The sequence below is a fragment of the Arvicanthis niloticus genome, chromosome 2 (genome assembly GCF_011762505.2).
Source record: "Arvicanthis niloticus isolate mArvNil1 chromosome 2, mArvNil1.pat.X, whole genome shotgun sequence".
Lineage (NCBI taxonomy): Eukaryota > Metazoa > Chordata > Mammalia > Rodentia > Muridae > Arvicanthis > Arvicanthis niloticus.
The window spans coordinates 88,523,794-88,667,972 of NC_047659.1; the positions used below are offsets into that span (position 1 = coordinate 88,523,794).

General features: G+C 42.4%; 2 protein-coding genes across 3 annotated transcripts; one reads left to right on the top strand and one right to left on the bottom strand.

Moving 5' to 3' along the window:
• The first annotated feature begins 17,156 nt into the window (after nt 1–17,156).
• Nucleotides 17,157–39,871, top strand: Fam98b (family with sequence similarity 98 member B). The gene is made up of 8 exons (XM_034494931.2): nt 17,157–17,286; nt 24,657–24,802; nt 25,923–26,057; nt 26,898–27,076; nt 29,363–29,443; nt 30,216–30,332; nt 35,863–36,030; nt 38,944–39,871. The coding sequence occupies exons 1-8, from the start codon at nt 17,216–17,218 to the stop codon at nt 39,337–39,339; spliced, it is 1,293 nt and encodes a 430-aa protein (XP_034350822.1). The 5' UTR covers nt 17,157–17,215; the 3' UTR covers nt 39,340–39,871.
• Nucleotides 39,872–44,409: 4,538 nt separating this feature from the next.
• Rasgrp1 (RAS guanyl releasing protein 1) lies at nt 44,410–104,670 on the bottom strand. Of its 2 annotated transcripts, none has more exons than XM_034494929.2 (17): nt 104,439–104,670; nt 100,125–100,309; nt 69,755–69,860; nt 66,163–66,225; nt 64,807–64,938; nt 62,763–62,916; nt 59,527–59,700; nt 58,592–58,708; nt 56,551–56,826; nt 55,008–55,088; nt 54,027–54,131; nt 53,243–53,352; nt 52,503–52,647; nt 51,530–51,566; nt 50,751–50,903; nt 49,478–49,857; nt 44,410–47,055 (listed from the first exon to the last, which is right to left on the bottom strand). In XM_034494929.2, the coding sequence occupies exons 1-17, from the start codon at nt 104,471–104,473 to the stop codon at nt 46,921–46,923; spliced, it is 2,388 nt and encodes a 795-aa protein (XP_034350820.2). In that variant the 5' UTR covers nt 104,474–104,670; the 3' UTR covers nt 44,410–46,920. The 2 variants fall into 2 exon arrangements, with proteins under 2 accessions (XP_034350820.2, XP_076785586.1); XM_076929471.1 differs by having other exon boundaries at nt 66,163–66,221; nt 69,751–69,860; nt 104,439–104,644.
• Between the last annotated feature and the right edge of the window lie 39,509 nt (nt 104,671–144,179).

A 144,179-nucleotide genomic window follows, 5' to 3' on the forward strand; every position in this document is an offset into this window, starting at 1 on the left:
ATTATAGATGATATGTGTGTATATGTAGCTAAACTGAGATATATGTATAAAATAAAGAAGCTTTACAAGTTACTTCCTATCTTTGCAGGTGCCTGTGTGCCTATGTATATATGTCTCTGTGTTCATGTGTGTGTATCTGTGAGCGCATATGTCTCTGTGTAGATTCATGCATATGGGTAGTCAGAGCTGGGGTAGGAACTGCAGAATTGTTGCTTCAAACGTGAAGCACTGGGATTGCCTCTGTCAGGGAGTAACAGGGACAGTAACTGTGGAATGAAGCCAAGCAAACCATTCCCCATCACTGGCAAGCCTCGGAATCCATTCAGCTACTTACTTGATACTAACAGGGCCATTAGGAGAATCAAGTGTATAATGCATAGCCCAGTCCAATGCATACTCATAGTAAATTGACAGTCATATGTAGCGGGATATTTTCCCCACAACATTTACAATAAACTCAGTAATTTGGGAGGAGCTAATGTGGGAGGAGTAAGGAGAGGAAGAGGAGAAGGAAGAGGAAGAGCAAAGAAAGCATAAGAGAGACAGGATGTAGGAGCCATGGAGAACCATGGGTCTAGGACCATCCTAGGTAACAACTTATATCTAGGTTAGTTAATTGGGTAACACCTTTAATTGTGTGGGCATCTTGTTATTGAGCATTACCAAACATATAAAGCCTTTAGATAATCTTTAAGCATTAGAGTCTCATTTCTACCAGGTACTGTGTGGTTGGTGGGATGGTCTGAGCTCAGCTCAACCTTGTGGAGACAGCGTGGTAGATTGGCAGAGCCATGTCTCATGCTGGCATCTCATGGGTGCCAGGGCTGGTGTTTCTGGCTGGCTGTTTCTAGCTGTGGCACATGGCCTCTGGCCAGGGAACATGGCGGCAGAGCTAAGCAGAGCCACTGCAGCTTAGAGAGTTGGCCCAAGAAATAGCCATTTTAAATATTACCCGTAATAGTCATATGCATGGTTGCAATAATTAACGTGCTTTATACACACAGGTGTGGTGCCTGCTTATAATTCCATCTCTTAGAAGACTGAAGAAGAGAGATCACCACAAGTTCACAGCCAACCTATACCACATAGTGACACCTTGTCTCACAAATCCCAAAACAATAAAAAAAAAAAAAATCAAGCCTGAACAAACATTCATAGTAAGACTTGGAAACTCTACTGCAACCCACAGTATCTTTTTGGTGCTTCTCTGTGCTATTTCTAAATTCAGGTTTGCTGCAAATGACATCATATGACCTAAAAACTCCAAGCATTAGTGCCAACCTCTACCTCAGCTTTTCAAGAAGACAGAATCACCAAGCATTCACTCAGAGGATTAGTCCATTATCATCATGGTGGGGAGCATGGCAGCACACAGGCAAGGAATGGAGCAATAGGAACCACAGAAGCATCACAGTTAGCTGGGCATGGTGGTCCATGTCTACAATCTCATCCATTAGGAGGCAGGGGCAGGGTGGTGGCTGTGAGTGCCAGGACAATCAGAGCCTCTCTACACAGACAATCTCTACACAGCAAGACCCTACCTCACCAGAAAGACAGACAGACAAACCAAAGAGCTACAGCATGCATGTACTTTAGCTGGCTTCAGTTATAAATATTCTCCCTTTGAAGAGATTACTTTCTGACAGTGTGAAATCAACTCCGAGCTCATATATTTTCTTAACTGTTACTTTAAAATGGCACAAAAATTACCTGATTCTTTTTCTTTAAATGGCCTTAAGTAATGTTTTGTTGGTAGTGTTTTGTTTTGTTTTGTTTTACACTAGGACTTACTATTTTCTTTAAGGAAGAAAGAAGTCTATTTTTAAAGATACCATATTCTGGGTACAATCAGCTTACTTTTTGCGACCTTACTTATGGCCCCTTCTCAGTAATTGATAATCATTAGCTTCATCTTGAAACAGATTTAAAATAAACTATGGAACAAAAATGAGAAGTGGACCACCTTGGCATGATGGGGTAATAACGAAAGGGTTTGTGTGATGAGATGGAAATGGAGTCTTGGGGTTCCTGGGTCTTATAGGACTTGGACTTGGGTGTGATGTGACTATAGGCCACAACCTGACAACTCACAGAGCCTCATGTTGCGATCCCCAACCACAAAATTATTTTGTTGTTACATCATAACTGCAATCTTGCTACTGTTAAAAATCATGATATAAATATCTGATATGCAGGATATCTGATATGTGACCCCCAAGGGGGTCGCGACCCACAGGTTGAGAACTACGGATGCAAGTGCCTAACTGTCGACCATGCTCCTAGACTGAATGTAGTGTAAACGTGGTTTCTCTTTATATTTATAGAGCCCCATCTTTGTTTCGGTAGTTATAAGCATCCAGAGCTAACTTAAGTGACAAGCAGGTCTCCACACTTCCTCATTGAGTCATGAGCAGCTACACCTTAGTTTTACAAATATTTGTTTTTAACTGTTTGAGGGCTGGTCTGTAGTATCCTTTTCTTTTCCTTCAGAACTTGGGTGTGGGTAAGAAGTATGTATGGATTTTTAATCAAAGTGGAGATTAAAAACTCACCTTTGTTCCCCATGAAGGTGGTTGGAGGGTACACTCTTGACACTGTGGCCAAGTGCACATCACCTATAAGCTAGACCCACAGTGTAGGCACTGTAGCTGGTCTAGTCCATGCCCCTGTCACAAAGTCAGGCTTGCTATACCCTGGCAAAGAACAAACATGGTACCTCCCTTCCCACGTCTAAGAAAGAGCTGGAAAGAAAACAGAATAGTTGCCTGGAGCACGAGTGAGTAAGGAGGAGCATAGAATCAGCTTAGAAACAAGCAGAAGGTCTGCAGGGGCCAGAGACTCACAGCCCTGCCTGCTGTACTGTGTGGTATGCTCTGTGCCGTCCATGGTCTAGGCAGCTGTAAGACAGGGTTTCACTAGCCAGAGCTAACACGTATCTTTGTCCTTTAGAGCCTTTCTAAAGCTCCACCTTTTCAAGAGGATATTAGCCTTGAATACTTGTTTCCCTCCTAGCCCATGTCTTTGACAAATGTTCTTGTCTCCTCAGATGGCTTCTTACTTATTTGGTTTTAGAGTGACAGTTTATATTTGGTGTTCCTATGTCATATGGTGATGCATGTGTGCATTGTGGAAAGGTTAAGTAGAGCCAATAGTCAAAGTTTTCTAAGTATTTAAAGTGCAGACTTAAAGAGGGAACACAGTGACACCAAGCCACAGAGTACAAATGGAAGTTTTGTAGGTGTGTGGGGAAAGTGGACGCTGGAGAAACTGAGACATGAGGATGGAACAGGCAGAAGGAGAGAAGATTCTAGAATGTTACTGACAGCTATTCATCCCACTACACACGCTTTTGAGTATCCGAAAAGAATTTCTGCTACTTTTGAAATTGTGTTCTGGGCCCTGCGGTGTGTTTGTTTGGTCCTAAGACACCGCAAACTGCATTGCACTGGAGTGGATGTGAAGAATGAGCTCAGGGCATGGGGTAGGGTTTGCAACACTGGAAGAACTGGGAACTCTTTCATGTAAAACCAGAAGGGGCACTTATGGAATAGAAGATTTGGTTATCTGTTGCGGGTAATATTTAATAAACGGCGCCCAGTCCGGCTTGATCTCAGGTAGCCGTCATTTTTCCGCAGCTCTGGCTAGCTAGAAACAATGGCCCTGGGACCCACGAAACACCAGTGTAGGGGATGGCTCTTCCAATCTTCCACTCTGTCTCCACAAAGCTTGGCCGAACCCCAGACAATACCCGCCATGCTCAAGGTTCCTGGTAGAACGAAAGCTCTTAAAGCTTAAAGGTATCCAAAGGATTATATATTTAGAAATGTTCAATAAACAAGATGCCCACATAATTAGAATTGTAAACTCAATTACCTAACCTTGATATTAATAACTACCTTAGACTGCTAGAGACACTCGGACATCCACTGCCATCTCCTCTCCTCCTCCTATCTCCTCTCGGTCCTCTCCTCTCGGTCCTCTCCCCTTCCTCTCCTTCTCTCCTCCGGACTCCTCACTCTGCCTACCTCTCATACAGCCCAATCGCCAAGCTTTATTACAAATGTAGTGGGAAAGTATCCCGCTACAGTTATCAGCTCCGGCTTTCTTTGAATGACTCAGACTTAACACACCTTATTGTGTCTGGGGAGGGGCAGCTAACAGCTTCCATACACCGCATCCATCCAAGCAGTTACCAAGTCATCTGAAGTTCACTCCAGTCAACAGCTCCTCGCTGGAGAAGCCCTGCACGCTTCTATTTTCTTACACCCCTAGTTTCAAGCAATCTCTGATCTACTTTCTGTCTTTATTGATTGCAGTGGTTTGAATGAGAAATGTCCCCACAGTCTTGGGTGTTTAAACGATTGATCCCCAGTTGATGGCCCTGTTTGGGGAGGATTAGGAAGTGCAGCTTTGCTGGAGGAATTATGTCACCTTGGAGGGTGGCCTTTGGGGGTATATAGCATTGCTTCATTTCCAGTTGCCCTCTCCGCTTCCTGCTTAGGCTAAAATGTAAGCGCTCAGCTCCTGCTCCTGCCACTGTGGCGCTGTTGGGTCTCCTCACCTTGATGGTCTCACCACAATTATTCCTCTGGAACTGAAGTCCAAATGGCCCTCCTTCTTGGATAAAATACCTTGGTCATGGTATTTTCTCACAACAACAGAAAAGTAACGAAGGCATTGACTTCTCTGCTTTGGACACTTTACACACCAGATAACATAGGACTGTCATGACTTTCACGTAGAGTAACGTTTCCAGGTTTGTGAACGGCACAGCAGATGTGTAAATTCTAGATACTGAAAAAGAAATATTTTAGATATGTCAAGGCTTCAAGGACAGGAAGAGCACTTCACTGATTCTTTTTCAACCTCAAGTTTCAATTTGCTCTAAAAAATGTGAAATATTCCTTTGTCTGAAAAATGTTCTCAGAAGTTCCTGTTAGTGATGTAGAATTTAAGTCAGTATGTGGTGGCATTAATTTATTATGTCTTAAAGCAGCACTTAGAACTCAGAAACTGATGTATTTATAGAATTTTAATTTACAAATCCAATCAGATGAGGACTAACAAATGAAATTAAAAATATTTTAATCAACTTAAATACATATTATTCATAAGTTGGCATAGGAAGCTTCATAACTGAACCCTTCTTTTAATTTCAAGTCCACCATTTTACACTGGTTTTATGTATGATGAAGTAAATTCAAATGATGTAGTTATTATTGGCTCAGGTGTTTTCCAGATCTGTTGACATCTCTGGGAAAACCATGTTTCCATTGTGCTGCTCACATTTTCTTGGTTGGTGAACTTGTTACTTTTCTGTTGCTGTGATAAAACATCACAGATTCATAGAAGACGGCGACTTATAGAAGAAAGACTTTACTGGGGCTTATGGTTCTGAAGGGTTAGAATTCATGGTAGTGGGTTGGAGGCATGATAGCAGGAGTATTTGTCAAAGGTAAAAGGTCACATCTTGAGTCACGAGCATGAAGCTGAAGTGGAAACTTAAGGGTTCTTTGGAAAGTCAGCTGTGTCGAATGGTGTTTTGCTGGGGCAAACTTGTGAAGGAACATTTTGATGAAGCAGACACAGGTGAAAGGTTGTTCTGCTGAAGCAAGCACATGAAAGGACTCATAATAAAGGATTCTTCATGAATGACATGTATGTATTGATTCACCTTACATTGTGTAGTTGAACTCCTTTTGTCAGGACTCCACAGAGAGAAACACACTAAAAAACTTCTGGTGGTGTGCTGATGGCTTCTTGCTGCTTCCATGGACTTGAGCTGATTGGCAGAGTGATGTCAGCTGATACAGACATGGAGTTTTGCGGCTAAGACAGACTCACGACCTGAGGCAAGACACATGGTGAGGCAAGACCTGTGGAGGACACGTGATATTTGGAGAGAGTATAAATAGAGATAGTGACGGAGGCTTGGCTGGGCTTGCCTGTAGAGCTAGCTGTGTAATGATTGTTAGTCTCAAGTCTTCACTGATCTTCGCTTTGATGAGAGAAGCACAGCCAAGAACTTTTCCTGGTGTTCCTGTTGGCCTTTCCTGCTGACTTGTGCAGATTTGGCTGAGGCCTGGCTGTTCCTGCTAGATTGTGCCACTGCTGCTATCCCAACACTACTGAACTAGACTACTGATGGCTGTGAAGTGCGTGTGAGTAGATCGAACTGCTGCTGCTGACCTGTGAAATGAACTGCTGATTTCCTGACAATGCATATGGGATTTATCGAAAGAACCATTTCTAAACAGGCCCACTTCCCTCTTATGCTCTCTTCTCCACTACCTCTGGTGGGTGGTGGGCTACAGGGAGGTTAAAGCATTTAAGAGCTATCACTCAAAATAGGTTTACTCTACAAAGAGTAAACTGGGAATGGCACAAGACTTTTGAAACATCAAAGCCTGCCTCCACTGTTATGCCGGCTTCAATGAGGCCATACCTCCTTAACCTGGACATCAAGTCACAGCATTGGTCACAACCATCTAACTCCAGTTTTGGGGATCCAGTGCCCTCTTCTGGCCTCTTTGGACACTGCACACACATGATATACATACATAAATGCAAGCAGCTTATTCCTATACCAGTAACTTCATGTGATTTGCACTACTCGACATAACAGCTAAGGCTGGCTATACTGTACTCAGGCATTTTCTCCTAAAAAGTGAGTTCAGTTCATGTCCCCTTTAACTGACGATTGAAAAGTAGACTGGAGTTTCCTGGGGGGGGGGGGGGCGCTCATAAGAGCTCATTGGCGCCAAGAGGTATCCATGAGAATAACTAGTTTTATCTCGGGAAAACTGTACTGGTCTTCATCCAAAACACTTGAAAGCAGGCAGGGCTTTTGAATTGTAAGCATACAGCCAATCATATCACTTTAGTGGAGGATAAAAAAATGACATATTTTTGTTTTTACAAAAATAACTAAGTCACTTACTTCATGGCTTGCAAAGAAATACAAGAAAAATGCCATTAGAGTTTAGCTAGTTGGTACCTACTTGTATAACGGTCACCTTCCATGTATTCTGTATTTGCACTAATGGGGAAGAGTAAATATGACAGTCTTCAGGAGGATTTGTAGCTTGGGCTGCCCAGCATCTCCCCTCCCCCTTCCAGCTGCCACTTCTTACCTCTGTTTACTCCATGTACTCAGAGGGTGCTAACCTTACTTTTAGATTCAGGGATGAGGCCTGATAGGTTTAAACCAGCTAGCATAATATCTTCTTCCCCCATCCCTAAATTAGTATAAGAGTAAACACAGCACCCTTTGAACACATAAGAATCAAGAGGTGTGTCTGCAATTCCTTTCCTGCCACTTCCCTTCTCCTCCAAATGTAATTGGAATAAACCCTCTTTTGTGAAGAAGGCTATCATCGTTGGAAGAGTCTTAGGGAGGAGAGAGCTGAGAGGATTGTAGAATGGAGATCCATGGCCTTGGTGTGAAAGGTCTGGGGACCAAAGCATCCCTCAGACCAGGCACATTCTTGGGTTGTGAATTGGTTTAAACAATTCACATCCGTGTTTCCGCTTCAGCCATCAGCCTTTTCAGAATGAGCCTCGTGCTGCCTGTAGCCCAAAGCGCTTAATGTATGTTACAAGCTCAGAAAAGGAACCAGCTTAAGACAAATATACAGAGGTCCAGCCTAGGCTTAGCAAAGGCACGTGAGGGCATAGCTTCCCAAAGCTGGAGAGATGGCTCAGCAGTTAAGAGCATATAGTGCTCTTTCTTTAAGAGCTTGGTCCTAGTACCTACACAGGACCACTCTGGACTGTCTAAAACTCCAGCGCTAGGGGATTCATTGCCTCTTGCCTCCATGGCACTGTGTGTACACATGCCCATTCTCCCATAATTTAAAATAATAAAAGTAAATCTTAAGACATAGCTTCTACCCCTTTTGTCTAAGATTAAGTGCAGAGGGCATTCAGATGTTACTATGGAAGCCTATTGGTGCACTTGGGTATTAAACAGCCCAAATTTCTTTGTCTTTGTTATTAACTCTTAGTTATCATGCAAAGGAATGGGTTTTACTAGTCCACTCTCATGCCTATGTCTCATGTCTTTATGCTTTGTTCTCATGTGTACCTGCCCACTCCCTGCTCCTCCATGCTTCCTGGACCCTTCCTTTTTCCAAATAGTCCCTCTTCTGACTACATGTCACACACATTCCATCACCTTCTTTCCTCCTACCTTAAGATGTCTTCCTTTCCTCTTATGATCAACTTTCTGGTTTCATCTTCTCCACCCCACCCTTCACATATAATTTTAAACTAGGTCCTGTATATGGGGAAAAAAACCCATAGTGTTTGCATTCTGAATCCGGCTTATTTCACTCAGCACAATGATTTCCAGATGCATTCATCTCCTGCAGCCCAACCCTGAAAGAGCCCAAAAGCCTTAGCTGAGAGAGCCCAGTGATGGTGGAGGCATCTCTTAGGAGGCTCCCACATTGCCTCTTCCTGTGGCCTTGCCTGTGGCAGCTTATGGACAGAGCTAGCTGCTGCTCTGTGTTGGCAGGGTGTATCTCTTCATCATAGACGAATCTTGACAAAGCAGCTTGAAATATTTTCAGCAACGCATTTGGCTTTGGGGAAGCAGGATGTATAAAGCCACGCAGTGGTGTGCAATTATCTACATCTGGTTCATTTAAAATGAAAGCTGCAGTGGTTACTGGGACACTGGAGATGAAATCCAAATGGAGGGAACTGAACTGCAGTTGACGACCAGGTTTGCTAAGATCTGAAAATGCCATCTGACATTCTCTTCACCAAACAGGGATGAAAAGTGCCAAAACCAAGTCCCATCAGAGGAGGGGATAGTTAGATGTTGGTTGTGCTAACAATGCATAGGTCAAAGGTCTGATTTTGAAGGCTGGCTTGGTAGATACCACACAACTGTGACAGCGACTGTTCAAAGATGACAAGGAATGCGTTTTCAGTATGCTATCGGACTGGAGACTTCCAGCTATACACTAAGGTCATAGTGAAATATTATTTGGAGGATCCGTTGATAAGAAATCACCTGGACATCTTGGCACTTCATTAAGCCTTGTGTTAATGCATTAGATGCCACCTGCATTCTTTGTGACATCACAGCTAAGTACCATTTGGATCTCAGTACTCCCAATTCTGCAAAATCTAATAATGCTACCTTCATTGAGAAGTCCAAACTTAGACTCTGAACCTTTGTGTGAGGCTTACAATACTCTTACACTGGAAGACTGTCAGAGTTGGAAGTCACAAACTTGGGCTTGCCTGGGATTGGAGGTATAATCCAGCTGAAAGACTTATGGGAATGGGTAGCATAAGTCTTAGCCTTATCCGAAAGGATAGCTACACAAGAGCTGTATTGCAATTTTTTGGACCGTTGTTGTGGTCAACAATGCATTGTTTAAATGTATTCACTGTTAAATATGCTACCCAATAAAATGAAAGAGACCTCTTTAAAAATTGCAAATGTGTACATGTTTGGTTTTATTTTTCCTTTAACATTGATGATTGCTGTTGAACGAGCAGTTTAGTGGCTGTTTTAGGATGAGCTTAAAGGCTTTTCTGATATGTAAACATCAGTAGTGTTTCTTCTACACTCCCCAAATTGCAAATCATGAATTAAAACATGTACATTAAGAAACTAAGTTGCTCTTCTTCTCTTTCTCTTTTCTCTCTGCCCTTTTCTGTCCTTTTCTTCCCCTTACCCTACTTCCAATGGCCATTTCCCTGGCATCAACATTGGGGCTAGTGAACTCGCCGAAGAGCAGTATATATATATATATGAAAAGAATTTATATATATAAAAGAAAAGTATATATATATATATATATATATATATATGAACCCTGGTTGTTCTTTCAGAGGTCTTGAGTTCAATTCCCAGCAACCACATGATGGCTCACAACTATCTGTAATGGCTTAGATCTATATTGAGAAAAATGCTCTCTTCTGTCATGTCATACAGGAAGATAGAACACTCATATACATAAACATATAATCTTTAAAAAACCTAAATTGCTTTCAAAACTGTTTTGAACTTCATTGACACACAATAAATGAAACACATATCAAACATGCAACTTCCTACATTTTGACATAGTTACACATGCCTTCAAATGTCGATCATCTTCAAATGCTTCCTGGGACAGCTCTGATTCTCAGTCTCCAGGCAACTGCTGATCCCTTTCTGTCACTATGAGTTACTGTGTATTCTTTCAAGCTCTATGTAAATGAATATCTATGATGCACTCTTTTTTTTCTTTCTATTCCTTTTAATCTTTTTTTCATATTTTTTATTGGATGTTATGTTTACATTTCAGATTTTATCCCCTTACCCCATTCCCCCCACCACCCAGGAACCCCCTATTCCATCCCCCCTCCTGCCTCCACAAGGGTGTGCTCCCACCTACCCCCACTTCTCCCTCCCCACCCTCTAATTCCTCCCCACTCGGTGTTCAGCCTTATGATGCACTCTTTTAAAAGCCAACTCCTTTCACTTTTGATTAGTTTGAAATGCATTCATATTAATTTAGGCATCATTTGATTTCTTAAATCAGTAAGTTGTATTCTACCATTTGTTTGTTCATTCCATTTACATCAATGGACATTACTGTTATGAAGTCATGTCCAGTGGAGGAATCACAATGCTATGAACATTAGCACACAAGTCTTTGGACGTAGGCTCGCTGGTCTTCTATGTCAATGTTTAGCTGTAAAGTGGTGGCTCACATGGCAGATGAATTTTCGGTATTCCAGGAAGCCATGAGCAATTTTCTGAAGAGGTTGCAATTCACTGGCTCACATCTCTCCTGGTGGTGTGCTCCATTTTTGGTTTAAATTTCATATGGCCAACCTTTAAAAAAAAATCTTAGCAATCCTAAAGGTACATAACAGTCTTTCATGATTTTAATTTACATTTCTAAAAATAATTGAATATACTTTTGTGTGATCTGTTGTCTGCATATCTTCTTTAGTAAGACATAGTTATTCAAATCCTTTGCTGTTTTGGAGATTGGGTGCTTTTTAAAAAAATATTTGTGACTTAATAGTTCTTTATATATTCTAGATATAGGCCTTTTTTTCCCCTCACATATGAGTTGCAAATATTTTTTCCAAGTCTGTGGCTTGATTTTAATATTCTAAAAAAATTTTAAAAAGAAAAAAAAAAAAAAAAAAAGATAAGGCACAGTTTATCCATGTTTGCTTTCCTGAGCTGTGCCTTTAGTGATGCATCTCCGAAATCTCTGCCTAATTTAAGATCTCTAAGACTCTCCTCTACATATTCTCTTACAAGGTTTTCATTTTTGGTTATATTTAGGTCTCTGAGTCATTTTAAGTTCAGATTTGACAGGTGATCAAATTATAGATATCTGGATAGTTTAACTAGAGAGATAAATTTTAAGAGAATATTGTGGCAGAGAAAGTTCAGTGGTGTCTCCAGTCACTTTCTGTTCTTCCTCAGCACATGGGAAGAGTGCATTGCCCACTTTCCTTACTATGCCGGGAATCAAGCCAGTAAGCAGCACCCCTGCCTCCATGGTCTCTGCATCAGCTCCTGCCTGGAGTTAAACTTTTAAAAACGTGTGTGACTCTTGTGTGAATCCCCATCTAGTTGTGAATGAATGAGACTCAGACTATGGTTATTTTATTTGGCTTTGACAATTTCTGGGAGGTAACCCCTAATATACTTTTCTAACTACTGGCCTGGCTACTTCCCCAGGGGTGTACCCTAAATATTTTATTTCTCCTGACCAATGTGTTCGTGGTCCACAACCTCTTATGGTGGCTTCCTCCTCCTCTCCCTCTCTTGCCTTCCTTTCTCTCTCTCCTCCTCTGCAATCTCCAATCAGGAAATTCAAAACCCGCCTACCTTTAATCCCTCCAGTGATTGAAAACAGCCATTTTTATTTAACTAATAGTTTTAAATTAAGGGGTAAGGTTTGCACAACAAAAACTGGTAATCATGAGAATTCACTCATAGGTAACTAGGCACAGAATTTAGCATTACAATATATAGCAACAGACTAAACCTCAACACCTGCCTCCAGGTTCCTTCCCTGTGTGAGTTCCTGTCCTGACTTCCTTTAATGATGAACAACAACATGGAAGTGTAAGCCAAATAAATCCTTTCCTCCCCAACTTGTTTTTTGGCCCTGGTGTTTCATCCTAACTAAGACAAGTTGGTACCAGGAGTGTGATATTGCAGTGACAGCCATGACCATATTTTGGGGAGGATTGCTCAAGGACTTTGGGACTTTAGGTTAGAAAAGACATTAAATTCAGAGAGCTCAGTGAGATGTTCTGTGGGAGCTTGGAAGACAAGAATATTGAAAGCAGGGAAGACCATAGGAGTCTGGTTTGTAAAACTTTAGAGGGAAGTTTAAAGACTCTATCAGGGCCGTTTGCTGTTTTGAATTGAGATTTTGTCCTTCTGGTCAGCTGGGGCTGAAAAGCCAGCTGTAATTAACAAGAGACAAGCACACAATGTTGATGTGAAACGTTTGCCTGACTGAGACAACTGATGCTGGTTAACTGGAGGTGAGAAATTAGTGGTGATTGAGAAGAGACCAGCATCACTGGAGTGAAAGCTTCTAGGAAGTGTTTCCTCGGGGTCAGCTCACACAGATTGTGTACCAGAAGCAACAGAGGTTGTAGCTCGAGCTGGCAGCTGAACTTGGGAGTGTTTAAGAGTCATCCAGGGAGTATTGGTTTTAAAGGCATTCAGGGGTCATGGAAAAAAGCTGAGGCTTGGCACTGTGAGCTGCGTGGAGAGGCCATTGGTAAATGAAGGTGCAGCCTCAGTGACAGCTGAAGGTCCAGAACTGAAGGGGTCATGCAGAGACATTGAAGCTTGGCACCATGAAGAGAGCCTATGAGAGGATGTCAATGAAAGAGCAGTCTGGTTGCAGCAGAAGACCCTAGTACCATGGGATGACCACCAGGAACAAGAAGAGTGGAGCCATCGGAGCCTAGAAGACAAGCTGTGTGTGCTGCAGAGGGCAGAGCTGAAGGAGTAATTCAAGCTTCCTGACGGAGCCCAGAAGATGAAGAGTGAATCTCAGGTAATTGGACATCTAGTTAGTTATGTCATTAGAATTTGGTTTTGCTTGGTTCAGATTCTGACAGGGCCCTGGTTTTTAATCTTTTGAAGAAGGTATTTAATTTTGATTTTTACAAGAACCCACAGCTGAAAGACTTTGGGCTTTTAAAAGAGATTTTTTGAGAGATTGGTTATTTTAAAGAGACTGGAATTTCAATGTGTTTGAATTTGTAAAGACTGTGGGACTTTTAAAATCGTTTATCTTTGTAATGTGAGATCTTGGGAATAAAATAAGAAAAGAAAGGTATGGATTAATAGTAATGTGTTTGTTTGTCAAGTTGACAAGGGGTCAGTTGGGCTGGCTCATTGTATGTTAACTTGATACACAAAACTAGAGTTATCTGAACGGAGGTAACCTCAATGGAAATTCGGCCTTCCTAAGAACCAGCTCTGAGGCATTTTCTTAATTAGTGATTGATGGGGGAGGGCCAGCCCACTGTGGATAATTCCATCCCTGGGCTGTGGTTCAGTATCATCCTGAGTGAAATAACTCAGTCACATAAGAACACACATGGTATGCACTCACTGATAAGTGGATATTAGCCCAAAAGTTCAGAATACCCAAGATTCAATTCACAGACCGTATGAAGCCCTAGAAGAAGGAAGACCAAAGTGTGGTCAGTGCTTCTTAGAAGGGGGAACAAAATACCCACAGGAGGAAATATGGAGACAAAATGTGGAGCAGAGACTGAAGGAAATGCCAGACAGAGACTGCTCCACCTGGGGATCCATCCCATATACAGTCACCAAAGGGACACTATTGTGGATGCTGGGAAGTACTTGCTGAAGGGAGCCTGATATGGCTGTCTCCTTAGAGGCTCTGCCAGAGTCTGATAAATTACGAGGCAGATGCTCACAGCCATCCATTGGCCTGATCATAGGGTCTTTGATGGAGGAGTTGGAAAAGAGACTGAAAGAGCTGAGAGGGTTTTCTGCCCTCCGGGGGGGAGCAAAGTGTCAAATGGCCACAACTCCAGAGCTCCTGGGTACTGGACCACCAACCAAAGAGTACACATAGAGGGACCCATGGCTCTGGCCGCATATGTAGCAGAGAATGGCCTTGGTGGACGTCAGTGAGAAGAGTGGCCTTGGGCCTAAGGGTGTTTGATGTTCCTGTGTAGGAAAATGCCAGGGCAGGAAGATGAGGTGGGTGGGGGAGCACCCTCATAGAGGCAGGGAGAGAGGGGATGGGATAAGGGTTTTCAAAGGGGAGACCTGGAAAGGGGAAAACATTTGACATGTAAATTTAGAAATCCAATAAAAAAGAAGAGAGAGAGAGAGAGAGAGAGAGAGAGAGAGAGACACGACTGAACAAACCATGGGAATGAAGCCAGTAAGCAGCACTCATCCATGGTCTCTGCATCAGATGCTGCCTCCAGGTTCCTGCCCTGTTTGAGTTCCTGTCCTGACTTCCTTCAATGATGAACAGCAATATGGAAGTGTGAGCCAAATAACCCCTTTCCTCCCTAACTTCTTTTTTGGCCCTGGTGTTTCATCACAGCAATAGCAACCCTGACTAAGACACTTACACATAGGTGAATATAATTGAGTTTTAATCTATACAATATTGACAGGATAATGTACTATCTTCTAAATTTCACTATGCAACTATCTGGATAATCACACATACTTTCTGTATCTTTTTAGAAGGAACTCGGTTGCCAGGTGTCCAAAATAGCAAAGCCACCAAAGGATTTCATATCCTTAATCATCACATAGAAGCCATTATTTTAGTAATAAACGTGTATTAGTCAGGGTTCTTTAGAGTCACAGAACTTATGGAATGTCTTTCTATATTGAGGGAATTTATTGTGATGACTTACAGTCTGTAGTCTAACTCCCCAACAATGGTCAGCTGTGAATGGGAAGTCCAAGAATCTAGTAGTTGCTCAGTCCCACAAGGCTAGTTGTTTCAGCTCATCTTCTGAAGTAGATTCTAACAGATGTGCTGGCAAGTAAATGCAAGCAAGTGAAGAAGAATCTTCCTTCTTCCAATGTCCTTATGCAGGTCTCCAGCAGAAGGTGTGGCCCAGATTAAAGGTGTGTACCGCCATGCCTGGATCTGGGATTTGTTTTGTTCCTGGCTAACCTTGAACTCAGAGATCTCTTTGCCTCAGTCTCCTGAGATTAAAGGCCTGTACTACCTTGTCTGGGCCTAAACTTTTCATAGTCACTTTGCCTCAAGATCTCCATGCCAAGATCCAGGTCAGAAACTTGTGTCTTCCATCCTCAAGATCTGGATTACAGGTGAACCCTCTAATTCTGGATTGTAGTTCATTCCATATATAGTCAAGTTGACAATTAGGAATAGCCACTATAATACTGCTGCAAAATAAACAACCCCAAATCTGAGTGGCTCAAATCACGGTGTTTCATTATCTCTCTGATTATGAGCTGACTGTGCTCAGCTGAAGGTTTTTGCTTAAGATTTGCTTACACAAATACTGGAATTTCTTGCCTGGGACTATAGCTGATCATCTGATGCCTCTGCTGGAAATGACCAAGAAGATGGCTATGTCCTGGGATCTTATCTCGATTCACCAAATAATATATTGACACATGGTCTCTACATGTGTCCCCAAAATCTCAGTCTGGTGATTGGGTTTCTAAAGGAGGCATCCCCTTCATGCATACACACACATACACATAGGAAACCGACCTATGTAAAGACTATACCTGATCAGTTCAACATCATTTCTACTATATTCTATTAATCAAAATGGTCACAGGACTTTTAAAAAACTATATACATTAATAATGATAGTGTGTAATCTTGATTTACTACCACAAATTATTTTCTCACTTCTTGGAAATGGGTAAATTCTGTAATTCATTAATTTTATTTGCTTACCCTTCATTCCAACACTATATTTCAAATTTTACAAGACATTACACTTGCTGTTTTGAACAGCCAATATTTACCTCACTTTGCTCTTTCTAGGAGTACTTTTCAGCACTTTTTACACTCTTGTGTTCTCATCTGTCAGTATTTTCTTTTCATCCAAACAACCCTGAGGTTTCTTTTGACACGAATCTGCTGGAAATAATTTATGCTACTCAGAAGATGTCTTTATTTTGTTTTTATTTCTCTCTCTTTTTTCTTACCTTCCTTTCCCTCTCTCCTTTCTTTCTTCTTTCTTTCTGTCTGTCTTTCTTTCTTTCTTTCTTTCTTTCTTTCTTTCTTTCTTTCTTTCTTTCTTTCTTTCTTTCTTTCTTTCTTTCTTTCTTTCAGTTTTGCTGTTTGTTTTGTGAGACGGTGTCTCACTTTGTAGCTCTGGCTGCCCTGGAGCTCACTATATAGACTAACCTGACCTTGAACTCAGGAGACACACCTGCCTCCTGGGTGCTGGGATTAAAGGCATGTGGTGGCCTTGCTTTTATTCCTTACTGATGTTTCTACTGGATCTGTACCTTTTGTTGCTAATACATTCATGTATGACCAGCAACACAACACAAAATCTTGAGTATGTATCTGAGGTGCTTCTGCAGATAGATGAACACAATAACTCACTTATTTGGTTCTATATTCATAATGAAATGATCCCCTAGATCTCTTCTTATTAGAGCACTTGTGCATGTATTGGTTCAATGGGCTTATGTACATAGACTTCCTGTTACTTTCTAGCTGGAGATAATTATAGTTTCCTTTTGGAATTTTTGTTATAAAAAGTGAGGTGTATGTGTGTGTTTGTGGGAGGGGGGAGCAACTGGAAAGCTGGCTTATTGGTTAAGAATGTGGCTGCTCTTCCAGAGGACTTGATCTGTTGCCCTCTGCTGGCTTCCAGAACACACATACCTGACACACATACACCATAAACAAAAATTAAAAATCTAAGGTGGGGTAGTATTCAACACCTAGAGTAGAATCATGATATTAAAAGATAGTGACTTCAACAGGTGGAAAAGACCTAACACAAAGATGCTTATTTTTCATTATTTTAAAAAAAAAAAAATCTATTGTTGCAAACAATGCTTTTATGTTGCACCAAGCAGGGATTGTTTCCAGGCCTGGGTCTCATGGGCTCCTCCACGGTCGCCACGGCTACGAGTTCCGGAACTTCGGCGTGATGACGCTGGTTTCCGGCGGGATTTTTAGAGTGACGAACAGCTTTGGGCCAAGCGACCATGAGAGGGCCAGAGCTTGGGCCCGAAACTGGCATGGAGGGGGACGTTCTGGACACCCTGGAGGCGCTGGGGTGAGTGTTCCCGTGGGCCACTTCTCAGGGGAGCGGACGCCAGCCCTGCGCGTGGCTGCTGCGGCACGGGCGTGCGCTTTTCCCCGGCACAGGCCGTGTGTACCTGGCGGTGCGCAGGCCTCTGCGCTCCGGGCAGCTGGGACTATGGGAGCCGGCGGGAACGAGAGGTTGCAGAGAGCGGCCAGGCTTAGCCGGCCTTGATCCCTGTCATTCCTGTCATTACATTCAGCCTGCAGCCGGCTCTTCCCGCCGCGCCCGCCGCAAGTGCACCGCAGTCGTCTCTGGACAGTTGTGTCGCACGCTGAGTAATCCGTGGCTTACTCAGGGCTCAGGAGGACTCGGTACCGCTTCTTAGACTGCAGACTCTTCGTTGAGCCCCTGCATTTAACCTTCTCCATTTTTTTTAAAGCACGTTTGTGTGGTAGGCAGGGAGAAATGACAGTTTTCAGAATGATACCAGCACTTCAGTGTTACGAGGAACCTCAGGGTTGGCGGTGATGAGGCGGTCTGGACACTCAAGTGTTACTCCTTTCCATTCCTGGTTTTCTTTACAGCACTTGTTTTTTTTTCACTTGTTTCATGAACTTCACACAACTCTCAGGAAACGGGTGCCTTGTCAGCTTTCTTCACTGATGGATCCCTGGCAACATACTAGAGTGGGGTCTGTCACAGCAAACTGCCTGATTGAAGAAAAAGTTCAAAGGAGGATGCGTACTTGTGAGCAAAGGGCCAAACGGTTGAGAGTTAATAAACAAATCTCTTCCCTAACGTTGGCGCCATCTGCACACTTGTTTGCCTCCTTATAGGCTGTTTTCTTTTTGGAGTATTGCTCCTAAAGACTCGGGAAACCACCATGCCCGGCCCCCTTGTTTTTGTTCTCTTAAATTATATTGTTCTTATAGCGAGTGTAACTTTTGTTGCACCCTGATAATGCATACTTTGCTGTTACCCTGCATAACAGAATCTTGTATTTACTTGATCTTGAATAAAATTTTTGTTAAATGAAAGAACAGAACTGTTGCACACTTTAGAATCAGTGTTTCCTGAATGGCCAAGGACAAGATTTTGAAGTTTGAAAACCTCTTCTATGATAACGAAATGTGGGAAATGTTACTGATTATGTATGTTGTAATTGATCACTGCCTTTTCAAATCTTCTTGTAGATTGTAAATAATGTATTTTTTATTGTGATTAAACCACGAAGTTGATCAGTGAAAGTGCTTTAGATTGTCATGTAAAGTAAGAAATTAATGCAATGACTTAGAAAGGAAAACTGTGAAAGACCAATGTAGAGATGTCGTGTGTTGCAGCAACAGCGAAAACATCGATTAGGTATCAGTTTTCTCTTCTCCGAAATGAGTATCCTAAATCTGATGATTTCATGCTTCTTGGTTATAGTAATCTATGATTTTGTGAACAGTCCATCTCAGGTAGTTGGTGTGGCTGGGCATTGCAGCCATGCAGATAACTGATAAAAAAAAAATTAGGGTCTGGTATATACTACTGACTCACTGAGTCAATCTTCAGAGGTATATTATAGTGTTGCAGATGTTACAAAGCTTCACAGCCTAGGTTGAAAATCACTGTTCATTTCAAACATTTATGGTGTATGGCTGTGTTTTGGATGCTGTTCTGAGGAGTCCAGTGGTGAGCAAAACAGACTTGGTTCCTGGCTTTACAGAGATCACAGTTAAGAGTAAAAACAGATGTGGTTGTCCATTGTACACTGTAATAAGTGCTTCAAAGGAAAAATCAGGGTGATGAAACAAAAGGCTTATGGGTTATCGATGGATTCCTGAAGAAGTGATAGCTGAGTTGAAGTAGGAAGGATGAGTAGAAATCAACTAAGTGAGATTAGATGGGAAAGGAGGATGGCGTGTTCTGAATGGTAGTAGATAAAAGCCCTGGAATCCTGCAGTGTGCTGTGTTAGAACAAGAGGATGCAGTGTGGCTAGAAGACAGGGTGCAGAGGCCAGGCTTGGCAGAGGCTGGACTGCAGAGTTTGATGAGGACCAGAGCATGCAGTACCTTTACAGCTATGTTGTTCTTTTTTTTTTTTATCTACTAATAGGACCTGGCAGTAACTTGAAAGTTACTTTGCCAGCACACTGATTGGGGAATTTTATTTAATAGTTTGGGAAAAACATGATGGCTGCTTAGTGGTAGTGGGTGTATCATGGTGTAGAGGAAAGAAGTGCATTATGGGACTTAGTGAGGGTCCTTAATAATGAGTCCCTAGTACTCAAGGATTCATTTCCTCAGCCAGTATCTATTAAGCAACCAAGAGAAATGATACACCATGGAATCAAAATTGGGTAGGGAAGACAGTGAAGACAGGAGGGAGCCAGAAAATATGAAGAATGCAGAGGAGCCAGCGGTGTGGAGAAAGTGTGTTTGCTGGTGAACAGTGAGAAAGAAACTGGAGAGATAGGAGGTGTGGTTAAGGACGGCTGTGCTTGAATTCACAATTTGGGAAGTTTAATGGTTTTAGTTGTGACAACCTCCAGGGAGAAAGTGACCAATAGGAAGTGGAGAAGGTTGTTGAAAAGGAGGGGAGGGGGCTGAAGGCGTGGGGTGTTAGGTCTTGCTTGTGGACTTTGGAGAGATGAAAGATAGTAAGAATGGGAGAAGAAGAAAATTGACCAAAACAATGTTAGATGCACAGGAGGCTCCCAGCCAGAAACCCTAGGAGAACTGTCCAGTGGTTTAGACAGCAGGCGTAGCTGTGAGAGCAAACACTGAGGAATTGGATGGCATGAATCGCTTCGGGTAGGAATACCATGAGACGAGATGGAGACCGAAGGAGAGATGTTTACAGCTTGAACAGTGTGCCTGAGTATGGAAAGCAGAGAGGTGTACAACTAAGTTGGCAGCAGGACCAGTGGGATGGGTAAATGGTAGAAAAAGAAAGGGCCCATATTGTTTATGTTGGCTGATATTAAAAAAATAAATTAGGGGCTGGAGAGACAGCTCAGTGGTTAAGAGCACTTTTCCAGAAGATCCAAGTGTAATTCTTAGCACCCACATGGGAGATCACAACTATTTGTAACTCCAGTTCCAGGAGATCCTGTGCCCTCTTCTGGCCCCAGGCACTGGGTATTTACCTAATGCACAGACAATCATGCAGGCAGAACATCCATAACATAAAATACTAAAGAAAAAAAAAGGAGGCCCTGGGTGCTGTCTGTTTGAGGAAGATCCACAACACTTTAGTGAACTAAAACCATGGTTTATTCATCTAGCTTGAAGCAATGTCAAACTAGCAATTATAGTTCAAGTAAGAGGTGGTGGGTTCCCTAGGTATTTACGGTAAGAATAGCACTTCCCCAGTTAAATAAGAATGTTGGACTGCTAGCCTCAGTTCAGGGGGTGTGAAGAACACGGGCAATAGAGGATTGTACAGCTCAGCTTAGTCAGTTGCTGTGACTGTGGCAATCCTAGTTGAGTTACTTGTCTGTTTCCACTTCGCTCATCTGTGAAATGAGCCTAACCGCAGTCCTCCCCGTGTGGGGGATGATGGCCATTAAATGAGGTAGTGTGCATACGCACTGGCCTAGCATGCACTGAACAGTTTCATTTGTTGGTCACTGTTGCAGTGCATTCGAAATGCACATTCAAGTGTGTTAGCTGCATCTTTGTCTCTGTTTTTCACCTTACTTGATGAGCTGAGACATTGACAATTATGTTTTTTCCTTTTCCCTAAAGTCAGGATTTTTGGTGATTTGATCAGTTTTTGTTGAACCTTATAATTGCTTTCTTGTAGAAATGGGCACAAGTGGGGAAATGAAGGTTTACTCTTAAGTTTCAGTGATAGGCTCTGTAAGGCCAGGGGTGGGGGTGACATGCAGGGGAGGGAGTGTCTTCAGCTGGAGCAGACAGCGTCCACCTGCAGCTCTGCCTTGTTCTGGCTGCATCATCTGACTTAGGCTGTTTGTTTCATTTAATAACAGGTGTTAACAGAGGTTTAAGAGCTGTGTAGACTGTTTGGGGTCATATCTGGCCATAATTCTTAAGGCTATATATAACTTACTTATCTGTTGGGGTTACAGAATTAGAATTAATACCTACTTCAGCGCATTGCTACAAAGATGAAATGATTTATAAATATGCATGTTTAGCCCCATTGCAGACTTGCTATTTAAATCTCATTAAGCAGACCAGACTGGCCTCAGACATACCGAGATTTCCTGCCTGCACGTGCCTCCCAAGTGCTGGGACAAAAGGTATGGATCACCACACCCAGTGTGGCTTAATTTCTTTATCTGCAAAATGTAGGTTTGAAAATATTCACAGCTAGGTGGTGGTGCATGGCACACCTTTAGTCCTAGCACCTGAGGCAGAGGCAGGTGGATCTCTGAGTTTGAGGCTAGCCTGGTCTACAGAGTTCCAGAAAATTTTCTTCATGAAATACAACTCATTTTTGACTCAGTAGGTAGTGAAAAAATAAAGGTTTGTCAATTTTGGTGAGCTATGAGGAATGGGTACTATTGATAACTGGATGGTAAAACTAGGGAAAATTTATGATTTATTATCAGTAGATGTTGGATTTTTACTTTACATACCTATCTACTCAAGGATGCATAACAAACTCTGGAGAAAGGGGTCACAAGTCGAAAAGAAGCCCTGCTCTGATTCCTGCAAATGTGTCTGAAGTAGGCCTGTGTGTGTTTAAGCAAGGTACCAAACAGTGTGTAACAGCTATCTTTTATCTCAAAGGAAAAAAAGGTATGCTTATATTTATGTTAAAAGTAATTGCAGACAGATAGCCCAAATTAACTAATAGAGTGTAGTTAGTACAGTATAACTACTACACCTATGGGGTGGGTATACATGTAGAGAACATAAGACAGGTGGAAAACTAGGGCTGTGGTAGCACACATCATAGTTCCAGGGCGTGGGAGGCAGAGGCAGGCGGATTTCTGAGTTCAAGGCCAGCCTGGCCTACAGAGTGAGCTCCAGGACAGCCAGGGCTACACAGAGAAACCCTGTCTCAAAAAAAACATGCTAGCGAACCGCCGGTGGCTCAGCCCTTAAGGCTCCCGCCCGCAGAGGGCGCCCCGTCTCTTGGTGCGCGGGTTCGAGTCCCGCCGTCGCCTCGTCCCGTTTCCCCGCGTCTTGTGGGGAAAAAAAAAAAAAACATGCTAAGTAATATTTGTGTGAATGTATCTTGTTTTGGAAGTTAGAATTTAAAACTATGTATTCTATATGATTATACAGTAAAATGATAAAAGTGAAATAAAAACAAAAAGGAAACAAATTTCTAAAAATTAAAAAGCAAAGTCATGCTTATTAAATATTGACTAGGTAAATCATCTGGAAATGAACCCACCATTGGATTTGGGGTTTTGAATTGAAAGATGCCATCCTGGTAGAGGAATGTCTGACTGAGTTGTCAGGAAGGCGAGGAAGTTTTAATGAATCCTGGGATTCATAAAACTTGACTGGGCACATGAATGTGCTTTCAACCAGAGATAGGGAGGGAGGGAGGAGGGGGAGGGAGGGAGAGACTGAGACTTAAATATTGGGATGAAAACTGAGTGGCTTCTGCTAAGATAGATCTGGGTGTACTGTGCCTAATAAAGCCTTGCAGAAAGAATACGTGTAGAAAATTGGTATCTAATACAGTTGAGGTAATGTATAAGGTATTTGGAAAATTTAATGTCTTGGCTAATACAGCGTGTGGAAATATTTTAAATGATGAAGCTGTGAAATAAATAGCCCAGGTTAAGATCTCTGGCCCTCGTTAGCTTCATGAGCTAGAGATTTGTGTTTGTGCTTTTTTCACTACAATTCTCACAATTGGGGCAGCACAGAGCTGTTAAGACTGGTACTGTTTTATTTATAATATTTTAAATTGCTAGAAGATATATAAAAAAGCTAAATCCTAGTTACATAGAGCAAGAATAAGCAGTAAAGTGTACAGCTAGTCTACCCTGAAAGCAGCCATAATCCCAAGTCAATATAGTTGATGTCTATATTCTGATAAAATGATGCAGAAAAACAGGCAGCAGGGCTTGGCAGAGAGGACTAGAGTCTTTTCTCCCTAGAGAAAGTAAGAGATTAAAAAAAAAAATTTAAAAGTAAACAAGAAAAACCAAGTTCTTTTTTCTTTCCTTCCTCCAGCCCCTCTCATATCCCAGAACTCTCAAATTGATAGCCTCTGTTTTTTATTATTATATTGTTACACATCTATCTATCTATCTGTCTGTCTGTCTATCTATCTATCTATCTATCTATCTATCTATCTGATATATAAACACATCCCACTGAGTCTATTTTTGTTGTTTGTATGTAATATAGTCTCAGGGCTATCCTGCCTGGTTATCCACTAGATAACCAGGCAGGATGCTCATCTCTGGGAGGGGCTAATCCTCTCAGCATATTTGTTGACTATAGTTCTTTGTCTAGGCTGAGGCTGTGTGAGATCTTTGTCTCCCTTCCATGTAAGCATGCCTATTGGTACTGTCTGTTCAGGTCTCATGTAAGCAGCCATTTCTAAGAGAAGCAGTCTCACAGCAGAGTTGCTGGTATTCTGGTTCTTACACTGGCTCTGGTATTCTGGTATTCTTACACTCTTTCTGCCCCTTCTTCCTTGATGTTCCCTGAGCCATAGATGTAGGCGCTCTGCTCAAGATGCATCTATTGGGTCTGGGCTCCTTTAATCCATTACTCTCTGGATTGTGTCTAGTTGTGGGTTTCTGTAACCATCCCCATTTGCTGTAGAGAGAAGCTATGTTTATCTGTGAGAATGAGGGTACCATTTAGGGTGTAGTTAAGGAATTATGCTGGTTTAGCAAATTGATGCAGCTTCTCTTTGAAGACTGAGTGGACGAGCCGCAGCTGGCTAGGTTTTAAGTGCCAGGCATGGCTTCCTCTCTGTTGAGCAGGCCTTAAGTTCGCTTAGACACCTGATGGTTGCCACAAACATAAGTTTGTACTCTATGGATGTCTTGCCATGCTTGTCATTGTTGTTCATAGGTGTCTTAGCAGGGTAGGACTGTTGAGTGTTTCCTTCCCTTGGCAGCTTACATAGGACTTTCTGGTACCATGGGACTTAGATTGCAGGAGGGAGGCTTCAGGTTAGATTCAGCTAAAATAATCCAAGTCCTATGGTCTCAGTGTGTCTTCAGAGCTGGACATTCAGCCGCTGAGAGGTATCCAAGGGCAATACCAACAGCCTATTTGGGGAGTCATTTGTACCCCCTCCTGAGAATTATGAATCTGAATACAGATAGAGTTCTCAATAGAAGAAATTAAAATGTTCATCATTCTTAGCAATTAGGGAACTTTGAGATTTCACCTTACTCAGGTTGGAATGGCTAATATTAAGACAAGTTTTCATTTTTAAACTGTTGTTTCTTCCTTTCTAGGTATAAGGGTCCACTGTTAGAGGAGCAGGCCCTGTCCAAGGCAGCAGAGGGTGGACTGTCTTCACCTGAGTTTTCAGAGCTCTGCATTTGGTTAGGCTCCCAGATAAAGTCCTTATGCAACCTGGAAGAAAGCATCACTTCAGCTGGTATGCTGCCCTGCTCTGTGCCCCTCCCCCTTAGCAGTAAAGCAAATCGGCAGTGCATGATGTGTGGCCTTATCAACAGTGTGACGACTGTAGAAGGAAAAGTCAGAAATATGAAGAAACTGCTTATTAAAAGAGTCTTTGAATTTTACAGAAATTCAAAATTGACTCTTCAATTTGCTACAAAACTATGAGCTATCCCTGCCTATCCGTGGTCATAGGCTCAATATCATTCTTTGGAAAAGGCAGTGTGAACCTGCTGTTTTAAAAAATTGAAGCTTTTGACCATCCCGCATTTTGAATTGTTTTAAAGATTTGTATAATCCTCAATTTAAATATTATTCTCAAGTCTTTATCTCAGGACAAGGATTCACATGGAAATATTTTGATTAAAAACCTCTTATACAGCTCTTTTAATTCATTGTCTTCTGGTAACTGGAGTCTTCCTGCAACTTTGGTAGAATTTCAGATAGTCTGATAAAATGAAAAGTGAGTAATTACTGGTTATTTGCTGAAGAACAAAGTAGCATTCTTTTCCAAAGCTTTTTTAAAAAAAAAAAAAAAAACAAAAAAACAAAAAACCTAATTGTTTTCTTTGTCATATGTGACAGAATTCATTTGAAGCAAAATGAAATATGTACATTTAAAGCATGATGGGGGTTTCTCATAATTATATTAAAGATAGCTGTGAGGCTAATGTCCATGATTGCACTCATTCTCTGTACATGGAGAAGCAATAGAGTTGGACAGTTGCTATGGAGCCAGTTAACAGCTGTAGCTCTGATGATGCTCTTGAGTGTTTTGGTTCCTAGTACTCAAATGTCCAGCTCACCTGATTCCATGGAGACGCCATTTGGAGGAACTTATCAGAGATTTAAATGTAGAAATAGTTCCAGTCCCATGACATGCCCTTCATCTTCTTAAACTTAGACGTCACTCTCTGTGTGTAGACTTTGCTTTGTGTGCTTGCTTTTACCCAAGTCTTGCAACTACCTAGCTAAAGATTGACTTGGAAGTGAAAATCTGGAGCTGAATGTAGAGTGGAAATCAACTTGTGATAAATCTTACAGTGGTGGATTATGTGGTAAGCGCACGGTGAATGTGTATGGTTCTTCTTTTAAAGGGAGAGATGACCTAGAGAGCTTCCAGCTTGAGATAAGTGGTTTTTTAAAAGAGATGGCCTGTCCATACTCGGTACTCGTATCAGGAGATATTAACGAGCGCCTCACGAAGAAGGATGACTGCTTGAAACTTCTGTGTAAGTTGTCTTCCCTTGGGCGTTGAAATGCACATGTTCAACATATTTTTGTTATTTTCAGGTCAGAATTTGTACACTTTGATCATTGAGACATTAGATATATTACATATTAGAAAGGCTTTTGTATTTGACTAGAAGTGTTGCGCGGTCTTAGACATTCTTACATAAACAGCTTATACTCTACACTCATGGTATAGGCCGTAAATCCCTAAATCCCTGGGTTTGTGCTTTCTATGGTATTTCAGCGAGTTTTCCTTTGCCTGACCCATACCTGACCATTTATGATGAAATGGGTAACTCTGTCATCTCTGTCATCTAAGTCTTAACTTTTTTTTTTTTTTTAATTCTTTGGGAAATTAGACTGTTGTGCAGATTATTGTATCTTCTCTGTAGTGATGGGGATTGATTGATTGTTTGGAAACATTTATTGATCATCTACTCTTATACCAGGAAGTGCCCTAGGCACTAGAAACATATAACAGAAAGTAAGACAAAATATAGTTTGTACCTTTGGGGTCCTTGAATAAGGCTTCTTTTTAATTATAGGAGGTTTGGATCATGTATCAATCTGTAATGCAACAGCTGATCTAAGGGCCCCTTAGACTGTGTATTTGGTTGAACTTTGTGCTATTTTTAGAATTCAGTGACTAATGGCTCTTTGTCATCCAAGCTTGAGGTGTCTATAGCTGCTGTTCTCTCTGGTTCTTTGTAAGTTAGTTTTGATTTCAATACTGTTGATACTTTTTTAAAATAAATTATAAGTCAGCAATTTTTTTCAAGAAATTCTCATGCATATATTAATGTTATTTTCTGTTTTTTTTTTTTTTTTTTTTGTTACAGTGTTTTTAAGTACAGAACTTCAAGCTTTACAAATATTACAGAAGAAAAAACATAAAAATTCTCAGGTAGATAAAAATAGTGAAATTTGCCAGGAAGTTCAAGCTGTGTGTGATGCCCTCGGGGTCCCCAAATCAGACACTCCAGACATTCCACTTCTGCTGAGCCAGGTGGAAGCAAAGGTATCATAGATACATATTTTAAATTTTATCAAAAATTCAACTAAATGCTAACATGTCAAGGTTATATTCTAAATAAAGCATTCCCTTAATTGTGATATATAGGCTATTAATTTCAAGAGAGACTTAAATGACTTACTAGAAGTCCATATTGGTGTTAGAGCCCATGCCTTCCATATGGAAGGCCCCAGGTGCTCTCACCAGCGCCAAAACAAAATACTTCTCCAAGCTTTATATGCAAGCTAATTTGTAGATGTATATATAATTTAATATGTAGTTAATGTTCAGGAGTCATATCTTAATGAGTGAATCCTAAGGTTTTGCCAGAGTTTTCCATAATAAAAATGACTTTGCAAATTCAAGGAGTGCTTTCCCAGCTAGGGTTGTAATACAATGTAATGAAAGAAGTAGATATTTTTCAAGATGAAAGTCACTTGCCATGGGATGTTCACACTGCTTTCTTTGGTAATGAGCAAGCATACTTTCTTGGTTGCTTACTAAGTGTGTATTGTGTGGCAAATGAATAAGTATATGCTCTGATAGGGTGGGTAAGAACAGCTGTAATCTTGTTACCTTAGAATGTCACCTGGGCAGTTTTGTATCCCATTCGTTTCTTATCGGAAGGAAAAAACTTCTGAATTTTATTTTTCTACATATGACTTTCTTAAAAGATACTTTATGATTGAGAAAGACAGTTTTTACTTTCTAACTTAAGCTGTTCAGTAATGTGACTGCAAATTTCTGTCATTTACTGTTCTGAATGTTTACATGTGGTGATGATCAGGGTTTTCATTGCTTGCAACCTCACGGGAGGAAACTGAGGTGCTGTTTTGCAGTGTGGCAGACCTGATGTTTGAGTGTAGGCACTCAGCTTCCAGGGCTGCTGCTCTTTGCTTTCTCTGTAACAAGTCTACTAAATCTCCTCGAGTTTTAGAAATCTGAGAAATTGCATAGGTGTTTGCTTCAGGGTCCTCCTGAGTGACAGGCAGCAACTGACCCCTAGGTGTTAGATATGGAGAGTGAGGTGTCCCTGCAGGTAGCTAGGGCATTTGGGACACCAACAGAAACAGCCTTAAGGAAATGAACGAATTTAAAAGTGGTGCAGCACCCTGTATAACTGTGGTCACAGTAGAGGCAGATGACTTTGAAGAGCAGAGGGTTTACAATTTGGGGCAGTGCTACACAGGCTTGTCCTAAGTAATGTTTAAATATAGCTCTCAAGATACCATGTGCATGTTAAAAATTCATCCATACTAAAGGTACAGAGGAGTGAGTTCTAGTCTGTTTTCTATGTTGAATAGCCATTATTACTAATTGACTAATTTTAGAACATTCTAAACACCTGAAGAAAGCCCTGGTCCTTTTCACAGTCATTTCTTATTATCATCCCAGTTTTCAAGGTGACTTTGAATTTGTTTTGTACCCATCTATGTTGTTTTCCCTGCATGTGCACCATGTGCATGCCTGTTGGATCCCGGGGAATTGGGGTTACAGATGGTTGTGAGCCACCGTATGCTTGCTGGGAATCGAACCCAGGTTCTCTTAAAGAGCAGTGAGTGGTTGTAATCATTGAACTGTCTCTTCAGCATGATTTTGAATTTTGAATTACTGATTCTGATTGTTCACTGTGGTGACTGTATACTATTACAGTGAACTACTCCCCAGATAGGAGGGTGAGCGCGGCTCAGATTTTCACTCTGCGGTTAGCTTCTTCAGGGTAAATGGTTATTATTGGAATGACCTGTGATGCTTCAAAAGGAAAAGTAATTATTCAATGTCCTGTTTACAAAGTAAAAATGATACCCTCAATCAGTGGCCCTTCAAAAGTAATATAAATGTTTGTCAGGACTAGAAGAAGAGAGCTTGTCCTGTGTTGTCTTGTGGAGCAGTGAGAACAGAGTAGGTACCAATTACAGTGTTCATCTGAGAAAAGTTAAATGTCTTGGTTTCCTTCTTGAGAGTACCAGGAAGTAAAGAGTGCCATGTTAGAGGAAATTCCAAAGTCATTGTACACTCACAGTCTGTGACACTTCTGAACTCTAACCTGGGCAAGAATGCTCTGTGGTTTGAATTAATGTAACTGGCACTTCTTGTGACCAGGGATTTGGCACTGCTGTGACCCTCTTTCCTGCTGGGTGAAGGTGTGTTTTATTTGATTCACTTTAACATAGTCGTTATTTGGTGTTCAAAACAGCACATTAAAGAAGAATAAGATCGTTTTAAATATACGCATGTATGTATGTATGTATGTATGTAATTTTTTTTGTAATTTTTCATGTTTATTTTTAGGTGAAGGACATTCTCTCCAAAGTTCAGAAAAACCATGTGGGAAAACCATTGCTAAAGGTTGATTTAAGTTCTGAACAGGCAGTAAGTGATCCCTTTACTAGTTGTATAACTAAGTTAGGGCATAACTGTATTAGTTCATTTCAAAACATTTTTTGTTACTGCAGTGAAATACTTGTGGCAGGCTGCCATTAGTAAAGAAACCTAGCTTGCAGTTTTGAAGGCTGAAAATCTAAACCACGTAGTGCCAGCTCTGGTGGGGGCCGTTCTTTGTATCTGGCACTCCTGATGAATGGCAAGGCTGGTTTGTGTACATAAAGAAGATACCAATGAAGAGGCATCCCAAAGTCCTTTTTGGGGTCTTACCTATAGTTAGTTGACCTGTAGGAGACTACAGGACCTGCACTGGCTTCTTTTTATAAGTGGACATTTAGTATTTTGGAGAATTAGAATTGATATTCTAGAGTAATCTATCACAACACTTCAATCAAGTCATTAATTTAAAATATACTATTTAGTCAAGAATATTTATAGTAGCCAACAGAGTTTTGACTTGAAAGGGTAGTTTGTGAAGCTGGCAAGATGGGCAGTTATTGGCATACTCTTCTTTTATTAATGTGCACTGCTTAGTAAATTGATGTTTTACTAAGTAAATATATATCTAATGAAAGATATAGGTATCTTTAATAGCTTCTGAACACAATGTTTTATCATTAGATGTTATTTAAATATTTTTTCATAGTCTCATAGGATCATAAAATGATCATTTAGTATTTAAAGTACAGTGATTTCCAAACTTCTTCTCTGAGGAAGAAGCAGAGTCTAATCTTTGTGGTTTTATTCCCAAATTCTTTAGGAAAAACTGGAAAGAATTAATGATGCCCTTTCCTGTGAATATGAGTGCCGCCGACGAATGTTAATGAAACGATTGGATGTGACAGTGCAGTCCTTTGGATGGTCGGATAGAGCAAAGGTGAGGCTGCTCTCCCATCGGTGTCCTGTAGGTGGCAGTGTGGGGCAACTCCTGCCGCGCTTTCTGCTCCCTAGGCCCAGTCACTCTCTAGTGCTCTTGCATACAATGGTGCTAGTCTCCTACAGGTCCGTGTTTGCTGATGATGTTTCCCCTGGCTTTCACCTTTATTTTTAATTTGCATGGCTTGATTTATACCAGTGCATAAAGGAGTATTTCAGTGAGCTGAGTGAGGTACAGATAGTGAGTAGCTAATGAAGAAAGCAGTTTAGGATCAGGTTTAGGAGGGACTGATGTCGGAACAGGTTTCTTGTATTTCTTAGGCCATGTAACTGTGGCATGTTGTCTCTTACTGAAGAGAGTTGAGGGGCGGAGCCATTTCCAACCAGAAGCTTTTCAGATAGCTTGGTGCCTTTGCTCTTTACCTAGTGTAGTCTTGAGTTCTCTCTGCTCTTCCCACATGGACTTTCCAAACAGTAAATAGGGGCAGTCTTTGGACTTTCCCTATTTCGAGGACTGCTGTCCTAGGCTCTGTAGTATCCAATATATGATAATCCTTTGTTGCCATTACTCATCTAGCAGCTTTTAGTCACTACGCTTCACTTCATATCTGCTGCCTGTTACTCAGCTCTTGACCACAGTGCAGCTCTGCTGTTACCCCGTTACTATTGTTGGCACTTCTTCCTGGGTTCTAGCACTTGGTGTCACTTGGACCACTGCGATTTGATATCCTTCAAGGTTCATGTGCTAGAAGCTGGGTTCCCACCATGGTGGTGGTCATTGGGGTCTAGTGAGAAATAGCCTGTTCACCCTCATGAATGTGCTATCCCTGGTCTTGAGGTTTGGTCTTACAGGAATGAACTAGTTCTTGTGAAGTGGGTTGTTTAAAGTGCAGCTGTCGTGAATGTGACCCCTGCAGCCTAGTCTTTTCTCTTTCCACATTATTTTCATGTTGGGATGTAGCTGGGGGGCCTTGCCACCATGCCGTTTAAACGTTTAATCACTAAAATCACAAGCCAAATAAACCTGTAAGTTATCCAGCGTCAGGGATTTTTTTTTAAAGCAACACAAAGCAATATATGAGCTTTATTCAGTGAGTGTCTAGCCTGGGATAGACAACCTAAGACACTAGCAGTTAGAAAACTCAAAGACATGAAAGGTTAAACTATCATTATTGGCAAGTACACAATTCATTTAAAAAACATTCTGTGAATCTACTAGAAAACTCTTAGAGGTAATAAACACATAGGTAAGTTATAGGATACAATAATCAATGTTAAGAGAGTAGCTGTTATAGGTGTCAGTGGTGTCCTCTTATCAAATGTGCTTCTTTCACACGTGTGTTCTTAGAACCAGCTCTTGGGCTTCTCTCTTTTTGGTCTTGGTGATATTTCTGTCTCTGTGTGAAGCATTGTGCAGGAAACCAGTCCTGTGTCTGCAGTAACACACAAACAGCAGAGATGCCAAGTCAGGTGTCTATCATCAAGAAGATGAATTTCTAGATAATTCTGTGGGAATGGATCTGAATGGAATGTCCCTCCCCTCTTCTCTTTGAGCATAGAATTGATTTATCTCATTACCTGCAGTGTGTCTGTTTAAGTTATTATTTATGTCTTTTGGCTTTAGTTTTGGAAGATGATTTGTATTAGGAGGTTCATTTATTCTAGGTTTTCCTGCTTTTTAAAGTATATTTTTTATAGTAATCACTAATAATCTGTATTTCATTGGAGTCTGTTGTGATGCTGTCCTATTATCAGCTTGGGTAAAAGTTTGCCAGTCTTTCTTTAAAACTCAGTTCTTTGGTTAATTTTGTGTGTTGTTCTTTTATCTTGTTCATTATTTCTCTTCTAATCTTCATTATTCTTTGCTGTCTGCAGGGCTCAGGATTGGCTGACCATTGCTTTTCAAGAGCCTTGAGATGCACTTTTAGCTTGCTGACTTGAATACCCTCAGAATTTTTACTGTGGGAGCTTTTTGGTGTAAACCTTTCTCTTAGGCCTGCCTTTTCAGCGCCCCAGAGGTTCTGAGAAGTTGTAGTCTCATTGTCATTCATCACTAGGAATTTTAATTTTTTTTTTCTGTATTATTTCTTGGGTGATCCAGTGCTAATTCAAAAATGTGTTGTTTAGTCTCCAGTATTTTTGTGGTCTCTTGTAGTTTTCAAATTTTATTTCGTTGTGTTCTAATAGGATGTGAGGGATTCTATCTATTTATCTTATTGTTTTCTTTCTTTTATATTTGTTGAGACTTGGACTTCTGTCCTATGATATAATCGATTGTGGGGAAAGGTCCTATGCTGCTGAAAAAAACATATGTATTCCCTGTTTGGTCGGTGGCATAGTCTTATATTTCTGTTATGTCTACTTGATTCATAGTGACTTTTAGATCTCAATTTCTTTACTTGCTTTTAGTGTAGAAGATCTATCTAAACATGAGAGTAGCGTATAAAGCTACTCCTGCCCAATTATTGTGTAAGGACTCATGTGACCTTTAATGCCTTTGAGTGTTTGTTTGTATAAATTAGGGGCTCCAATATATTCAGTGCATAAATATTTACAATTATTGTATCTTCTTGATCAGTTGTTCTCTTTATTAGTATGTAATGTTCCTTTTTATGTCTTTCAGTTAGTTTTAGTTTGAAGTTTACTTTATCTGATACAAGGACAACTGCCTGCTTCTTTACACTTTCCATTTCCTTGGTAATTTATTTTCCATTTTTTTATATCTTTGCTAGCTCTTTCTTGAAGATAATATATAGTTGGTTCTTATTGTTTTTATCCAGTCTGTCAGTCTATATCTTTTTAGTGGTGATTTAAGATCCTTTATAATTATGGTTATCATAGAGAGGAGCTTATTATATCCTATAAATATACTTGATGGTGTTCTGTTTTGCTGAATTATTGGTGTTTCCTTTCCTTCTCCTATGTTAGTTTCAAGAGTTTGTTGAGTTGCTATGTTGGATTTAGTTGTTTCTTTCCTAGGTCTTACTTGTTTATCTGAGCTTTTTATGGAGTATAACTTTCATGTATTGGGGTTAAGGAGACAGGCTGGCCTGCCTGCCTCTGCCTGCCTGCCTGCCTGCCTGCCTTCCTTCCTTCCTTCTCTCCTGTAAAGTATTCTATTAAGAATTTTCTGTAGTGCTGGATTGGTTGGCATGAGTTGTCTTAATTTGTGTTTCTCTTGAAAAATTTGTATTTCCCATCAGTTTTTGAAGATGGCTTTCCTGGGTATAGCATTCCTGGTTCACAGTTGTTTTACATTGATCCATAATCAATGACATGATTCCATTTTGCCTATACATCAACAGGACCAGGGTGGTGACTCTAAGCCTGGAGTCAAAACTATACAGAGTCCAAACTTTGGTCTGCCCTTGGAGTGAGTCTGTGAGCCCACTAGGGGCAGGATGGCAAACATCAGATTCACTGCAGTCGGTGTCTGATGCAGTCTATCTGGAGGCTGTGGTTAGAGTACAAGACTGAAGTAAACTCTGGGACCGCAAAAGTATTGACTTCAGTCCTTGCAGAAGTTAAAACCTCACAGTCACACTGACCTTAGAGACTGCTGGAGCCAAAGCTCAGGCTCTGGATCTCTGAGGCCATTATGGTTGAAGTTTGGTCACATGGTGCTTCTGGGACCCTCTGGAGTATCTTTCCCAGTTTTTTTGTGGACCCACTGTTACAGAAGGCCTGTACCTCCGCTATTTTCTGGTCCATGGAAGCTAGAGGCCTGGATGCACAGTGATCCCTACATCCTTAGGACCTGGAGGTCTGGAGGTGAGGTACATCCATGTCTTTTTGAAGATTGTATATTATATTTCTCATGTGATGCTACAATCTGCTTAACAATAATTTTATACCTTTCCCTATATTATTTAATATCAATAATTTTTCTATATTTAATTTTTACTACTTTCATAATTTACTATAAATTTTAATGTGTATTATTGTGGATTCTTAAGAATATTTGCTATTTGAAAGACTATTAGTTTTAATACTTGAAGTTCCTGTGTATAGTTAAATACTGTCATATCTCACTTTGTTTTGTCCTAATACTGGAGACATAACCAACTGATAGATAAGAAGAGAAACTTACTAATTTGTTTATTCTAATCAGGAAAATTGAACTTGGAAGTTCCTGTGTATAGTTAAATACTGTCATATCTCACTTTGTTTTGTCCTAATACTGGAGACATAACCAACTGATAGATAAGAAGAGAAACTTACTAATTTGTTTATTCTAATCAGGAAAATTGAACTTGTTCCATGATCCTATTAGTTATTTGAATTTCCTGTTTTCTTTTTGTGTCTTGATGCTGTTTCCTGTGACTTCCTGATTTTCTTTTGATGGAACTTTTTTGTTAAGAAAGTTCATGTATCACTTTTAAGAATATTTCCTCAATTTTCTGATGATTCCATTTTAAACCCTTTGGTGTATAGTGTATGGAAACTTTAATCTTTACAATGTGGTAGGTTTTAAAGTGTAAGATAAAACTTTAACTCTGCTCCCTGTAATGTGTTGTGGTGACTATGCGACTCATTGCTGACATCATGGGTGCTGTTCTGCCAAAAACCCATCAGCTTGTGCTACAGCAGGGAGAAGAATCTCCTCTTCCAGTGATCTGTGCTGCTCCTTTGATCATGTTTATATTCATTTGTTTATGAGGCTCTAAATATCCATTTTTTGTCTTGCTCCATCAGTCTGTTCTTTTCTTTCAAGTTCAGTTAATCAGAGAGAAGTAAGGTAGTGGATGCCCCGTGTAGGGTCAGGTTGTGGTTCCTGCTTTAGCGTGTGCTACAATTGTGATTTCTCACTGTAAATTTAGGGATTTAAGTTCCCTACCTCCCGTTTCTTCCTTCTTCTATGGATGCATGTGTCCATCTATTTATGCCCCCCCCTCCTTATTTCTGTAACTTAAGAAAGCTGAAGATGGGGTTGATAAAACAAACAATTTTAGAAGAGTGTTTTCAGGATTAAATAACCCCCAAGTTGAAGGCATTCTGGCACATTTAATTTAGTGTAAATGTTACTTTTTAAAATGATAAATTAATACTACATATTAGTATATGGTAGGACTCTACTTTAAAAATCCTTTATGTTGTTATTATGTATTTGGTTTCTGGATTAACCTTAGATTTTTATTTATTTGTTTATTTCCCCATCTTCCTTAAAACCATTCCCTGTAGAGTTGCAGTTGCTCTGAGTGTGTCAGGTAAAGTGAGGGAGCTGACAGGAGCCAGCACCTCCATCACACGGTCGAGAGGCCTCACCTTTGCTCCGCAGTTGCAGTTTGTTTTGCAAGATTTATTACCTGCTTTGTATTCTGTTAACATGAGTAATAATATTTTGTTCTATTTCTCTGTGTTACTTTTTATTTATTTGACTAAATAAATTATATGAGATGTTAGGACACTTTCTCTCTTTTCTGTTTCTTTGCTTGTATATTATGGATTTTCTTCTTTTTAAAGATCATGATTGTTATTGCTTTCATTCATATTTATTTACTTCTGCAATTTTCCTCTCTACTGTCATTTAGGCAAAAACAGATAACATAGCAAGAATTTACCAGCCCAAGCGTTATGCTTTGTCGCCCAAGACGACAGTCACATTGGCACACCTGCTTGCTGCCCGTGAAGATCTGTCTAAGATCATCAGGACAAGCAGCGGTGTCAGCCGGGAGAAGACAGCATGCGCCATTAATAAGGTTGGTTTTTCTTTCAGTTTGGTGGAAAATGAATTTACAGTTTTCTGGTTTGCTATGTTTACATTTTAGCTCATTTTTTCATTTACATCCTGATGGATAAGAAAGGAGAGGCAGAGGGGCTTACATCCATCCACACTTAATTATCACTTGTGTGCACCTTTCAGTTTCTGTAGTCATGATGTACATCAAAGCTTTCTAATTAGAGGAATTGAACATTGCTTTTCCCAGTAGCTTTATCAAGAATTCTCTTTATCCATTTGGTTAGTAAGAATCTTCAGGAACTGTTGCTACCACTTATTTGATTTATTAAATTAATATCTCTTTTGGTCATCCATTTCTTGATTCAGAGTGTAGATCCACTCTATGACAGTGGTCTTCATGAAGTTCAAGATGTCTGTGACTTTGATTGTGTAATGGCAACAGATGAGTTCAGAGTGTCGCCATCAGCTTGAGCAGAGTTTTCTCTAACTAGTTGAACATCCATGGCCAATTTTATGACTAAAGAACAAAAATAATCAAAAGCAAGGATGCTATAGTTGATAAAGATTTCTCCCTACTTTGCTCTAGGATACGATTTCTTGCTGGAGGCATTTGGTTTCCCCTCTTCTCTCTTTCCCTCCTTTCTCCTTTCCTCTCCTCCCCTCCCCTCTCCTCCCTGCTTGCTCTACCTGGCTCACACTGCTGTTCCTTAGAACGGTTGTCAGTCTTTTTACTGAGAGAGCTTGTGAGCTGGTTTCAGATATTTGTTAGAAGTCATGGGAGAATAACAGCTAAGAAAGATTGGTAGATATCTATGATTTGGTAATTAAGATATTATTGTTGAGAGTTAAAGTTTCTTAGATGTGGAAGTTTGTTGCATAGTGAGACTGTATTAGTATTAGTTAGTATGAGTATTTGTAGCGGGAGATATTGAAAAAAGGAGCTTCCGGTTAGCTCCTGGCCTGGCCGCCATGTTCCCGCTCTAGGCCTATTTGTCTCAACAAGCTCTCCAGCAGGACTGGAGCTCCTGAACTGCTTCAGCTTTGCTTCCAGCTCTGGTTCGGTTGTCCCTCTTCCTCTCTCCCTGCGTTTATCTCTCCTCCCAACTCCTAGCTCTGCCTCTCTCTTCCCTATCCAATGACAGGGATCTGCTGCAAATATGTTGGGCAGGAAATCGGCCACAAATAGTAGTATTAGTATGTAGCCCTGGCTGGCCTGTAACCCACTCTGCAGACCAGGTGACCTGGAACTCACAAAAATCAGCTGGTCTGCTTCTGATTCCCAAGTATGGGGATGAAAAGCATAGGCCACCGTGCCTGGCTGAATGCAGTATCTGTGACAGAACTTCTATGCAGTTAAAATAATTGTTTTAAATTTATAATTATATGAAGCCCTGTACCTTTCCTTCCTCCAGTGCCTCCCATGCAGTACTCCCCTGTACCCTGTGCATGAACACACTCTCTCTCTCTCTCTCTCTCTCTCTCTCTCTCTCTCTCTCTCTCTCTCAAATTCATGGCATCTGTTTCTCTGTGGGTTTCACTAGTGGTGACATTATAATCTAGCTGATTCTTTGGTTGCTTTGTGTGAGTGTTGAATATTTTGCCTTGTCTTCTGCAACTCAAGAGCAAGAATCTGTTGGATTTCTCTTGGTTCTGCCAGGGCTGAGGCAGGGCTGACACCCTCCAGAGTTACTCTCTATGGTCTTTCACTCTGGCATGAGCATGCAGCACAGCTTATTTCTGTGGAAGGGGAAACTCTGACTCTTTTCTTACTTTATCCTCCAAGTGTTGGTAAAGCACAGTGACGGGCATCGGTGTTTGTTCGCATGCTCTGGCATGTGAGTTTAGTGTTCCTCATCCAAAATGCTGTTTTAAATGACATTTAGTAAAGATTTAAGTTATAGTATTTTTAAAAATAAAGATTTCAATTTTACACACACACACACATGCATACATACACACACATGTATAGTGATCTTAGGATGAGATCAGTGTTAAAACATAAAATTTGTTTTATATATAACTTACACATAGTCTGAGGGTAATCTTGTGCCTTATTTCAATGTGCCTGTGCTTCTGTGCAAATTATAATGTCATTTGTAGAATTTTTCACTGTGTCATCATGTTGGTACTTAAAACATTTTGAATTGTGAAACATATCACATCTTGGATTTAAAGTTAGGATGTCTATGCTATAATATTATATAGTAAGTGTATCACTGACCTGAATTCTCTTCTGTTTACATTCTCTTGGGGAAAGAGGGACCTAGTGAGTCTGGTCAGTTTCAGGGACTTCTTGAAGCTGTTTCGAGTTGTTTACTTCCTTTGTTAATGAGCTCTCTGTAGGATGGAATATTTCCCTCTGAGAAGAACTGGGTATAAACCATACTTGGGATTGTTGTTCTGTTCAACGCTGCATGCTACATAGTCTTTATATGCTGGTAGACTGTAATGTACTAGGGAATGCAGTCTTATTTGATAACCATTGCCAAATCAATCCCTGTGGAACATCCAGAGTTGTTCATTTATAAATAAACGAATATGAAGTTGACTAATGTAGGTTAAATAGTCTGTGTCTTAAAAACATTTTGCTGAAATAGTTCTTAATGTAACAAATACCACACTTATCATAAATTCTGCTAAACAAATTTACATGAGAGAACACTGACAAGACAGACCAACTTTTAGGAATACTGTTTTAGTTTGTTTAAAAGTGATACCATACTCTGAAGAATTTGTCAAATATCACACTTAAACATTTTTTCAGTATTAATTCATACCATGTTCAACCCTTTTTTTTTATTCAAAAGATTTGGCTTCTTTATTTATAAACAATAACTTTAATATCATTTGAAACCTTTGTAAATTTTAACTTTGAAAAATAGCAACTTAAAAGAAAAATAGAAACTTAAAGAAAACTTTTGTTTTTACACAGGTGCTTATGGGCAGGGTGCCCGACAGGGGAGGACGGCCAAATGAAATTGAACCACCACCCCCTGAAATGCCCCCTTGGCAGAAGAGACAAGAAGGCGGAGGGAGGGGTGGTTGGGGTGGTGGAGGTGGTGGTAGAGGAGGTGGTGGGGGTGGAAGAGGTGGATGGGGTGGTGGAGGGGGGTGGGGAGGAGGTGGAGGAGGAGGTGGAGGAGGGTGGGGGGGAAGTGGTGGGGGAGGGGGTGGCCGAGGAGGTTTCCAAGGCAGGGGAGATTATGGTGGGAGGGGGGATTATGGTGGAAGAGGGGGCTATGGTGGGCGAGGGGGTTATGGTGGAAGAGGTTATGGAGATCCGTATGGAGGAGGAGGAGGAGGAGGCGGTGGGTACAGAAGATACTAAAAACTGCAGGTGTTAGAGAGCACTGCTTCTTACTAGATACAGTAGATATAGTGTTCTGAGGAGCATACTTGAACACCACCCTGAGGTAGATTGTGTTAGTGCCCCTGAGGAAGGCATTCCTGAATACAAAAGGCCATTTTATACTACCAGGTGATGATCCTGCAACATGATTTTTTCCATATTCTATGTACTAAGGCATGCTGTGTCTTTCTAAAAAGCAAAAACACAAAACCTATTTTTTAAAATGTAAATATTTATTACCAGCAACTTGGGAAATGGAATGTATTTTATTGTCATGTTTGAATTTAGACTGTAAACTGGTATTTTGTTCAGGATTGAAACACATAATGACACCCACCAGTAATGGAAAGGAATCTAGACTCTCGTGTCGTTTGTATTCCTGTGGATCTGTTGTTAATTCTATTTTACAAAATAGAGGAAGTATCTAATATGTATGTGTAGTCAGTTGTCCTTTTTAAAAATAGGTTGAAATTCCTCTGGTCAGGTTTTTATTAAATTTCTGTTAACCGAAGACATCTTCTTTATTTCACTGTGTGCATAGCTTGTTTGCTAGTTTGATTTGAACCCGCGTGACTGACTGAATGGCTACGTTAAAGGTGGTCAGACCCAGAGGTGATGGGTAACTGCAATGAAACTGGTTTCTCCAGGACAGTTGCACACACAAACTCACAGCAGCAGTGACAGCATGCACAAGACACATATCTTTGCAAGATCAAGCCAGACAAAACCCCACCCCCTCCCTGAGGAACTACTGATGGCAATTAATTCCTTCTGGGGGAGGCTGGGTCAGGGATGTGCGACGTGCGACATGAGACCTCTCTGGTAGACATCCTAAGCCTATGCACACAGACACAGCACTAAGTGGACTCAGTTAAAAAGCCAGAAGCACATGAAGTTGAGAATGAAAAGTGTATGTGTAGATAGGAGACTCTAGCCAGCTTGAGCTTGCCACGCATGGCTCTGGAAGACCTTGCCCTTCTCTCCCATTCCCTCCCCCTTGCTAAAAGCATAAGATTACATTCCTGAAGCTAGACACCAAGGTCTGTTTTGCTTATTTGTCCACTTCCTCCTCCTCAGGCTGACTACAGAGTTCCAACTATCAAAGTACTAAAGTCCAGCAATCAGAAGCCCTCTTTGGGTCGCTTAATTAACATGCCTAATTAAAATGAAATACCTCATCCCATCACAGGTTTCCCCTTGTATCTTTATAAACTGCCATTTTCCTATGAGGCATCTGTCTTCTCTCTATCCAGAGGTAGTCCTTTGTCCTCCAGGACAATATCCCTCTCCGTCTCCCTATTCTCTTCCCCTGCTATCCCATCCTCTATCTCCTTGGCAGTGTTTGTCATTCTTCCCTACCCCCTGTGGCAAATAAATTCTGAGCCAATATTGTTCTTACAATATGTATGTATGAAATTATCAAGCAATAAAAGAAGAAAATAAGATAAGAATAAAGGGACATACCAATTTTACCTGATGCTATGAAAAATAGCCTGCTCCTACAGAGTACCCAGGCTTTAGATACTAAACTCTGCTGCAGAACTGAAGCTGCCATTTCTAGCTTCAACATGTCAGAGGTTGGGTTAAAGCATCCTTTGAAAACATCAATTTAGGAATGCTATATGTGATTCGTTAATTGGATGGAGTAGTCAAAGGCATGGCTCTCAGGAATTGTGAATTCAGATTACAGCACTAGGTGCTTGAGTAGAAATGACCTTAACTCTCAAATTTGTCTTCAGTTGAGAAATAAGAAAAGAGACACCCCTGGTGAAATGATTCGTAAATACACAAGTAAGTATAGGCACTACGTGTTGAACACTGAATTTAGACTACTGATATTTTGGTCAGAACTCCCAAAGAAATAGGCTGTAATACCAGTGAAGGAATGGACTTGCCAGTGAGAGTGAGGGCAAGCAGGCAGAAAGCAAAAGCTTCCCTCTTCCAAGTCCTTTACATAGGCTGCTGCCAGAAATTGTGACCCAGATTTCAGATGAACCTTCCCACCTTAAATAATCCAGATTCAGGGTGAGCTTCCCACATCAAATATCTAATCAAGAAAAATCTCTCCTAGATATGCCCAGCAGCTTAGGCTTTAGTTGATTCTAGATGTTGACAACCAAGAATACCACAGCTGGTATATTAGTTACTTTTTGCTGTGACTAAATACCTGGTGCTGTTTACTTTTCAGGTAAGGTTTTCTCTCTGTTAAACCTGACTGGAAACACTGTTATAGACACACCCAGAGGTATGTCTCCTAGGGGTTCTAAATCCAATATGGTGAACAGTGAAGATGTTCCATCAGAGTTGCTCACTCCTGTAAACTCTGTCTCAGTGTGAGCTCCAGGCCAACATCTGTGAATATCGATCAACTTATCAGTGAACAACGGGCTTTTGATAATTGACAGGTGTATAAACTATTTTATTGTATAGTAAATTGTAGTAAAATTTAAAATAATCTTAAAAGTGTAAAAGTAAATACTGTGTGTGTCGCAGTCAAAACTAATCCTTTGAAGAATGTGGGATAGAAAATCTGGTGTTCTCACTTGTAAACTTAGAATTTTTTGTGTTTATATTTAATTTTTTTTTCATTTGTGGTAAATGAAACAAAAAGCCTTCTATAATTAGGAAAGCATATGTATCATAGCTATGTAGTCTAAAAACTAAAATGTTATAAAATATGCTTATATATGAGTAAAATATTGTGGGGTAGGCTGTAGAGGAAATTTTAATCCAACAACATGGCTGCTCTGGCAAGGGATCACATCCATAGAATTTCTAGGGCTTTATGATCTGGCTGGAATGCAGACAAGCCACACACATTTAATCCCTCTGGTTGGGTTACAGACACACCCTTAGTACAAACCTTTAATCCCAAACAATGAAGGTAAGGTTAGTTTGTAGAAAGGAAGTAACCATGTTTGAGAGTAATGTCTAATTGAGGGGCAGACAAAGTGATGAATCAGAGATTTGAAAGAATTAGTCCGGATAGGATATGCTAATTCTCACAAGAGCAGCACAAGAAAAGAGATGAGTTAAGAGAAGAGAAGACAAGAGAAGAGAGAGAGAGAGAGAGAGAGAGAGAGAGAGAGAGAGAGAGAGAGCGCACACGCGTGTGAACAGTTTTACCAGGACAGTTTTATAGAGACAGGTTGCAGAATGAGCCAGAGAATGAGAAGAGATTGTCAGAGTTAGTTTGAGGCTAAGCACAGCAATTCAGTTGGAAGCCAAGAGAAGCCAGTTTGAATCAGTCAGCTTGGAAGATTAGATTGTAAGGAGGCTAAACTTCTGGGCCCAGGCCTAGGGATTCTTAGAACAGAGAAGGAAATGCTCTGAGTTCAGCCCAAGCTGAGTATTCACACTATGTGGGTATAGCTCTCATCTCATCCCTTTATCTGAGGAAATAAAAGTTACATTTATAGTAGACAAAAAATTTTGTTGAAAAATTTTGCATTTCTTCCATTTTATGAGCATTACTTGCTAACAGTAAGGGACGATTTACAGCTACTTTTTGCTTTTATTTGTGACAGACTCTTGCTGTACAGCCTAGGCTGTTCTTAAAATTTGACTCTCAAACTTGGCATCATCCTGCCTCAACCTCCTGAGTGCTGGGATTATAGGCCTGTATCACCATATCTGCTCTTTACTAGTATTTAACAGTTAGCCCTAAAGATTTATGTAAATATGGCAGAGACATTAGTTTATTTCTATTGAGCTTTGTTGTTGTTTTGTTTTCTCCCTTTTATGAGTGCTGTTGAAGTTGTCCTCTGCAACCACTGGACAGTCTTTTCTCAGTTGAGTACTTCTGGAATTACAGTGGAGTGGAGCCAGTTCTGTATACCTAGCCTGTGAACTTCATTGCAGCAAGAAACTCAGTTGTCTACAGCTTAATAGCTTAGGTGGAATTATTATGATAGTCTTTGCTCAAAATTTGTTTGCACACTACTTGCTCTGTGATGCCTGGACTGGTAATAGGGTGATTGAGGGTTTTTATGGTGGAAGGTCATCACACAAGAACATTATAAATGGATTGGGTAGGATACATGGACACTGGCAATGGATGGCATTTCACTGGTCTCTGAAACCTGATACCTTTTTGGATACTTTCTCTTTGTTGCTTCGTTTTTTAATTTCATTTTTTTTCTATTTTTATACTTTCTTTTCCCCCTTATTCTGTGTCTTTATCCACCTATGAGCATCTCTGGACATGATCTTACTAGAAATTTCCAAATTTAAGAAAAAAACTGAGCTTTCCTCTGGGCTGAGTGAGCTCAGTGCCACTTGACCACATGAACTGACATCAGACAGAGGGAAGTGGGTGTTCAGCATTTACCAGTACTTGTGGCAAATGGTGAGGATTTATAGGCAGAACAACCTCCTGAAAGATGTTGGTTTATTTATTATGCAAGGAAGACAGTGCTGTGGTGAGGCCTGTGAGTTGGAAATGAGGATGGACAAGAAGTACTTTCACCTTTTGTTCAGGGTCAGCTTGTCAGAATGACTTCATTATTTCACATGAAATACCATTAATTGTGGCAATACACCCCCCCACCCCCAATCCAAATGTACCACAACATGGAATGCACGAGTGGCTGGCATCCTCTGCTGGATGGCTCCCATCCACAAAAACATTGGCTGGGGAGAACAAATCATGGTGCTTCTAATCACCTCAAATAAAGACCACAGATGAATTGCTAAGTGGGTCCAGACATAAGACTGAGCCATCCTTTATCAACTTTATCTTCTTTCCTTACTGGTTTGCTTAGCTAGAACTATAGAATTAACAGTTACAGGAGATGATAGCTTTGGCCCCTTGAGTGTTGAACATTTTGCAGACTTGATGTTTGGAGAGGTCATGATAAGGTGGACATATCTGCACTGTTACTTCCTCATCCTGTAAAAAAGGTCTTAACCCAAATAATCTAGGGTGTCCCCCCCCCCCCCAGAAAACTCTTTTAATAGAATGGAGGAGTAGTTTTGGTTTAAATTCCAGTAAAAATTCAAATGAAATGCCTACATATGCATGAAGTGAAGAAACACAAGTCCTTGAAGTTATAGGGATCCAATGTCATTTATGATATAAATATGAGACACAGAAAACATACAATAGGTATAAAAAATTTTACAGTTTGTACATTTCTCCCAGCTTTTACAGTATACATCTTTAGACAAAATTTCACAAATGGTCAGTAAAGGGGTGAGTCACTCAACAGAGAAGATGAGCAGGGGGACATTGCTGTTCACTGACAGGATCAGTCCTTGCTTTGGCAGACACCCATCTGCCCAAACATTTCAGGTCAGCCTGGTAAACAAAACCTTGTGTGACAAGCCAAACTTTGTCCCAGCTTGTATCAGTGGATCCCACCTGCTCCCGCAGCTCCGCAGGAACAGTACCAACTCAGGCTCCAAACAGCTTTGTCCTGGCTGGAATGTAAGAACTGGTGAGAAAAACTACTGTCTCCCACTGTCTTTTCTGTTCGTTCTGCTGTCTGTAAGGTCATCTAGCTGTGTGACAAATGACTGAGGCCCTCTGAATTCCTATGTTACAGATTATTTACACAAAAACTCACTGGAAGATCTTTATTGGGGATGAGAAATAAGAAAAGGACAGTGTTTAAAAAAATTGAGCTCTACACTTGTACATAGCATAGCAGAGGAAAACATAGTGAAAATATATAAATTTTGACGTCTGCCATGTATCATATCATTCCATAAAATTTTCCATATAATACATACACCTGCCAGAGGTGTATGTACCAGGTGGTATACATGCTTTGCAAATTTCTGAATTTGGATGTAGAATAAGGATAAATTTGGGAGTAAAGTTTAGAGAGATAGTCACCACAAGCCAGCTCTTTTGTTACTGAAATGCTCCAAAGAGATTTACAAACAGGCAGCGGTCTTTTATCAAAGGAACTTAAATGATGTGAGTCCTTTAGGGAGCAGCACCGTGTACAGTTCATATTCCTCTGTAGACTTGGTGCTCTTGGTTGTAGGGTTGAAACTTTTAAAAACTTCTTTTTTCTTGGGGTATTCCTGGCTGTCCTGGAACTCACTCTATAGATCAGACTGGCCTCAGTGCACCGAGTGGCGGGATTAAAGGCGTGTGCCCCCATTGCCCAGCTAGGTTTAGAACTTACATAGTTAGATGATACTCTCAATTGCTTGTCCTGTGTATTAAATTACAAGTTAGTGTGGTGTCAGACCTTCCAAGCGTGGAAGCAAAGTCTCCCCAAAAGGACACAATCAGATGAAATGTTTTTGAAAGCTAAAAGGAAGCTGACAAGAGAGTTTGTGAATTGCTTCACAGGCAACAAGACAAACCCAGTGATTTTAACCTTCACGAAAGAATACTCAGAGACTGTTACTCACGGTTTTGCAAAGCAGAACAGTTCATTGTTAGCAGTTTGCCTTATAATAAGCAGAACTATACTTGTTAAATTATTGAAATGACGAAAAGGTGTTCCATTCACGTCTGCATCTTCTAAAGGAGAAAGTCTAAGCCCCATGCATGTCTGATACTATATATACATATTCTACACATATGTAAATGCTGTCAGGCGTTACAGCCATCACGTCCATTAGCTTATTTGTAGATAATAAAAGTGAAGACAATTTAAGCGCAAATTCAGTTCAAAAGAGAACCTTGTGATAGTTTACTTAGAGAGAGAGAGAGAGAGAGAGAGAGTAGAACATGAAAAATTAAACACTGTTCACAGAGCATTTTTTTTTAAAGTCACAGATTCTTAATTCTATCCATTATAGAAAGACTATCTGGACAAACATGTTTATGTTGTTTGACTTAGCTAATAGCTGTGTGTATGACATGGTAATTGCTGTTTGTGGGTAGTGAGTTTCATTTTGCATTTCATAATGACTAAGACCTAGAGCTATAAGTTGGCCTGCAATTAGACAATGTCAAGTTCAATTAAGAAGCGCTGGATTTAAAACCAGGCTACATCACTAGGAGTCCACTTCTAGGTAGATGTGCTATGTGCCTATAAGCAAGGGAGGAAGGAGGGGGCAAGTGAAGGACAGGGAGAGAGGCTCTTGATGAGATCTGAGGTAGTGAATACAGGAGGGATCAGGCTTACAAACAATGCAGGCATGGCGAAGTCACCTCAGGGTATTGTTTTCATTATGAGCAGGTTTGGGGTAGAACAAAGTAACTCAGTTTGCAGAAACCCTGGGGAAGGCAGCACATTGATTCACCAGGGACTCTATCTAAGTACGAATCAGTAAAGCAGGCTGCCTGAGACACTATCAGGAAACTATAGTCTTGTTTTAGCACACGATTGGTATTGGTTTCAGTAAAGAAAGAAAGGTTCGAATATGAACGCGCAATGCTTTACATTCTTGAGCTTTTCTTCCCTTTGACTCAACTGACTGAAAACCAATGACTCACATTAAAGACAGTTTAGGTAAAAACCAAGGATGCCAACAACAGTGGCTGGCTCTACCCTTTTAAAGTCAGTCAATCTAAAGTTGCTGAACCTCTGCAATCAGTTTTGAAGTGAGATCCCAGTATACCCATCTGCAGATTCTGTTCCTTGAATTTCTGGATTAAGCACAATCACTATGGTCCATCTGTGCTAAGACATGATTGCTTTTCCCAAGCTGCAGGGATTCTATTTTCTTCTGTGCATACTTCAGTTGGATCTTCAGAGCATCGTTATCTGCTTTCAGGGTATTTATTTCCTAAAGGGAAATGAGAATAAGGCATGTTAATAGAGCGGCAGTGAATAGGAAATTAGTGACAGTATCAAGAGCCTTCGATTTGATTGGCATCTCCTATTCACTATGGTTAAGAATTATAAACTATTTTCAAAGTAGTTATTTAGTCGTGAGTATAAAATAACACATTAACTATAACAAGCATGCACAAATAGCAATTACTCTTTGTTATCAGATCCCAGATGTGAGTGGCTAGCAGACAGAAGCACCCATTCTTGGGCATTGGGTGGAGAAAGACATAACTTTGGGGTAGTGTGACTTGTAACATGGCAGAAAGTAGTCTGTGGTCTGGTCTTCTCTGAACTATGAAAGTAGTGCTTCAAAACTCTGTGAAATGAGATGTTGCAGTTAATGTAACCTAAGTTCATAACTCCCTGTTACTGATAATTAATATTCCCTTTTGATGGAAGAATTTCATCTCACTCCCAAATTGTGATGTAGTGTTTTAATGGCAGTAATTTAACTGTATAGCCATTGGTTGTTTTCCAGGATTCTGGTTTTAAGGAAAGTGTCTTTATGCCAGATTGATTTACACAGGCATCATAAAATATAGGTGCATTGTCTAGCTAATTGGATGCCTTCTGGATTCTCACAGGAATTCACCTAGAGTACTCTCTACCAGCTTGTGTGAGATTGAGAACTTGCTGTGAGCCTGATACTGCTACGTGACAACAGATTGGCTGTCTGATAATAAGGGTGCTTACTCCTCACAAACACCCTGGAAATAAGTGTTGGGTACACATTTTGTAGAAGCAGAAAATGCTGACATGGAGTTTTGCGTATCTGACCCAAAGTCTTAGTTTCCTTTGTTATTTGGTTCCATGCTGATTCAAAGTTAATACATAAACTATTATCAGCCATCTTTACTGCATGCTATTTGAAATATGAATTTAACTGGACTTATTCCTTGTGGCTAGGACTGTCATAAAGACCAGTTGTTGCAGGACCCTAGAAAAGCAGGGCACAAGAGTGTTTCTCTAAAACGCTTGTGGAGAATTCTGGCTCTCAGGTTTCTGTGATGCAGATAAAAGAAAAGAGAAGCAGCTAATAAATTGTCAGGGCTCATGGCTCTGGTGACCAGTCACCTGCTCCTCATGGAAGTTTTCACACCTACATTGCTGCCTTTGTTTGTTTGTTTGTTTTGTTTTGTTTTTGTTTTTTGAAACAGGGTTTCTCTGTGTAGTCCTGGCTGTCCTGGAACTCACTCTGTAGACCAGGCTGGCCTCAAACTCAGAAATCTGCCTGCCTCTGCCTCCCAAGTGCTGGGATTAAAGGCGTGCGCCACCACTGGCGGGCATACATTGCTGCCTTAAATAGACATGTAAGAATTGGAACCTCAACCTGGACTCTGATTAGCCTGCATTTTACAGAGGACTAAACAGATTTCGGTGTTTAACAACTGGCTTAAGAAATGTCTGGGATTAGATCTCAGCACTCAGGAGGTAGAGGCAGGTGGATCTCTGTGAGTTCAAGGCCAGCCTGATCTATAGAGCTAGTTTCCAGATAGCCAGGGCTACACAGACACACCCTGTCTCAAAAACAAAACAAAAAGGCAAAATAAAAACAAAACAAGCAAAACAAAACTAACCCAAACAAACAAAAAACAAGCAGGCAAAACAAAACTACAACAACAAAAAATAAAACCATACGAACAAACAAAAAAAATGTCTTAGCATCTGAGACCTAAGTCCTCTACTTTTATAATGTTCTGTTTTCAAGATTTATTTTATTGTTCTAAAAGGTAACAATTGGCAGTTTCTCCTAAGGTGATTACCTTCAGATTAAGTCATTTGCATTTTAAAGGTACTTTGAGTAAAAGACATCTTTTCATCCAGAAAATCTGTTTTTTTTTGTTGTTGTTGTTGTTGTTTTTTTTTTTTGTCCCATGTTCCTCCCAGTACCATGTTCTTCAGTCCGGTCTCCATTCAAGTCACAGACATTCTCTAGCACACTGCTCTCTGACTCTCCTGGGGCCTGGCAAGGAGGGAACCTTGCTGGTAACTGATGCCCGGAGCCTTGTGATCTTCACTGTATAGTATACAGATAAGCACACTAAACTAGGTGGATGGTGGCTTATGTACTGACAGGCCTGCAAATAGGATACAAACCTTGATACTGGAGGGGAAAGGGCACAAAGGCATTCATTAGTAAAATTAAATATCGTTAGAGCTACTAATGTTTCTTTTCTTTCTTGCCACTAAGATGGCTTAGATTACCTACATTTGACAACTTTCTTCCTTTTTATTGTCTGCTGACCTAACCTAGTAATCATCTTGATTTGATCTTCACTCGTATGTGTTTCCCTATTGGATTTTACTTCAGTGAGAGAACTAAGGAAAAAAAAAAAAAAACGGGGGGGGGGGGGGGGGAGTGAGACCGGAGGCACCTGTTCCAGTTCTTGGTAGGTCCGGAGCCTGAGGTGGAGCTCTGGTTTTGGTTTTATAAGGGACTCTTTGTTCTCCCACTTGACAAATGCCCGCTTTCGGACCAGCGCTGGGCTGGGGCATGGAGATGCTGGACTGTGCACATAAAGACCGCTCTGTGCTGACTTCCTTGGAGAAGACAGCACAAAGTGACCAGGTGGTGTCTCACCACCAACCCAAGGGAATGATTCTGTCTGGGTGGTCTTGTGGGCAACAGTCCTCTTCAGCCGAACTGAGATTTTCTGTGAGGACACTCCTAGAAGCATGATGGTCCTGTCCTTGCTCTCCTCACTGTGGTCCACGACCTCTCCATTTTGGAAAATGAAAGATCCATCTTCGGGTGCTGTGGAGAGATACATTTGTTAGACAAATGTCTTTGTCTCAGACAAAGACGAACTCAATAGTCTCCACATTTGTCTTACTGAGACCTTTATCTTAGGAGTTCTGCATTCCAAGGAGCTTCTGTTTTCAGATACCCAGTGTCAGGCACAAGTAGAAGGAGGGAGTTTGCATCAGGATCCATCCACTCCAAGGAAAGAACATGTTTTCTTTTTCAACTTTTTAAAAAAAGTTTTTAAAAATGTGTATGCATGTTTTGCCTGTATTGTGTATGTATGTACGCCACATGCATGCAAGTGCCCTTGGAGGTCAGAAGTGGATTTCAGATTCCTTGGAACTGTAGTTCCTGATGGGCGCTGGGAACTGAACCCAGGTCCTCTGCAAGGGCATCAACTGCTCTTAACCTCTGACTCATCCCTCTAGCCCTCAAAGTATCTTTTTCTGTCTGCACAAAAGTTACCTAGACAGTTATGGTTCCTATAAATAAGTTGGAATCCCTGCTTCCATGTGGAAGGTTTCCTAAGCCCTGGTAAAGACAGCAGGATAAATGTGTGGGTAGAATGTTCTGTAAATGCTTTCTGTGGACTAGGGGTCTTGAGAGGCTCTAATTACTCAAGAGTTTGATCTAGGTATCATAGCAGGAAGTCAGTATCTTCCCTTGGTGTAGGTGCCCAATAGCACCTGATCAATAGCACCTGAACAACAGTACCTGATCAATAGCATCGGATGACTTTCCTGTTCAGCTTCCACTCTATTACAGCACTCAGTTAAAATCCGTGGCATAGCAATTGAGGTCAAGGTTAACTGGAAGTGTCAATATGCAGTGATCATTCTTACCCTCTAAATTTGACCCTCCCCTGTACATATTCACAGCGAACATTCCCAGTGCTTACTTACCATGGAGCAGATCTTTGGTTCCCAGTGGACAAAGGGTGGACATTGGCACCACAGAGCTGATGTTCTCTGTGGATAATGCTGGGCTCTTGGTTCGTTTCTTGCACTCAAACACTACCAGGTCTTTGCACTGTTTATGGCAGTTCATCCCGCAGTCTGCAGACAAAACATTGTACTCAGAAAGTCTTTCACTTCTCTAGCATCTCTCTCACAACCAAATTCATGGAGTGCTTTCTTGTCAAACCTGGTTGGTCTAGCCTCTGGAGCTAGGAAACCTGATGTTCTTAATGAATCTAGGGAAGACCATCTCCTCATACTTAGTCCCCTAGGTAAGCCCTGGAGCTTGTTATCAGTGAGTCTTGGAATCAAGCAGCATCTCCTCATCTGGGAGGGAAGAGATGCTGACTTGGCAAATTAGGTCCTGAGGTATCTGCTGATAAAAGGAAAACCTGACTTGGGCCCTTAGTAACCTTCCCCCGAAGTGATTCCCTTTCCTCAAGGATCTGTCCTACAAGGAGCACAGCCATCTATATTTCCAGAGAAACTGAGGCAAAGAGAGGGTCTTGTAGAGGGAAAAAGCTGCCTGACTGGTCTTACAGGCACTCTCCTGTTGGCTGGCAACAATCCCTCTCAGGGGGTTCTTCAGAAACCAGTTTAGATACAAGGCTCTGAACTCAGCCAAGGAAGCTTGGACTGAATGGACAACTATGCATAAGAAATGTTATCAATGCGAGCTCTCCAGGTGAGGGAAAATGTCCCTAGTCCCTGAAGCCAAGACTTACCTTTACAACGATAGCCTTGCTTGATCACACCCCAGAGCTACAAGGCAGAGAAGAGAATATGCCATACGTCATTCACCTGTCTGGTGGGAGGCTGCACCTTGGCACTCACTCTTTGTCCTCATCCTACTGTGTACCACATGGGTAGGCCCTGGTAGCTCCCTCATGTCCTGTTCCTCTGACGAGAAGCTGCTGATCAAAGACAGCTGCTACCTATGCAAGAACTCTGTATGACCCAACATAGGCTTGATGGGAATGAACCCAGACCAACAGGCTCCTTAGGACTGAGTATGCAGTCCTAGGTCAGAAACTCCACTTTGGAGGAAATTATTAGTTGGGTTGGGACAGAAAACAAAAGCACTCAAGTAATCTTTGAGATACAATTTTTAAGAAATTGGTTTATTTTTGTATGACTTCCTCCATGTATATAATACATTCTAGTCACACCCATCCCTCCGTCCCACCCTCTTTTATCTTCCTCCCATCCCTACCGACCCCTCCTCTCAATATGTTCCCCTCCCACTGGTGTATCTTTTGAGTTTTTGTTCTGGGACATGCTGAATTTAACCAAAATTATGTCTATGTGGGAATAGACATAAAGAGACCCACTGGAACATGGGTAACTTCATTTCTTTTGAAAGGGGAAGAAAGACATCTCAATTTCTTATTCTCTAACATTTGAAACAGTATGTAACACTTTTTAAAGGTCTATCCAAATTTCACATTTCTGTACCATTTGTTCCAGAATTTTAATGCACCAAGGAAGGTTAAAAAAAAAAAAAAGACAGGAAAAATTAGATACAGGCTAAACCCATACTACAGAGGACTATGCTTTCTGGGTGTTCCCTTGGGCTCTGAGCTGGAATGAATGAGTATATGAAGATTTTGAGGCCATGACTGTTTTACTAGTTTAAACTGTCCTGTACACACACACACACTCCAAGTTCAACTCTGACACATTCTAAGAATAACTTACAAAGCCAGCACAGTTGTCACAGAAGGTGGGCTTCAGGTAAGTGGTCTCTTGAAAGTTGTGTGGAAAGCCCAGGCCCAGCTTGGAATAGATGGAGCTGGCTCTCATGAAGTAGGCTGTGATCTCGTCTCTGCTGATGAGGCCTTCCCTGCAGCAGTGACAGGCAAGAAGGTCAGTGGAGGAAGGGTGACCTTCGAAACAGACCTTTTGTTTTGTCCTCTCTATGGCTGCTTTATTGAGTTCTCCTCATAGTAAAGGCTACCTGCTCTTCACAGCTGGGAAAGGGCCAAATGTGTGTGTGCTCCGGACTCACACAGGAAGTGGTATGAAGTGTGTGTATAGAGAGGCCAAGGCTGTATGCTATGGTGTCTGGCTTGAGATAGGAAGGACACGTGTACAACCTAATGGCCATGCACTTGGTTTTCTGTAGAGAACTAAGATAAAGCTTTTATAGCCATGAGACAAATGTAGAAAGTGTTGATACACCTATGAACTGTTTCCATAATCTGTAACACCAAAGTGAGAAGGAGGGCTGAATGTTTCCTCATCGGCTGGTGGCATGGGGAGTCTCTGCACGTGAGCGGCGCAGAAATCACACGGCTTTCACAGTCTGCTGTGGTTCAGACAGAGGGAGAGAGGCCACTCATGGCTGGCTTTTCCCAGCACAGATCACATAGGTGTGACAGCACATGCATCTGTGAGTTCTTCAGTGACCACTCCCAGTCTCACACGCTGCACCTCACCTGTCTTTGTCCATTACACAGAAGGAAAACGGAAAGCTTGCAGCGATCTTCTCAAACTCCTCCTGAGAGATATATCCATCCTGGTCGAGATCATAGTTCTTAAAGACAGACTGGGGAAAAAAGAATTTCTTCCATTTACTGAAGAGAAACCAGTCATCCCTCACACCAGGGAATATCCCAGGCTTCTGCTGTCCTAGCCACTACAGGCTACTGATGTGCTCGAAACCTGTAAACATCAACTGTGCTGTGCACTGGCTTCTGCACAGAGCTTCCGCACTACGTAGAGGATGGGTCAGTTCTCCCTCCACTCTGCCCTCCCTGCGGAGCTCCTTTCCCTTCTCTGGGAAGCTCAGAGCCTAGCCTAATTGGAAGTGCACCCTTCCTTAAATCCTGTGCTCCTCATTGGTCTGCATGTGTGACCCAAATATAAAGACCACATGCGAATGAAACCCCCTCCTCACGAGTCAGCAGAGCCAACCAGTGCCAGCTTTCCTATTCTGGTTAGCATTATTCAATGCTGACATTTGCCTCGTACCAATTGGTAACTTTTAAACATACACGCTCCCCTGCAAGGGTGTTTAAGCAAGGTGAATCCACCTACTGGAAACCAGTGTGTTGCCATTTCCTCTGAAACATCCTACATGTGTGGAGCGAAGCAGTTCTGTGTTCCCAGGCCCCACATTCTCACCTTTGTGTCTCTTACCACTCTGGCCCTTCCTCTTCCCCACCTCCTGTTACTAAAACAGTCCACATCAGGATTTTGCCTGCTGAAACAGGTACTTACATCCACCATCCTTTGGACGTGTTTGCTGATGGTCTTTGGGTCAGGTTTGGGAGATACTCCAGAGGCCCAGTCCACTACAACCGGTGGCTTCGAAGGTGTCAGTGGCTAAAATGGAATAGGAAAACCCTTGTGACTAATACAGGGTAATGGGGCTCCTGCTTTTTTACCTGATACCTGACTGTGCTGTAGCAGCAGAAAAGGCACAGCTTCCTGAAATGCTCCTACATGACCCTCAGTGACAGTTGTCATCCCCCAGTCTTAGGAGAGAGACCTGGGTGCACTTTACCTGAGGGCAGACAACAATGTGCCTCACACAGCACTGTGTCTCACGTCACTGCCTCCTCCCATTTTCTTTTCTTTAATTAATTTATTTGTTCACTTTACCCTCCCTCCGAGTCCCACTCTCCCACCCTCTTCCCCCATTCCTCTTTTCCTACCCCGCAACCCATACCAATCAGCCCTGACATACTAAGTCGCATTAGGACTAAGGGCATCCTCTCTCACTGAGGCCAGACAAGGCAGCCCAGCTAGAAGAAAGGGATACAAAGGCAGCAACAGAGTCTGAGTAAGAGACTCACTCCAGATGTTAAAGGACCCATGTGAACACCAAGCTGCACATCTGCTGCATATGTGTAGGGGGCCTAGGTCTGGTCCATGCATGCTGTTTGGTTGGTGTTGCTCTGTGGGTCCCCATGGGCCCAGCCTCCTCTCATTTATAAGTCCCTGGTAGATTGTACCATTCAGCCCCTCTTTAGGTATTCAGTCATTCACTGTCCACACAGCAGTCCCTTCGCTAAACCATAAGTTGTTTATGGGTAAGAATTGTATGTCACATGTGTGCTGAGAATCTCTCTGTGCTTTGCAGAAAGCCGAGCACACAGCAGAAACCATATATTTAGAAGCAGCAGACGGCCAGTGGAGAAGGAACTTGATGAGCATTTAAATTCCTGCCGCACTCAAGAGACCTGATGAGAAACTCACCGGGGCTCTGTGGTTCCTTGGTTCACGGGCATAGGAAAGCTCATAGATTTCGTCTTCTGTGTAGTATAGATCCAGGGATAACTGCAGGTTGAAGCAGAACACTGTTAATTGCTGGGACACTATCTGCCTTTCCCTGAACTGAGGTTTCTTTCTTGGTTCAATTTTCCAGTGGTTCATTTTCTTGGTGCTTAGCTGAGTTTTTGTTTGTTTTTAGTTTTATCCATTTTCTTTAATGTGTGAGTGTTTTATCTGCATGTATGTATGTGTACCATGTACATGCTTTGTACCTGCAGAGGTCAGAAGAGGGCATTAGAGTCCCTGGAACTGGAGTCACTGATGTTTGTGAATCACCATGTGGATGCAGGGAATTGAACCATGGGCTTCTGTAAGAGCAATGGGTGTCCTTAACTAACGAGCCATCTCTCCAGACCTAGCAGTTTGTTTTTAAAACCCACTATGTGCAGTAAGATATCATAATAGATAAATACACCTGCTGAGATCTGAGATCAATTCCCGGAACCCACAAAAATCAGGAAGAAGAGAAATGACATATATATATATATTCATTCTCTAAACAAAATAAAAATTAAGATCCACAACGTTTGGGAAGTATAATACCTATTTCAATAGGGAACCCATTAATTCTTGTTAGAATATTCTTCAAATACTGACAAAGTTTCAAGATGCTCTCTTTAAATTGAGATTTACTGTCTATGCTTCTGTGGAGAGTTGATGTTGGTGTCTGGGTCTTGCCAAAGTCACATGATTAAAGAAAAGGGGCCTAGAATGGGGCCTGAGCTGTGACTGGAGCCTGTGGCACCACCAGAGTGCTCTGGGAAGAGACCATGGTCTTCATCCCTTCTACTTTGCACAAAGAAGCAGGTTTCAACTTGTGATTTGAGAACAGGAGAAGTCCCAATCCCCTCAGACTGTAGGGAGCAGACTTGGAGAGTATAGGCCCATGCTTATGCAGCTGGCACACCTGAGCATCACAGCTTTGGAAGAAGTACAACTGATTTCACCCCATACCTACTACAAACTCATATCTCCACTCCCCATACCTGCCCTTGGCTGGAATGTCTTCAGGCACAGAGATCTAAGCTGAAAGTAGCAGGACCCAAAGAACAGCCCATTTTCTTGTTTTGTTTGGCTAGTTTTTACTCCTTTCTTACTGTATTTTATGAGAGTACCCTGTCTCTACTTGTGGTCAGCTTCATCTTGAGAGCTTAGAGACAGCTTTTGTAGGAGTAGAAGACCCCTAGAATTCTGCAAGTCACACTGCTTAAAACAAGGTCAGTTTCCTGGGTCCCATTCCCCAGCCTGAGTCTAAGTTGAGGTGGCTGTTACTTAATAGTGTCAACTCCTTGTATAGTTGATCTTTGTGCTTCTGTATCCCATCCATAAAGAGGAGATAGCTCTACTCTGTAGCTAGGATATAAGAAGGAAATGAGACTCCCCACTCCTCTACACAGCCCTCCTCCCCACAGCCCTTCCCCCAGTTTATAGCTAGTACTTAGCAGTTATTCTTCCATGGGAATCTCACCGTCAGCAGGTGCACCAAGTCCTTGTTGGCATCCAATGGTGGGGCCACCTCCTGTAGCTGGACCAATTCATTGATATGATTGTAAAGGGCCAGGAGCTTTTGGACGTTCACCTTCCCATCTTCCAGATAGTCGGGCATAGCTTCATACAGGGATATGAGGTCCTTGAGGTGCACACCCAGTATGGGGATTTTGAAGTGGGTGCACTCCCCATAGGCTCGCCTGTAGTTGTCATAGTTTCTGCAGGAGGACAGCAGTTCAGTCATCTCACCCAGAACCTACAAAACAGAACAAATCGGTCACTGGCACCTGCGGGTCCTAGTATTCTGTTCGTAGCAGCCACCTTGCTTACTCTCATGCCTGCTACGGTTTTACTCCATCCCTCATATGTTGGATAGTGAGTGATATACATAATTAGTATCTATTACAACTCCCCAGTTAAAACTCCAGCTACATCAAATGTCAGAGGATAGTCATAAACAAAGTATGTGTTCCTCAATATCACTATATAGTTTAATTTAAATAGGCTTTTATTATTTTATATTAAAAATGATTTAGTTTTAGAACTTATATAGGCACATGACACAAAAATTAAAGATACAGGACTACACAGTAAAGAAGTGCCTTTTTTAACCCCAAACCATGATTTGCCTTCCCTAGTACTCATAAAAGCTCTCAGAATCATTGCACTGAGTTGGCACACGAGGTCAGCAGGTGCCGCCTTTGCTGTTGGCCTGGGAAACAATGTGTTTCATTGGGAGGAGCTGCAGTTGTGTGGTGCAGGTTACTACTGTGCGGCTCAGGGTTCTCAAGACGGACCTATGTCTGGAGGAAGCAGCCAGACACATTCTTTTCAAACACACCAGGTTCATGTCAGTTATAGATCCCCATCCTCCAAGAGCAATAATGCCCAAGTTTTCAGAAGCAACGATGTGGAGCAACCTTGCCAGTCATCTTTTCCTATGAAATAACCAGATCAGACACTATGACAAATCCTTTTAATAGAAATGTGTCTAACAAAAACTATCTCTATACAGTGAGGAAGTAGAGACTTAGACTGTGCCCACTCAGTCACTCTGAGACACAAGAGAGCTCCCTCTTCACCCCTTTTCCAATACTGCTGGCAGACGCAAGCTACATGACCTCAAGGTGGGATGGATGGCAGAATGTAGAACACAGTGATTTTTGTTACTGTTTCTGTGGCTTCTGCTACATACACAATCTTTCAGTGTGTTAGAGAATGTTACAGAATGACCAAAGATGCCCCTGTTTGCCCGGCCATAGGGGATGAAGGTGGAAACAAAAGGGACTCCTTGAAAAAAGGATGAATACATGGGATAGATGGATAGGACAGGGAGACCTAGGAATATTTCCCTAAAAAGGCCATCTTCCAGTGTAGGATGGTTTTGTTTGTGGATAGTAAAGTTTCCTGTCATAGATGCCTATGCCCAAACAGCCATCGTCAGCTATCCCATGCCATGCATGGCTCACTACACCATGCTGAGTGGTCCTTACACCAACAGCTCTCTGCCGTAAGAGGTTACAGCATATCCTGTGACATCTAACTAAGAATGTAGGACAGTGCATAAGACACCGCCCGAGTAAAACGTGTTATAAGACTGCAGCAAATGACGGGGGATGTAGCTCAATGATCAGGCTCTTAACAATACTGCATCTAAAGAATACCTCTTCAACTCTGACAGTCTGCAAGTGTTCTGGTAAGCTAGTGTTCCAGGCTGCCACTGTGTAAATGTACTTGTTGAACAACTGAATTTCTATTCATTTTGGGGGAAAAAAATCTAAAGTAAGGAGAGCTGGGCAAAAGAGTCAATGACAAGGGTGGTAACTGAACTTCCAACACCTTCTAGACACAGGAAAGAGGCACACATTATTTTAAGAGGGGCACAGTGATACTGAGGCCACACACTGGGGGGTCTGTGACTCACCCATCCTGATTTCCTTGGAGTTTGCCTCCTTGGCCCCTAATCTTGTTGACAAGAGAAGTGGTGGCCCTAATGACCCTAGAGAAGACAGCTCACTGACCTTATTGATCTCATGTGGGACATGTGAACTTGTCTCCTTGAGCCTGGAGATGGAGCTGTGACACAGTCCCCCGATCACTGCCATTAACGTGTTGAAGTTCTGTAGCTGGTGGAGCTTCTGTGACACAGAGGACAGAGGACAGCAGAATCACTGTACGTGTCGTTACATGGCAGTGCTTAGAAGCTGACGTCGCTACTGTGCACATTTTCCATATAGTTGGAATTAACAGTCAGGAGAAAGAGTTTTCTCCAGACTAGAGCAAGATCAGCAGGGATGTCACATGCATCTGATCTGTGGACTACCGTTGATTTCCAAGAATTATTGAGAACATACTCAACAAAGACTTCTGAACACAACCCCATAAATTCTGGTTCCCTAGACTAAGGGTAGGCTTAGACAATATGTCTAATCTGCCTTTAATAAATATTAGAACAAGTGGACCATTTTCAAACTTGGAGAATCACTGGTGTAGACAATCCAGAGTCAGAAAACATAATACTCATGATCTTATTGCTTTTATCCTATTGCCAGGATTATTATTAAGGTAAAGATGTGATTCCCTTGTGAGATCCTTGTGCTGGTAAAGGATAATAGCTGGGGAAGAGAAGTTTGAATCTCTGTCCCTCAAAAACTGAGTATGCCATCCAGCAGAGTCTTGACCTTAGGACCTAAGACAACTCAGGCTTGTCCTGCTCCAGTGAAGTTGAGAATTGCTCATGTGGCTAGTTATGAGAAAATAAAGTGTGTCCTGAAAAACACCAAAGAGTTGGGTCCTGATCCAGAGATGGCCTGTGTGGCCTTCCACATTGCTCTTGGGTGAGAATGCAGGAGACAACAGAGCCACTGTGGGCCAGAAGGGACATGATTCAGACCAAGCTCAGGGATAGGTCATTTACCTCGTGGACCAGGATGAATGTCTCAATCCAACCACTCACCTGAGCCACATGGATGAACTTGATAAAGACCTCTGCCCGGAGCTGCGGGGTGGGACGGCTGAGAACCATCAGTTGTACCCACTGGGAGATGCCATTGCACAGGGCAATGGACCGCTCCATGGTGGGGTTCTCCTTTACGCAGCTATTTACAAGGTAATTTTGATAATCAGAGAACTGGAGGGGGAAATAGACAACCGTCAGAATGGAGCACTGGTATTCTTGGAGTTCTGAGAGGCATGTCAGCTCTGCCCAGTGGTGCTTGGGAACTGGTATGGGCAAACAAAGCTATGCTGCCTCCCTGGTATCTTTGCCATCAGGCCAAAAAGAATGATGGGAGGGAGATCACGTCAGGCCCTTCTACATCAAGTCCACTTGGCACACAAAGATGAGTGCACATCAATTAGCCCAAATAGCTTGAGTAGATAGTTTTCTCTCTTTTCTGAATAGAGCACACTATAATAGAAAACCGTTATTAGTTCCGGCTCTGAATCTTCAGTTGAAGAACACAGTTTAAAAACACAATTTATCTCCCCACCTGCTATCTAAAAATCTGTGATCTTAAAGGCTCCCTATCTAGGACATGAACCTGCTATAAGCATCAAGATAACACACAGTATGGAAGAACTTCCGTTCCTAATGGTGCTACACAAATGTGAGGTAGTGCTAATCAGAGAATTAGCATGCTAACACTAGCCTGTCTGAACTACCTCGTACTCACAAACTTGAGCAGAAGCCGAGTGAGAATACCTGGAACATGACTAACTAATCACGTAGTGGCCATGTTTTCCTAACTATGGATAACAATGGGACTACATGTGTGGGGCTGAAATATTCTGGACAGTCTGGTCTAAGTGATGACATGCCCCTGCCCCAAGAATCTCTTAGCTTCAACAGAAGCTTAGGTTCAAGAAGAACCTAGTCTCCAGGGATACTCCTATGGGGGGCTTTGGTGCTGTGCCAAACTCTGTACTTCAAAGCCAGTGTGGGCAGGTGAAATAACTTGAAGGACATTCTCAAAGCATCAAGGCTGATCTAAGCGCCAGTGCATGCCTTGCCACTCTTCCTTTCTACTGCTCTGGAGCTGATGGGAGTTCCCAATCAGATGAAGACTGGCCACTCCAACCAGCCTCTACTGATACCTGCTAGACTTGTAGTATGGTGGAAAATAAATTTTAGCTTTGTTAAGGCGTGTGTGTGTGTGTGTGAGAGAGAGAAAGAGAGAGAGAGAGAGAGAGAGAGAGAGAGAGAGAGAGAGAGAGAGAGAGAGGATGAGCATGAATGTGTATCCCCCCTAAACACACACCCAGCCTTGCCTAATAAAACAGATGTCCATTACCCAATCCCCACCCACGATGCTGTGACTGCTGGTGGGCAGATGCATCTGAGCAGGATAGAAGCACTCTTCAGAAAAACGGAGACTGCTGCAAAAAGCAAAGGTCTTCTTTGTTCTAAGAGGAAGCTGTCACCCTCACTCCAATGAATACATTATATTCCTTCTCACTTGAAATATGTCCAACCTATTTGTCTTACTTTTCTTTTTAAACAGAGAAGTATCCATGTAATATAATTCTTCCAGGAAGTGTTAAATAAAGAAATCACAGCAGAGATACATTTTCCTACAGCTTCATGTTGAATGGAAAATTATTGTTTGAGGAAGAACAAAAACAAACCAGAGTCTGCTGAAATAGCCTTCTATGAAGGGGCCAGGCCACTCAAAAGATACTGAAGCTTTCATTTATAAACAGAATACTGTTCAACCCCGAGATGCTGGCTTTGATTCACTCTCTTACACTGATCGTCACTTCCGCCTGCCCAGCCAAACACTGGCATAAAGCAGACACCACACAGGCCAGGGGCTGCTCTGCCAGTGTCTCCAGCACAGCTCTGATTTCCAGGGGAATAATGGTCTCTTTTCAGAGACCATCTGTCTAGCCTTGGGACAGGCGAGGTAGGTTAAATGGAAAATCCCCAGCTGAAGCTTCACAATGGGGCCCAGCACTCTGAGGGATGCCCATGAGGAATCTGGGTAATTAGCACAGGGGAGTGTTTGGAGATAGCCAGTCCTGAGTGGAAGCTCCTAGGCTCCTGGTTGGGCGATGACAGGATATCAATGTTATGGGAGAAGGTATGATGTAATCACTGTGATCTGGTTTGCTCTTTTCTGTCCACACACAGCTAGGCTCAATAAGTTGGTGCTGAGAGATTGGGACACATGAGTTCCAACCCTAATAAGCAGTGCAAACTTTGCTCGTCATCCCACTGGCCCTTCATCCTACACCTGGGAGTCCAGGTCATTCTAAGTCAGGCAGCATAGTACTGTCTGGTGTCAGAGCAAAACCGCAGACAGTACCTGTGTGGGGGAGGGGAGCCTGGATAAGTGTGCCATGCTTCAGAAAAGCACAGTGGCCACTGACGGCGTGTTGCATCTAACGTGGTGGCAAGTTCTCTTGGGTGGGTGACAAGTTCTCTTGTGTAGTGTTCTTTGGTGTCCTGTAGAGTTAGCTGTGAGAACTACAGTGAGGACAGGATGTGCTGTGATCTCTCCCTCTTACTGATGGTGATGTTGAGTCCCTTCCCCTTCATCTCTCTTTGCTCTGCTTGGCTACAGCAACCACGTGAGTTGGCTCAGTTTGCTTCTAGAAATATGACAATGCTGGCCATGTTGGCACTATTTTACGGATTTAGGTAGGCTTTGGAATAAATTGGTCACATCTGTTTTAGCTTTAGGACCTCCCAGAGCCATGCCATTTGAAGCCTACCCTGGAATTCCAACTCTTATTCCCCATTTTATCTTTTCTTTCTTTTTTAATATTCTTTCTTCCTTCCTTCTTTTCTTCTTTTTTTTTCTTTTCTTCTTTTTTTTGGTAAAGGTTACATAACAATTTTCTAAAAGTCTAACAATGATCAGGGGTGAAGGATATGTGTGCCCTCATATAAGCTTGCATGCAGTATATATATCATGTGACTCCCCCAGTGTCATAGCTTGATAGGTTGAGTGAATGCTGGGGTGGTTTGTGAGCACAGAGTGTGTTGGGTGGGGAAACAGGGCATGGACAGCCAAAGGAATTCTGATGGCATGGGGTTTCCAGATCCAGGGATGCCTGCTAGGGAAGTCTTCCAACACCATGCCAAGGAGAGCATCATGCTGGGTTAGGAGGGAAACTAGCTGCTGACTTTCTCCGCTCATATACATAAGTGTCCCAGAGTAGCTTTCCTCTTTCCCCTTGTCTACGTACAGATATCCTTCGGAAGGACTTGAACTCTAGGTAGGTGAGGTGTTCAGACAGTTCTTCAGGTTCCAGATGGTCAAACAGCAGGGACACTTTCCGCTTCTTGCTGGTATTTGATTTTATCCTTTGAGTCAGTTTCCTGGACCAGTCTCGAGAATTACTTTTGTGAATAAATGAGAAAGGGAGAAGACAAGAAGAGTCAGTTACAAGTGCTTTTCCTGAGTAAGCATAACTCTGTGTTACCCACAGAATTCCCAAAGCATAGTTAGCAAGCTCCATTTGACAAAACGATGCATTAACAGAGTTTTCCCCAGTCCATTTTGATTTTCCTGATATCCATTCAAAGAATTGAGCCTTTTGGATGCAGCAAGAGAGACAGGAGGGCAGTGGGAAAGGGCATTTTTAGGCCCTGCTCCTGATTCTTCTTCTGACTTTCGTGTGCCTATTCCTTCAATGCCTCTCTGTGCTTCATTATTCCTGTTAGGGTTATGGGACTGTTGGTGGAAGTCATAAGAGAGAGCTAATTTTCATGCCAGAAGAGCTCAGAAAAGAATAGGGAGAAGACAGCATGCTTCAAGAAATTGCTGACAGCAACATGTGGTCACACTGGGCAGAAACAAGTCATTTTCCTCCAATGTCCCCAGTTACAAAAATGACTATATAAATTAACTGATTCTAGAATGACTGAGTTATTCCCCAATGTCTTCACAGCCCACCCCAGAGTCTTTCTTAGTTTCAGTTTCACACTAAGCAGAGGAAAGCAGCCAGTGTTGAAAGGCAGCAGCTGCAGGCTTAGGTTTCTGAACAGGTATTTCTGACAGCCTTGACTCTTGACACAAAGGGTTCCTGGTTTTAAGCTTGGGAAAGGATACAAATTCTATGAACCTCTTCCCCACCTGCACTCACGACTCTCAAATGCCTAGCAAAGGAAAACGTAACTCATGATTCCTTAAATATATCAGGTCAGGAAATATCCTCAACTAACAATTCTAAAGAATGCACAGTGAAAGACATCGTGATAGGAAATATTAGGACAGAAGACTGAGGTTTTCAAGTGGCCCTGGGCTCTAGGGTTTTCATCTTTAAAATGAAAAGGTTGATATTTTTGGGTAAAAAAAAATTCTTTTATCTACCAAGTTATATAATTCTAAGCAGTGGAGAACAGAGGACCAAACAGATGAACAGATTGATTTGGGATTGGGGGATGTGGCTTTGAAACCATCTCTTTGTGCATGGGTATCACAAGCAGGGATCGGAGGGCAGCTACAACTCTGCCACCAGTTCTCATCTGCACTGTGTCAAAATAGATGGCAGTGATAAGTTGATAAATAAAGACCAGTCACAGACCCAGGCCAGTCACAGACCCAGGCCAGTCACAGACCCAGGCCAATCACAGACCCAGGCCAGTCATAGACCACAGGCAAAAACAGGAGTTTGGGTGAGTTGATCTCCCCAGTGCTGCAGTTCTAGAATTCTGTATTTTTGGGAATTTGTATTATTGCGAAACAATTGACCACACATAAAAACCCCAGCATGTAATATGTATGCCCTCCTTCCCCAAATTAAGAAGGGCTCATTTTCCAGAGTGAGCCAACTGTGTGAATAAGGAACTCAAAGAATGATGTGAAATATCCCCCAGTTCCCTTGAAGCTCTGGGAGTCAAATGGTCTTTTACAGATATCTGTTAATATTCTAAATCTCTGCTTGAGACATTCTGTAACAGTTCCTGGTCCATGTAAGTTCAGGGGTGCCTGTTGCCCTAACTACTAAGGAGACCCTAGCCCAGATAGAAGGCTTTCAGTTTCTCATGGGATGGTTACCTTTTAGTCAGGCCTGGCTTGCTCTGCTCTTTGCTCCCATCCCTTGCAACTTCCTTATTGGGTGGCCTCTCTGCTTTTCTATTAAATGTCAAGTTATCTTTGGTGGGGCTCTCAGAACATGCCTGTCTGAGCTTCTTGGAAGTGGAGGCAGTGAGGGGCCCAGCATCACAGCTCAGGTTACTGGAGGAATGTGGACCCACCAAAGGACCCACCAGAACCTTGACACTCACATTTGCGTTGTGTCGATGAGATGGCAGTGGGACTCCTCACCATTGGCTTTCACCAGGTCTTGAAACTCTTCCATGGTGCTGGTCAAGCTGGCATCCATTTTGAACATGATCCAGAATTCTGTTATCCAATACCTACAAGGAGGGAGGAAGAAAGAGCCCTTAGCCCTGGGCCTCACAGTTGGGCAGATTCCCAATGGAATCCGAGTCTACAACAAAGTACGCAGAAGAAGACAGAGCGAGATTTGTCCTGTAGCAAAAGATCCGGGGGTAGAGGGCTCCAGGAAGGTAAGAAAACCATCTAGCAGGCTTCAGTGTCTCCACACACAAATTGCTTTGAGAAGAGAAGGCATATCATATGAAAGATCCCAGACAGGATCGAGGCATGGCCATGTAGAAAAGCAACTGTCCAAAAATGATGTGTGTATCTGTAAAGTATGTTTTTATTACATGTTAATATAACTATAAAAATAATGTTTATTATAACCTGTAAAAACTAGAGAGACGTCTTTACAACAGAAAGCTAAGCAATAGCTACCTTTTGTTGTTGTTGTTTGAGACATGGTTTCTCTGCGTAGCCCTGGCTGTCCTGGCACATGTTTTGTAGACCAGGCTGGCCTTGAACTCAGAGATCTGCCTGCCTCTGTCTCCCAAATGCTGGGAGTAAAGGTGTGCTAAAGCAAGGGGTGAAAGGATAGGAGCATGCAAGCAGAAATCAGTTCAAAGGACATTAATGTTTCAAAATGCCGTAATAAACCCCACCAACTTTGTGTTACCTTAAAAAAATAGTAAAAAATACTAAAAACTGAAATAAGGAAAAAAAAAACTTCATGAAGGATATATACAAAATGGTAGTTGGTTATGAGCATCTATTATATTGTTTTTAGAATTTTTAAAATGTTCAATGGGCTATATTACCATGATAATTAAGGATAAAATAAAGAAGAAAACAGAGACCCTTGATTATCCTTGTATCCTTCTCTTGACTCAAACTCATAGAGCTAAGAGAAATAAGAATAAAAATTTTAATCACAGGTACACTGGAGGAAATCCACTGTTTGACTGACTTTCCAATATTAAGTAAGGTCTTTGCCCTTTGGTCTGTCCAAGGGGCAGCCAGCCATCAGTGTCCAAAGGTAGACTACAGTGTCAGAGGCAGCCTACAGTGTCAGAGGCAGCCCGCAGTGTCAGAGGCAGCCCACAGTGTCAGAGGCAGCCTGCAGTGTCAGAGGCAGCCTACAGTGTGAGGAAGCCTATGCAAGGCTGGAAGGGAGAGGCAGGGAGGACCAGCAAGAGTAGAATTGTGCAGCTTTTCATCCCATCTCATTCCACACAACCTTCAGATCACAGAAACATTACCTGACAAAATAGCAGATCTTCAGGCAAATTCCTGGAGAATTCTTTTCCAAGGCATCCTTATATGTAGGATCATGATTAAGGAAAATAGAAGCTGTATTACAGAAACCATAAAATACTTTGTAGGTACTTACCAAGTTAACTCCTAAAATGTGGGCAAATTGCCTCTTGCATATGCCCACGTGACTAGGAGCCCAACTGAATGAATGAACTAGAAAGAGATTCCTTTCATTTTTAAAAAATCTCTAGAAACTGATGTATATAATAACTATTTAGGTAGTGAGAACTCTCTATTTATATATATTCAAATGCATTGAAAATTAAAAAGCAATACCATGAACATTACACACACACACACACACACATACACACACCAGGCATTAGTTGACTATCCTTATATACTACATGGCAAGACAGACAAAGCCATAGAATAATACAAAAAATACAACCAAAGAGCATTTTATCAGTCTTTATAATTATAAATATTTTGAAAGAACAAAAGAACACCCCTGTATTTAAATGACATTTGAGGTACAAGGCGAGGATATTTGTTTATTTAAGAATCAGATGAAACTCTAGTCCAGTGGTGAATGTGAGTGTGACCTACCGTCTTTCTTCTTGACTGAAGAGCAAGCTACCGCTCTCTCTATTCCATAAGGCTCTGGCTTCTTTCTCTTTTAATAATGCAGGCATGATAATTACAATATAGAGGTCAGTGAATTACAGCTGGGCTGGAGAGAGGGGTCCAGCAACAACCAGCTGAGATCACTAACTGGAGTAGAATCGGCCCTCTCTCAGAAGGGGTGACACTATTGGAAACCTTTGGAAAAAAAATGAGTTAAAAGAACACAGAAAAGGCAGTGTTCCTAGAACCACAGTGCTGTGTTTATGAAGGAGGCCTGTGTGCATTTTAAAACCATATACACTTCATGATTGCAAGCACCTTGGACCCACAGGTTTGAAACTTCAGTGTTGGATATTTGATTAAGTGCAGTAGATGTGTGGTTTTAAGTTTAAAACTTACTGATTTTATGCTCAGCTTTAGAACACCTAAGATAATGTTAACCCATTGGATAAATTACAACTCAAGAAAAATACACCTGAAATGTAAATCTTAAAGGTAAGCAAACTAAACTTGAAAACACAAAGAAGTATGGTAAAATTTGTAATTTTAATAAATATAGGACTACTTTGGAAATTAAATATGAATATATTTATTTCTTATTAAATATATTATTGAAATTAGAGCAAGTGCACACACATGTGTGCATGCACACACAGACACACATACACACACACATACAAATTATAACAAATCCACACAAAACCTCACAAATCAACAACACAATTAAAATCAGAGCATGCCAGTGTCTACCAGTGGCAAATGAATGAAGAGAAAAGTTCAGAAGTCAAAAACAAAATGACGACATATTTCTTTGTTACAATAAGAAAATGTGTAATGTCAACATAAATAACACAAGGTACATTCTTGAGGCTCTATTTTTTTTTCAATTTTTTTTAACTCGTTGAAAGGTTTACTCTTCCTTAGTAAAAGGGAAGGATATAAACATGCACATGCTTGCACAAAGACACACACACACACACACACACACACACACACACACACACAAAACCTCTTTTGAAAGAGCTAAGATTTAAATGTTAAGTCAATACTTTGTTTTTCAGTGGATCCTCCTCCCCTCTAGTTTTCCAGTACGTAGAGCACAAGAGATGTGTTTTGTGCAGCTCTCGGACTAGGAAGCTTCCAAGCATCCTTCAGAAGGAGGAAGTCCCCAGTCCTTGGCTGCTGGGCCATGGCAAAGACAGCTGGCTTAAGACTGAGCCTGCTGCTTCTGGTTTAGGCATGGTATTGTTGCTTGCAACTGAAGATACAGGAGCCAATGCACACTTAAAGAGGAACTGGTATGCTAAGAGGAGTTAAGGAAAACAAAAACACAAGAGGCAAGCTAACAAATATATTTGAATACATTAAAATATTAGCAGGACAAACCAAGTCCATACCTTCAAGAAAACCGTTTATGACAGACAAATGTAAACTTAAAAGTCATCCTGGGCCCACAGATTGATGGAGGACATCATTGTGTGAAATGACCCACAAAAGGTTTCCGAGTGAGAAGACCCTGTGTGCAAGTGTGCCTAGGGGAGAGGTTGCATGAGGACCTGAGAAGGACACGGGTGGGTACAGTTCAGAAGTCCTTGGGGAAAGGCCTCAGAAGCATGGGTTCTTGTGATATTCAGTGCTTCTGGAAGGTATGAGCAAAGTCCACTGGGCCTGGCAGCTGAGAGGCCACAGCAACAGTAGAGGAGAGTCTGAGTGCTTGGGTGGGAGCCTCAGTTGTGTTTAGCAGCGAGTGGGAGTAGAGATTAGAGATTGTGAAGGCAGACTATTTAAGAAGGTTTCACATCAAATTTCTAATCCTAACAGTCGAATAAAGGGGAAACGGGGTTGAGAGTTTATTTTTAGATGAGGGACATTTGAATGTGTCATGGCTGGGGAGCAGGTGCCACTGAAAGGCTGTGCAAGAGCGCAGAGGGGAGGGGGTGGAGTGTGGAGGATGTGATGGGTAGGCAGTACAGGGGTTGCTGCAGAAAGAGTACCCAGTGGTGCCCCAAAGGACGCCACTCAAGTACATGTAGTCCTGAGGCCAGCACATTTTGAGGAAGGAGTGCTTAATTGCTGGTGTTGTTCACAGTTGCTGGTGCATGGAGTCATAAAAGAACAGATTGAATTGGTGTGAAACTCTCTGCAGAGGCGGTACCCGCTCAGCACAAGTATCTCTCATTAAGTGGCCCTCTCAACGCTTTACCCTGGGACAGTGGTCTCTGAGATGGAAGAGATAGCATCATGGCAATTTAGAGAAGGGCTGTTGGGTTTCCTTTTTCTAAGCCAGGTTGTAGTGTTTCTTGTGTTTTCTGGAAAAGGATTTGCACAGTCATACGTCCTGAATCAGCCCCAGAGACCTGGGCCTCAGGTGCTAGCTAACTGGTTTCATGTCTCCAACTGTACCTTTCCTTTGAGGACAACAGCTCACAGTATCACCAGCATTTTGAAGGAAAAAGCAGGCAACTTTCATACCCTACCACAGGAGGTCTACATCCAGCAAGGTCTAACTGGCCCACAGTGACACAGCCTAGACCAAGAAGGTCATGCAATGCAGATGAAGTAGCTGAATCTTTCTTCAAAGCCCCAGGAGAGCTGAAGAACTCATATAAAGTACCTCAAGAAATGCATCATTCAAGATCCACAACTGTCCTGGTCAGTCTGTGCAGGATGAATATGATTTGCGACTAATGTATAATGAAAGATGTTTTTTAAAAAAATTCACAGGCGATGTTAATGTTACCTGCATTTGTATGTTGACTTCCTTGACTGTCTACCACACAGAGAAATCTGCATAAATAATATTGTCCTACCTAAAAGAAGCTAGACACCTAGATGTAGATATCTAAGTTTGTAAACACACAGGTTCGCATGCACACGTGGACACACACATACACACCACACACACACCCCAGTGCTCAAACACACAACCACACTTGAGGTAGCAGCATACTTTCTGACGCCCAAGGATATAGATTCATGAGTTTTTGTAGCAGCTCAGCCGAGGAGATGATGATCCGGTGCATGGTTAGCATGACTTGTAACAGTTGGTTACTTCGACACAGGTTTCCATCCGCATCTGCAAGTGCAGAGAACAGCAAGTGAATCTCTCAGAAAGAGATGGTAGGTGGGGGATGGGGGTGGGGGAGGACCCTGACCCTCCTTCAAAACTCCAGGGGACAGACAGCTTAGGGCTGTTCAAACACAGCTCTCTTCCAGCTGCCCAGTGCTTTGCAGCATCTTTCCTCCTCGATTTTACCATCCTCCTGTACCCCCTGCCTATCCCCAATTGCTTATGTATGAATCAAGCTGCCCCAAAGGCACATGGCTAATTAGATGTATTTCTAGGGCTATGTCCTGGCCTTGGGCATGCAAATAAGGGGCCTGAAGTCCAAGCTGTCCCATTTCTAAGGCCCCTGTGGTGAAATGAAAGTAAACATTACATATGGAGAGTGGTGGTGGATTTTGAGGGTTCACGATGATTTGCAAAATGCACCACTAGCTGTGTATTTCCAAATCCCACTGGGTAGCGAGCTGTGTTCTGTACAGTAGCATTGAGTGTAAAGATGCCCTCTGGAGTACTTTCCAGCACTGGCTTTGTTTCTATGGTATGAAATGTCTGGCACTGTGCTGCTTGTCCCTACCCTGTCTACTTGCTGGTTTTCACTGTGAATCTCAAATTGCTAGCTAGGTCTAGTTGGCTTTAGTCTTTTGAAACAATCAGCAAGGGATGAGAGGAGAAAGAAGTCAGGTTGGTTTTTTTCTCACCCCTCTCTGACCTGTGTCCTACCTCCTGGATGAGTTGTCATGGTGGTTGGCCCTTCCTTCATGGCTACTGTGCTCTCTAGACTCTCAGTCTTATCTCTTAACTTATTGAACCTAAGGATGAGAAAGAGTGCTGGTGGTTGGGTAGTTCTGGTGTAACATCTCTCAATTCCACACTCATCTCAATAAGTAGATCTATCTATCTATCTATCTATCTATCTATCTATCTATCTATCATCTAACTATCTGTAATGATTTGTATGTGCTTGGTCCAGAGAGTGGCACTATTAGGTATGGCCCTGTGGGCATGGGCTTTAAGACCCTCATCCTAGCTGCCTAGAAGCCAGTATTCTGCTAGCAACCTTCAGATGAAGATGTAGAACTCTCAGCTCCTACTGTACCATGCCTGCCTGGATGTTGCCATGTTCCCCCTTTGATGATAATGGACTGAACCTCTAAACCTGTAAGCCAGTCCCAATTAAATGTACTTGTAAGAGTTGCCTTCGTCATGGTTTCTGTTCACAGCAGTAAAACCCTAAGTTAGACTGACTGTCTGTCTGTCTATCATCTATCTATAAATATCATCTATCTATCTATCTATCTATCTATCTATCTATCTATCCATCTATCTATCTGAACTGCTGTCCATCTATAATGCCTTCTAAAATACATTGTAAAAGTGATAATCATTTTCATTCTGTTTCAAGTTCAGAGAGTTGTAAGTACGGGACAGGGTCTCAGAAGTCTTGAATCCTCAAACGCTGATCTCAAGTCACATGTCATTGAGAAAACTCTAGTGCTTCCTAGCTCTCTACAGCCCTCACTGCCTGTCTCCCCTTTACCATAGAAGATTGTGTAATCTCCTCTCTGTTCCCTTCTCCTCTTTTCTAGAGCTGGTAAGCTTATTTACCCTGGTGAGCTTGCAGTACCAACATTTTCCCTGTCGCCTTTTATGCCCACTGACATTTAACTGTGCTCCCGTGTCTTCTACATAAACCAAAAGTAAATTGATGCTGCATCTCTGCATTTCTGTTTTCTTCTTCTTCTTCAAGAACTCAGGGTCACCCTCTTTCTTTTTTCCTTCCAGCCACTTGTCAACCATTCCATTTCAACTTCTGTCCCCACAAGTCTGTTGGATAGTTGGTTCTACAGGATCTCTGGACTTAGCCTAGGTTGGTCTTGGACTGGGGATCTTCTTGCCTCAGCCCCCCCCAACTGTTGGGATTCCAAGCATGAGCCATCATAACTGGGGTAACTATTTAATTTCCACACTTCATTAGCTTTCCTGTCCTCATCCTACTTCATGATTCAGTTAAGTCTTGAGTCCAACTGAAGCCACACTGATGAGTCTCCTCCCGGAAGGCTTTCTTCTCTTGGCTCCATCTCTCCACACTCTGTCACGTCTCTCTCAGGCTCCTCTTCTGTCTCCTTTCCCTCTGCTAAGCTCTTAAATGTCAGCTTGTGCTACACTTTAATCCTCCCACTTCTTTCTGCTAACATTTTTTTTTAAACTTCTTAAAATTTAAATTAAAAAGTGAACTCTTTCCCTGGATGAACTAATCTAGGCTCTGACTAACACCCTCTCTATGTGAATATCTGCCAGCTGCTGTTTTCAGCATGGAGCACAGACTTAACACGTCCAGGGGCATCGTCTCCATAAAGGCCTAAGTCCAAGACAGAACTCTTGACTTCTCCTCTGGTTTATTTCTCCTCCACCCTGCCTCATCTACAAAATGGCACCACCACCCTCTGAGTTATTAAAATTAAACCTAGAATCCACTTGCAGTTCTTCACTTTCCCTGGCACTTGACCGATCAGCGAGTCTTGTGTTTCTAAAACACACCTGTAACCTGCCCACTTCTTTCTAGCTTTGCTGTCTCTCTAGAGTGGCCACCATGATGCAACAAGCTAACTGGCCAGCCTCCTTCCACTCTTTTGTACCCACAGTCTCTTCTCTACACAGCTCCCAAAGCCTGGAAAATCAGGTCACATTCTTAGAACACTCCAAGTTACATAGTCTTTACTGTCGCTAGCAGAGCTCTTTATGTCCTGGCCTCTTTGAATATGGGCTACTTAATTTTGAAATGTTTTCCCCTTCTATATACTTCTGCTTCCACTATAAACACTCTGAGCCTGTCGCTAGATTATGGCCTTTTTTGTTATGGCCCTCAGTGTTATCTTTCTCCCACTGGATCTGTCATAGCACATAAGTCTCATCTCATAAGAGCTCTTCCTCTGACTACCTAACGTAGCCATTGCTTGCTTGAATTTCTTCATAGCACATATGATCTGGTTGTCCCATTGGTCTTTTGAAAATGGTTCAACTTTCTAAATTTTCAATAGAATACAGACTTTCTGGGTCCTGAACCTTGTGCATCTCCCCAGTCCCAGAGTCTATTTTTAGAGTCCAGTCTAGTGCCAACACATGGTGGGTATTCCAAGAACATGGGCCGAATAACAACATAAACTATGTCAAATAGGAATCCCCATGATGCTTTGTGACTTCTTGCTAATTCACTTGGCTTTTGCCATTTGGTAAAAGCATTTCTATGAAATGCTCATTTAACTTGATTATGGTTTTGTAAATATCCCACCCATAAATTCTTTGAAATTTATATTCTGGCAAGACAGGACTGGAACTGTTTTCTGTATGTATGTTTTATGGCCCACATAATTTCATAAAAATGCTATATAATGATTGATTTTTAAAACATCTATGGGGCTTTGCTCATGTGCTTGTAGCTTTGGCTATGTGCTGGCTGTTAAAGATACCTTTGCTGAGGGCCAGATCCTACAAGTCTCCCAGCTTCCTTGGACCAGTAAGCTAGTATGAGTAAGTTCTTCTCATGATGACAGGACAATGAAAGCTACATGGAATTATCCAAGGCCTCCTAAACTATGCTGGGAAGTGGCCCGCTGTCACTTGCCTCATTCTGTTGGTTAAACAGGTCATGCTTTTGAGTCTAAAGTTGAAGGGCGAGAACTTCAAGTCACGTGAGAAGCATTAGACAAACAGAGGGAAAATGAGTATGACAATACAAGGGAAACAATGACAGCTACGGGGAGTAACTTTGCAATGCAACATTTGACAATATGATTTACAACATACATGCTTTTCTTTGTAGAAGTGGTAGTGTTCATATCCCTCAACACCATGGTGAAAGGCAGGAGAAGCTACACACTATACTTGTGAGAGGCACACACAAGTATGGTCACAGAAATTTATTCAGGATGGACTGCCCCTAAGACTTGCTATCCCCACATTTCCCTATGGCTGGGAAACACCTTCCCGTGGCTGCTCACATAGAACAGAAGGGTCCCGGAAGGATCCTCAGTGAGATCATGCAAGGTCTTTGGAAGGATAAACAGATCTAAAAGAGCTTACCATGGAGACGATTAGGCAGACACTGAACATGTCCTCAAATATTTTATATTAAAGTTTAGATTTGTTCTGTGACATCGCAAAAGGTAGCACCCAAGTTGATGGACAGACATTGCAGGAAACAGAATTTGGCTTACAGGCGGCAGAAACGCATGGCTGATATGCACACCCAATGCTGAAAGCATTCCCATCACAGGGGACTTGGCGTCTGGAGATGATACCGAAAGAGCATGCTGGCATAGTGATTCCCATTTACTAAAGCCCCCGGCAGACTGAGGCTGTGCTAAGCATGGTAACGCGATTTCGGATTCTCAGAACAACCCAACATCGTTCATGTACTTCACAACTTACAGGGGAGGAAATTCAAGGGTAGAAGGGTTAGGCAATATGTCCTAGGTCCAAAAGATAATGGGATATAGAGGGAAGGATCTGGCCTACTCTGCTTGATTCCAGAACCCTTTTCATTTCCTACATACCTGGCTCCACGCCGTGTGGCCATCTGTCAGGCCCAGGAACTCAGGTATTAAATGTGAAGCTGACTCAAGTGAGCTTTAAGAATATGTTCTGGCTCTCTGGCTCTAGGTTCTAGAAATGCTGCAAGAAAGCCAAGTTGGAGTCAATCTTCACATGGAAGAATGGCCTTTGTATTCTGGTGATTTCTAGGAGTCTCTTATATGCCGTGGTTGCTCCATCCTGATCTTGAATGCTGTATTTAAGATGCCAGGGGCTCTTGCCCAAGATTCACAAACATCTTCACACTCCACTCCCCCCCATACCTTTTCTTCTACAGTTTCAGTGACACACCCACATGGTGGCTTGTGAATCCCACGTGCTTTCTGTGGGAGTGAGAGCTGGCAAATGTTAAGTTCAGGGGGGATAGCTCACTCAGTAAAGGAAAGCAGGAATGAAGAGAGGGGAAGAGCAGAGAGAACTACTTTCTCTGTACACCTAGACAGGGTGTCACCTCTTTTCCCTTCCTGGTTCTCCTTTTTCCAATGAGAATGGCTTAGTCTCTTGCCCCTGCCCTACCACTATCTTTCTCACACACGACCTTTGATGACTAGATAACCTCACCAAGGGAGCATTCCCTTCCTGCCTTCATCCCACAAAACAAACACACTCCTTCAAGATGCTAGTCAGAGGGAGCTATCTACCTTCCAGGGTGCTGGACTTAATTTTGATAGTTTGTTATAATTGCTGTAAGCTGATTAAAATATTTCAATGAATAATTCTACTTTGTTTTCATCTTTAGGCTTTTAAAATGCAGAGTGTCATATGAAAAATTCTAATAAGCAAAATGTGCAATGCATAATAAAATGTGCATAATTTTTCACTACCATCTGCTGCTAATTCTTAAAAGGGTTGAAACTTCAGTGGAGTGCAAGGCATCCACTCTTAACTTCTTTGCAACTTGACTCGGGGAATGATGGACAGATACTTCTTGAGAAATACCACAATGAAACACATCTAACCTGTGTAGATCATTTCCTGATGGAGTGAACAGAAGCTATGTGGTTGTGTGGGCTCTGGAGTCATCTGTGGAGGAGCCAACAATCCACATTCTACCATCAGTCCCAGTACAGGCAAGAGCTGTACTTTACAGAATCACAGATTCCCAACTGTCTTTTCTCTCCGTTTCTATCTAATGCATTTTTTTTCCTTTTAAAAGAAGTATGGGTCAGTGGATGGGCATCCAGCATCTACTTGTACCAATAAAGACACATGACTCCCAAAGCTGTTCTATATATACATTTTAAAGAGATGACAGGATTTCCAAAGGTACCAACCCATGAGAGAGCACCTGCTTAACATGTACAAGGCCCTGGATTCCATGCATGGTACTGCAAAAACATGCTTTTATATTATTAACCAATATTGATCATAAAATTATTCTGCAAGGAGCAATGGCCTAGGTTCCAGAAGATATCAGAAAAGCTGAGGAAATGGTGCCCTTAAAGAGTTCTGAATCTAGCTGAAGAAGGAACCACAGTTAATAGACCAATAGTTTTAGGCACTAAATGTTAGGAAGAGGAATCACAGGGACCATGATGAGTGGTGGAAAGGTTAGGAGAAGGGAGAGACTCACAGGGAGGGTTAAAAAAGGGAAAAGATCCCATAGGGAGGGTTAAGAAAGGGAAGAGACTCTTCAGGGAGGGGAAGGGGAAGGGAGAGACCCCTCACATCTGTGCTGGTTCAGAGAGGACCACAGGAGGTCTCTGGCAAGGTGACTTGGAATGTCAAAGTCCAGCTGTATCTTAGTCACCTCAGTCACTCTTCCTTTTCAGTTTTGCCTTAGATTTAAACACAATTCTAGCTTTAGACAGATGAACTGCTTTCATGTGGTCTGAATTCTGTAAGAAAACCCAGCAAAGGCTGCATTCCACATCCCCAAGCTTGCAAACAGGGAAGGGGTGGCTTTCCAGCGAGCCATGTCTGAGGGATAAGACAAAAATGCCACACTGCAAAGCTGACAGGAAGCACAAAGACACGTGACTGACATCAGAGAGAAACTATAACGCACAGGCTTTGTGTCCCCTTTGTTTTGGTTTCCATGGGAACATCTTGATGTGTGAAAGATTTTAAGAGTACCAAAGGCAGAATGTCAGAGATCGGCATATTGAGAAGGAAGACGCATGGAGGTGGGGGTGGCTTGCATAACAGGAAGTAACAAGTATGCTTCATCCAGGGATCCAAGAAGCCAGGACCAGAAATCTACAGGCAAGGCTGAACCTGTCAAAGGAAATCAGTATCCCAGAAATGAAGGCAGACTGGATTCAGGCAGAACCTAACAGGCACACTCAGAACTCTGAACATATAACAACAGGCAAATGCTGCTTCTTGACAGCAAGACAATGGCATTCTCTAAACTCTGGAGAGTACACCTGAAACTCTGGGTTTTGTGTCAGGTTCAGGGATTTTTAATTCTGATAGTGGCCACTGAGACATCAAGTGTATGTGAAGGACTGTGGTTACACATACTTTTGTAGCTTCTACTGCCTTATCAGATTTAAACACATAATCCATGTCATCTGAACTTTTTAAAGGTTCTCAGCCCCGCAAGACTGGAGAGAACAGTATGAAGAAATGCCATGTTGTGCTTCGTGAGTGGGACCCAGGACAAGCTTGCCAGTCAGTATGGCTGCTCTCAACAGCTCTTTTAGGGACGAGGGGTTCCTGGTCTATAGCATCTGTGTGTTTCTATGGTGTAATTCTTCTCATTATGGTCTACCTCAGGGAACAACGTAAGACACTGCTGGGAAGTGAAGCTTGGAAGAGGTGCTGAAGGTCAGATCCAAGGACAGGCAATCCAAGCAAATCTTATCGTCAGACTGGTGATGCTTAAAGTGCTGATGCTTACTAGGGTCCTCTTCTAGTCTCCCTATCTTGATAGACGCCTGGTCCTTAGGAAGACCATAGATTTGATATTAAGCATAAAAAAAACGGAGGCAACATATCTGGGTCATGGTCATAGAGCTGGTGAATTGAATACCTAACAGGAAAGCCCTTTGGTCCTCAGCATTGGGTTCTTTCCCTGGCACTTCTCCCTGGGGTAGTAAAGTGTTAGGAAAAGCCTGAATATTTAGCCATCCATGCTACAAGGATATTCCCACAAGTGCCCCCGTCTTCTCCCCTCACCCAGCTCCATGAAGAACAGCTACACCTATACAGACTCATCTTTCTTTGTAGAACTACAGAATATGCTCTCTCTTTGTAGAACTACAGAATATGTTCTAAAAATACCCCCCCCCCCCAGCAATTCCAACCTTAGATCTACCCACTACTGTTTATGATCACAGGAGGTAGTTATTACTGGTACCATTTGCCTGGGCTATCTAGAATGCTGACAGCCTATGAGCCGATGGCCACTGGATAAAGATGTTGGCTTCCTGAAGCTGACAGTACCCTGAATGGCCAGAAGTAGTCTCTATTTTTTCAGTAAACCAGGCACCAACAGACACATCTCTCTCTGGGCATGCTCTGCTTCTGACCTAGATTTTTTAGATGAGTGACTGCCATCTATAAATGTCTAACCAAGTGCATGGATTGCCGAAAGTGAGGAAGGACTTCTTAGCAGCATTGCCACTGCAGAACAAAATAGCTGGTTTCCCTGGGGGGCTGCTTGCCTGAGTCTGGACCTGCCACATCTGTGGAACCAGGGATCTGAGAAGTCACGAGGGAAGTTGTCCTTAGCAAGTGTGCAAATTGGACACAGTTCTGAGAGCGAGTGGGTGGAGTGCAAAGAACTAAAGGCTGTGCTGTGGCGGAAGTGGCACAGGAAGGAGGGCCCAGTGAGCTCACTCTGGTTCAGTGCGGTGACTTCAGACTCTGTTGGAAGACTGTGCCCCTTTCTACTCCCAGCACCCATCAAACAGTGGAATTACCAGGCTGATTAGTATACTGCAGTTTGATTTGGTTTAAAGAAAGCTGCCTCTGACACTGCCTCATTGGCAAACAGGCTGTGACCCATCCCACTGTAGCGCCAGGAATGCACCTAGGCAGACAAAATGCAGCAATAGGCCAGGTCCCGACTTCCCAGACAGAATTAGAGAACTGACAGAAAGTGGCTGGTGGGGGGCTGGGCAACAGTCAAGGGACTTGAAGAAGACAGAACTACAAACTGGGTGGGAAACGTGGGCCAGTACTCTCTCTCTCACTTCTCTTTTGTCTATTAAATTCTAGAAGTTTCTAACACAAAACAGATTTCATATTTGTGTGTATGTGCTTTTTAAATTATATATGTGTGTGTGTGTGTGTGTGTGTGTGTGTGTTCTGTCTTTATGCACACCAGAACACCAGAAGAGGGCATTGGATCCCATTCCAGATGGTTGTGAGCCACTATCTGGTTGCTGAGAATTGATCTCAGGACCTGTGAAAGAACAGTCAGTGCTCTTAACCATTGAGCCATCTCTCCAACCCTGTGTGTGTGCTTTTTTGTTTTGTTTTGGTATTCTTTGTCTTACTGGGGTTTGTTTGTTTGTTTGCTTTTGGTTTTTTTGATAGCAAACACAAAGTTTGTGAGGGTGAGTGGGGGGGGGGAAGATCTGGGAAGAGTTGACGAAAGGGAAATCAAAATATATGGAAGAAAAGGAAAATTGTAAAATAATGTATAATTGTGGCTTTTTCTAAATTAAGAAATATCTAGGCCTTGGGGAGGGGTCTGCGGGCTAAGCAGGTACTAAAAAGGGGTACTTTCCGCATACCCACACAGTAAAATAATATAAAAAAATAATACAATAATATAATATAATATATAATATAATGTAATATAATATAATATAATAATATAATAATAAAGCCCATCTGTGAATTACTGGCTTGCCATGACCTCAGCCTTCTTCAGAAAAATTTTTCTGCATGTGTAACTTGAACCTATCAGATTGACAAGCTTAGATGGTAGATAACGCAGTACAGAGCAGCCTTACAGCAATCAGGTATCTGATTTAAACTAGCTAGGTACCAAACGCCATCTTACCACCTGAATGGTTCTGTAGAAAAACCCATCACACACATGTAAGGTAAAAGACATCGAGCACAATCTACCATAGTCAGAAACTACTCTGCAAGCATCCACTCTTCTTTATCAACCAATAGGATTAGGTTACATTGCATTGATTATTTACAGATACTTTGCACACTGCCAGGCACTGTGACGAATGGCGAGGGGTCTCTATTTCTCTGGCAAGCTTTAGAACATGATTTTGTTTTCTTCACCTGCGTTTATTGCTCCTTCATTGTTCTGGACCAGGACCATGATCTTCAGAGAACACTTAACAATCTCAAGAGTGTCTGCCCACTCTGGTCTGCCACACCATCTGGGCCACTAACATTGTACTTGGCTTGCCCACATACATGGTCTCCAGAGCAGTTAGTTCCTGGCAAGTCTTCCTAGTACTAGTATTTACCTGCATCTCCCCATGAGCCCCGCAGAATTTGAGGTGTTGGGAAGAAGGCTGCATGAAGGTGTGGGCAGCTGATCTAAATGGTGTAATTGCATGGGTGAGTGGGAATCTCTTTCATTGAAAGGAAGACATTGGCCACTATTCAGTTAGCCAAGAACCCAGAGAGACTGTGGTTCACAACGTTCTGAGTAATGAATCGATGTCACGTGACTGTATTATGAAATCAACTGAAATACAAGATTGAACATCACCAAGCTTTCCCCAGCCGCACAGGTAGAGACTAGGAGAGACACTGGGTATTGTTGGAAGAGATTCAGCTCTAGTCTTTCCCTTTTGGCTTTGTGCTTTGATGTTGTTGACAAATCTGGATTTCTTCCTGTGTCAACACAACCTTTTCATATTAGCCCTACAAAGTATCAATAAATGATGTTAATGACATCTGGAAAAGGGACTAAAATTTGGGGACTGTGTCACTTGCTCAAGTTTATACGGTATGTAAGCAGTAGACACGGATTCTGTCCCTGACTGTCTGGCCCTGAGGGGGTCTGACCATTTCTGAGGCCCAGTTTGCTTATTTTCACAGCTTGAGAGTGCCAACTCTCACTCCCCTCGGCAGGGATGTAGCCAGGAGAGGAGGCAGACATTGGGAGGCAGGGTCTCAACATCCTCGACCGAGTTCAAACCATAAGATGCCTCTATGATTTGTAGGCCTCAAGCATATAAGTGGCCTAACAATTGTCTCATAAGCATATGAAACCCTGACTGAGCTGGTTTGGATTTGGATTTGGATTTGGATTTGAGTGAAAAAAAAAAAAAAAAAACAGTTTCTGTATTATATACACAGCAGGATACTAGAGATCCTTGGGAACTGACAGGAGAGTAAATATGACCCTTTTCCTTGCCCTTGAGGAAGTCTCATCTAAAAGGCAATTCAGAATTACACTAAATATTAATAAGTTAAATCCTACAATCATAATAACAGTTATTATATAGAACAGTATTATGCAGCCACCTTGTAGCTGTGGGACCATTGGCATGTTATTTGTACCACTCTTGAGTGTGGTCCTTCATGAAAACACGCAGTGTGTGTGCAATCATTGAGAATCTCTAAGATGTGCATAGCACATCTAGCCACATCATCCATCATATTATATGCTCCTTTAGGGACCAACTTCAGACACTCTTAAGTGCTCTGCCAAAGAATGCTCTTTTGTCTTACAACACTGACCACGAATTCAAATCCCCATGCTGTCTCTCACACTAGTCTAGTCATCTCATTTTAGATAGGTCACATCTCATCACCTTCATTCCTCACCCACTAATAGTGAAAATAATACCAACCACCCAGAGGCTTTGTGAGACTTGGAGGAGACATCAGAGAAGGAGAGGGTGGCTGTTGGCCATAGCCAACGCAGGGTGATCATGCTTCAACAGCTCAGTGAGGGTTTCATGTACTTATGTGACAACTGTCAGGCTACTTATATGCTTGAGACCCACAGACCGTGGAGACATCCTATGGGTTGAACTCTGTCCAGGACTTTCAGTGCTTCTTCCCAATATCTGCCTTCTCTCCTGGCTACATCTCTGCTAAGGGGAGTGAGAGTGGGCACTGTCAAGCTATAAAAACGAGCAAACTGGGGCTCAGAAGTGGTCAGCATCCCCTCAAGCTCAGACAGTCAGGGACAGAATCCCATGTCTACTGCTACAAACCAGACAAGATGAGACATTGACAAAATAGCCAATATGGCCATCAGTGCTTAGTGGGAAAGAGTTAATGCCTTCAGGGAGAAGGAAGTAGCTAATGATTTGTATTCCCAAGGTTTAGAGATGGGAGGGGACACAGAGCAGAGATGAGAGAGTGATGTCTCAAATACAATTCTTCAGGAAGAACTCATTGGAAAAGCAGACAGGAAGCTGTAAAGACAAAGGAACTAAGAAGAAACCTTAGTCTCTGTTAATCATTGTCAACCCACTCGGATCTGGGCAGAGAAGCCTAATGTCATACAGAAGAGTCAGAATGCCCAAGAAGTCACCAAGGATCCTGGAGTTTAAGGTCAATGTACAATAACGAATGGTATCCTCAAGTGAGTCAATTTGCAGTAATGTTTAAAAAGTCTTCCTAGGTTTTAACATTTTGATGAGATTTCTCAAAAGTCTGAAAATATTGATACTTACGCCTAAAAAAGTCAAAGACGTCTGGCTTGAAGAAGATAATATATTAAGAAATGTGGGAGAGCTAATGGGTTGATTCCAAGATTTCTTGGGCTTGTGGTATCCTGATCAGTTGCTCAAGAGCTCCTTGGTTTGCTGCAGGGAGGTGGCTTTGAGTGAAATGGAGCTGTAATCAGCGTGACACAGGTCAGGGATCCAACCCCACACTGGGTACTAGAGGGCCACCTGCATTCTCAACATACGCTCCACAAGAATTTTCACATGCATTACTTCATTTGACCAGCACAGCATTACAAGGTGAACAGGAGGCATATTTATCTAGAAAAAGCACAGATGCAGGGCTGATATTCAGGATGCTTCAAAAGGCATTTGTTCGGGTTGATAGGGTCCCAGGCTGTCCTAGTTACAATGTGTTTTGAATATCAACTCTGGTTAAATAACAGCCCACGGTAGTAATAGCCCACCACCAAGTAGCAGAGATGGAGGAGTTCCATGCTTGGAATTAGTCAAAAGCTCTTTCTTCAAAAAGTGTGGTGATAGCTGTGGGGCTGCAGGTATAATGAAGATCGTGCTGTCCCAGAAAGCTGAGCACCAGGAGCTATTGGCAATAAAACAGTGCAGGAGACACTGAAGGACTGCAGGGAATTACAAACAAAACACTAAGGCAGCTCAGAGGAAGGGAAAGCCAGACTTGACAGGATGAGATGGCTAGGCTTTCAGAAGGAGGGTGACTGGCACTGGAATTTGACCCTGTAGGAGGGGTTAGGTTTGACAGAGTAATGACAGAATAAGATGTTAGTAAGTGTGTTGGGGAGTTAATCATTTCTATGTCTGGAGTTGACCGAGATAAAGGTATGTTTGGGAAAGGAAGCCCAAGCTGGTTATATTAGTAAGTTTTGATATGGAGGGAGTGATGGGTAGGAAGGAAGAACAGGGTGAGGGTGTTGGGGACCTCACATACTAGACTGAGAAGTGGCCCTTGCTTTGATATTTTTCTTGGAAGCTAAAAAGTCAGATGGCCTTCCAAGCAAAGCAAGCAGAAACCTCTGACCTAGTATTCTGTAAAAAAACAAAAAAACAAAAACAAACAAAAAACAAAACAAAACAAAACAAAAAAAACCTGACAGTTCGAGGTCATGGCTTAATGTTAAAGTATTTGCCTAGCATGTGCCAGGCTCTGGGTTGGATTGCCAGCACTGTAAAACAAAATAAAAGAAAATAAGCCAAAACTAGACAGGCTGTGTACTTTATAATGTGAGAGCTTAGTTTCCTAGCAAGGTTGGTTGGTTGGCTGGCTGGTGTGAGTGTGGCATATACATGTGTCGATGCGGGTGCACAAGCTTGTGCATCTGGAGGCCAGAGACTGACATCAGGAGTCTTCAGTTGGGAGATGAGGTCTCTCACTCAACCTGGAGCTTAGCAATTACACTAGGTTAGCTGGCCAATGAGTCCAATGATCCCCTGTTTCCATCTCCTGATTGCTGACATCACAGGCTTGCTCTGTCGCAGCTGGATTTTTAAACCCAGGTCCTTATGCTTGCGTTGCTAGCACCTCACCAACTGAAACACTGCTTTAGGCTGAGACAAGCCATGTGAAAAGAATCCAGACATCATCAATTTCTGTATGTAGACCTTCCCTGGACTGCATAACCCCTGAGGAGATGGGCACCATGGGAGGCTGGAGAGCCTGTAAGCATCCCTGTGTGTATGTACTGTCGTAAGTAGGGAAACAATGGATGCTTTTGCTGAATTAGCTAATATTGTTACTTGAAGCCTCAGTCACTTGAAATTGTGGCTCTGGGTCCCTTGGTGTTCATATCCTTCGAAGCTTGGCCTTTACAAGATGAGGAGGCATAACAGGTAGATATTAAAGGCTACAGGAAAGTAAAAGACCTAGGGCTCCCCACATCCATCAGCAGGAGCTAGTGTTGCCGCTAGTTATTTGCTAGTGGATGAAATTCATACCAATGAAAGGGTAAGAAGGCAGCAAAGGTGGAGCTTGAAGTTGCCAAAGCTCTGGCTTGACCTACCTGGCAAAGGGGTGTCAACGTGGTTATTTCCTTTTTAGTTGTTTGGGAAGTACCACCTCTACGCCTAATCCACACAAAATGACATCGGTCTCGTGGTAAGTCCCAGTAGATGGACAGTACCATGGTCCCCAACTTGATACATTTCTCCCCTTCTTCTACCTCCCAACACTAAAATACCTGTTCACCTGTGTGAACTGAAGGAAAGGTGTGTCTATGATAAGGTATTAGAGACTGAAATGCTTCAGAAAACTACACAAGCACAATGAAAACTGGCTAAAACAATGAAGACACATCCGTAATAGGCAGCAATCAGGATTTCAGTGGGGGAATTTACTTTTCTAGTGAAAAAGGAATGATAATATTCTGTGGACTACTACTCAGTCACCATATCAAGATACCCCTTGTGCTGGCTAGTTTTATGTCAGTTTTACATAAGCCTAGAGTCATCAGAGAGGAGAGAGCTTTAGTTGAGAAGGTGTAGATCTGGTTGTAGGCAAGTCTCTAGTATATTCTCTTCATTGTTGGGGTAGGCCTAATCTATTGTGGGTGGGGCCATCCCTGGGCTGGTGGTCCTTGGTTCTATAAGAAGACAGACTGAGCAAGCCATGAGGAGCAAGCCAGTAAGCAGCACTCCTCCATGGCCTCTGCATCAGCTCTTGCCTCCTGGTTCCTGCCTTTATTGATTTTGATGGTAAACTATTATACAGAGGAACTCTGAGTGAAATAAACCCTTTCCTCCTCACCTTGCTTTTGGTCATGGTGCTTCATCATAGCAATAGTAACCCTAACCAAGACACTCAGGGACAAATCAGAGATTTTGTAATTTTGAGAGTCGAGTCCTACAGGAGGGATGTGAAGATTAGTCAAGTTCAGCTGGGCTAATCTGGACCATGTCATCCAGGCCTTACCCTTGGGTGGGTCTACATACTACTAAATGGCTCCATGAAGATAGATACCCACAGCTTCAGACATCAGTGGAATAGACAGATGACAAGTGCTTAAGTGGGTGATTTTTGAGCAATGTTGCAGACCCCGTGCTGGGGCCTGGCCAGCTCTAATTGGAAAAACATACTAGGGAACGCATCAGAAATCAATTTGGGGTGAATCAGAGAGCTGGGGTAGAAAGCAACTCACCAGCCTGGGGCAAGGGCAAGGTGAGGAAGTGAATCTCAGTGGTAGAGATACACTTTCCTAGCATGTATGTACAAGGTCCTGGGTTCGATCCCCAGCACCAAATGAATACAACCCCAAAGGTAATTAATCTGGGCCACAGGGAGAGTCCTATTGCATGTTAACATAATCAAAATGTTCCTGTCACAGGTGTATATTACTAAAAACCTTCTCACATTGTGAAGCTTCTGTATTCATTTCTTCAACAATACCTATTCATTAAAACTTTTGATTTCTACAAAATTCAATGTGTTAAATATATCAGTTAGGGTTACTGCATGCCCTGTCTAGAAATACCTTCTTAAATCTTGCATGAATATTAACCTCTATTTCCTCCTAGGAGCCTTATTGTAATCAAATTTGTTGGGTCTTCTCAAGTTGTTTTTCATGTGAAGCATACATAACAAACGTATGTATGTATGTATGTATGTATGTATGTATGTATGTTATGTATGTATGTATATATGTGTGTGTGTGTGTGTGTGTGTGTGTGTGTGTGCGCGCGCGCATGTACATGTGTGATTTGTTACATCAGCATTTGTAGAAAGAACACCCATTCTCGTTGACTTGCTTTGGTGTTTCTGTGGCAGAGCAATTGACCGCATGTATGTTTACCCTGCTCTTCTGTCCTCTGATCTAGTTGTTTTGTGCCATCTTAATGAAAGTGCAGCTTCACAGTAAGTCCCGAGAACAGGTAGTATAATGTTTCTCAACTTTATCCCCAGCTACCCTGAGTCCTTTCATGTCCGTGAGCCCTGGCTACATCACCTGAAATTCAAGTTGATGTCTCTCAGTCTTTTCCTTTTGAAATGATGGCCTGCCTTTGACTTAACTGAGGTTTCCTTTTTTCAGCATTCAATGAGGAGTTAAACCCATCTAGAGAGTTCTTTTTTTTTTTTTCTTTTAGCAATTAAAATTTTTATTTATTTTTTTTACTGGGTATTTTATTTAAATTTCAGATGCCATCCCCTTTCCCTATCCACCCCGCCCCCCCCCCCCCCCGAGAGTTCTTGTTTTTGATACTTTTTATTTTTCAGTTTGAGAATTTTCACTTGGCTCCTTTTGTTTCTCCCTCTGTTGAAATTCCCCATCTGTGCATCTTTGAATTCTCCAACATATTTTTAAGAACTGTTTAAAATTCTCAGTCTGCTATTTCCAACACCGCACTATCTCTGAGTTCACTTTTATCGACCTTTTACTCTTCCAGCTGCTGGTCATGTTATCCTACTTTATTTAGTAGTTTAGTTAAAATAACAGAGTCTTTCTCTCTCCCACTCTTGTCCCCCTCCCCCATCTGTCCATCTGTCTGTCTGTCTGCCTGCCTGCCTGCCTGCCTGCCTGCCTCAAACTTACGGCAATCCTGTCTTAGCCTTTCCAGTTCTAGGACTACAGTCATGAATCACCACATCTGGCTCTGTGCTATATAACATGTCTTATAACTTCTTATTACATGCCTAACAAAGTGGTTTTGGTGAGAGTGAGTGAAGAATAGCCCAATTCCAGTCTTCATGTCCCACTTGTGAGCCCAGAGTGCTGTCTCTCCACTCTCAGGCCAGAAGTGCAATAATACTCTTATCAGCCATTAGACCTCATCGACTCACATAGCTGCTGTATTAATTTTCAAGTCGATAGAAAGGTGAGGAGCACAAAGCACAAAGCTTTGTGCCTCCCATAATTTCAGTTAACTCAGTCATTCTAGATTTCTGATGGGGTTGAAAACCTATAGTCTCATAGCCAATCCTGGCTATTCACTTTGAGAGAAAAGATTTGAGTGGATGGTTTTCAGCTGACATTCATTCTAAAGCCAAGAAAAAAGCCAGGTTCAGAACTAAGTGTTTTAGTTAGGAGAGATGACAGAGGTTCTGGTTAGTCAACAAAATGATGGACTGGGTATTAGGACTATCTTGTACCTCACTGATACAAATAGGCATAATTATGCTCTAATTGTATTTAGAGAGAAAAGTTTTATTTTAACAGGAAGGGTGATATGTAGGAGGAGCTAAGGTGGAAGGAGTACTGAGAGGAAGAGAAGGAGTAAGGAGAGGAGAAGAAGAAGGAGAGGAGAAGCTAGGTGATGAGAGAAAGAAAGAAAGAGGAGGGGGGCATGGAGGCAGATGTTCATGTGTCTCCACCAGTCAAAGATAGTTGATATATCTAGGTTGGGTATTGGGTTACAATTCTGATTGAGCATTACCAAACTTATAAAGCCTTTGATTAACATTTTAAAAAATTGTATAAAAGCAAAAAGGAAAAGGGGGCATGGGATAGGGGTTTTCTAGGGAGGGGAAATGGGGAAAGGGGATGGCATCTGAAATGTAAATAAAATATCCAATAAAAAAAGATTAAAAAAATAAACTGTGAAATTTGATCTTGAAGTTTTGCAAAAATTAAGTGGCTTATGGGGAATGTATTTCAATGAGAAATAAATTGACACTCGATCCAGTAGTATATATCATTATTCTGTATTTTAACTGCAAAGAAAACTCATAGAGACATTCATTAATTGAATGAAAAATATGTAAAATAATATCTAAAGTGATTTTTGAAACAAATAACTGTCTTATTGAAATTTGTCTCATCTTTGATGTGTTCTCATACAAGGAAACAAATATGACACTTGCCTTTACATGTTAGTATTTGCAATACATTCTGGCTTTGTCCTTTGAAGATATGAATAAAATAAAACTCTACAAGTTCTGACCAAAAAAAAAGAAAGAAAGAAAGAAAAAAGAAAGGTGAGGAGCTTACTAAGGGGAGGAACTGGAGTGGTATCACACTGGTTAAGAGTGGTGGCTGCTCTTGTAGAGGACGTGGGTTCAGTTCCCAGCTGAACTGTGGCAGCTCACAGCCACCAGTAACTACAGTTCCAGGAGATGGACACCCTCTTCTAGCCTCTGCAGGCAAGCAGGCAGACAGGCAGGCAGGAGTATAGGTGTGTAGGTGAGTGTGTGTGTGCGCGCGCGTGCGCGTGCGTACACATAAATAAAAAATAAAACATTTAAAAATAAAAAAAATTATAAAGAGATGAGCAACAAAACAATCACTATAGTTCAACACTGGCATTAGACCTCAGGCTTCTTTGTCTGGGACAGACACTCCTGTAGCATGGGAAGATTTCTACCAATGAACATTCAGGGTCTTTTAGCTTTCTGAGAAGAAACTTAATGACCCTCTGTGCATTTAGCATGGGTTGTGAATGTCCTATGGAAGCATCCCGAGCCCATCTCTCCACACTCATGACTATATTATACGCATCAAGCACTACTTCTCACTAGGCTGAGTCCATCTGAATAGCCCATGTCTACCCACAAAGGCTGGGCATTAAGCTTTTGACTGTGGCAGAGTTTGCGACTGTGTACCTGCCAGCCCAGCCCCCTGGCTTTACTCTCATAGTGTGTAAACATCCAGCTTCTACCTAACAATTGTCTCTGGCTCTTTCCCACCCTTGCCTGTGTGAAAGACTGTATGGATATGCTGGAAATTTAATACTAAGTTAATACCTAGATTTAGTTCTGAAACTTTATAGAGGCATCCCCTAAGCACCAACTAGAGGACGTGGTGAGTAATACATTTCTCTTGGATGGGTGGTACCGAGAGCATCTTCTTACCTTGGCTTCCAGAACAGACTCTCACTTGCTGATGCAGTGTAAAGAGCCTCCTTCTCTGCCCACACCTGCTTTCCCCAGGCCTATCTTCTAAAGCACTCTGCTTGTGTTCAAACCCTTGTCTCAGGATCTACTTTTGGGGTAGCTCAAACCAAGGCAAACTTATTTTCATCTAGCCTAGAACAACCTTTACAACTTTTCATCCCTCATGACTGTTTTTGCAGATGAGATCAAGTACAGTACAACAAACAGTTTGTCTCGGGCAGTATTTGGTAAATAGCAGTCAGGATTCGTGTCCCAAACCCACAGAACCATGTGGCCTCTCATAGCCTTCTGCTGTGAGTCCGCTCTGCCTAGCTGTGCATTTCCATCACCCAGACTGAGTGTGTGTGTTGGAGGAAGTACTGCATTCTCTCACTGCCTTAAAAAAACAAACAAACAACAACAACAACAACAAAATCCAAACTAGAAAAGAGTTTCCAGTGGGAAAAGTACAGATTAAAATCTATAGTTTCTTTTTGCTTTGAATTCCCAGGAATTCATCATCTGAGTGTGGACAGGCAGATATGACACAGGATGCTTAGTACAGGGTATAGATCAGTTACTTTTATGGTGTGTAACCAAACTATCTCCTTGTCAATCTTTCCTATCCCCTCTTTATACTAAATGTTATTAATGTTCACCAATTACATAATATAAGAGGTGTCCTTTCGAAAATTTCATGCCATAATGTATAAAACATGTATATAACATACTATGGTCACACTCAGCCTTAGCTTTTCTTTTTTGTTCCTATCTTCCTCTTTCCAAATAGTGTCCCCTATCTCCTCCTCTTCCTCCCCCTCCCTTCTCCTCCTTCTTTCCTCCTCCTCCTCCCCCTCCCTTCTCCTCCTTCTTTCCTCCTCCTCCTCCTCCTCCTCCTCCTCCTCCTCCTCCTCTTCCTCCTCCTCCTCCTTTTTTTTTTTTTTTTTGAGGCAGGGCCTCACTGTAGCTCTGCCTTGCCTGGAACTCTCTATGTAGCTCAGGATGGCCTACAGCTCTGAGACATCTGCCTCCCTCTGCTTCCAGGTGTTGAAATTAAAGGTGGACACCACTCCACACCACTCCCCTTTTTCTTTTCATGCTGAATACACAATAATGATGAACAGAGGTTGTAAAAGATGGGGGTGGATACAAGGAGGATTGATTTGATCAGTAAATAGTGTGTGTATGCATGTATGTATGGAAATGTCATACTAACATCATTAATATATAATAAATAATGTTAGTAAAAATTAAAAATAAAAGACTGAAACTACATGAACAAAGCAATTGTGGTTTCTTAATATCAAACTAAGTATCCAAAATTCAATATATGTAATTATACAATATATATATAATATAAATATATATAAATGTGAGCCTACCTTTTTTAATCTAGAGTTGCTTTATTCATATTTTGTCCTGTGACACTATGAAGGTACACTTCCTCAGTTAGCTAAATCTACCTGTGGTTGGTGACAAGGTGAAAGGACTCTAAGCCGTCGGGCACGGAGGGAGTGGGTGAGACTATAGGCACAATAAGTAATGGGACTGAGTTCATAGAGCAGAGCCAACTCACAAGTTACCACAGAGACTGAGCACTCATCCTTAGCAGGAGCTGAAGATAGATGGGTAGCCAGCAGTGTGGGTCCTGTGGCTGACCTCTGGAAACCATTGTATTAGACACTGCTTTATTGTGTAGCCAGAGTTGCCCAGGACTGGAGGCAAATGCTGAAATTCTTGGATGAAGTAAAGTTGGACTCCAAGGTGAGAAAGAAAGGAAGGAAGTATGGAAAAGTCCCTATGCTCACGCAGGAAGCAAGTGACTGCAGAATTAGCCAACTGCTCAGCACAGGTGCTCTGCAGGGTGTGACTGCATGTTAACAAGTTACGCTCACATATGATAATTAGGGGGACACCCGTTTCCCCTGAGTGCTTCAGTTCCTCTTTAAAATGGGGCAGTTCAAAAGATTATACAAACGTTCAGTTAGACAGATCACTGAGAGGAGAGCAGACTCTCTGCTCTTCTACTTGGGAATTCTCACTTTTTTGCACGAGTCTTCAATGACTTTATCCTCAACGGCCATCTTGCTCCTATGAATTCATGTTCTCCTTCAGGATAAAACTAGCAGTCTCTGCCCTATCTTCTTCTCATTTCAATCAATCACTGGTGTGCACCCTGTTCAGGCTCCATTCTGGCAGCTGTTTCTGCCAAACGGTACAACCGTCTAGCAAGATGCTCAGTGATTTTCCCAGAGCCCTGACTTGTTCTGCACTAAAAAGTCAACAGCACAGCCTTCTCAGCCATTCCCCACTACCTCACAATCGCTGCGGAAGAAGCTAGACTGAGCAGACTTCAGCCTCTTCTAGGCTCTGCTGTAAATCCCAACCCTGCTGTTCCTTAAGACTCCGTTAGGAAGTTATAATGAAGGCAAGAGATTTTATTCTTTGTTTCTGACAGTAAACCTTTAACCCACTTTCACCACATATAACGAAGAAGAAAGCTCGCCTCTCGGATTTTCAGTTTAAGTATTTCTCCCTTTCCTTTATTCTACCTGTAATCAGCACTGGGCTATTAGAATTAGCATTTAGCATTGGAAAAATAAGTGCTCTTCTTTTCTGGAAACGCCTTTAATTCCTCATCAGCATTATTTTGGTTGCTAGGCAACCCTCAATTTTATGTTCCATATTTGATGGAATTATGCCAGCATTAATTTTTTTTTAGGATCAATTTTAGGATAGAGTAGAAACCTTGTATGCTAGCATGCTTCTTAGCAAGTACTAATGTTCATCGCAGGATCATAATTGGTTAAGATGTGAATACTGAACACAGAGATGTATGGAGACTATCATTAAATATACGATAGGCTCAAAGTATCTGTGTACATCTGTAGGAGAAGGCCAAGACAAACCCAAGAATGTTTATAGGTTAATATACAGGTTTGTGGGGGTAGGACACAAGACTGTATTTTTTTTCCTTTTTAAAAATTTTTTAATAATTTTTAATTTTGTTTTACATGCATTTGTGTTTTGTCTGCATATATCTTTGTGTGAGGGTGTCAGATTCACTGGAACTGGAATTATAGATAGTTGTGAGCCACCATGTAGGTGCTGGAATTGAACCAGGATCCTCTGGAAGAACAACCAGTGATCTTAACCTCTGAGCCATCTCTCTAGCCCTAGTGTTTTTCCTTTTGAACTGTATTTATGAAGTTTCCCAGAGTGAAGTGAATGGTTTTTAAAAGATATTAAAAATTTTTTAAAATATGAATTTTGAGTTTTAGTTAAATCTTAGGTACAGAATCATAAGAATGTGAATTAAATAAATATATAATATTAACTAAACACTGTACTATTTATTCATAATGATTATTCAAGTGCTGGTTATTAGTAAAATAATACTTTGAATATTTAAATAGATTAGATAAGTACTGTTATGTTTTATGTATCTCATCACAAAAAGGCCCACTTAGGAACAATATAGGCTCAGTCTACAGAAATTATTTAGAAAAATGAGATTTAAATGTGGTTGTGATTTTTAGTCTTCTAAGGTTATTGGTTCTATACACAGTTAAAAGCACTTTATACCTTAGCTCTGAAGGGTTTTCTTCAAGTTCACATTCAATATCATATTTGAGATCATGTTATTTCTTCTTCCAGACATTGCTTGGTTTCAGAACTGATCTAAATATTCTGTGACAGAATCAGGGAGACCAGGGTTCTGAGTGCCAGAGTGACCTGGCCATAGTAGTTTGGTGTGTAGCCCGAACCAGACTGGCCTTACACTTATCCCAGAAATAAAGCCAAAGGCTGTCTCTCCTCCAGCAATAACTTGCAAATGTTGCTGATCATTCCCAAGATCAGTATTAGAATAATTTTGATTTTTATTAAAATGACAGGAAGATATTCCCCAAGTGGTTGGAATATAGATTTTAAGTTTAGAATTAATAAATGACTAACAAGCTAAGATAAATTTAGCTACACAAAAGCACAAAAATTTCTACATATTGTAATAGTAAAATTAATGAAGGGATGAAAATAGGAGAAAGGTCATCAGCAAATGCTATCCAAGAAATCAACAGGCCCAAATACATAGCGGATCACAAACAGGTATGAAGAGACTGTTCTTGATTAGGAACACAACTACATACAAACTCATTAAAAACAAACAAACAAAACAAAACAAACAAACAAACAAACAAACAAACCAAGCCTGCTTAGCAAAGCTTGTGTGTTTGTTCTAGTGATGATGTCAGCACACAGTGGGAATAAAGGCAAATGACCAACGTAGATGGAGCCTCACACAGACAGAGACGGGTCATAACATGTGGAGGTCAGAAGTACAAGAAACTGAGAAAATAAGAAGGGCTTAATCCTGAAGAATGTGTAGAGGTGAGTTAAGAGAAATAAACCACATATAAGTAATAAGTTCAATTGCAAATAAAAATCTCTTGGATTTATCTTTGTCTTTAAGAAAATCCCAGCTTTGCTGATGTGTGATTTCTTCATCTTGTCTTGTCTTGACAAGACAACATGGAGAGCTGGTTACTTAAGGTATAAAAGAACCAAAAACCATGTCGGCCTTATTCCTGAGTGATGCAGAACAAAATTGTCGGGTTTGAGAGTCCCTTCCCTCTAGACAATGCTCTGAAGCACCCTGGGTTTGGTTCTGACGATGGTGGTATGCTGGTAAGCGTTTAACCTCGAGCTCTTTAGGGTTGGGTCTGAGGAGGCTGTGCTGGCAGTAATGTTGCTTATTCCTAAGGTGTGACTACACCTGCAAAGCCAAGCTCCCAGCCTGCCTTGCTGCAGATGGGCCAGTGGAGGCACTGCACTGCAGCAAAAGCCTCTGTAGCGTTCTCACCGTACAGACACGATGGACACACCCTCCAAAGCATGCAGAACAGCAAACATGACCACACATTAGAAAGTGATCAGTTTCCAATGTTTGTCTTCTGTGAACTTATTCAGCACACATGCACATAACGAAATCTTTATTGGCAGCTCTATTTAACAACTGGCTTACAGAATTAGACAAAATGGGATGGTTTAGATCTCGTGTGCTGGATAATCATCCAGTATGCCACAGCTGGCAGATAATCTCCCTCCACTCTCATCCACACACTTCCATACCCATAAAAAGAAAGTAAATTACAGGTCCATCTCATCCTTGACTTCTTCAGCACTTGGCAATATACCCATCATTGTCCATGTTTAGGATTCTCATAATCATGACTGGCCATGTGGTTTATAAGATCCAATAGGTATGAAAAGATACCCCCTCTCACCATTATAGTTGACTATTAAGAATGTCAAGACTGTGGTGGCATTGAAGTTGTACCGACGAACTTGGCCCTGCCTATGCGGTATTATTATTTCTCCAGTTTTTCCTCTATGTTCCCCAGGGCAGAAGCCCAGCTTGGTTGTATCCCAAACTCCAGTACTTAGCTTCAGTAAGTGCTTCAGGCATGAGGCAACAATTAGAGGGCCAGGAGGTAAGTTTGCCTCTAAGATGCCCTTCTCGGAGGCTCTCAGAGGGCCTGTCACTGTTCTGTCAACAGAACAGACTGCTTTTAAATTTCTATTATTTCCCAATGAAAGCCTTAAAAAATCTACCGGCAAACGGATTCATTTGGCTGGTTGTTCAAGGGAAATTCGCATTTCTCTAGCTCCTCCCAGCTCAGCCTCTTCTGGAAGGCCTGTGAGTCCAGGAAGCTGGCTGGAGATGAGAATGGAGATATTACTGTAGCATTGGAAATGGGTCTGAACATCCCCAATGTGGCAAATGTAAGCCTGATGAAAAGTCTCTGAGAGAGAGCAAGGAACGAAGCCGTGGGTACCACATCTACTTTCTGTCGAGTACTCCAACTCCCGTCCCCCAACCCCCCCCCCCCCTCACCCCCCCCCCCCCCCCCGCTCTGACTGTAAGACTGACAGGTTGTAAATTTTGTTGAAAGCTTGTGCTGGGATTTCCAACATGCTCCCAGGCAGAGGGCATCTCTAATTAAACCCTGCTGGACCACTTCATGCTCCCACGAGGCTGGCTTCCCTGAGAGCTTTACCAGTTGGTAAATTGAAAAACTTACTTGCTCCATTATTTCTCAGAGGTGTTTGTGGTTTGTGTCTTCCTAGAAAGCCTGAGACCATGTCCTGGGACGTCCAAGGAGCAAGTGGGCTACAGGGAAGTGGCGCTCAGTATAGGTTCATGAGGGACTGCATGTCTGATATACTCACACAGGATGAGACTCTATTGCAGCAGAGAGAACACAAGCCTCAGAGAGCCGACCTGAGCTTTGGTCTCAGCATCTGGCCCAGTGATGAGCTGGACCACTAATGTGTACTTTCCTTCTCCTGAATCCCAGTTCCCTATTAGCTAAGAGAGGAAACTAATAAGGCTGTGTGAAAGCACAGCAGGGTCAGGTCAGGGAAAGTCCCATTCCCCCACTGCACCCATGGTCCATAAGTGCTCAACATATCCTCTGTCTTTCAGTCAGCCATAAGATTCATTTCTCTGGGTCCAACTACTGAAGAAAAGTACCCAGAATTCCTGAGAAATTGCAGACCTTACGAATCATTGTTTCAAGGACTGATTTTGCCCCAGGACACAGGGAGAGCTCCTGGAGATAAGAAAAGTTTGAGGTGGAGAGGGTTAAACCATCTCCTTCCTCAGACCCAAGAGTCACCAGAACTCACACACATGAGAGGGAAGATATTCCAGGGGCACTGGCCGATACCAGTCCAGCAGAGACACAGTAAAGGGCTCTTTAGCATAAGTGGCACACTGACCAAAGAATGGCAGGCCTCTCCACAGGGCTAGGAACAGCCATGCTGGGCACTTGTGACACTCCCAAGGGTTTGGGAAAGGGTGCCCCAATGACTGTTGTTGTTTTCTATGAGAAACCTTGTAAATCTGGGGGAGTCCACTGAGGAGGCTTCAGGGACAGCTGAGGCCTACACATAGGGATTGTTATCAGCAGTAGGTAAGGCTTTATATATGTGACCTTGTATACATGGCTTGGTGCTTGCAGTTGACAAGTGCTAAGTACCCATCAGTGTCATAGAGCATGGTATGGGTGCCTGTCTCCTATACACCTTGCGTCAGTGTGCAGAATTAAAGCTGCAGAGATGAGGAATATCCAGCTTTCCTTTCGCTGCGGAGGGGTCTGTAGTTCCAGCAAGCACATATTTGCCTTGCTCAGCCCCATTTTTAAAGACAGGTATAGTGTTTTACCTGTAATTCATTAAGGTCTATAAAGAGTTTGGTATTTAGCTAGACCACAGTACAGAAACTATTGTTACTAGTTGTAAAATCTTCCTAGATTGGGAAACATTAGTACAATGCACACACATGGAAATTTACATATATAAGTTTGACTCAAATAAAGATGAATTCTGGCTATTTCTTGTACTGAATGGAATGTGGTTTCTAACTGAGGGAGACCAGGCCTGCAGACTAGCAAGGGTGCCAGATTACCTTGTGCAACACAAAATCTCTTCTGAGAATATGAGGCCTATCTTGGGGAGTGAGCCACATCTGTACCAGCTCAGGGTACAAATGGCTTCTGGGGACAGAGGTAGAAGAAAAAGGCAGCACGTTTTCTATTTAGATGGTGGGTACAAAGTGTGTTGTTTCAGATCTCAGATGCCCCACTTTTTTCTCTTGTTCATCCAATGGAGATAATAATACTTGACCTACTTCAGGGTTGTTTTGAATATAAAAGAAAAATCAATACATACAGAAAACCAAGAAAAAAAGTAACGCCCCATATAATATATGCCACTCGGATACACTGTCCTTGGCCCCAACATCCAGATCTGGACACAGAGGAACTGCTTGCAAGCATTCTCTCTGGGCCACATGTGCACATGTTCCCTGATGCTATCAGAGTTCTCTTGCACAGAAAGGAGACATGAAAGGACTTTGTTGGGGTATTTGATTTTTCCACTTGGCCCCAATGCTGGTAGCCCTCTTGCAAAGTGAGAAAGAAGTGAAAAGCCTGAGTACTTCTCATAGGTCTTTAGCCTCTGTAACAGATGTGCTTCACCCGCTGTGATGATCTACCTCACCACGCTTGGAACGGGTTAACCAGCAGCCACACTCACGATCTGGAGCATGCCCTCTGATTAAAACAGAAGGTGGGAGTGGACGGGTACACGGGTGAAGCAATGGAAGGGAGGCTTGGTGTTTGTAATCACAGATCTGTAACCTTCTGACACTGGGAGGCTTGCTGGGGGCCTTCCACAGTACCTTCATTTGCATCTGTAGCCTTCAGGGCTTTGTATTCCAGCCTTCTATGGGAACAGTTGCGGGAAGAGATGGACAACTGATACTTAATAATGCTCAAGAGACAGCTTTCAGTAAACAAGTCTCAATGCTCATGAGGTTTTAAACAGTAATTAGATTATCCCTTAGGTGTACCTGAGACATGAATAAAACCCCAGTTTCCAGAAATATCTACCTACTGTTTCTCTCTTCAGGTACCCTCTCCAGTATCCCAGTCAGACTCTCTGGGACCACTGGCATTGTTTGTTTACTCTGTCTAGCAGGAGTCACCACCTGAGGCCATTAAGCACTGGAAGGCTGGCTGTTTTGGCATGAATTAAAGTTTACACTTGATTTTGTTTTAACTAATTAAAATGTGTATGACAATAGCCCCTGTGTTTGGGGGCTGCAGGAGCTGTGTATACAGCCTCTGTGAATTACATCCTAGGCATCTTCATGAAGGTGGAGTGAGAAGGTAGGAAAAAGTAAAGAAAGGAATTAATCTAGTTGTCTTTATCTTCAAACCAGCTTTTCAGGGATCAGCGTGAAGCTCCTCCCACAACAGCTAGGTCAACTGATAACAAGAGGCCTACTCACAAAGGCAGGCCTCTAACTCTTCCCTGGCTTTGGCGGTTTTGTGTCTTTCATGTAAACTCTGTGATGGGAAATTCGGCAACATATAATAGAGAAAGCCTGGAATTTTGTCCACAGCATGCTTATGCCCAGGGGCTGTGAGGTGACTGCTGCTCCTTATCAGTGAGTCCTGATTCAAAGCCTACCTAGTACAAGGAACTTGCTCCTGAACACCTCACCTTTGTTTATTATCCTGTGTGTGGTGTATGTGTGTGTGTGAATGTGTGTGTGTGTGAATGTGTGTGTGAGTGTGTGTGTGTGTGTGTGTAAATGTGTGTGTGTGTGTGTGTGTGTGTGTGTGTGTGTGCGCGCGCGTGCTCGCGCGTGTGCATGGGCGTCTGTGTGTCTGTGTTCCTGAACTGGGTATTTCACAGGTGCCATCAGTGCTAATGAAACAGGTACTTGGTCACCGTGACTTTTCTTGGGTGCCACCCAGTGCAGGGTCAGGCATAATTACGAACTAAATGAATGCTTCTTGGTAATGGCCTGAAGGATTTTAGCCTCAGTAGGGCTTACTCAGCTACTTCACTTTAAAGCACTACTTTTCACCTTTACATATTGCAGAAAACAATGTACCATTGGCTTTGTAGGGCTCCTTGGAGGAGTGGGTCATGATTGGTTATTTTTGGAAAGGACTCTAGAATTGGCCATGTATTTTTAAGGTTGAAGCCCCAATTATTTGAAAGGTAAGAGAACAGGATTGCACTCATCAGGAGGTTGAAAGATTGGTAGAAAAAGAAGAAAGATCACATGATAAACATAGTTATGGTCTCAGCGCTCTCAGCAGTGAAATAGAGAGTAAAGGTCCTTGTTCATGCAATAGTCATACTATGTTCTCTGCAGGTCTACTAAATACAATTAGCAGCCAAGAAGCAGGACATTTGTAGCTTATCTAACAAGACTAACTACTACCACTGGCCACTGGTCTCCACCAGCTTCTAGGTGTCTCCTTGAATGCATACATTGTCTACGATGGTTTTGAAACACAAAGCTATTCAATCTGGAGGTGAAGATGTAGCTTAGCAGTAGAAAATTCATCTAGAATTAGTCTTTCAGGTAAAGATAAATCAGAGAACAGAATGAATGGCCTTTTCTTTTTCAGGGATGGAGACTGCACTGAAGCCCTTGCAGGTTAGGTAAACACTGCCCCTGAGTCACACGCCCAATCCTCTCCTTTTCAAAATCAAGAAGTCTACAGCCAACAATACTTAAAAGTAGTGATTCTCAAAGTGGAGGTCTGGTAGCAGCTGCCACAGCCTCACCTGGGACCTTGTTAGAAATGCAAATTGTTGGACCCCACCCTGGCCAGACCTACTCAAGCAGACACTCTGGGGGTGGGACCTAGCCATCTGCATTACAAAAAAAAAAAAAAAAAAAAAAAAAAAAAAAAAAAAAAAAAAAAAAAAAAAGACTAAAACCCTCCACTTGACTATGTGTGCAAGAATAAGGAGCACTTTTAAATCAAAATTGAGGCAGTTGCACAAAAAGAATCTCCCCAAAGTGCCAAGTCTTTTCCAATTCTATAAATAAGGTCCTTATTTGGACCCAAACACCAACAGTGCCCACTTCTGAGAGCTGAGGTCTCCCCTCTGCTCTCCGGGAGAGTCAGGCCGGGGTGGCCTGATGCTTCAGAGCTGAGTCCCATAAACTCATCTCCTTCCCAGAGGGAGATGCAGGAATATAGAAAAGACGACACCACAGATGCTGAAAATCTCCGAATCAATAGGTTTCACTGAAATCTGTCCGTTTTAATTCTGCCCTTTTCGAAGCAAACCCAATATTTAATACTTTCAAGTCACCATTTCATAAGCAACCATCAACAGAAATGCTTACTTAAAAAGAACTCTTCAGGGCATTGCTTGTTGGCAGTACCCAAGGCAGCACCTGGAGCATACACTGCGGGCCTATGTGCCCACATGCTCAGTTCCTCCCACCTCGGCCTGCAATACCTGAGCAAATCGCCTTCTAGTCACAAACACAAGCACAAGTCCAGATTGTAAGAGGGAACTGTTGAGACCTTATTTGTCCAAATGACCTAAAGGTTTTCAAATTTTATTTGGCGATATGAGACAGACTTATTTTTTGACTCCAAGAACTGGAGGACAGAAAAGTATCACAGTCCAATATCATTTTTTTCCCACCATGAGACAAACTACCATGCAAGGGAAATGCCAACTCTGCTCACTAAGTTCTCACTTCAAATTGTACTTCTCATCACGACCTATTCCACCCACATAGTCATGTGCCGTAAGCACTGCAGACTGTCTCCAACATTTCAAAAGCTCAAAAGTTATTTTTAAAGCCAAAATACAATCTAGGTTGCTCTTGTATAAGACACTTTTTAAAGCAAAGAACAAAATAACACAGCAATCTCCATATAGGTGGGCAGTTGCCCAACTCACCAAAAGACTGAATGCAGCTGTCAATAAGATCATCCAGGCTGGCTCCTTTGGCCAAATGTCCCAGGGACACCATCATTCGGAACTGAGTGATCTGGGCCAAGCTGGGCTGGGCAGGGAGAGGGCTGTTGGTTGATTTGGCCTCTAGTCTTGCTTTGGGGCCAGCTCTGGAGCCATGGCAAGGTTTCCTGGGGGAAAGAGAGACTCAAGTGAGGATAGACAAAGCAGTTGGGGGTCTCGCTGGCAGCTCCAGGCTCTGAAGACCAAGTGAAGAGGAGATAGGACAGTGAATCCCTGAAGCTGGGCTGGTAGAAGGCATACCCCTCCCACTTGGCAAAAGCACTGAACGGACTGGTTGGCTGTTAAAGAGACATCTCCTCAGCAAATGACAAGGTGAGATTCCAGGGCAGCAATAGCCTTCTCCCCATTGGGGTAAGGACTGCTCTATGCTGCCATCTCTCTTCCAGAAGGGGAGGTGCAGAGGGAGGAGGGTACCTTGGTGTCCCTTAGCTTCTAGTTGCTAGGCTACAAACCTGGGGTCTGAAGGACTCGTTCAGTTAGCATCCTTTTTGACTAGTTTCATTCATTTAAGCAATGCCTAAGATACAGAAGGGCAGGAGGCCCTGCAAACTAGCTTTAAGAACCTTGAAAGTAGGGGTGGCATTTAGAGTTTTCAGCCATCTCTACATTTCTTACAAATCTTGGCTGGTTTTAATAAATGGTTTCATTTTTGATGACACAAGGAACCACTATGAATCATTTAGGCCAAAACAGTATCCCAGCAAGTCTTTACATTGATCTGTGACAAAGAGAAAATGGGAAGGGGTTGGCTCTGAGCTGAGCTGCCTGCTCTAGAGCTGAATGCAAAATAAGGATTTGGATCTGAAGATGGCTTAGGAGTCTGGTGGATCTTCACCTATTCATCCTTAGCTTTATTGGGCATAATCTGGTCATTACAGTGTCTCATGCAGTATGTTTTACTCTCCTCTTTATTCAAAAACACATGGAGACTCACATCTATAATCTGAAAGTTTAATAATGATAGGCATTTTTGCTGATAGCTTTTTGGCATGTACTTAGTTCTTTTCCTTTTGCATCCTTAGCTATTTATTGTTTACTGTCAAAGAAGAGAAGGGGGCACTCCAGAAACATAGCACATATTATAATCACAAACCTTCATTGATTAGTCACATATTTATTCCATGAGCAAGACATTACAGTAGGCCAGGGGAGACCATGGTGAGATAGCCTTTGTAACTTTCTCTGTAAATTATACATGTCCATTGCTTGTTAGTTTATTTTTGTATAAAGTCATCTCGTAGTTTCTTAATACGAAATGCTCTAGTAGGAGAATCTGACCAAGACAATGAATGTAATTAAGTAACTTGTAGGTGAATGTCTCAAGAGTTATGAGGGCAAAGTGGAAGGCAAAGCAGTTTCCAGGGGCTGTGAGGAAAAGCTTCTTTGGCAAGGTAAAAACCTCACTCAGAAAAGGCCAACCAAATCCGTAGTTAAAGCAAGCAAGTAAGCAAGCAAGCAAGCAAGCAAGCAAACAAACCATCCCCCCCCCCCCCCCCCCCCCCCCCCCCGCACACCTGGTTTCTGGGAAACCACCCTGCACAAAGACAGTACCCTGAACATGGGCCACATCACACAGCCAGACCCCATGGGGCTCAGTTCCAAACTGGGACCAATAAAGCCCAGTCACCCTGGTGACTGGGAACCTGCTAACCCAAGCCACTGACTCTTGAAGGATCAGGATGGTACTGCAGAAATCCATCAAACTCTTGACCCACCACTGACTTTTATCCAGGACCCGGGAGGATCAGGTCAGTGCCTGAGAATAAAATGATATCCTGAAAACAGCAACAGTCCACATGAAGTAAGTTTCTATGTTCCAAAGACACTGTACAGGAATTTGCATTGTGTCTGAAGCTACCTATCTAGAAAGATGCTACCTTGTGATATAGAAACTGAGTCATACACATACCGATGCTGTTCATACGGGCTATCTCAGGGACTAGTACCTGGGGCCCCTCTTGCTTTTATTCATCTAGTAGGCTTTTTTTTTTTTTTTTTTTTGCATGAAACTGTGTGCTTATCAACACACTAAAATTGGCGAGTAGATTGTCAAGAGACTAAAAGGACTTATTCAATGTATAACAAAAGTCAGGTGCTTCAGAAAGATGGCCGGTGATGTGGAGGTGGCATCTCAGCGCTTACTCATTCAGCAGGTCCCTGGAATGGTCCTCAGGAACCAAGAGCTGACTAGTCTCTCCACAGTGCTTTCCCAAACATCTACAGATATGCAACAGAGGTATATGTGGCCACAAATGCACAGTAGGCTAGCAGACAGCTTCCTTAGCACCAGGCCACACTTCCTAGCTTGGCCCCCTTGCCTTCCTAGAAAACAGACAATTATCTAAACCTAGTCCAGCGAGGATCGATTCAGGGGGCATGAGAAACTAGGGAAGGCAAAGTGTTCAAAGCCAGCCACACTCTGTGGGTTGTGAGTCTTGTCCAGTCTCTTGACTGCCTGCCCTGGAAAAACTCTTGGATCATACTCCTTTCTTTTCTTTCTTTCTTTAAAATTTTTTTTTTAAAATAACCCTTTTTGTTTTTGTTTGTTTGTTTTTTGAAACAGGGGTCTTACTAGGTGACCCAGAGTGACGTGAAACTATCAGTCTTTTAGGTGCTGGGATTGCAAATATGCCCCATCATATCTGTTTGAAAACGAACAAACCTACCACTCCACCAGAATGCAACCAGAGGAATTAAAAGAAATATCTTTTTTTTTTCTTTCATGAGACTAAGGATCAAAGCCAGGGTTGTTGCATGCCAGGCACTCTTCACTAAGTTAGATCCTGCCCCGCATCCTCCGCCCTCTCCCCTCCCTCCACCTCTTGGTAGGATGGTTGTAGGTAAGGATTTACACAGTGCTTTATTATAGAAAATTTTGAGAATGCTTTAACTATTCGAAGAATGAACAGTTTCTGATTCTGCAACGTCGTGTTTTTAAAGGGCAACAGCCACACGTTTCCAGTTAAACTTATGAATTAAATAAAACAAAACAACAACAAAATCTTGAAAGAAAGAAACCCATTAACTTCAAGATGTTTTCTCAGCCTTCCCCATCCCCCAGAGCCTGGGGAGAGGTTTCGAAGTCTGAACTGGTTTGGAGGACTTAGTCTCCAGGCACCTCAGGATACCCAGGTATCCTCAGGGTAAAGGAGGAAACAGAGGAGAGCCGGAGCATCTCGTTGTTGCTTTTAAGAGGAAGCAGCTTTCACAAGGCCATTTCTGCTGAGTGTACCTTCCAGCCCTGCCCCATGCCGCCAATAATACAGAGTTAATTCAACAGACAGATCCACTGCAGTGTAGCGCAAAGTAAAGTAGAGAATACCCAGGGGATGGTTGGCCCAGCAGGGAATTATAATGGGCATAGTTACTCAGGTGCAATCATATCTGAATCCACGAGAATGGCGTTGTGAAGGACACAACATGTTCGGCCCTAACCAAGCCGAAGTGGCGTTCAGGCAGTGACCGGGTGCTGGTGTTTTGAGGACAAACGCTAAATTTCTTGACATCCCCCCAACCCCCACTCCAGGCCCCTTACTGCTGCCCAAGAGATGGACTGTTCATAGCCACTCTTCCTTCACCTTCCGTCTCTCAAATATCTCTCTAGAATATGAGAGGGGGCGGGGGAGGGAGGGAAGACAGTAGACTCATAGACCACTGATTTGGAAACTTATTATTATTTTTTTTCTCAAAGGGCAGCCAGCCAAGCTCTGCCACCTCCGCTTGCAGCCATAGCTGTGGGTCGCTCCTGAAAGGCCTGGAGAGTCCGTAAGGTGGCGCTGCCCTAGACCCGCGCCGGCAGCAGGTGCCTGGGGTGCAGAAAGTGTGCGAGTGGGAGTTCCCGGGGGTGCCCTGACGAAGAGCATCCAGGGAGGTCGACTGTTGTGGGGGCGCTGGGTAGGTGAAAGGTTTGGTTGGGCCCAGACCACTCTGTTCAGGTGACTTGTGGCCTCGCCACCCCAGCATGGGAGACTATGCACAGAGGACTGTCTGACTGTCCTCCCGGCCTGGTGTGCTGGACTCTGTCTGTCTCACGCCCATCCTCCCCCGACTTCAATCTTGACCCGGCTCTTGGGTCCCCGATCATGGTCTACCCCTGAAAGCAACTCTCCTCCGAGAGAGGCGCCCTAGTCGTCTAATCCCTCCTCTTACCCACTGGTGAGAATCGCAGGGGACAATCGCTCAGCTATCCCTCTCCAGTAGAGGTGCAGCGCTCTCTGAGGAGCCGCAGCTACTCACCGCGGAGCCTCTCTCGTCTTGCCCAGGGTTCCCATGGCCGCGGCTCTCTGCGCCCCTGGAGCCGTCTCACCTGGAGCGGTGGGATCGGCTCGGCCGGGTGCGGCGCATCCCTCGGCCGCCGCCGGCCCTCGCAGCCCGGAGCCGGCCACTCTCGGAGCCGGGCGAGCCGACCCAGGCGCACCCGCAGGCACAAAGTTTGTGCGAGCGCGCTTCCTACGCTCGCTCCCGCGCGCGCGCGCGCACTCTCGCACCAACCACCTGACAGGCGCTGATGTTATCATCAGGCTGGAGGAAACGTAGGGCACCCTCAGCTCTTCTTCGAATCCTGCCCCCATTACTCGGTAGCGCCCCAAGGGCCTGTGCCGCCCTCGCTTCTCCCTTCACCCCTGCCTGCCAAAGAGTTAGGTCCAAGGGGTGCAGCGTGGGTTACCCCAAAATTAACCCAGATAGAGCCTTGCAGAAGAGTTGCTTCCACCTAAGGCCACGGGTCCCCTGGGGAGCTCTTCTGAGACCCTTTCCCGAATGGCAGTACTGTCTTGTATGTATCAGTAGGGGGTTTGGGCAGGGAAGGCAGAAATCCCCTAAACTACTGTGCACTTTGTTCTCTTTGGCACATTTTAAAAGAGAGTGTGTGCTCTGCACCCGGGAGAAGGCGGTGGGTGTGGAGGTGAGCTCCGGAGGTGTGATCCATGGCAGGCTTGAGACAGCTGCTTGGAGTCTGTGGGTGTAGTAGACCAAGGGAGCCTAGCGGGAGTGGAAGGCTGGGGGAGGGGCTTTCTGTCAATATTAGTGTGCCAGCAGACCTGGCCAAGAGGAAAGACCTACCTACTACTTGTCTGAGACACGGCTATGGTAGTTACAGCCGCTAATGCTGATCCAGTGCTGTTTCCTACACGTTTCCTCCTTAAGCCACCCCTCCAAATGCAAAGAAGGCACTGCTTACGGTTTAGAGAACACTGGGCTCTCACAGCCAGCAAACAGAAGAGAGGTGGCCCCGACTGAGATCTGCCTGGCGCCTCTAAGTCCCTGCTGGACTGGCCTAATAACACGCTCGTTATTGCTGTCACATCCCGTGATCTTCCCTGCCACAACGCTCTGGACTTTAAGACCTCCTGTTATATCTTGTGTATTTCCTCGTGTTTATGTGCAGTGTTGTCCTAGAAAAGAATTCAGGATCACTTACAAGAATACACGACCTACAAAAATAAGTATGAGAAACAACAGCAACAAAACAAGGCTGATGAAATGGGGCTAGAAGTGCAGAGGATTCTAAAATTGTGGACCGAGGAACACTTACGAATTTGGAAAACAGAATCTGATACACACTTGCTTCAAGGGGGTCAGTCAAGTCCAGGAGGAACACCTACTCCAAAATTCATTTCCTTACATATGAAAGACCACCTTCCCACCCCACCCCACCCCCAATTAAAATTAAATTGCAGGTTTAAAAGACCTGCAATTCTTGCCATAGAGCCTGGGAAGAAGTTTCTCCTGAGGATGCACCGGGGGTCATGCAGGATGAGGGCAGAACATGGTGGTGTCACTGAGAACAGTCCTGGATGATGTGAGAGCCCTCCCCCCTACTTTTTCCAAAATGATGGAATACCTGTGACAGATCAAGAGAGAACTCACCTGAGACCTCCCATGAGCTTCATCTACTCCTACCTCAGCAATCTGCCTTCCCTAAACTCCTAAAAATCAGTCAGCTCCATTTCTCTGTGCATAGTCTCCCATGCATACCTCCAACTGGACACCAAATGTCTCCTTCTTCACACTCCATCTTGCCCCTTTTCTGTTGCTTCTACCCTTCTGACCAGTTCAGCCCATGTCTCTGTGGCAGCTAGGATCTACTCAGTCTTCATTCCTATTCTCAGTCAGGTTCTTAATGAAGGTTCACAGACCTTTTGCTCAGATGAGGAACATGGTGTGTGTGACTTTTTTGCAACCACAGCCACATTTTTGGGTATGTTTTTCCTGGAGGAAATGGTTTTACTTTCATTAGCTACATTATCCACGATTAAGTGAAGTGGCTTTTTCCGTTTTTCTTTCATGTCTTCAATAAGACCCACAGGGTTCTGCTGAGTATCTACACTTGGCATCTAATAGAGTCACATTTCCCTCCACCATTCTCTTTTATTGTCACTTCCTTTCTGTCTCCAATACCACTAACCGGTGTGTGTTCCCATCATCCTTCACCTGGACATATGTGGTAGACTGGCCTCCCTAATTTTGAGATCTCCTTTCTCTGATTTTTTTTCCCCTACGTCATTGCATGGTTGCATTACTGTGTTCTTTCTTTGCCTTCAAACTTTAGGAATCTCCCATTACCTAGAAAATGAGAGTTAGGTATGATAGTGTTGTGTACTCTCATGGCTGGACCCTCCTGTCTGGTTGGCCTCCAGCCATAGCCTGTTGGGTACCTGACTTCTTACATTATACTCTCATCACTCCTGGTAATTGCTCTCTGCTGTGCCTTTTGCTTGAGTGCTTGCTTCTGCCTCCCATCTCTCCTTGCTTGGTAACCACACAAAGGTAGAGTTATATCCAGCCTATCTAGGATACCAGGTCACCTTAGAGGGCAGACATGGGTACAGGGTATACACACCTCCTTCAGACCTGACCTGATGACTGACTATGCTTGGGGAATCTACATGGCATTGCCTAAGACTTAATCATCCTTTTAAGATATAATTACCAGATGCCTCCCTAGTGTCATACTTTGTTCTTGTTACTGAGAGTCTTGGAGAGAACAAGACAGGCAAGGTGCTTGTGCTCATGAGCTCACATGTCTAGTACATGGACAGTAAACAAGTCAGCAAATAAATGAATATATAAATACGCTGTGACTTTAAAAACTCCCAGGTCCAGAGATAGCCACTTCAGTGCCAGAAGACCTCCATCCTCATGGAGATACATTGAAGTGTCCCAAATGAGCCCCGCAACGTGGTCCTGTGTCCCAGTCAAGAGCTCCTGGGTCTGTAAGACATAGCCATGGGGCGCTGGGCTCTAGAGGAGAGTGAATAGACAGGGGGTGGAATGGGGACAGATTATGGCACGGTTGCTGTCTCTGAGGCAAGGGTGTGTGGTCTCATTTTGTGTGTGATTGTGGCTGGTTGCTCCACAGTTTTGTTTATTTTCTTGCATGTATGTGTACATATCATGCACATGCCCAGTGCCCTCAGAGGTCAGAAGAGGGTGTTAGATCCCCTGGAACTGGAGTTATGAGTAGTTGTGAGCCACTATGTGGGTGCTGGGGACAAAACTTAGGTCCTCTACAAGAGTACTAAGTGCCCTTAATCATTGTGCCTTTGCTCCAGCCCCTGACCCATGAGTTTTTATTTATTTATGGGCCTCTTAGTTTTTTTTTTAATATGATGTGTTTTGATCATATTCATTCCCCTAAGTGATTCTAGATCTTATTACACCACACCCACCTAAATTTATGTTCTTTCTCTCCATTAAAAACATAAAAGCAAAACAAATCAAAAAGACAAAACAAAACAAAAAATAAATGAACCACACAAAAGTCATGGAGTCTATTTTGTGTTGGCCACCTACTCCTGAGCATGGGACCTGCCCTGGAGTGTGGTTAATATACCCAGTGGATTCAGTGGCAAAACCAGATTTCCCCTCTCCTAGGAGGTATTAATTATAAATAGCTTCTTGGTTAGGAATGGGTCTTTGTAGCCATTTCCTTTTCTCTGCCTGGGATTTTTTTCAGGCTTCAACTTGTATAGGTCTTATGTCTACTGTCACAGTCTCCATAAGTTCATGTGTGCATCAGATTGTGTGTGTGTGTGTGTGTGTGTGTGTGTGTGTGTAAGACACTGTTTCTTTGGGGTCATCAGCACCTCTGGTTCTTATAGTCTTTCCACTTCTTCTTTCACAGATCCCTGAGTCATGAAAGGAGGACTTTGATTAACAACAACAACAACAACAACAACAACCCAATGGTACAGTCTCCGCTGTGGCTCACCTCGGACAAAGCCAGGCGGGCATGTCTATGTGAGAGGCTATCCTTTGCTTCTTTCAGACCTGGAGTTAGAGTTGGACTCTGTCCTTGTGTACAGGGAGTATCTGTCTGGAGGAGGGTTTGTCATGCTCCACTGCTCTGAGGTATCTTCTCCACGGAAGTCATTTTGTTTGTATTTAAATAAATCTCATGTAGCTCAAACTGGCCTCAAATTTGCTATGTAGCTGAGGACGGCCTTGAACTTTGAAATTCTGATGTTCCTACCTCTACCTCTAGAGGTATTTTTTTTGGCATTACAGGCACCTACTGCTATACCTGGTTTATGCAGTGCTGGTTTATCCAGGGCTCATGCAAGCTTAACAGTCATTCTACTAATTGATTTATCCCCAAGTCATCAAAGGGGATTTTATTAAGGTAATTGCACTGTGTTAGACCACTGCAAGTACAGATCCTAAATCCTAAACACATTCTTGTTTTCAACTGCTTTGAAAAATGCTGTCTGATTCTGTGAAATTCTTTACCAGGGCTTGGCAGAATTGTATTTATTTACCCCATAGAGCATATAGGATAGGCAGAAACAGTGTCTCTAAATGGCATCACATCTTTTAGGATGCTAGCAAGAAAGACAAATAGTAATAATGTAATAAACTATAGTATAATATAAGGAATAGAATACTATGTATGATATGATTTTATATGATATGATACAATATGACATGTCATGACACCATACCATATCATCCCATCCCATCCCAAGCCATAGAAAAGTTCTCATGATGTTTATTCCTGGAGAGAGGGAGAGCTTCCTGGAGGGAGAGAACAGAGTAGGGCTGGGACCTGATTTTTGCCTTAGCAGGCACACACATCCCTGTACAGGTACAAGTGAGAGGATGTGTGAGAAGTGCCTGTCTTGATACTAACTGGGTAAGTCTACTTTGTTCAAGGGTAGCAACGGTATCACTCTTCCCAGTGTTTGGATGACAGCATGGACTCAGTGGCTAAAAGTCTGACTTTAGAGTTAGACTGAATTTGACTCTTAGCCACAAGATGTCTTAAAAATGGGCTCAATGCCCACCTCAGAAGAGTTTTAAAGAATCAGAGCCTGAAGCTTGAACTTTGCCCCAGACACAGGACTCTTAATGCCTTGACTGCCTCCTCTATGCCCAGAGTGGGTGCTGCCCTGCTGGGGTGGATGCTCCACCCTGTGTTCACACCCCTGGAGCTGTGTTCACACCCATGGAGGAAGGGCCAGTTTCTCCGGGGAAGTAAGGTCCAGGCTAGGGATACAAGGTCACATGAACGGAGTCCTGAACCAGAGGGGAGAGGAGAACAAAGAGGGTGTTAAAGAAAGGAGATATGCAGAGGTTAGGGAGAACCAGAGCAGAATCACAATACACCCTCCCCTCACCCACTGGTGTGTATCAGTCTGTCTGCCTCTCAATTGTCTTGGCAGGGCGGGGAGGTTTTGGTTCTCCAGAGTCTGCTCTAGCTCCTTCCACTGCTCTCCCCTTTGGGTGTGATTCAATTAGCACACACCCTCAGGTTTGCCACTGGGTGCCTGGGACAAGTAGGACTGAAAAGAGGACTGAAGGGATTAAAATTCAATCCCAGGCCTCTTTCCAGAGGCTGACAGCACTGCTTAACTGCACCAATTTCAAAGTTAAAACCAGTTCGGTCACACAAACACTATTTAAAGCTCCTATTGTATACCTCAGTGAACTCATTCTGCTTAATCACTTATCACCTGCAAAGGTTCATGGGTAAAAGCTGTGGTGAGGGTGCAGTTTATAGAAAGATTCAAGTGGCCAGGACAGGTAAAAAAAAAAAATGTGATTTTCTGGGTAAAAACAAAGCAAAGCACAGCAAAACAAAACCCCCAAACTGTTCAATTCAATATGCATTCAAAAAAGTGCTGTGATAAATACAGCATTGAAACAACTCCTGAAAATCTGTAGACCAACTTGCATGTGAGTAGCAGAGAAAAATCATGGCAAATAAATGTGGAGAGAGATTTCTCAAAGACTGGGTAGATGTATGTGTCCTTAAGCTCTGTAAGGAAACGTTTCCTTTTAAAAGGGAAGTCTCTCTCTCTCTCTCTCTCTCTCTCTCTCTCTCTCTCTCTCTCTCTCTCTGTGTCTGTATCTCTCTCTGTCTTTCTGTATGTTTGCTATATTTGCACTATACACATGTGTGTGTTCCCATGTGCTCATGTGTGGTGGACAGAAGAGGATGTCAGGTGTCTTGCATCACTCTCTGCCGTATTTCCTCAATCCAAAGTCTCTCACTGACTCTAGTGCTTTTCTTTCGCCCTGGTTAGCTGGCCAAAGACTTTCTGGAATTTTCAATGTCTACCCTAAAGCACTGGGGATGCAGGTACATGTATGTGTGTCTTCACCCAGCTTTTACTTTGATGGTAGGGTCACATCTCCACACCTCTCACTCTTTCTATTTAATGAAACCTAAAGGAATAAATTTCACACACAACCACAAATGACTTGATTTTGACCTTGGTGTTCTAATAGCCAATTCCACAGTTCCAGTGCCAAATTGTACCTATCCTGTACAGGCTTAAGGTTGGTTTTTTTTTTTTTTTTTTTTTTTCTACTTTTTCTCTTTCAATTCAGTTTGATTCACTGTCATGAGAACAGAGGATGGCGTTCTTAAAGGCAGACAGTATTCACTTGAAAATACACAGAGGATTTGAGTAATCAGTTTTCTATGTCTGCTTCTTTTGTGCCCTCTGGCTTTAGAAGTAGAGAGCAAACTCTAAGTGAGACCAAGGTGGGCAGTTATCACAGAGTAGGCAACTGTGTTCTCCACGCATAATGCGTGTTTTATAAATAATAGAGCTAATGCAAGTTGGATTGTGCAAATCATAACTGCATTGTTTAGGGGAACAAAACAGGGAATGTGAGCTACAGTTTGTTGCAAGGATGGATTAGTTTGCATGACCGCCTAGTTTGCTAACTGGCAAACAGGCTCAAACACTTTGGTGGAAATAACCTCTCAGTATTAACCTCCACACAAAATTCAATGTAATAGGAAATACTGTTATTTGTTTGTTTGTTTATCTTGTTTCCTTAAATTTTTTTCTCCTCTGTATTGAATTAGATAGGAAACACTAGAGAAGACTCCATTACAGCTTCCCAGGGTGGATGGAGACCAGCACTTGACCAGGTGTCAGTGAAGTGTTCAGTCATTGATCCTGCTCTTTAGACAGGAAAAAGCATGGCCATCTGCTGAGAGAGCTGTGATCTCCTGCTGCTGCATGTGATTCACAAGAGCCTCTGAAGTGAGAGTTGCTCCCAGAGGACAGTCACCCCATGGCGATCTTAATTTGGCCCATGCAGGTGTGACCCCACTGTGCTGTTAGTTGCTGTGACATTGTGAGTTTGTATCTGGGAGGAAGGTGTGAAAAGTCTGGGGAGGGCTTATGATAGGCACATGAAATAAACAAGTTCTGTATGATCGATGCTGGAGATTGTTTTTTAAAAAATCTTTGTAGAACTCAATGATGCTGTGATTTTTGCTTGGTAATGGCAAGAAGAAGCAAAGGGAAGAGTAGAGGCAAAGTAGATTGGTGTGTCTTAAAACCACCTCTTGAAGCCTCTCTAAACTCAGCAGTCTTGTTTCTCTTTCATAAAAATCCAAAAACACGTTTTGTAACTGCAGTGGCATAAAGGTGAATTAATTCAGAATGTTCTTGTTATTATTTATTCATTATTAAATGCATGTGTGTGTGTGTGTGTGTGTGTGTGCATGACATGTGTGGATGCATGTGGAATGTGCATGCTCTTGTGTGTAAGTACAGGTCCTTTGTGTATCTGAAGTCAGAGGGAAACCTTGGCTGCCAGTCTTTCCTCTCCACCTTCCTGGAGACCAAGTCTCTTTGATGCTGCTGTTGTGTAAACTGAGCTAGCTGGCTCCTGATCTTCCAGGGATCTTCACTTGTCTCTGTCTCTCATCTTGCCAGAAAGGAGTTGGGACTGAAGACAAATGCTACTACCATCTTCCTAAGGGTTCTGGGAATTTGAACTCAGGTCCTCATGCTTAGACATGCATGGTTTACTCACCGAGCCATCTATCCAACCCTAAATATGTGTTTTGTCTGATTATAAAAGTAGCGGAACTGAAAAACACTTTGTGGATGTTGTGATTACTGTGGGTCCTGAGCCTGGGACCTGCCTGGCCACGGTGCCTGGCAGTTAGACTTGCTCCTTCGTGGAAGAGGTAGTTAATAAGTGAATTCAGAAATGCGCCTTTTCCTGTTCTCTTGAACTCACAGGAAGGAGAGATAGAGTAGTCAGTGGTATATGGGGTGGGAGAGGGGCTTAAATAGACACTCTTTTTATTTTTTTATTTTCTTGAGACAGGTTCTCATGAACCAAGGCTGGCCTCAAATTCAACACAGATCACAAACTCATCACCTTTCTGCCATCATCTCCCAAATGCTACGATAACGAGACTCATAAACAGGCTTTGCATTATTATTCTTTTTTAAGGCAAAGCTGTAGCATAGCTTTTTGGGTAATGAATCTACTTTGTAAGACACTATGCTGTGTGGGCAGACACAAGACATTGACTAGTCATTCAGGTTTATAGAACTCTAATGTCAGCCATGGCCTCTGGGGATAGTAGCCTAGGCTCATCAGCTGTCACACAAGTGCCACTCTGGAGAGGGATACTACACACATGTAGAAAAGGACAACGTTCAACACAATTTTGCTTCAAACCTAAAACCTACTCTTTAAAATAAAATATATTAAAAAAAAAAAAAAAAAAAACCCTAACATGAAAGAGGCTGAGGCAGGAGTATAGTGAGTTTGAGGCCAGCTTGTGGGTACATAGTACAATCCAGACTCAGCATATAAACAAAGAACTCCCACCACAATCCAAGCAAATTAGAGGCCCCAGATGTCATTAAAACTAGACTCTCATTTAAAGAGGCCCAAAGAGCCATACCTACCCCATAGTTACCAACTAGCTGCTGACATAGCAACTCCCAAGGGCTTGTCCTGGATCATACACATGTCCTCTTTTGTCCCAGGTCACACTTGGAACTGTTATAGCGAGAAGGCTGAACGGAAAGGACATGGCAACTCTGGACCCTTGAGGAAAGTCAGCTACACCAGCCGGCAGCAAAATTAGTAGGAGACAAAACCAACCAACCAGCCAAACAAATCACAAAGGCTGCTGCATGCTAATTTGTATTGATCTGGGTGCTGGGATGAAGCAGAATAGTTTAAAATGAATATTTACTCGTTAATAATTTGTTTAAAGTATTTGTTTGTATCTCCTCATTTTCTGACTCTCTGGCCTCCTCCCGAGAAAGTGACTCCTGCACATCAGAAGCTGTTCTGAGGAAGGCACGTCTGTGACCTGATTCATCCTCACAAAACACTGTGTTGATTTTCAGTTGTCATGGTCCCCACTTTGTAGATGAGGAACTTAAGGCTTAGAGGGGTCGAGTCACTTGTCTGAACACAGCTTGTGAGAAGCATATCTGGAACAAAAGCTAACTACCGCTTTGCTATGACATCCACTTGTGACAGCTTAGATTCTGTATCCAAAACATTTGAGCTTGTTGGTCATTAGTCATTAAAAACTATTGTGTGAGGAAAAGGGCTACGTAACCTGGTCTATAGATGGTTGATGGTGCTAACCTCTGAAGTGTCTTATAAGCTACAAGTTTCTACCCTGAGCATTATGGAGATTAGATTCTTGGCTAATTTACAAGTTTGTTGCTCTGTTTCAAGATCCAAGCATCTCTAAAATGACCTGAGAAGAAACAATACCTGGATGTCTTTTGGCCTTGCCAACAGGTTTTCACTTTCATGTTATTTGAAAAGTGAAAGTAGATATGCACTCAGTGTGCTGTTGGCATGCTGGTCGGGGTCATGCTAGTTTAATATAGCACAGGGCCAGCGCTGTCGCTGTCTCTGTCTCTGTCTCTGTCTCTGTCTCTGTCTCTCTCTCTCTCTCTCCCCTCTCTCTCTGTCTCTCCTTTACTCTCTCCATTAAAAAAATAGATTGGGCTAGAAGCATATTTTTGCTACTATCTCTTCCCAGTGGCTCTTTTCTTGAAGGCTTTGATCCATTCTAGCAGAAAAAGGGAAATTCTTAGATGAAGTAACTTGAGTGTTAGTCCTTGGCTATTGAGTCTTTCTAATAACAACTCAAAAAGTTTTACTTTCTAAGTTGGTTTTGTAAGAGGATTTTAGCACATGCACCCAGCCCCACCTCCACATCCCGACACACAAATGGGGGACGGAAGAGCATATGTAGGTACATAATTTATTCTTATGACCAAGCTGTTACTAGAATTGTGATCTGAGTTTCAAACTCCACTTTAAACAGAAATGAATATTTGTCTGAGATGCTAACACAATTTCAGATACTTGGCAAAACTGGGTCCAATTAAAAGTTAATACCCAGTTAGAATTTTCTTTTCTTTGACTCTATATGTCTCCAGCCAAGACCATTCTTTGGCACATGGCTGAAGTCTAGTGTGCTCCTCCTGGTTCCTCTGCACATTCTGCTTGCAGCTTCTGACTCTGATCTGACAGTCAGGATAGGGGAGCCCTGTAGTCACTGCTGAGCCCCCTCTATGAGACTAAAGTCATAGAGACTTCTCTCCATTGTGTTCATTCCAGCCTTGCCTTCATACTCATTACCCTTGTAGGGTACATGCATCTTACTTCCCATAGCTAGCATAGGGTGCCAGGTATGCATACATCTAGTGTGCATACCTGGCACCCTATGCTAGCACACACCAACTCAGTCTCTGAACAGCATCCTCTGCAAAAGTGCAATGTGGGAAAGCATCCTGGGATGGCTGTAAACTGACGGGGCAGTAGAGAGAAGATGATGCGGGCAGCAGATGTGCCTATGTTCTAGCTTTGCTAAAAAGAAGCATACGTTCAAGGTCCCAGGAAATGAACTCACTGTGTCCTGTGTCTCATCCACATTACTTCATCCTCTGGTGAAAACTTTTTTTTTTTTTTTTTTTTTTTTTTTTTTTTTTTTTTTTTTTTGCTAAGATGTCTGTTTTTGCCGTGGTATCTTGGAGGCAGGAGTGGTTTGAATTGCTTGAAATGAATAGTTATTCATTTCTTAGTATTTTGAATATTGTTCACCTTAGTAAGAGGGTGACTGTCTCAGACCTCGGACAGGTTTCTGAGAGTCAGGAGTGGCTGGGGAATGGGATGTTCCGGTCCTGATGTTTCTGGCAGAGGAAGCTCACTCTGAATAGTAAGCATCTGTTGGGTATCATGAACAGGACTAGAGTGGGGGAAAACATCAAAGGAGTATCTAAGACAAAAGCCTTTTCAGGTCCTGGGATTCAGAAGTTCACTGCACTAAACGGAAGTTAATCATTTGCAGAGAGAAAGCACAGACACCTGCCCTCTGGAGTGCAGGAAGAATTGTACTTTGATTGACAGGTCATCAACCATTTAAAGATGCCCAGTACTTGCTCTTGAACATAGAGCACACCTGGGAAGGGAGGAGGCAACCCTTTTCTTGTTCTCTGCCATTATTCTGATCTTGGATTGCATGAGGGACATGGCTGCAGTTAGTTACGGAGTAAAGAAAAATTCTAGGAAAGGAAGGCACCAGGGGGAAAGACTGCCAACAATCGTCACCACCCACCCCATCCCTCTCCTTCGTCCCCTGTCTCTGCCTGACCCTCCTTCTTAAGAAGGTGTAACTTAGATCTCAGCCAGTTTGGATATAAAGAACAGGAAGGTATCATTCTCATGATGACCTTAAGAAATAAATCCCACCCCATGTGTAACAGGAGCATTGCTAGCCTCCTGAGGGTTCCTGAACCCCATGGACCAAAAACTAGTTTTCATAGGGATTGGTGTGTGGTATTTGTGATCATGAGCATTCACTAGAAACACAGTATCTGGACCCTTACAACTGGAGACCGAGTGTAGCAGGACAGTTTCAGGCTTCCATGTCTGAGGATGGGGGAATCCCTTATCTTCTGAGATTGGTGTACTCGTGGGGTAATCCTCTTATACAAAGAGGGCTTCTAGTCCCTGTTCAATAAGCACAAGAATCCTTCACCAGGCTCAGAGATAAGTGCTGTATAGCATGAGTCAGTGACAGGTTCTGCCTTGCATCATGTCCTAAAATCCAGCTTGGCTTTCTGACCAAAAGAGTATCTCGTTTTACCTGTAGAGATTACGTCACTGGTTGGAAAGCGCTGCCTTGCTTCACCCACCTCATTTCCTTGTTTCCAGCCCGGATCCGAGGAGCCTGACTAACCTTCATGATTGATGCCATCCACATTCTACACGCTGCCTGTGTGTTTAGTTATTTGTCTCATTAAAAAAAAAAAAAAAAAAAAGGCAGGAAATCAGATCATTAAGAAAAAAATGGCTTGTAGAAACTTCCTCATCTTAGACACAATTTCCATGACACTTCTTGTTCAGTTTTCTGTGTGGCCTTCTGGTTAGGGAAGAAAGTGCTCAGCTGGACCCAGGATAGAAGTTTTAATGCTGATCTTAAATATGTCATTTCTAATAGAGGGCTTGGAAAAATAAACTGAAAGTAATCATTGAAAAAATACTTCGAATATGGATGTGAGCAATCTTCTGAATTTTGTATCTTGTTTGGCTGTGATGGTAACATGTACTAACACTGATCAGGACTGTGGCCAGTTTCTGGAGGGGGAAGCTAGTTTCAGGCTATGGCCTTTCTTCTTCCATTCTTGGGAGATGGTCCAGCCAGGACAGCCCCACATTAGTTATAAAAGGTCCAGGACCTACCTAGGCAGGGGTCAGGGGCCATCAGACATGAGTTCTATAGTTTATTCATCTTTAATCTAGACATTTTATATTCAGGTTGTTGGTTCTTTATTTCTCCTCTTCCCTCCTCCTCCTCTTCCTCCTCTTCTTCCTCCTTGTACTTCTCCTCCTCACCCTCCTCACCCTCCTCATCCTTCTCATCCTTCTCCTCCTTGTCCTCATCCTTGTCATCCTCATCCTCTTCACCATTCTCATCTTCCTCCTTGTTCTCCTCATTGTCTTCTTCATCCTCTTCCTCTTTGTCTTCCTTGTCCCTCTCTTTGTTCTCATCTTCTTTGTCCTCCTCCTTCTCATCTCCTCCTCTTCATCCCCACCTTGTCATCCTTGTTCTCCTTGTCTCCCTCCTTATCCTCCTCCTTCTTGTGCTCCTCCTCCTTGTCCCTGCCCTCCTCTTTCTCTTTCCCTTCTCTCCTTCTCTCACCTCTGACACCTTGGACTTCTTAGCCGAGCTCAGTCAGTAGCATCGCTCATCATTGCTACCCTGCTAAATTTTCACTGTGCTTCATACTCTTCAGCTAGACAGACAACACTCACGTGCAAACATTGGGGGATTCTAGAGGCTTGACGAAAGGCTTTATTAAACCTAAGCACATGATTTCTGGAGCAAATAGTGATGTGGGAAGAAGAAAACCAGCTTGGAGGATTCATCTTAAAACACTACCAAGTACAGGTAAGCTTAGAAAAGTACACCAAGTAGCATTCTGAAAGACTATTCACCTGGTGCACATCCTAGGAAATTAAACAGTACCACAAAACTCCACTTACTTGAAGATATCCTGTAGACTTTTAAAAATAAGACATTATCTTTTCACCAAGAAATCTAATCAAATGTCACAAAGTCAAAAGGCTTGGGGTGACTGTGTGGCTCATGATGTTTTGAAGATCATCTGAGGGCTTTAGGTATTTAGATATGATATTTCTTTAATTGGATTTCTTCAGGTGTGTGTGTGTGTTTGTGTATTTATATGTGTTGGTGAGTGTGTGCTTATGTAAATGTGCATGCTGTTTTGTATTTTTAGTGTCAGAAGAGCTTACAGAAATAAACAAGGTCCATAAACACAGCAAAGGATGAGGAGCCTTGGGATGTAAGAGGCTTCATAGTAGAGAAAGTAGAAGGAGGAGTAGGGGGCCAGTATCAGCTCATCACAATACATCATTTGCAAAATAAAAACTGGAATCCAAGAGCACACAGGGTTTCTGGGACAGTTAGTTCTCATTTGCATAGCACCTTATTTTGTTAGTGGGTAAAAATGCTTCTTGAATAACAGCAGCAGCAGCAGCAGCAGCAGCAGCAGCAACAACAACAACAACAACAAAATCCAATACAATACAACGAGAGTGTCCAGAGCACAGCTGTGATCCGGGTTTCCTGGGGCTTTGGCTAATAGAACCTTTCAACATACACAACATGTTTCTGCTTTGTCTTCAGTTTAATATTTGGTGCTCTGAGGATAAGAAGAGAGAATCCTTGAGTTTTTTTCTATAATGATTGGCATTTTATACTTTTGCAGCTATTTTTAGGTGTTAACAGCTGATTCTCCTAATTACCCTTTCTCTGTGGGTGAGGGGTCTGAAGTGGTCCACATTTGCAGTTGTGTGAGTACAAGGGACCTACGGGGCTTTGGTGGCAATGGGATCACGGTAGACATAGACTTAAGAGCAATGTGGTCATAGACACATAAACTCTTTATAGGATAATCAAGTTCAGGTATTTTGTTATAATAAGAGATAACAGACTGATTCAATCTTATTTCTTTTAGTTAGAACTGTAGTCTAGTCTAGTTGTTACAGACTATATGGGATTGTTGAATAATTAAAATATGGCTAGTATATTAGATAAAATATAAAATATGAAAGAATAATATATATCAAATCCTGAAGATTTAATATGAAATCATAAGCTATAGCTATGTCAGTATATTTTAAACATTGACTACATGTAAATAGTTTGAGTATAATTTAAACTTTGAAATTCTTCTCACTTCATTTATTTTTAATAGAGACACCAGAAGACTAAGAATTACACTATCTCTCTTTTGAGCAGGCTGTTTCTAGAGTGTCCCTTGTTGCGGTAAATCTCTTGCCCATAGGGAGTCCATAGAATAACGACACAAGTCAATAAGTATCAAATGAATGCTGCATGCCTAGATTGGGCAGATTTACCATTAAACTACACTATTCCCCGGCTATGAGAGCTCTTAACAACTTGCGGTTTCCTAGGTCAAGGCCTTCTTCGTCTTCTCTCTCTCCACCAACTGCCCTCTAGCTTCGGCCAACTGCCAACTCTGCGCCGCCCTCCTTCTTCTCTCTCGTCTTCCCCTTTTCCTGCCTCTCGCTCCTCCCACTCCTCTTCTACTGCCCAATCACTGGCTGTAGCCTTTATTTTACAAATTTGATTGGACAGAAGGTTTACAAGATTCACTCCTCCTTCGCAGCCCCTCCCAGGAGTGGAGTTACCATGACAACAAGAGGCTAGGGCTATCCACCACATTTCCCCCTTTTTGTCCAATAATAAAAAAATGTTTTTTTTTCTTTTCACATATTAATTGAACACTAGCTATATTACCATGTTGTGTTTGTTAAAGTACAAGATAAACCTAACACCCAGTCCATCATTTTTGTTAACTAAATAGAACCTTTGCCATTTCTCTCAATTAAAAAACTTAGTTCTGAACCTGGCTTATATCCTGTCTTCAAAATGAATAGCATCTGAAAATCATCTTCTCAAAGTAAATAGCCTGTGTTGGCTGTGAGATTATAAATCTTCAACCCCATCAGAAATCCAGGATGACTAGTTAATTAAAGATATGGGAAGCACAAAGCGTGGCTTCTAAAACTCAGCCAATTTAAATAGACCACTGAACATCTAGACAGTTCCTTATTTTAAAATGTTGGAGCATCTGGTCTTCAGCCTTCTGGCCCAGGAATCATCTGACAGACCTAGTAATGCAGAATTACTAAGGGCTGATTACTCTGTCTTGGCAGATATAATCAGTCGACTATTCTGCAAGTGTGTTTCTTTTTTTGCACACTATTTTGTCTGTAGATTAAAAGAGGCAATTCTTGCCTAGTGGCTGTCATACCACAACTGGTGTAACTCCAAAGATGCTCGATTTCTTCTTAGAATCCAAGACTGGGAAGCTGTCAGGATCAGATAGGTCTCCAATAAAATAAATGTTTATATCAGAATGTTTGTAATGTCAATTCTATGGATTTCTGACGTTTTTGAAAATCAACTATGTAAGGCAATCTGAACAGTTGTCTGTTAATTCCTTTCCACTAATTTTTTTTTTTTAAAGGACTGGGTCTAAGCCTTGTATTTCTAAATAAGATATATAGGTACAATGCCTACATGAGAGTAATATATTAATATAAATTCCATATCAATGTAAGAGATTATAATTTCAACCTTGTAATTATTATAAAGATTTCTTACCAATGTAAGATATACCTATTTTTTTTTAACTGGGTCTAAGCCTTGTATTTCTGTATGAGTTATACAGGCACAATGCCTATATAAGAGTAAAATATTAATCCCACTTAATTTCTGAGATTTAGCTCTCTAATTCCCTTCCTGTCTGAAGCTACATTTGTAAAGTATTCCTTAAATTACAACACATGTATAATTTACAAAGTAACCAGAACCATCCACCCCAACTTAAGGAACTGGGGCGATGATCTCCTTTTGTCTGCTTCCAGCTGAATTGGGGTGAAGAATTCCCATCTGGGGGCCCAAAGGGAAACAGGAAAATTGGCTTAGTCAAAGGAGAGCTAGCTGGCATCATTTGCCTTGAAGTCACTGTGTACTGAGAAAGTTCATAGCAAAGCTGACACCATAACTGTTACAGTCAGAAAGGTTGGACAGGCAAGCTAGATGTTCTGGAAAAGTTCTGGAAGCAAGTCCTTAAAAGAAGCGGCTTCGATGCAGTTGCAGTAGAATCAAGCACGAAGCTGGAATAGGAGGTCCTAGAGACTCAGAATCCTCGAGTATAAATCATGCTAGGGCTGAGTTTCTCTTCTTTCATCCTGTAACAGTCCCTCCCCCAACTTCCCCTCCATGACCATGAGACAATGAAGTGTCTATGACAGTTGTCTTTATTGGATGGAAAAGGGTGAGAAAAAGTTCCAAGAAAGGATTATTTCCAGGAAGGGCCTGGATGGAATGTTCTGGAAGGTAACTCTGCACAGCTTTTGCCACAGGGACTGTAAAATCCCCTGCACTGTGATTTCCGCAGGGTAGGCCGGTCCATTGACCTTGACTTTGTTGTGACTTCCTTCCTACAAATCCGAAAAAACCTGCTGTTTCTAGTGTCTGAGACTCACTTTCACTTTCAGGTAAGAGTTTGAGTTGTCTTCCACAGCTCTCCCAACACATTACCTTCTCACCGTGTGTGTGTGTGTGTGTGTGTGTGTGTGTGTGTGTGTGTGTGTGTGATGTAGTACAAGACCACTTTGAACTCTTCATCTTCCTGCCTCCCCTCCCAAAATTTGGCCTTATAGGCACCATCCTCAGCTCCTTTTCAATTTTTTTTTTTTTTAAATCTCTTTCTGTGCTTGGTCAGTTCCTGATTCTTTCTCTCTGTTTTTGGAAATCCCATTGTGAGTGCTGTTCTAACCATTTCTTCAGAATCTTCCATGCCAGTCTCCTTTGACTCAGTCCTATCCTTCCTAAGCTACATGTTTGATTCCAGCCCATTACCCTTCCAGGACCTTTACACAGCCCAGCCTCTCTCCCTTCCAGGACCTTCAAATAATGCTTCACTAGAATTTTCTTGTTGAAAAATGTTTTAGTTTTATTATAAAACTTACTGTGTGTTCATTAGTAAAGACAGAGAATATAATTAAGGAAAAGCCATTTTCAGTGCCACCCCAGTCATTAACAATGGGTCAGGCTGGCTGTTCTCAGAATAAACATCTTACCTTGTGTATGAGTTTCCTATGTGCAATAACAAGGTACCCTAAATTGCATGACTTAAAACAATACAAATGTGTTGCTTTGCTGGTCCAGAGTTTGGAAGCTGATATTTTCACTGAGGAACAAGGGTCAAGACAACCACAGTGCTCCCTACCAATGTCTGTTGGAGAGAATCAGATTGTTTGACCCTTTTAGCTGCTGATATTCCTTGGAATAAAGGAAGGAAACTGACAGCATCTTGTGGCTATGGTTTTTCCTCCAGCTCCATGAGCTGAATCCAACCTCTCTCTACTTTGTGGTCATGTATCATTTTTAGAAGTCTGTTATTTGTCTATCGTATCTTTCAACTCTAAGACACATTCCCTTAGTGGTCGTTCAATACAAAGTAGAGGTATACACAGTCATACAAATGCTAAGTGTCGCAAAGTGAAGAATGACAAGAAGTTTTTTTGGGGGGGCCGGGGAGGCGGGGTATTAAAAACAAAGGCAGACTAGAAGAAGTCCCCTTCTCACTGAAGAACTGAATTTGATAGCTGTTAGTCAGAGGCTGATGGCCAGGTATGGAATAAAATATTCAAAGAAAGAGATGATATTCACGGTCTATTCATGAAGGGTTCAGGATAAGAAAAAGAGTGTGGTTCAGAGTCAGCAGATTTCTTGTCAAGAGTCCTACAGTTCCGGTGTACCAGAAATGGAAGCAGGGAGGCATCACTATAGCATGGAGATATTTATTCACACAACAGCAGTGGGAGATGTCATATGGGAAGGGGGCGCAGACAAGAGAAGGACTAGGCCAATGCCACAGGCCAATTGTTGACCATTGTGGACACGATGGTGCCCCAGTTCGACATTCCCAGAATGCCTTTCAATGACACAGGTGGAGATACTTAGAGATAAAACAAATGTCTGTGTGGTGTGTTCCATTTGGCAATCTACTGTGAACATTTTTCCCAAGTAAGCACCTTTCTTCCATGATCTCTGGGGCTTCCCAGTGTTCTATGTCTGGAGATACAGTGTAGATTCAGCCACTTCTTGCCTGTGATTCCTGTATCCTTCTCTACTGTAAAGCACAGTGCAATGATGCTCTTGAAGCTTTCACAGAGCTAGAATGATTTTCTTTTCTTTTAAAACAGAAAAGGTTTATTTGTGCTCATAGTTTAGGGACATCAGAGCTTTTGATGAGTTGGAGCATCATGTTATGAAGCAAAAAACAACTCACCTCATTACAGACAGATAGCAGAGAGAGACAGCAGTGTAAAGAGGGTTCAGACAAGATTACTTTCCAGGATGTATCCTTTAACCAATCCCACCTCCTCAAATATCTACCACCTTCCAACAGGGTTACCAGCTAGGAGACAAGCTTTAACTAAACGAGTCTTTGTGGATATTCAGATCCAAAATATTCTGGAAATCCTGTTAGATCCTTCCTGGGTTCTGATCAGCTACTACTAACTTCCTTGGTGCTCTGTTAGTACTGGAGCTGACTCTCAGGGTTGTTTGAACAGGGCTGCTCATCTCAGCAGCAGCTTGTCGAAGTTCACAGTTCCAGATGCTGGAACTGGAGACACAGCTGTAAGTAGAAGCTAGGGGTGTGAGGGTGTGACTGGGAGGGGAGGAGGGAGGAGAGAGGAGGGAAGGTGGGAGAGGGTTGTGATGGGGATGAAAGGTGAATACACAAAGGGAAAGAGGAACCAAACCCAACAAAACGAAATGGCTTCACCCACTGAGCTGTCCCACAGGCTGTGTTTGGGATCTTCTTTACAGACTTAATTCAGAGTAGGTGAAGTCATGTGATAGGCCTAGGTCCAATGGCTGAGATCCTTATAGAGTGATTTTCTTAGGATAACTTACTGGAAGTGTACACGATTCATTCTGAGGAGGGGAAGACAACACTGGTGACTGTTAAAATGTTTATTTCTAGGCAGTAGACATTTCCTGCAGAAACCTGGGGATGTATGAGTCACAGGCAAACCCATTCTGGTGGAGTGGAGCTGGCCCATTTATGTCCCTTTCCACATGGCTCTGGTACCAGAGCCTCTGAAGAACCTTCCAATCTTGGGAGCCACACTTTACAAATGTCAGGACCAGGTGACCCCACATTCTATTCTGTTGACTTGTTTGCTCCCCATCCCTCTGACTGAACCTTTAGTTGTCTAGCTGAGTCTGGCTGCTGGGTCATTTGTAGATCATTATCTCTGGGCCCTCACTCTGCCTCCTCCCTGAGTGGTCAATGGGTTCGTACTTGTTGTTTTCAGAGAGCAGCCATTGCACAACACATCAGAAACAGGCAGGATCCTGCAGATAAAGCTGAAAGGGAAGAATGGACCACACCTTGTGGAGGGAGATGGCTCTGAGCCTGCATGAGACAGATGGATTCCGGGAATTCCCATGACTCAGGGCTTGGGGAATATAGGCAGCAAATTGCAATTAAATGCAATTTTAATAAATAAGTGATTCCAAAAATAAAAAGCTCTGGATTAGTTACTTTTCTTGTCACAGCAACAAAATATCTTGCAAAAACAACTTAAGGGAGTTTTATTTTGATTTCAATCCATTATGGCAGGAAAGTCAAGGTGTCAGGAACCCTGGGCAGCTGGCCACGTCCTATTCAGTTAAGAAATAGGGAGACAGATGCATGCTGGTCCTTAGCTCATTTTCTTGGGGGAAAAATCGCAGCCCAGGAAATGGTGCTGCCACATCAGTTAATTCAGTCTTCAGATTCCCTTACAGATAGGCCCAAAAGATGGTCTCCTAGATGATTCTAGACTGGTGGTTCTCAACCTGTAGGTCAAGACCCCTTTAGGAGTTGAACAGTCCTTTCATGGGGTCACATATCAGATATCTCCATGATGATTTCTAAAAGCTGCAAAATTACAGTTATGAAGTAGCGTTGACAACAATTTTGTAGACTTTGGTTCAGAGGTCAGAGATAAAGGAAGATAGTATGTGAAGGACCAGGCTTTCTAACAGGATTGGCCTTCTCTGGTGCAGTGGTTTCCTGACTCATGAAGTCCATTGTAATGCAGGGGAGAGGACTATGAGTTCCTGGAAGAGGCAGCATTTGAAGTCTCTCAGAGGTGAGCATGGTGGTCTTTGCTTTTCTATTTCTTCAGTTGACAGGTTCCACAGTCATTTCTCTGCTCAAGTCATATGGAAACTATAAGTTACTTCAGTAGTGAGATAGGCTGACATATCCCCTTTCCAGTCAACCATTGCACCAAGCCCAGAGCATGTTGACTTCCCAAGAGTGTCCATTCCATTTTTCTCCTTGCTTCGTACATTAGTCAGTTATGGTCTGAGAGAGATGAGGGGAAGAGTGGTTGGATAGGAACCAGAAGTGGGGAAAAGTTTCCTCACTGGCGAAAGAGAATTACACAGCAAGACTTCCCTTTCTCCTGGGTTCTTTCTCCAAGTCTGTCACCAAGGCCATCCTCACCTGTTACCTGATGTTAGTCTCTTGTTTTTTTTTTTTGTTTGTTTTGTTTTTTTTTTTTTTTTGTGAGTTAGTTGTCTGAAGTCCCAACTGTATACATTTCATGCTATTAGTGAAGAAATACTATATCCAACTTGTATTTTAGCACAGTAGCTCTAAGAGAATGAATGAAGGAAAGTAGGGCTTTTAACTTAGTTAGACTTAAGTTTGAATGTAGATTCTGTCCAGGTTAAGTTTCTTCTCCTACTTGTGACTCAGCATAGTGTTCTTAAGTGTGAAGTGGGTATGATAATTGTACCTACCATCAGAACACTAACTAAATTATGTATTTTATACAAAATAACTAATACATCATGACTTTTCAAAAAACAAGTTGCTATTATTCTCAAATGCAGGTGATGTGCTGGCCATTTTCACCCATCCATTTGTTCATCCCAAGAACTTTATCTAGTGATGTAGACATGTTTGACTGCCTACACACCAGCCAGAATAGCTTGCATCTTATTAAGAGTCTGCATTTTTTAGGAGCCCATTGTCCTCCCTCATCACCCTGTCCTCAACAAAAGTGACCCTGTCCATAGTGCAAGAATAAAGGCAGGATAGTCTTTCATACACGTTACATCATCTGTTTTCAGTGATTGGTTCAGAGTGATCAGACGATGTCAGAGAGAGATGAAAGGAGGAATGGCTAGATGGCCACCAGAAGTAGAGGGAGATTTTCTTGTTGGTGAAAGAGAGACTATCCTCTCTCTACCTTCTGGTAAGCTGACATTTACCTGGAACTGAAACAGTTATGAAAGAAGCCAACACAGAGTGAGGATGCTAAAACCTAGCAAGGCAGAGGTAGGCTAGCTGCTCGGCACAGATGTAGCCATGCCTGAGAATTTCCTGCTATGTGATATGGAGCTTCCCATGATATATCTGCCGAGTCATGACTTTTCTGGACTTAAGAGTCAAGAAAAGGTATAGCCTAGATAGTTTAGGTTTGTATCTTGCTCCCCATGTCCTACACAAACAACTCAACCCCAAAGAGATTTGCATTATCTATTCCAACCTAGGCAGGTAGCAAGTGGCCAGCAGGTAAGTCTCAAATGCCCTCCATGCCTTCTAGTGCCCAGGGCATCATATTTTGAATGTTTGTCATTTAATAAGTAGACAGCTTTTCGGAGGCCCACACTGAAAACTGAACTGCATTGCCCCCAGGTAGTCTAATGGCTCATAATCAAGGTACACCGCAGTCCGACAGGCTTCAGCAGTTTTAACGATGTTGCCATGTAGGGCTTGTAGTCAGCCTCATGGGTTTCTAAACAGCAAGAAGGTCATTATCTAAGCAGAGCTCATTTCTAGGGCATGCTTTACCACACTCAGTTCTGTGGTGAGTGTTGCTTGCATTTTATTAAGATAACAAATTTGTGTTGGGTGGATACCATGTCTTTAAATTTTATTTTTATTAGTTCTTTGCAGATTTCATACATTGTATTTTGATCATCTCCATTCCCTCTGAACTCCATTCCATACCCACCCAACAAAACCAACAAAACACTTAACTGGGAATCTGGGAAGAAAGGTTGGGGGTGAAGTAGATAAGATTAAATCAGTTTGGGGAGGATGTCTCAACTTTTTCTTCTTCTAGGGGCCTGTGCCCCAGTTTTATAGAGGATTCTCTGATTTTTGCCTGAGTAATCAGTTTTAAAACATTCCTTTGATTCTACTGGAGGCTAAAGCTGGGACTCAGACATCTTTGTCTCAAGACTGCTGTATTTCCAAAAATGGATATCTCTCATACCTTCCATTGTTTTCATCAGAGCAGGCAGATGCTTTCTACAAATCCTTACCCACTCAAAGTCTGCACACTTAATGGAGAAAACACAGCACTGTGGTTCCTTTGCAGAACTTTGGTCATTCAAGCTCCTAACTCAGGAATAGAGACGGAAGCTTCCTGTCCACCCAGCTGGGCAGACTTATGCTACTCCCATTGCTCCCTTTCAATCCCATAGATAATGACTTACAAACTATTGTGTGTTCTGCTGGCCAAATAGATAGCTTCTGGCTATCGTGTGCTCAGAACCCAAGGAGGGTTGGAACTGTATGTTACTCAATGGTAGAGTGTGTACTTAGTGTATACAAGGTGCTGGGTTCAATCCCAGCACAAACCAAACACTCAAGCAAAATTCTCCCAAAGCCACAAGTGTTTCCTGAAAATCACCCGTGCTCCTTTCAATTGTCCACATTCCCTACCCTCTCTGCCTTTTTTAGAAAAATAAGCACAAAGTTTCTGGGTGGCACTGGGCCAGTGAGTTATTTCAATACTGTGGTTTTTCTAATGCTATCTGCTGCCCGCCTGCCCCACTTTGCATGCTAATATATTTACATGCCTTTCCTCTGTTTCATCTTTTCCAGTTTGTCCCAGCAAACCTTCAGGGGACAGAGGGCAGAGGACAAAGTTTCGTTCATTTCTTATGGTAGTTAAAAGTAAATTCCTTAGGATGACATATTTCATAGTCACAGAGGCATGGCTGGTTCCATGTACACCCTCAGCTCACATAGTTCTGCACCAGCTGATCCCAGTCCTCCATGACCTTCATGTGGGTATAACTTCAAGGGTTGTGAGTGACCTTGGCTGATAGGACCAAGTAATAGAGTGACTATGCAATTGCCTCTGGTACTGCACCCATGGTAGTTAAGTGAATAGCTCACTAACCATCCTGTCTTAAAAGTGATCATCGTAGAGAAAGCACAATTAAAAGGAAGATAGTTAACACTTACTAAACACCAGACTCTGCTTCAGATTCCAACTACCCATTACTATTGAATTCTTAATCTTCATTGGTCAAAATGCCATACTTTATATTAATTATTAATATATTAATTAGTGCAATCCTAAAGGCAATAATAAGTATGTAAGAGGAAAATTATTTTTCTTTTGTTTCTTTTAAAGGCATTCTCTGTAAGAAAGGAAATGAAAAAGAGAAACATACACACAAGTTTTCTATCATGCATGCATTACCAGAATTGGGAATAAAATCCAGAGAAATGAGTCCTGAGATAAAATACCAAGGAAGCTGATGGCTGGGGGACAGGAGACAGCCAGGGAGTCAGGGGCGGCTCCTGCAGGTAGGACCAGAACCAATGCCTTCTTTGTTGATTGCATCACTGGAGATGCAGCCATGTTTCTCTTCTTGGAGCAAGCAGGAACAATCCCAGTGTGACTAGGACAATTTCTTAACTCCTCCTGTGTCTGCAGTTTCTCAAAAACAACCAGCTCCAAGTAATCAAGCCAAAACAAACAAACAAACAAACAAACAAACAAAAACATGTTTGGGGGTGCTGTGTTTCTGGTATTTTCTAGCTGTGTTGGGGTGCCACGACCTGTGTCTTATTAGCTATTAACATTACATAAAACCGGGGTACAGAACAAGTTAAGTGTTTTAATCAAGTTATAAATTAGGAAATCAGAATTTAATTCCTGGTGTTCTAGGTCTAGAACACAAGTTTAATCAGCACCCTATGGGGCCTTAATAGGCAAAATATTTCATGAGAAGAAGCAGATGGTTTGAAAATGGTAAACAGATGGTGAAAAGCACGACAGTTTCCATAAACCTGTTTCATCTCTCCACCTTATCTGTGCTTGAAGGGTGGTGTGGTGGGGCAAGTTGAGCAAAGCCCACCCTCCAGGCAGATCTTTTGGAGACTGGCCTGACTATGTCCCGGCCAGCTTTTAAGGTCGTGGGAGATAAATAACCTGTGCTCTTCTTTTTGATGTTTAGACTGAAGTGCAATGACTTACCTACTATGGAATACAGACACGTCATGAGCTGTCTTAAGTCTTTAGGAATGAGAAAGAGACTCTCCCAATACCTCCCCCCACCCCCTTGTGCTGGCGATTGATATACGCTAGGGCTTCATGCATGTGAGGTAAGTGCTGTATCACTGAGCTATATTCCAGTCGGGTAACATGAATTTTTTTTTAACCTGCTCCCCAGGTGATTCTGATGCACATACTCTTTGAACTACATTTGCAAACCAGTTGGCCTTTGTGTCTTCTTTCTGCCCTATGTATAACGACAACAGATTTGCCACTGTGGAGCGTCCTTGTCTACTCTGTCTGAGGGAGACTGTAAGAACAGGACTGTGGAGTCAGGCATAGGAAGATAAGGGCCGTTGTCCACTCCTTGTCTTCCACCCTGACTTCTCTTGTGAAGTAGGGTAAATGGAGACCAAAAACTACGGGCTGGGATGAAATGACTGCCTAAGAGACACTGGCATCTATCCATAGTCATGAAAGCCTGTTCTGGTCCTATGTTGTACATTGGAGTTAATAATATTGCAGAGAACATTGGGGGATAGAAAGAGTCAAATTTTCTTAAAGAAGTAATGATAGTTAGAATTTCTTCTTGCTCTTTTCCTCTGAGCTTTATATACCCTCTGTTTACGAGCTTGTTCTAGCACACTGTCATGCAGTCCTGAGCCCACTGTGCTTTGTGTACCCAAATGGCTCCGTTGAAGATTTTATGTAGACCCAGTGCAGCCCTAGTTCTTCAGGCCACCTTCATTGGCCCACGAAAGATGATACATCAGGTATTAGTGCCTGGAAAGGAACATGTGAAAACTTTATTAGTTTATTTATTCACTTTACAGCCTGATCACAGCCCCTTCCTTTCACTCCTCCTAGTTCCAGCCTCACACCCCTCCCCCAACTCCCACTCCCCCTTTCTTCAGAGAAGGGGAGGCCCATCATGGGTACCAACCCACCCTGGTATATCAAGTTGCAGCAAGACTAAGAGCATCCTCCCTCACTGAGGCCAGACAAGTCAGTCCAGCTATGGGAAAGGATCCAAAGGCAGACATCAGAGTCAGGGACAGTTGTTAGGGGACCCACACGAAGAAAAGGCTGCACATCTGCTACATCTGTATAGGGGGCTTAGGTCCAGCCCCTCCATGCTCTTTGGTTGGTGTTTCAGTTTCTGTGAGCCTCATGGGCCCAGATAGGTTTACTCTTTAGGTCTTCTGGTGTCCTTGATCCCTCTGGCTCCCTCAGTCCATTACTCCACTCCTCAAGACTCTCTGACCTCTGCCTATTGTCTATTGTTTGGCTGTGGGTCTCTGCATCTGTTTCCATCAGCTGCTGGATGAAGCCTTTTACTTTTAAGTCCACTTGTTTTTGAGAGTCAGCATAATTCAGAATCTGGTTTAAATTTAGAGTCACAGTCAGGAACAGTGGAGCAAGAAGAGAAAGACAATCTTTGTCCTCTCTTTGTCTTTCTCCCTCAAAGCAGGTCAAAGGCACACTTCCAAAACATGGGAGCTCCCCTTCCAGCCCTAGATCTCAGAGGTAAGGGATATCTTTACCTCTGAAGACACAGGGGCCCAGAAGAATGTGAGCCAACAGGTCTTACTACATTCAGCCTAGCTTTGGCAGTCTATCCTATGTTTTTCATCCAAGAACACATGGAAGCTTCCTACCTCTCCACCCTGGAAGTTAAAATCTTTTAGAAGGGGTGCCTCACTCTGTAACTTTTAGCAAGTCAGACTTTCTCTTTCTTAGCGAGATGGAGACAGAGGAGACAACAGTGGCTTTCCAGAGAAATGCTTAAAGGCCCCCAGTATTGACTGTTATTCCCAATGACCAAAGCAGCAGAGTGGGTGCTTTCTGCCCTAGCACTCAGCCCTCAGGCAGCCAGTAGTTTTCCCTTAGAGGAACTGTGAATGAGACTGTCTCTTTGGGAACCTGGGCTAGGGAGAGCAGGAGGTTTGAAAAAGGAGCTGCCTCCTTTCTGGGCCTAGAGAGAGCACCAAGTCACTTCTACTCATGCTAGCATATGATGTTGTGCAGAGCTACACACGCTGCTCAAGAAGTCAGACCTTTTCCATTTCTGGGTCATAAGAGAGGCTGGCTTATGCCCTGGTTTATAAGTGCCAGGCAGAACTATTCTGCTGTTGATAATCCCAAAACCTTGAGGAGAAAGACTGACTCAAATAATCATGGTCAAATTAATTAAAGCAAGCAATAAATTAAAGAAAATGTTTTATATCTGTGCACAGGCTGCCTTGTCCTAAAGATAGTGTTCAAGAGCTAAGCATTAGACATGGGGAAAATAAGGTTTTAACAGTCCAGGGGCAGGGGGTTTCCAAGTGGGGCATTTAGGAGGCAAATAGGTTGGGTTACAGAAGCAGAATATAACAAGGTAGTCATAACAAAGTAGTCATAAGAGCATGTGGTTATAATAACCCTTTAAAACAAAGTTAGGGTCACATGAGAGTCATAACAACTTTTTGAAATAAAAACAAGGTTGCCCTTTCCTGGAACAGGCTACAGAGCCATTTGTAGTTAAGGTTACAGGTGGGACATAGCCCAGTCCTTGAGAAATGGATTTAGTTATAAACAGGAGTAAACCTAGTTTGTCTTTACTATAAGATGGCTTCTAAGCCTAAGTTGGAGGCAGGTTGGTTCATCAGTGTAACAGAGAGACCAGAGTAGGAAAGAGAGACTGTGGGGCCTCCACCATTTTGGATCATGTGAGAAGGAAAACACTAATTTGCTAAAGGATCTCAAATGTGCTAAATCCTGACTCTTCCTTAGCTCAGGATGAGACTAAAGGCTAGAAAAACTTTTTGAAATGACTGCCCTAGGAAGGACATAGGCAGAGCATCTTATGCATCTTTATTAGTGAGTGGCGAGGAAGAAAAGCAATACCCCTCAAAACTCACTTAACTCTGAACACTTTCTTCACCCACAGCTAGAGTCATGGTTGAGGCTGCTGAAGTGGGAGATAGATTGGCTAACAAGATAGCAGTGTGGGAATTTACTTAAGAAAGTACATTTTCCTTCCTTTCTTCCTCCCCCTCTCCCCCTCCCCCTCCCTCCCTCTCTCTCTCTCTCTCTCTCTCTCTCTCTCTCTCTCTCTCTCTCTCTCCCTCTCTCTTTCCCAAAGAGCCTTTAAAAATAAAGACCCAAAGAGGTAGGGGAAATATTCTTGTGCTTGGATAGAGTGGACAGTCTCCCTGTGATCTGACTAGACAGAAGCTAGGGAGAGCCATGGGCAGTGAATGGGGTGGACAGAGGAGGATCAGGAAAGCCAGCCTAATCAAAATTTCCTTGGTGCTTTTGGGACTTAAGCTCTTTTCCTCTAGATGTGAGAAGGATCTTTCTGGAACGAGAGTCTGTGAAATCTACCAGCAGGTCAGCTGAATTTACTGGTCCTTTTCAGAGGAACATGGGAATATATGGTGAGAGTGGCAAATGGCAGGATTGTGTATTTGGGGGGCAGTGTGTCCTGAACCCACCAGGAGACATATGCGCAGCCAACTGGCAACTCAACACAGCTCAATGACTTTACTATAGATATTATTGATTATGGAGTGCAGAGGAGTCACACTGAACTCCCTTAGAGAAGATGCCTTATTAGTCAGTTGGGAACGAGCGGCAACTGGTCAGAAGCAATGAACTCCTGTGATTCCTAAAAGGCTCACTCTGTTGGTGAATTTCAGTTGCTTGGTTGGCTAATGCTCAGTGAAGGGTCCTAGGAAAGCCCATTAACTCCTTTCCCCCCTTCCCCAGTGTCTGGAACTATTGTTTCCAACATCACAGGTGACCTTTCCACCTTACATTTCAAACCCTGAGCCCCGGAAATAACAAAAATTTCTCCCTGAAGATTAAGTAGAGTTTCTTTCCTGGGGAAAGTTATAGGTTAGGGGTAGATGGAAGAATATGTTCCTTCTTAAACCGTAGACAGAGCTCTGGACAAATGAAAAGTTATCTTAGGTAGAAATCAAACCTGTGAAGGCTGTGAGGAGCTCTTAGCCCACTGGGAAATGGTGGGTAGGCAGAGCTTCGCTCTGCGTTACTTTGCCTTCCCCAGGCCTGCTTCAGCTCCTTCCTATACAAGGACTTTGTAGCTCCTAGAATCTTATTTGGAATTATTATGTCTATAAATCAGTTTGAGCCTAAAAACTAGGATTAGGTACGGAGAAATGAAGTGTAATTTTATTTGAGTGACTGTATAAATATTTTTAGTACAGTCAAAAATATCTTCTAAATAATAATCCTATGGAATATTAACAAATAATACAAGCCAAAGATTTATGGTTAAGTAAATTTTGAAGAACATATTACATAGGTCTTTTTGTGGTAGGTTTGTTCAGAGCTGCTAATAAGCTTTTGTGCCTCATAAGCGAGGATGAAGAACATGGTGAAGCCCGGCTTCCAAGCTTACTCAGAAGCACACTTGGAAAGAAGTAACAGTTCTCAGTTTCTTTTGTTATTTGTTATAACTCAGTTTGCACAACACACTATGGAGAGACACAGTGGGCCAACCAAGGGGCCCACGAGTTAGAAGACCTGGGTGCCAACATTACATCTACTGCCCTCAGTGAGCAATAACAGCTTGGTGTCTACTTTGTCGAAGAATAACTTTTGGGAATTGGGTCTCTCCATCCACCTAGTTAGAGTCAGGGTTTCATTGTTTCTTTCACTTTGCTTTGTGCTCTAGGCCAGCTGTCTTATGAATTTCTGAGCAATTCTCCAGTCTCTGACTCCCAAATAAATTCTCCTGTCTATGCCTCTTTTATTACTGTAGGAGTGCTGAGGTTACAGATGCTTGGTCCCACGTCTATCTCTTTGTATGGATTTTGGAAATTTGAACTCAACTCATTAGGCTTGCATAGCAAGCACTTTTACCCATAAGCCATTGCCAGGAGGTCCAGCAGTTGTTATGATGGCATAGAGCAGAGCTGAGAAATCCCTTGTTTGTATGAACAGTGGTTCAGGCAGTGCTTTATGCCTCTTTATGCCTTGTTTATTCTTTATCAAATCCCTAAGCTCAAATGCTTTTTTCTTTTTTTTTTTTTGTTTTGTTTTTTTTGTTTTGTTTTTTTGTTTTTTTGGTTTTTTTGTTTTGTTTTGTTTTTTCGAGACAGGGTTTCTCTGTGTAGCCCTGGCTGTCCTGGAACTCATTCTGTAGACCAGGCTAGCCTCAAACTCAGAAATCCGCCTGCCTCTGCCTCCCAAATGCTGGGATTAAAGGCTTGCGCCACCACCGCCCGGCCAAAATGCTTTTTTCAAACAAGGCATTACTTGAATAGATTCTAGAAGAATTAGGCTCAGATTCACCACAATCTTGAAATGTTTAAATTTTTCAGTCTGGTTTGGTGGTATTGTTTAGTGGCAGCATGCAAATGAAATTTGTTTGTGTTCTCATGGTTGTTAATGAACTGTCTCCTTGCTGTCTGAAAACAGGCAGAGTGAATTGCAGGGCATTCTTGATTTTCGTTTCTGTGAGCACAATTTCCTTTCATAAGACTTAGTTTTAATGATTTATTTCCTAAAGAAAAAAAATCAGCCTTGCTTTGGGTCACTTTGGAATTACTCAGAATATTTCAGAGCAGGATCGTGCCCTTTCACCTGCTTAATGGAGGCAGCAATTTGTGCTGTCCAGGGATGCATTTCCAGAACTGTCTAAGTTTGCTGGCTGTTGAGGAATATCTTTCTGTAATGGATTGGTCAGTACCATAAATTGAATTGATAGTCAAGGGCATAGCAGGCTGATAAGACAGAAAGAAGTGATTTGTAGTACAACTTGCATAATGATCATAATACCATTCACAGAACTTCCGGTGTCAGACTCTGTTCTATGCATTTGACATAAATTATCTCCTTTAAAACTCAAAATAGAAATGCGGGGGTGTGCCATTATTAGTCTGTGTGTGAGGAAAGCAGCAGCCTGACATTGCCTACTGCAGAGGTTGGCTTCAGGGATTGTAAGAGAGGTCCTGATATAATGGACCTACTGCCAGTTTGCATGTATCAAGCAGGGTTCTGGGAGACACCCTGTCCCCAGTTATTGTTGATTGATTCCTGGATGAACACTTGACTCAAAGTAGCCAATTCATTTGCTAATCTGATTCTGTCACATTTTAATTAAAAGTAATAAAGATGAGAGTCTCTTGTAGAGCAGCAGAGATAGGGGAACTGTTCTGGATGAGGGGTAAGTAGATGAGAAAGCAGTGGTCGGGGCTGTCTTCTTGGGAGAGACAAGAAATACACATGATCCCAAGAAACAGAGAGGTTAAACACACCAGGTATGGACTCTGTCATTAGTGAACTTGGATAAAGAATCAGAATCCAGTATTTTCAGAACTTACTCTTCTCATCTCTGAAGTAGGAACAGTAACATTCTCATCAGATGAACAGATTAGAGCATCAGTGAACAATCACAACACAGTAGCTATGTTTCTGCTGGTCTTTGAACCTCCAATGGTCCTTCTTGCATTTGAGAATTCCCATAGAATGCAAGGCCTGTCCTTCCTAGTTATGTGCTGTACCATGAAGTTACTCTTTTCCCAATAACCCCCTTTCAAAGTCAATCTTTCTAGCTACATGTAAGCTTTGCTCTTTCATTATGTAGTATCATAACAAAAAGAAAGAAAATATCTATACTGCAGGTTGCTGTTACCCATTCCCTTCCTACTTATGCCTAGTGCAGCAATACCAATGATGTATTGTGTGCTGATTTTGTTCTTGATGCTGAAGAGGACTTTGCATATGAAGGCATGCAAGCCTTGTCCCTGGTGAGTGGTGTGAGGATAGATTAGTGAGAGAAACACATGCAGCAAAGTGGTAATAACTGATAAACAATACAACAATATGCATCAAGTATGGAGTGCTTTTCATAGACCAGTGGTTCCTAAATGAAGTCTGTGGGAACAGCACAAAATAGCAGCAGCAGCAGGCAGAGCTTCTAGCCTTACTCCCTAAATTTCAAGTTCAACAGTCTCCAGAGGGTGATGGTAGACATTAATAAAATTCCTCAGGAGATTTGGAAGGCAAGAGAAGAGGAATACGGGAGTGAGTATGAGCCAAGCTTGTTATATGAATGCATGATAATGCCATAGTAAAGGCATTATATGGTATAATTAACATATAAGGAGGAAAAAATAATAAAAAATAAGTTTATCAGAGAGATTTTTGCTTTATAATCAGATTTCATAACCACCACTGTAGAAAACAGATTATAGTTCAGATTTCTGGAATCAAGTTAGGAATCAACATTGAGTTTTAGAAGATGCAAGACAGAGAGGAACAGTGGGGGACATTCCAGGTGGGAACTAGAGACTCTCCATGGAGTGAGTATGGAGTGATGGGAACTATGGATAGAAACAGTGACTCCCTAAGGGAGGAGTTGCAGGGCACAGTCATGCTTAAGTCACACATTTGTATTTGTGGGGTCGGCTTCATCTTGGCCCAGTTTTTTTTTTTTTTTTTTTTTTTTTTTTTTTTTTTAAGTATACATTTTAAGTGTTCAGATTACTGGCTCTCATTATGCTATCTTCATGTATGTTCTGTATTAGTTTCTTTTCTTGTCACTGTGACAAAATATCTGGCAGAAATCACTTAAGATCAGAAGGAGTTATTTCAACTTGAAGTTTGAGAGGGTCACGGTCCATTATGGCTGGGAAGGTGAAGTGGTAGGCTTAGTCTGTGCTAGGAGGAGCAGGAGACACAGGCCTTCACACAGTGCTCACTAGGAAGCAAGGAGGATAGGGAAGAGCTAGGGATGGGTATAACTGTCAAAGGACAGCCCCTAAAGAACAACTTCTGTAAGCCAAGGTCCTTCGAAAAATGGTGCTTTCAGAACGCCAGCCTGGGATGGGGGAGGGGGGACATTTCAGATCCCAACCATAGCATATATATAATCTCCTTTTCCTCACCTATTGCCTTGTCTCACCCCTACCCCTTCTCCTTTTCTTGTAATAGTCTCACTTTTACTTTTAGTCTCCCCTTGAATTCTGTAAACAAGAGAAAACACTAGGTATTTGGTTGTCAACTTGGCTTAATCTACTTTCCAAAGTGATCTTTGGTTCCATCCATTTGGCCAATGTTTTTGAATACTCTCCTTGTAGTGGGTGGAGTAGCTTTCCTATTGTCTCTGGTGCTAAGACTAGGCAACCTCTACTTAGCTCCCGATATCTCATTTTTTATTTCTAGACTCTACTGTCAGTGTCATAAAGCAAAGAAGCTCAGAAGTGGGAAGAGGAGGAACTGATGCCTCAGTTTTTCAGGGAAATGTTGAAGGGTGCTGGTCAAGTCCAGACTCTGGAAGAGCCAGTTCGGTGAGACCTGAGCCCAGCTTAGATTGAGTGACAGCCTCCAGGAAGTTGTTAGCTCAGCTGATTCACAGCTCAGCTCTGTGGTACTGACATCCTCTTTACCAGAAAGGTTTGCTGAGGACAGATGAACCTTAGCCTCAGGAAGTCTTCCAGGAAACTGAAGATTTTAACAGAAGAGCTTGTTCTGTGACTTTGTTTTACACACTCCATGACAAGCCTAGAATGGCTGCATTCCCCCCCCACCCCCACCCCCCAGAGGCCTTCAGTTTCTGTATGGATCTGATATGGACTCTAGACACACTCACACCCTGACTTTTTCAGGGTTCAGCTCCTTTTCCTTCTCCCCACCCCTTTGCGAACAGCAATTGTCCACAGTGTTGTCCTAAGGTCTAGACATAAGCCCACAAACTTTAGCCATAGAAGCTTTTCTTTGCCCTGCACCTTTTGAGATCAAGCACACATGCAGGCATACAATTTTTGCATTCTATGTTAATAAATGTTCAACCTCTGCTCTAGCCCACCACCCAGCAGAGGTAGTGGAAGAGAAAAGTCATTAGGATATGGAGGAACTGGACCTGTTTAACAATAGTTCTGTTGGGGGTGAGCTCAATCTTCTTTGGCAGCAGTTCAGTCCAATAGCAAACACTACACTTGAATAAATTGATTCAGTCCAGTTCTCATGGCAGGCAGACACCACATAAGAACCGGCAGCTTCAGTCCAGTCCTCTCAGCAGGAAGACACCATACATGAACCAGCAGCTGTAGTTCAATCCTGAAGAAAATGGCAAGGCTCACCAACCAGCCTAAGGCGAGGCCATAAAAGTAGCAAGCCACAGCAGGAACCTCCCAAGAAGTTTTTTGGTCACTTTCTCTGAATGGCAGTGTTACCACAAGTAAGGTGAACTAATACATGCGTGTAGTTAGTGAGGCAGAGCAAACCAAACTAATGCTCCAGCTTCTGTTGTCTATAGGGTCATACTTATATGCCTTCATCGTGTGTCCTTTCATATGTCCTCTATAGCAAAAACATCCTTTCACCTGTGTTTACTTCAGGAAAACATCTTTCATGTGTCTGCTTTAGCAAGACATTCTTTCACCCATGTGCCCTGCAAAACATCATTTGACATAACCGACTTTCCAAAAAACCCCAGAAGTTTCCACTTCACACACATGTTTAACAAATTGATTTTACAGAAAGCAAATCGTAGAGGGAATACAGCAAAAGCTATAGATTCACCTGGATCAGAATGTGTAGAGTCCAGGGTCTGATGGTGATAGCAACTGTCATCATCAGACCTTCTTAGGCTGCTGTGCCTCACAATTTCAAAATGTGGCATCTGATCTCAGCAGGGACTCCACCATGAAAATGCCTCACTTTTTGATGCAGAATATCAGAAGAAATGTCTTTGGGGTAGAAAGACTTTCTGGGCTGGTGCCTGAGTCTCCTAGTCTGGCAGGAGACTACTGCTCTCCACCAGTGAATTTGGAGTGATTTTGAGGAGCATACACACCCACTCACCTCCAACACTTGGGCATGGTTGGCATTTTTAATCGTCTCCTCTTATTCTCATCCAGAAGTGCAACAAAACCATACTTTTACATTCTAGAGCTCCAGTGGGCCATTCTTTCCCATAGGAAAGGTGAGAAAAATGAACCAGCATCTTGGTCCTTCTCTATACATAGAACCTATACATAGACTCTGTCTATAGGCTGCTGGGAATCCTTGGGAAGGGTATATACTCAGTTGGCTAATAGGGGGAAGGACCCTTCCAGAGAGTGTTTTCCCCTCCCCAAATTGGAATTTTTGGACTCCCATGAGGCCTCATTTTAAGTACATTGTGTCTCTGAATGTGGTAGTTCATGGGAATGGAAAATGTCACAAGTCTCCAGAGGCATCTACAAGAGCTATTTGGAAACATAATAGAGTCTATATAAAGGAAAGATGATGTTTTATGGCCTCCATGTTAGGCATCTGAGAGGGACACTGTGTGTTTTAAGGGGTTGTACCCATGTAGGGAACAACATCCGTGAGGACCTCAGTGGATAAATCAGTAAGGTGCTCCAAGTGTATCTGTCCCTTCCTGTGCCATAAAGTCACAAGCCTTGTCTGTTTTGTTCACCAGAGTATCTTCAGTTCCTGTCATATAGCACATGGTAAATGAACTGATATCCTCCTATGAACTGAGAAGGTGCTCAACCAGAAAAATGACTTGACCAAGACTTGGGTGATGTCTTTGAAGGATTTTCACAGTAGTTGGTAAGGCAAATAAGTGGGAGAAAAATCAATATCATAAAATATAGTAAGAAATGTTTGTAAGTGTCCCAGGGGAGTGCTTGAGACAGAATTAATTGTGATGAGCATTGCAGGGGGTCAGGGTTTTATAGAGGAAACAGTCTTAAAAGAGGCATGTGAAAAATCAGGAGACAATCAGAGAGCCTTTTTAGCTCATGAGGATCATGGAGATGAGTATAGCTCTTGAAGGATATGAAGGGGAGGTATAATGACAGGTGAGAATATTTGTAACTCTGCAGAACTTACAGTACATAGAGATTCAATGGAGCGTCTTGAGACAGAGAAGGTATTGTTCTGAGCAGAGAGCAGAAACTCCATACAAAAGGTGCAGAGATGTATTGCCCAATACCTAGGGAAAAGCCAAGAATAGCATTGTATTTGCCAGGTCAATAAGGAATGCAGGAGAGATGGGTCTACCCATATGGAGAACCACAAAATTCTACATGGGAAGAATCAAATCACAGAGGGAGATGAGGAATGGTGGCTGCTAGTAGCTGGGGAGAAAAAAAGTGGGGTGTTACGGCTTGATGGATGTAGAGAGTTTCTCTTTTACCAGGTGGACAAGACCTTCTCTGAGGTTCCCTCACAGGGGATGTACTTGGGAAGGCTTATTTATTTATTTATTTATTTATTTATTTATTTATTTATGCTCCTTAAAGTGAATGCTTCCTGACTTGTAGAAGGTAGCCATCTACAAACTACATTTTACTCAACTCCCTGGTAGTTCCCCTTCCTGAACTGGTTCAATTTTGACAATTCTGGAACATTAACATACAATTTAGAAGAGAAAGATGGGTTGGGATCATACTACTTGGGTAGTCTGTGGGGCATTTAGCTTTTCTGAGACAGCTCTTCTAGAGGGATCTATTTACTTGTAGTAGGTGATGGAGGTGGAGTACACTCATGTCATCAGAGATCATGGGGTAGGCAGGGGTGACATGAGCTGGCAGCACCACAGGGCTTGTACTCAGATTTAAGCCCCTTCAACACTGAGAGTAGCTGGTGATTTTCTGGGGGAGGAGGAGATCTTTGGGTTTTTGTACTCACACACTCAGAGTCTCTGGGTCTAGTTTTTCCATTTCCTCTCCTCCATCTATTCTCTCTCTCCCCTCTTAGCTCCTCCCTCACTTTCTATAAGAACCTGGGCTTTATAATGCTTTTCATTTGCTGGTCAGTCAAATTGACTTGCAAAGTAAAGTTTTGGTTCACAGGTAGGTCAGATCTCAAGACCCACAGATTCTTCTATCCATATCCAGACCAGCCAGAGGTATCAGGGATGGAGATTCTTCCTAGCAAGTGCACCAGTGGTTAATTAAACATGGAGCCTACAGTTAATCTGCTGCCTTAAGATCTATGTTTACTCCACACATGCTTATAAAAATCCTAGTGTCTGTCATCATGGTAAATCTCTATTTTCTATGTGTTCTTTTGCTCTTGGATAACACTGCCAAGATGTCTCTTGAAGTCAGAACTTTCCACCAATTTATTGCCAGCTAGAAGCCATTCACTGGCTTGTGTAGCTTTTGTCAATGACTATACTCAGATACCAGTTGGTAGTCATTTCTCTCAATAAGCAGTTGCCGTACTTGAACTTACTTCCTTTTTATTACGTGTGTGTGTGTGTGTGTGTGTGTGTGTGAGAGAGAGAGAGAGAGAGAGACAGAGAGAGAGAGAGAGAGAGAGAGAGAGAGAGAGAGAGAGAGAGAGAGAGAGACCTTTTTCCACTATGTAGGTTCTGGGGCTTGAACTCAGGTTATCAGGCTTGGTAGCAAGCACTTTTACCCTCCCAGTTATCTTGTTGACTCATCTTTCTCTTTTCTTTTCACAAAGATCAGCTCTTTGTTGGAGTCTGGAGGACCTCCTTACCCACTCCTTTCTCTCTCTCTCTCTCTCTCTCTCTCTCTCTCTCTCTCTCTCTCTCTCTCTCTCTCTTAATCTTTAACAGTCAGTTTTTTGCTCTTCTAACTTCTAACCTTGCAGTCTACTTTGCAGGGGACTCTAGTGACCCATTGCTTAACAGCACTCTTTCTTTGAGGACATTATCTATGCGTTTCTCATGTAGGATGTTTCCTACTCACCTGTGACTCTTATCTCTGGATGAGACTGCCTATATTTGACCTTTGTTCGAGTCCCTCAACAATTTCAGCATTAAAGGAGGTAATAAGGAACCCATTGGAGTTAGTGATGTAAATTAAGGAAGATAGTGACTAACTGGCGTTTGCCAAACAAACAAACAAAAAAAACCCCCACAAAAACCAAAACCATATTTCTAACCCTGGCATAGCTTGTGATAGTCCTAGGCTGCCACTCATAGAAATGGACCATACACCCGTGGGCACAGGTGTGCAGCCTAGCTCTTAAAGAAAAGATGGTGTCTTTGTTAGACATTTCAATAACCTCCTTGTAGGCAAAGACCCAACACCTAGTAGGAACCAAGTAAACATTGCATAAGGGAAAATGCATGTCTTTTTCTAGAAACAAGGCAAATGATTACATGTTTGAAGAAGCAACATGGAACATTCTTATGCCTCTGGTTGGTAAAATGAATAGTTAGCTTGTCTTCATGTCTTGGTAAAGAGAGAGAGAGAGAGAGAGAGAGAGAGAGAGAGAGAGAGAGAGAGAGAGAGAGAGAGATCCAGCCTAGGCTTCTCACAGGCTTCATTTCCTTGTCTATGAAACAGGAAATGTAGTAACATAGTTAATAAAGATCTTATGGTCTATGACTCTGTGTTTCTGTGTCTTCTGGACCATCTGCTTCCTTGATAGACATAGCTGACCTGGAGAGTGTCCCTCTATCACTGTTGGACAGATGTTCTTACATATCTGCGTTGAAGGGCTAGGAGGCTCTTCCGCTTATAGCAAGACAGAAGTAACACTTGTGCACAAGATGAAGGATAATGAAGAGGGGAGACTAAAACTTATTGGACACCTCCCACACTTTCTGCCTTTATAACACCCAAATTTGTCCCGAGTCTGTGAGGTGGATATTACAGTCCCAGGTTTTAAAGATGAGGAGATAGGACTCAGTGGTTGAAAACCTTAAGACAGTAGAGCACACAGTTAATGAGTTACCGAGGTTGGTTTCAAAGCCAAAAGTTCACACTTATGAACTGACTTTTTTCTTGCTCTTGCTTGGAGAAGCAGGAAAAAAAATAGAGAGCCAAAGGAACATGGCAAGTCTGGGAATCAGCAGACACTGGACAGAGGGTAGAAAGTGGAGGGCGATGATAGGGATGGACGTGAGTGTCAGCCAGTGGTACCACACTCAATAAATGTCTTGAGGACAGTTAAGATTCTTAGCTACAGTGTGAAAGCTAAGCTGGATTTAGAGTAAAGACAACCTTGAGTGAGGCTCACTGAATGTCTTCCTGGAAAGCTGATAGCCTTTCTCCTCAGTGAGTCCACAATGTGAAGGACTCAGGATAAAACAGGCCTGCTCCCTCAGGTGGTTACTACAGAGATAAGTTACTGAAAAGAACACTACAGCATTTAGTCTTGGGGAGGTAATGTCTAAAGAGAACAGCTAAATGTCTGTTGTCTTATGGATAAAGTCCATTTCAGAAGAGAGATCTCATGTAGCTCAGAGTGGCCTTAAACTCTCTCTATAGCTCCTGTTTTTCTCTGTTGTTGACTCCAGGACTCCTGGAGTCTCCAAGTGCAATCAGCTCACTTCTAGATCTCAATTTTCTTTGCGCTTGTGTGTGTGTGTGTGTGTGTGTGTGTGTGTGTGTGTGTGTGTGTATACAAGCCTTGTATGCCTGTCTTGTCTTTTGCTTATCCTACCTACTGCTTCCATACAAATCGCCTCTTCATGGGTGTGATGCACACTGCAGATTAAGCTCACCCCCAGGAAGCTGCTGTTCAAGCATCAGTTCTCAAATGTCGAAATAGCAATTTCCAAAAAAGGTATTACCACAGTGTTTAAATAGGATCTTTAAATTGAGCATATGGGCAATAGAATAATTGACACATTCTCTTTTTTTATTTTCTTATTTTCTTTTGTCCTAGTATTATTTTTCTTCGGCTTTATCTCATTTTTGCATGTTTAAGCTTCTTCTCTGTGAGTAGAAATAGAGAGGGATAGAGAGATGTGCTGCTGCTGCTGGTGGTGGTGGTGATGATGATGATGATGATGATGATGATGATGATGATGGGAGTGAGGAATCACCAGCATCGTAATAACTTCTATGCCAGGCATTTTGCAGA

Excerpts from the sequence above, each read along its gene's own strand:
- Fam98b (XM_034494931.2), top strand. The coding sequence starts at position 17,216 with ATGAGAGGGCCAGAGCTTGGGCCCGAAACTGGCATGGAGGGGGACGTT. Across the intron at positions 24,803-25,922 it reads AGAAAGCATCACTTCAGCTG|GGAGAGATGACCTAGAGAGC; the intron begins GTATGCTGCCCT and ends CTTCTTTTAAAG. Across the intron at positions 36,031-38,943 it reads CAGCATGCGCCATTAATAAG|GTGCTTATGGGCAGGGTGCC; the intron begins GTTGGTTTTTCT and ends GTTTTTACACAG.
- Rasgrp1 (XM_034494929.2), bottom strand. The coding sequence starts at position 104,473 with ATGGGAACCCTGGGCAAGACGAGAGAGGCTCCGCG. Across the intron at positions 64,939-66,162 it reads AAGATCTGCTATTTTGTCAG|GTATTGGATAACAGAATTCT; the intron begins GTAATGTTTCTG and ends CCCTCCTTGTAG. Across the intron at positions 56,827-58,591 it reads TCCCACATGAGATCAATAAG|GTTCTGGGTGAGATGACTGA; the intron begins GTCAGTGAGCTG and ends TCTGTTTTGTAG.